The sequence below is a fragment of the Melanostigma gelatinosum genome (assembly GCF_949748355.1).
Source record: "Melanostigma gelatinosum genome assembly, chromosome: 10".
Classification (NCBI taxonomy): domain Eukaryota; kingdom Metazoa; phylum Chordata; class Actinopteri; order Perciformes; family Zoarcidae; genus Melanostigma; species Melanostigma gelatinosum.
Window position 1 is genome coordinate 19,624,918 of NC_136643.1, and position 144,179 is coordinate 19,769,096.

The following is a 144,179-nucleotide window of genomic DNA, read 5'->3' on the forward strand; positions in this document are numbered from 1 at the left end:
TTGATACATCCGCTGAAGTGATTTGTGTTTCTGAATGTGTGGAGTTTGTGTGTGTGTTTGTGAGGAACATACCCATTAAGTATTGAAGTTAATTTATCTTTAGTGGTTGCTTAAGAAAACATTGCTGCTTTATGAAGAGTGGCTAACTGCACCACCATGATGTGTTAATGTGTTTGTATGCTTGTGTGTGTGTGTGTGTGTGTGTGTGTTGTAAGGAGTTAAATGCCTCAATCAGCGCTTGTAGATTCTCTGCAGATATACGGTTAATGGTACAGTTACTGTGACTTTATTTTATCGCCAGTACTTTGTGATGCCAGTACCAGTAAGACATCTGTTGTCAACATGTTTGGAGCACAATAACAATGAAAAAGGCTTAATGAATAACCTTCAGATTGGAGAAAGTCATTCATAATGCTGAAATTTGCTGTTCCTGCTCAAATAAACGGTCTCACCAACCAACGCCCCCAGCTCTACAGGATGCAGCAGACCGCAGTGTAACTAGAAGAAAGAATACACCCATACAGCAATCCCACCAATGCTTAATCACTATATTGTGCTAACTACTTCCAAACTATTAATAGGTTCCCACCCTGTTTTACTTCTAACTTCCTAAACCTTTGAGCTTTAAGGCCAATACACAGAACTGATAAGTGCTGTTTGCTCTGTCCTTAAGTGATTGAAAACTCCTTTCAGATGTGGTGGAAAATGTCTCGGTTAATTGGGAGGAGAGAGTTTATGTTCTCAAATTAATAATGAAGTCATCAGAAGATTCAAAGTTGTCTTTTTCGGTTTATTCTCTTGCACAAGAGGGAAGAAAGCACAGCAACTACGTATTCAGTAGACTGCTTGAAACCTTCTTCGACGAAATGCAATATTCAACATCATTTATGCATGCAAAGGTTCACGCCTTTACAACTTCAGATGAGGCGTCACAAAGGAAGTAAAAGTATTTCAGACAAAGGATGTCTGTTAGTCAAGGCCTCTCTGTGTCTCCGTCTTACCAAGAAAGAAACAGTGTACAAGATAACAGATAACAAGACACCTGGATTGAAAACTAATTAAAATCTTCTACTGAAACTACTGTTTTGTCTCTGCACTTTTAGTACTTACATCCTTTAAAACTTCACATAATACGATGACATATTTTCCCATTCCACAGATCATCAGACAGGGGTCTGCACTGTCCACTTTATTTACTTTTTTAACTTTCTGAAACAGTCAGGCACAACTCATAATAAAAAGGCCAAAGCTCCTCCTGGACAGATGGAAAACATCAGTCATGCAAAGGGGAAAAATAGTCTCTCAAACAGTGAAAGCTGCTGCTTCTCTTTGCTGGGCATGTTTCGTCTTGTCTTGACCCATCGAATATGTTCAACTGTATTGTAATCAATCTACATGCAAGTAATCTGGAAAACTCACACGTAAAAGTGATGATTGCCAGCTAAATGTTTTGCTTTAGCTCAGTTATGCTAATTACAGTAATAAATCCCCTTTCCTAAAGTGTTTTGTCAACCGCTGTACAGTTATAACCCACAGCTCAATGCAGTCAATTCAGGCCGGTTTTATTTTGTGCTCTATCCTCGGCTAAAACCCAGTGACCGTTTCCAATGTCAGTAAAACGTTGTTTATCTGTTTCCCATGAAAGTCATTGTTCATCATCCACTGCTGAAGGTAAACACTGAACTGAGACTAACAGTGAAACAGATTGTATACAGTATGGCAGGCCGCTATTGTAATCAGAGGATGTAGCCGCATCCTTGTCAACCCGCGGACATATTCCTTATGTTTGCCCAGCTTCCGATGTATTGAGCTGCCATTCCTGATTAGTTTTGATTGGTTTCATTTGTTCCTCTGTCTGTATCCATCAATCATAGCTCTCTTGTACTGGATGTCTTCTGTCCGCCAGCTGCTTGTATTTCGTGTGTGTGTGGATGCGTGTCTGTGCTTGCTTTTTTGAGTCTCACAGGTGGTCCACTGTAAATCTATAGGTGATCAAACACAACATAAATGGCCATGAGGTGTGAAGGTGGGGGTCTGGATGCATCTTGCGGAAAGCTATATCACATTTGGCTTTCTGTTCTGGCAGTCGGCCTGCATGTGTTTGTGTAAACACATCAGTTTGCCAATACATCAAGCATCGCTACATTTGTGTATCTGTGAGTTTGTAACTGATAGATTTCACAGTGCTTTTATGACAAGCCTGACCTGAATATATTATGCAAGAAGAAATGCATATCAGAAGTTTTGCTATTTTTATTTTATTTTAGTTTGAACCACAAACTGTTCTTGCAACGATGTGTAACAATTTCATCATGTCTTGTTGCGTTTTTGTCTATATATGTGTCATACACTGTCTGTGTCTGTTTAACCTCCTCTGTTGATGCGTGGACTTAAGCTTTTTTTCGATAATGTTTTGTTTTTATTTCATTGAAATTGTCTTTGCTGCCTTCTTTGCCAGATCGCCATCGCAAAAGGGATATTATCTCGATTGTTTACTTTGACTGATTGACTCAGGGTTTGTGTGAGACCAGTTGAGGACAGCAGAGTGAATTAGTATCCTCAGAATCCTTAAAACAGGCGTCCCAGCTGTCAGACTGCCCTGATTGCTGTTACTTTACTACACAAGAAAAGACAGTACTGCCCTGTCCTGGATGGTCCAAAATATGATGTCTTGCTTTCGTAAGGAGTACAATAATCCAATCCTGAATAACTCTTCTACCTCGGTTTGGTATGAGAGGGATGGAGGAGTGTTCAGATGCAGCTTCTGGCACAACAAAAGATGGCAACTTTCCATGAAAGCCTATGGGAGGATGAGGTGTGTGGGGGGGGGGGGGGGGTTGGCAGAGAAAGAAGAAAGGAGGGAGGGTAGTCTGTCAGAGTGAGATGTCTGACATGCAGCTGAGTTCTCTGACCTGGCAGCCCCTGGAAAGGCATTGGCTCTGAAGTATAGACAACAGTTCGGGAGGGATGGAAAGAGAGACAGGAGCGTTCAAGTGTGGAAGAAGGAAAGCGGTGTTGCGCTTCTTCATTTAACCAGACAGTGCAATCAAGCTTCTTTTTTTTTCAGGCAAGACAATTACAATGCTGTTTTGACTGGAGATGTCAGGCATTGCCAACGGGAAGTGTGGTTCTGCCCCTGGCAAATGCTTTCCTGTTGATAGCTGGATGAAGAGGAGGAGAGGAGAGATGGGAGGACGGTGGAACTGGAAGCTGGGTGGGTTGGCAAAGTGTGCAGAATCTATGTGGTGCCGGAGTACCTTGGCAGACAGCATGGCACCTCTAATCACAATCAATCAATCCTTTGGAGAAGGCTCCAGCCAACCTCACTGCCAAACTCCACCAGTCCTCACCTTTCATTATCTATTTCGGTTTATTCAGTCGGGATCTGCCACACCACGGGTTGCCCCAGTTGTTCATAAGTTCAAACTTGGTTTCTAGTTATAAAGTAATGGTTTAAAGAAGAAAATGAATGATGGCAATCTTGTGCTAAGAAAGTGCTTTTAACAGTGGGGACTTTGTAACACAGCATCTTTTTCTGCTGTGACAGGTCTGCTGAAATCTGAGTGAAAGTGTATGTGTCTTTGTGTGTGAATGCCATCCCTGGATACACACTCCACTGACTTGACATAATCACTTGAGAAAGACAACAATAGTTTTGTGAATTGTTGTACAGATTGTGAAAAAGAATGAACATGCAAGGCCAGCCTCAATTGGTGAGCAGGTTATAAATCACGCGTGTTGTTTCTCTACTGCGCAGTATATTGCTATCTGCTGAAGCTCAAAAAAAAAGAAAAATTGGTAATTTGAAGGTAATAGCTGGGATGATGCTCAGCGTGTGAGTCAGTGACATCGTGCCACCGGCATGTGCGTGAATGTTGGTTGCATTGAACACGCAAGCTGGGCAACCCCAGGCCAAATTAGCATAGTGTGTGCTTACATAGAGTATTAATCGTACTGCGCCGTCTGTGGTTTTGCTTGCCCTTCTTTTCTGTTATACCCTCTTTGTCAACAATGATGTAATTTTGCACTTTGGGATTGCAGTATGAATCATAATGCATGTTGACTAACACAAACAATGTATACTATATACAGGCAAGGTTCATAGTCATCCTCCATTGTTGGTTTCCTATCCCTCCTCTTCTTTTAACACAACAAGAACATCAATGCTAGTAACTTCAAACAACCAGCACTATATCAATAAATCTCCTCACTGGTGCAGCATGGCAACCTTCAACTTTCAGCTAACTATTGAATTAATATAATCAACTCTCTAAGCCTATTTTATTGATATAACTCCTGCAAACGCCTTTGAATTTCACAGTAACATTTGGAGTCACATTTGAACTCTTTGAACTCCAGATGTACTCAATGGTAACTATTTACCTGAACAGGCAGCTAATCAACCATAGAACCACAGAAAGCGATGCAAAAATATCCCCTAATTGGGCACAGTTGCTGTAATTTTCGTGTTTGTTTGTGCCTTGCAATTTTCAGCTGCAGAGTTGGACTGTATAGGGAGTTTTTGAGGATGAGTGCAGGCTTCATAATTTGAATCAAAGTGTATTTGCAATCATCCATATATTAGAATGGATCAAACAACCTCTCCTCCCTAGTAGTTCAGATATGCAAGGGTAATTCATTCCTGCATTCATGCAGATGAATTGGAAAGTCAAAAATACCCCTCATAAGCAGCTAGCTAAATTTGTGTGATTAATCTTTTCATGGAAATCTTCGTACCGCCACAGGAGGTTGGTGCCAGAATTATGCTTGTTGATAAATTCCTAGGATGATATTCAGAAACAGCTGGCTGCGCAGTCGTTTTCTGGGCTGTTGTTTCTTCGGCGCTTTCCTCTAACATGCAGTGCCCACACAGAGATATAAGACAGAAAAGAGCAGCTTGAGGCATGAGTGTCAAGGTGAAGTTCATCGCTGAAATCCCTCCACTGACATGCGTGCACACAGCTCTACAGATTCCTTTAGTGGTTTAGTCTACAGCTATCTCAGCAATTACAGCTGCTTCCCACGGGCTCCAGCAAAGGGCCTGTTAGCCTCTATGCTAATGAAGACAAACGGAGGTAATCCCTGTTCTCAGGATGAGTATTGGTAGTCGGCGAGATGTCGAAAGAGAGATAGTGACAGTTAAAGACAGACAGAGGATAATGGAGTGGTCTCACCGACGTCACGATCTCCTTAGTTACGAGGTCGGTCGGCCATGTTGGAGTACATACAGATCCTACATGGCGGCGCGTAAACAAGGAAGTGCGGCGAAAATACAATACTTTGAATCACTGGATAGTGCATCAAAGGTTCGCTACCTGGCCAAATTGAAGGTTATTGGTAACTTGGATCCCTATACGATGAGTGCAGATGGTTTCAGTGCCGATCCTACTTATCTTCCATCGGTAAACTACGCCAACATCTACGCGTATCTCGTGAACACCCCGAGTCCTTACACAAAAGACGAGTTGGAGTGCTACAAAGGGCTCGACGCTTATAATCAGTTTGTCAGTGGATGGGTCCGAGACGTCAAAGCAACGGTCGTCGAGAATTCTCATCTCGTCATTGGGAGGGTAAATATATACAGATCTGGTCAGATATTTAGCAATATTCAATGTTTACTCAGCGCAAACAGACACGTGTGTTTGTTTACATTGTACGTGCATGTCATTGTGTGCGTGTGTGTAGGAATTCACTTTCAACTAACTCCTAACTTCATCCCCCCCCACACATATATATATATATATATATATACATATATATATATACGTATATATATATATATGATCTGACGTTAAACTCATATCAAGCAATGCTGAGGCTGCATCTCTGTGTTTCGCCTGTTGTACACGCTCGACACGTCTCTGGTACCGACTGCTGTCACGGGCCGATGAAGCTTCGGTAACCTTCTCATGTCCAAGTTTAATTTATATTTCCTTTATTAAATACTGTTCACAAACGAATTTGTAAATAAAATCACTGACCACTTATAAAGTGATCCGCACATACTCGAGTGTACGCCAAATTCCATTCCTTTATATCTCGAGAGATGCGTGACAGCCATTTCTCGCGACGTCGCTTGGATAGCTCCTTCGTGTCATTTCCTTGATGTGTGATGACCGCTGGCAAACGAAAGAATGCTTTCTTGTCTATCAGCTCTGCTGCCACAACCAAAGACAGCACAAAAGTTCACCATGATCGATAGGTTATGCGACTCAGCCGTGCATGCCAGTGGCTTTGTGTGTACTCCAACATGGCCGACAGCTAAACTGTGACGTCACACGAGACCACTCCATATAAGTTTACCCAAATGTCTCGACTTTAGGCAAGCCCCCACCTTACCCATGAACCCACAGAGATAAAAGCCTGACACAAAAGTGGAGGGAGGGTTCATACCGTGTGCCTGCATGTCGGGAAAAGCGTGTTAAGCCCTCTCCAGAATGCACTGAAAGCGTCTGAAACAAGACAGGAAGAGCATCAGACACTCTTCACGTGAAAGACAGCCGCTGTGAGGACTGATGTGGGTTTTTCCGTTTCTGTTTTGGATGTGATACAAACACACACTCATCGCTGTGCCGTATTGAGGACTGCGTGTGTGTGTGTCATAAAACGAAGCAACATAATGACACGGGCCCATTACACACGGTATTTAGAGATTAGACTAACACTGTGGTTTTGTGGTGAGAGTCGCGCTGATGGTAACCATGTGCGCCAGAGGATATACATCCTCCGACTGCACCGAAGAATAATGGGATAATGGATGCCAGCATACCTGATCCACGATGAAGTGCCGGTTGTTTGTCACGGGAACGGGGTTGGTTGTGATGAGCAATGATGGAGTCATTGGCTCGTCTTGACCTGAACTGTTGCTTTCAATCATTCGTAAACAGTGATTTAGAATAAAGTACATACACATACAGTAGCAACGAGGCATTTCAGGCAAGTAGGGCACAGCAGAAGAAAAATGTGGCTTTAGCTGTACTGAGTAACTTAGTAATGTATATATACCTCTGGATTGACATACGACATGAAACAACCTGATTGCTGCTGTTACTTGTCGTTATAATTCAATGTAAGGTCAGTGGCTGAAAGAAAGGTTTTTAAATGGTGTTTTAGTGCACTTGGTACAAGAGGCCACTATGTTGGGAAGGCCCCATACTTGCAATGTCAAGTGCCCAGTCGCTCTCACTCTGTGTGTTCTTATCCCAGCTTCTCTGTGCTTTGTTGACATAGCCGCGCCGGCCGCGCCGTGCTCTCAGTGCATGTTAGCGCATGTGAGCGTGCCCCACTGGTTAACTCACGGGCGCTGTTATAGCTGATTCGATCAACCGCGTCATTGTGGAAGCGTAGCACCAAAACTCTGCTTACCCCTCGTTAGGTCCGTCAAGACTTTCTCCGTGGTTTGCACTGTTAGCGATGTTAGCGAAGTTAGTTACGAGCTGCTAGCTCGCTGTCTACATGTTGAGAGGCATTGAGAGGCATTAGAAAACTCCCAATCTTAGAATCTTGCACCTTTTTAAAGAAGATAGTAACTGTGGTCATCATGAACAAAACAACGGTGCCCACCAGCCGCAAACAAACAGGTGAAATGTGTAGCGGTTATCCAAGACAAAGCATTATGATAGCACATTATGTCAAATTGTAAAATTACTGTATTTTCTGATTTTTTTTAATCTGTTGTTGCACTCCCAATATTTTCCACCTAAAAATACCACCGTCTACACATATGAGTTATTTTAAATGGCTTCGGGTGGATCATTCAGCCCGGGCTGGACATCTATCAGTTGTTTTTGTAACAGTTTCTTTTATGGCAAAGTGTCGCTGGAAAAGATGAAAGGCATCCAGCAGACACACTGTGGGTAATAACAAGTCGATTCTTATTTTTCATAGATGGTGGTTTTTGTCCTCGTGTGCAGTTTATTTGATGAGCAAGCAATTTGAGCATCTTCAGCAATGTATAATCACTCATGTGACAACCTCTTATCGTGAGTCGATGCGATTCTTTTCAACTGAGCAAATATAATCACACCCAGTCGAAGAAGCACACATAATTGTTCACGTCGGCAACTCAACCTCGCTATCCTACGTTTTACTTGAGTTCTTTGACGGAGTTTGGTTTACTTATCCATGAGTAGACTGCACTTTCTAACAGTTTCCATAATTCTCTTTAATGCTCCATAATTTCCTTTTAACGGCACATGTATTGCTGCATTCAAAACATCCCCCAACATGTAGAACGTTAAGGCTTAATACTTGTTTGGCTGCGGGTAGATAATGAATCTAAAGTAACTCTTGCGGTTGTTATGATTATGAAAAAGTTTATATCTGCTTCTAATAGACTTCTCATCTTTTAAACACATAAAAGTTCAAGGCAAGTACTCCTTGGCACTACTTTACAGTGGTTGAAATGCCTTGTGGTTGAAAGGTTTGTCTCGTGATGTTTCACTCATGAATACTTACAATGTAAGAAATGTTCAGCGATGGTTTCAGTAGGCTTGCAATCTGCATATCATGCACTGTAGCACAGTTAGTGAGTGTTGCATCAAACACATCACAGTGAGGCTTCCAGTAAGAACTTAGCCAGGACGCTCTGGATATTATTTTTTGCAACACAAGGTTTTACTAATGCAGTTGGAATTAAATGTAGATGTGCACCACACCCAAAGCCTTGGTTTGCACCATGCTTGCCAACTGTTCATAGCTCCACAGGCAAGAGTAGCAGCAGATGACAGAAACACAGAAATACTCACATGGGGGGGTTTACAACAGCAGACAAAGACATCACTATTAAGACATTTGCATTACATCCTGTTCTGTTTCAGCTTTTGCTTCGAGTGAAACTGGCCCCTCAAAGCAACAACTGTACTTTTGCGGAGCTCATTAATCCTCATGTTCTATGTACAGTACATGCTTCTGTGTCAAAGCGTGATACATTTTCCTTCACAAATAAATCAAACTGTACACTCTCATTGAACTTATTGCACTGTGTAGGCTGAGAGGGTCATTTAATGAGTAGGTGTTGAAATAATCACATGAATGTAATATAATTAGTGCGTATGCGAGGCTGTTCAGTGTCACTCAGTGCTCCAGATGCCATTTCTTTCCCCAAACAGCTTGACTGTGTGTCGCTCAGGTAACCTTAACAACTTTGGCAGGAAGCAGGCAACAAGTGTGTGTGTGTGTGTGTGTGTGTGTGTGTGTGTTTGTGCTTCCTGACTCCACTGTGTCTTCCATTTTGTCTCGTCTTCCTCTCCCGCAGCACCAGAAGTAAACACAGCAGTCTGTCACAATACACCTCACTTTGTTTGTGTGGACGTGCATAGCGAGTGAGTGTTGATGCACACTTGTCTATGTGTCTGTATATGTATGCTTTGCATATCTATGCTGTGCAAAAATGCATACATACATACATACATATATGTGTGTGTATATCTCAACATATAAATGTGCCTGTTCAGGAAAAAATCATTTGCTGCAGCAACAGTCTAGAGAACACAGATGCACCCAATGAGAGTGAGGGATCTGCGGAGCTATAGGCCAATTAGATGCTATTATGGAAGCTGTGTGATACTGACACACACACACACACACTTCAGGGCCTGTACTCCATCATCTGTATAATTAAGGTGCTTTTCTCCTGAATATTTTAGTTAAATGTCTCTGCAACAGCGCAGCAACAGACCTGACTGTCTAAGACCGGTGCTCCAAGAGTGGAGCATTAGAAAGAATACAGGGAAGCGCACGCACATTCAGTAAAGTGCCTGATGTCACCTTTGTTACTTTTGATTGATATGCGCTACTTACTGTGCTCACATTTGGATTTATTGTTGAAGACATTGTCTTCAATGACAAGTTCTGACACAAAATAATCCCAGCTGAAGAAACTCCAAACCAAATAATCAACTCTACGTTCTTTTGATGAATAAACTGAGGTTTTTAACTTTGATTATTTGATTATTTGATTATTCGCCTCATTGTTTGTCATGAAAGTTAAATTTACTAATTAAATTGCATATCTGCATTTCTGTCACTCATTAGTGGTTTTATAAGTCAAGTTCATTGCTTCCAAGGTCTTATTAGACAGACATTGTTCTAAAACCTGGGTTTCTGTGTGTGTGTGTGTGTGTGTGTGTGTGTGAATCTAATCCTACGGCAGATGGAGGAGGAATAATATCCAAGACAATACTGGCAGAGGGACAGCAGAGGGAGTGAAGACAGTGCCCTTCAAAGATTGATGAGAGCTCATTCTATGGCGACGTCCTCTTTTATTCGGACAGAACTACTTCCCAGACGACGCAATGCTTCCACTCACTTTAGCTAATTATCACAGGCAGTACTTGGCCGTGGCTGTCATGTTGCAACACAATGAAATGAGTTCATTATTATTATTAGTATTATTGTTATTGCAGTCAAATTACTGATTTAGTATTTTGCCTCGACACATTTCATGATGCAAAATGACTGCTTTGAATTGTAGTTGAGTCGGGGAACCATGGTTTTATATACTAACAATAAGGAATGCAAGGTTCATGGATTGATATTTAGAAAAAGAAAGAAGGTAAATAGATCATTAGGTTGGTTTTAATGATTTATAACCAACCAAAGACCCATCGTCAAAATCTTACTCCTCACGATAGTGAGAGAGAGAGAGAGAGAGAGAGAGAGCGAGAGAGAGAGAGAGAGAGAGAGAGAGAGAGAGTTTCTGTCTGCTTGTTCGTATTTTCGTGTCTCCTTGTAACAAAACCTCAATGGCATCAAGGAGACCAAATGTTGTTTCCTCCCTCTCTAATTACCAGCCCTTGTGGTTAAGCCTTGTTTAGCTGCCCTCCGGTAAATAAACGCTCACGTCAGACTGTTTTGTTTCAGGGCTTTTCACATTCACATCGAGTTAGACCTCTGTTATAATGCTCTCTCTCCAATGTAAACTGTAGATAGAAGTAAGTAGTGATGTAACCTATAGCTGCTTCGTGAAGGCTTTGATCCTCCAGTCAGTCTTTCTCAGGAAAAAAAATAAATCCTCAGGAATGTGGGAAGTTACAAGTCATACATTTTGCCGGTTAATCAGTTTGCTTTGCATGAGCAACAATATCCACCCTGAAGAGACAATGAAACGGCACCACCGACCGATAATCCAAGTAGTTTCACAGGAACTGACATACCTTATTCAGGAAAATCATTTTAAAAAAAAGGGTGACAGTCCTTTATAGCAATGGACAATAATCCTTTCTTCTGTTCTATATTTTATAAAAAAAATTAAAAACGTAAATAACAGCAAATCCATGAATCTGCATCCATCATGCTTCATACTCTCATCCCTGTCAGCCTCTGTATTGCAGTTTGATGGGACGTTATTGTGGCTGGATGTGGAAAGAAATAAAGAGCTCTGCGCTGTCTCACAGGGACCCTGTTATGGCAGGCCTGTCTGTATCAGAGCTGTCTCTCAGAGGGTGACTAAGAGAATTTGCCACATGAACCATGACCCAATTAATCATGGGTGCAAATACAGGAAATGGGAAGTGGGAGGGTGGGGGGGGGGGTGGGGGTGGCACTTGATTTCTTTGTGTAAACATCTCGACACACTCAACTAGGCACATTCATCATTCGATAAGAATGAACGTTCCTTGTGTGACGCTGACGTTAACGTGTCTCAAACACAATGACTGAATGCTGAATCACAAACTTTCACTCGAAATTTGTTGCAACCGTGCAAAACTGTCAGAGATCAAAATCAGAGGCACTGAGTTACTCTGATTTTGATCGAGCTATTCAGCCCGCTCTCACCAAATGGCATATGAATGACACAACAAAGTTGCAGGTCGTTTAGCGTGCAATAAGAACCCCTTTATTGCTTTTTATGTGTCATTTGTATGCCATGCACCGGTGTCCCAAAATGTTGTTTCTTTTTACGTTAGTGATGTTTTTTTCTGTTCTTATGTTATACTGCATACGTACGTATTTTACTTAGTTGACATGGTTATTTCAAGCCTGTTTATCCTTTACCTAACTACGTGATTTTGTTGCCCAAACCAAACTGTTTCAGTGTAATGACGCAGCGTTAAGTGACGCGGGAAAAGCTGTTTCACAGCGTTATCCTTGTGCCGTGAAAACGACACGCAAAAAGCCAAAATTCCATGCTAACGACACGCAGCCATGCTATACGCCTTCCCATGCAATCAGGTTATGCTTTTTGACAACAGCACTGATTCTTTTTTTTTTTGGAGGGAGAAAAGTAGTCCCGTCTCTACTAAATGGTAGCGAGTACATGTTGGTAGTTTGTACAGCCTTTCAATAAATTATTATTGTTTGGGGACATAAAACAATTGGGGCTTTTTGTCAACAAAAAAAAAGGTTAAAGGAATGGTGCTTTGTTCCACCTCACTAAATAATGTCAGTATTATAAGTACTTCTCTTCAATGGAAGGATATATGTTTTATTAGTATCGTTATGATACACGTGGGTGTAATGTACATAAGAAAACTTGAATTGTGCTTTATTTCAAACAATAATCAAGCCATAGCAATTCTCATCAGTTTTAGAATCCCCTGTAGGGCTGCAACTAAATGAAGGGGTGAAGAGTGGTGGTGCTGGCGATGGTAAGAAAGCGTTGCTGGTATGATGTTTGGTGTGTGAGTGTGTGTGTGTGTGTGTGTGGGGGGGGGGGGGGGTAGTGTTACATGCCAGCAGTCCGCTGGCTTCTCCTCCTTCTGTGCGCTGTGAATACGGAGGAATGTGCCGCCTGAGAACCACAGGGAGGAAGAAGGTACTGACAGCGAGCAGTAAACACAGTCATCCTCTCTGTTTGTTTGTTGGTATGTTGCTGTGTAAGGAGGCCAGGCTTTGGCAGCTTCAAAGCTGCTCCTAAACAACATCTGTTCTGTGAGTTTGCAGCCCGATACAGCCATGTCAAGACACATCGTGGCTTACAATTGCGGCTCTCAATCAATATTTTCCTCCATCTCATATACTGGATTGTTCCATTGGCAAGAGTTCAAGAATGGACAAGCGCTCATTGAGAAGAGGGGGGGGCGAAGGAAATGCTGGAGCGGATGGACGGGAGGAACCCATCGCATTTTACCAATCCACCACAATCACAAGACAGATTTTCAACAATGAGCCTGAACTAACATGCACGTTTATTGACTAAAAACACAGTGAAGGCGCCTTTCAGACAACCAAATGAAACCGATTACTACTGATTACATTTGCCTGTCAAGTTATTTCTTATGCCGCAATATGAACATATTAATACTTTATTGTGCTTATTTATACGAGAATGCTTATGATCACTTTTTATCCTCTGTCGACTCTTTTTTTTGACTATATTGGTGTAAATATTGTAATGTTCACCTGTTCTGTTTATTTTTTTGTATGTTGAACTTAGGAAAAGTGCATGTAAAGTGTAATATTATTCAAATTAAGAATATATTAAGTTCATAATTCCCTTTTATTTTCCAACTTCTGGTGTATTTCCAATTCTGACAATTTATCATCTTTACTGTATGAAGTATTGTAAAATAAAGGCAGTAGTTTCCTCCGAATGTTCTCCTTTGAAACGGCATCCTCATATCTGAAAACTACAAGCCCAGAACGAGCAGCCTTGGAATTGATTGTTCGCTGTGGGGCCTCTTGTATTAATCTCTTTCAGTGTGTAATAAGTGAATTAGTGGGATGTAGAAGATGATGTATGACGAAGGCTGGTCTGTCTAAAACCTGCTGTAAATCCACATGCCACAGCCTCTTAATAATGTGGCCAGAGACCTTGCGGCATCATTTTTCACTGTAGCCATCCACGACCTGAGACCAATAAATCTCTCAGAGTATGACGGTGCTCTGAGTTCGCCGTTAAGTCATTTGTTCTAAAATGCTTTGTAAAATGCGACCAGTTAATTTTAAAGGACTGTTGAACACATCGCCAGCTACATAGTATACTGAGAAAGACAAATAACATAAAATACAAAAATAAGGTTTTCCTCCTGAAAATGCAGCAGCATGTGAGAGTAATGCTCCACACGTGCAGCCATTTTCATACACATTTCCTCAAATGTAGCAATGTTTTGCAATTTTTCAATAATTGCTCTTCTAAAAGACAGTTAATTGAGTTCATAAAGTGGAACATAACATGAGCATCAGTTAAACTGTGACTGTTGGCATCCTCCTCTGTGTTTTTCGTCAAATATTGAAATAAGGCTCAATAAATTAGTTTTTCATAACCGATAACATCTTGCCTTATTCAATGCAAGAGGAATTTCTTTAGACACTTCTTGTATCTCTGAGTGAGACCTCCTGCTGAAGCCACACAGTACAATAAATTGCATTCAGCAAATGATAAAGTAATTAGAATTAATTTAGCAGTTTCTACAAATCCAAGTGTCTCTCAGCTTGCTTGTGTGTGTGCTGTGTCCTTTAACGCTTCCCGTACGTCAGATGCCTTCCAAACCTCCAGTCTCCAACCCCCCACCGCAACAGCTGGCGTCTCGGCGAGGGCCCTAACGTTACACTGCCACCCCAGTCTTTCAGTGCGGATCAAGTATTGTGGTGTCAGGGGCCCCTAATGGCCCTCACAGAAAAATGCACACAGTCGACCCAAATACAAGCATGTAATATGTCCCTCTAAACAATGATGAATAGAAGTGTGGACACTTGGGAACAGTATAGGTAAACATGATGCTTTTTTTTCACATGTAGGGTATTAGTTATAAGTTATACATGTCAATATTGGATGTTACAACTCAAATATTTAAACATAAAAAAGTGAATTATGACTATTTGTGCACAGCCACAATTACAACAAATAACTTGCATGCATTCATTTTGCCATTTAAAAAAGTCACTGTTCGTATAATCTACATCTCCGACCAAAACAACCGACTGGGTTCAATTCGTTCCACAATAAGGACAAAAAACATTATGCTCCTCGCCATTTCAAAATCTGGATTAAGAGTGACAGGTTACCGTCAGCTGGTGTAGCTATTGAGCAATATTGGTTACCTCTGCAGTCTAAATGAAAACCATGACGCTTATTGAGTAAGATTCAAAATCACAGGCCACTTTTGACTGTTTTATTGAAAACATCTGAATACAAAAAAAAGAAATAATAATAGGTCACATATATTCTGTTCATGGTCAAACCATTTAAAAAAAAACAACTTTCTATTTGATTAAAGCAGATTGAGTTATAGGTCACAGGGACATATGGTGTCACCCTTTTTGATAGATTCCTAATAATTCTCCTCCCTGCTCTCAATTTTAGGGAATCTACTTTCAGTGTTTGCATCCACTCAGCCTTTAAAATATGCTGAAGAGCTGGATTTGTCTTTCACGTCAAAAAGACGTGAAGGATCTAAAGCAGGGGTCTCAAACTCCCGGCCCGCGGGCCGAATCCGGCCCGCCACGTCATTGTATGTGGCCCGCGAATCCGCCAGCAAAAATAATAAAAAATAAAAAAAGTACAATTTCTTTTTTTTTCTTTTTTTTAAAGTTCGACTTGATAATAAAAATATCCCCATAGTCGAAATTATGAGATAGCAAGTCGAAGTTATGAGATAGAAAGTCATAACTATGATAGAAAGTCATAATTCTCAGATAGAAAGTCATAATTATGAGATACTTAAACACAGAAGCAGCTCTTTGGCTGGTTACTGTACATTTGACATGAAAATGTATTGTGAGTACATTGAAGACTACTTTAAACGTGGCTTTAAAACACATGCAATACGTAATGTGGGATTGTGCAAACGCACCCTTGAAAGGATTTTAAGCTTTGAACAAAGTTATTGTAATAACTTGTTTGATATTTGTCTTTGATATTTTCTTTAATAGTTTGATCTTTGATAGAGTAATGTGGGTTTCTTAACCCTAAATTAAAAGGATTTAAGTTATAATAACAGAAATGTGCTTAAATATATGTTTACATTTATATAACTGCATGTACAATATTTTTACACTTGAATAAACAATAATAAAATGCAGAGACAGTTATTTACCAATATGTTAGGAGTAGTTACATTTACAACCGGCCCTTTGAGGGCGACCGTGATGCTGATGTGGCCCGGAGTGAAAATGAGTTTGAGACCCCTGATCTAAAGTGACCTGTGGTGAACTTCAGCGCTGTGCTTTTGCTGTCTGTCGGACTCTGTAGGACCCAGCGGAAAAGTGCTCCAAACGGAGGGAGCCGGAGCAAGAGAGAGGGAGAGAAAGCCGAGTGGAGAGAAGACGCTCTCAGATCAGTCAGTGGCTTCATGGAGTTATGTACCTCTGATCCGCCGCCATGGATAGCAATCCGCGATCACTCCTTCTCATTTTACCTCTTTTGTTGTCCTGCGTTATTCCTGCGTTTCCGATCATCTACCCCCCCAATGAAGGTAAGTGAACTCTGTCTACGGACGCGAGTGTCAGTGTGTGTGTCTGTGTGTGTGTGCGCGCGCGCGCGCGTGTGCGAATAGTGCGCTACGGCACACATCGCGAGCAGTGCTGTGCGCTCACCGCGGACTTGCTACTGTCCAAATTATTATAGGGATAACAATAACAAGGTGATCTAAAGCGCTTAGAGATGACACCGGGGATCACGTCGAGCCAGAATATGAGCACTAATATACCATATTTAGACAATAAACTTAAAAGTCTATCCAAACAAGGCAGACAATGTAGCCTAATTTCGGATATTCTCGCGGACGGGGGGTTAACAGTTATTTAAATGTGGACGAGTGAACCGAGAGATGGCGAGGCGGCTCCCAAAGCGCCCATCGCGGAGTTATTATGGGGCGCAGAGATGTTAATAAACTCCGGTGTCTGTGTTTCCGTTAGAGGTTCATGTTGATCTGTTTTATCCAAAACACCATTTGGAGTGGACGCCCCGTGTTACGCGTGCAGTCTCGCCGATTTAAAGGCAATAAATAGAAGATGAGCACAATCGCATTGTGCGTAAAAACGCGGAGGTCTGTTTTTATGGCTCTGACCTGAATACATCCAAAACAGTTGACTTGAGGGCTGCTATGTCTATCTTATGTAGTCATGACTGCTTGTGAAATTATAGTTAAACCCATCGTTTAATTAAACCGGCGAAACCTTACGATTTAATTTCCCTTATTTCCAGTGGAAGTTTCTGCCACTTCTTTGGCGATGGCATGTGGTCATATTTTGAGAGCCGGCAGAATAAAACTGACCGGTCCGCTTCCAGCAGTCTCTTCTTTAAACATGACTGTGGTGGAATCAAATGAATCACTCTCCTTCTTCACTTGCACATTTTCGAAACCTCCTTTCTTTCTTTGTTCAAAACACATTACCAGTCCCACGTCCTGTAAACAGGCCTACGTGTCATTGTTAAAGTGTTTTGTAGCGGGGTCAAAGTCAAAAACGAAAGGCACGTGCGTGCTCTGAGTTCTGTTAAGGTTAAAATTGCCCACAGGGAGGGTGAAGTACATTTGGGTGAAGATTTGGGTCAAACTGTCTAAAGGGACTCAGCTCACAATTACAGTTATCCCCTGTAAGACATACAACGAATAAATACAAAAAAGCTACTCACTGTACATGTCAATGAATAGATAGTTCACTGATTCACGACTGCTGCTTCACGTGAAGATATCAACATGAGTGGTTTAAACCGTAATACCAATAAAGTAATTAATTGAATCGGAATGAGCCTTTAGTGGGAGTAATCTACTCCGCGGTAATTAAATGTTCAGAGACAGAAGTGAAGCGTGTTCCCGATCCTTTCCCTACAGTTCCACGAGGACTGTGAGAAAGTAACTCATCCTGTCTTGTTGTTCTCTAGGTCAGAACAGCAGTCCTCAATCTAACAGAAACACTGTAAAGGGAAAGTTGCCCGGAACATATAGAGAAGCCAAATACACCATCGATTGTGCTGTTTCCGATGAGTTTATAACATACTGAGGACCCCTGCAACTGCATTGGCCCAGAACCAGCCTACTGAAGCTTGTTTAATCTTCATATTAAAAGAAATATTGTTAAATGTGTAGATTTCTTTGTCGGACGCAGTGCTTTGACAAGTTTTAACCGAAAATCTAAATGTGTCTTCTGAACGAAAGTGTTAGTTGTTGGCTAATCATGCGATACCAAAAGGTACCCAATTGATTACAGTTGTGTCGTGTGTCTTGCCATCCTGCTGTCTGCTCAGGTGTTACTGCTTAGAGATGACAAGGTTTCATGTATCACATGGAATCATGAGTGGACGAATTGTAAAAAAATGTTTGCAAATCAGTAAAAGTGACTGTGTGAAGGTCAAGTGTAGGCCTGCAGCACATCTGTGAACCGCTTCTGCCCCGAGAAACTTTTGTTTTCAACAGATACTCGAGATTTAAGGAGCTTATGAGGTTTAAAGTTGATGGGCATTTAGCAGCACTGGGGGGGGGGGGGAATAAAACCATACAAAAGAGAGAGAGAGAGAGAGAGAGAGAGAGAACCTCAAAGTGCTAAATTTCAATATGTGAAACTAATCTGGCAATTAAATTCACCTTTCCAGGACGTACATCTACCAGAGAGGGTCAGTATCGAGCTGCTCAGTCTCCACATTGTAGTCTGTAGCAATTCATACAGACTGCTGAATGTGAACGTACAACACACATCAAATGAGTACAGAGCTGCTCCCCTCGTCCGATTGAAATGTTTAAGTGTGTGTTGGTGCAAACGGATCGTCTTGCCTTCTAAATCTGATCATGCTCCTCTTTCCAGCCTCTGTCACAGCAGGTCCTATCTTAAATACAGGGGAGAGGTGGAGCAGATAGTGACACCATCGTAACTCACGGACCTGCACCGCATTGTACCTCCTGGAATTCATTTAAGGAGAGGACACTAGCCTTCACCGTCGGGGAGGATAGGCTCAGCCCGATTTGAGACCGATTCACTCGTTTTAAAAGTCACTAAACGTGCCAGAAAGCACGTGTCTTCCTTTTAAATGATATTCATGTTTAGAATTAGAAGCGATGACAAACCTGACGAATCACGAAGCCCTGTGTTTACATGTGTGAAGAATAAAGTTACACTGGCCTGTATTTGCATGCCGGCGTGGCTTCTGCTGATCAGATCTGAAAACGCGCAGCAGATTATGAAAGAGCCCCCAGAGTTAACAAAGGATGCCTGTTCGTAAACTTCGATGAAATCGATCGTCATAAAAGAATCAGTCGTAAATTCGTCGACATATGTTTGTAGCTTATCGATATCAGCACACAAGGAAATGAATTCAATATTATTTTGCCAATTTAAAGACCCTATGGGACTTTTCATAGACTTAATGGAAATGAATTAATTAATTACAGAATAAGTAAAGACAAATATATTGTCATGCAAAACAAACCTGAACTTTGAACTGGATCATGGGAAACGTATTATTTCCTTCCCCATGTATACGGAAGCCAGAGGTCTAGTTATGTTTCGTGCGTCCACCATACAGCTTTCAGGAACAGCATTCACTCTGTGGCTGTCATCAGGTCGTCGTGGTCGTGTATGAAACTTCGGGGAAAAGTTGAGGGAAATTCAGAGGAAGTCCCGGAGAATATCATTTGTGGCGCGGATTCACTAGAACTTTGCCTGGAAATAAGACATCAGATATTGTTTGAAAAAAATATACATATATTCTTCCATATTTAATCGAAAAAATAATAAAACGTTGTTGGTTGCCCTGCTGTGGTGCAGCGTGGCTGCGTGGTGTGATGTTCGCCCGCTGCAGGGCGTCGGGAGGCCTCGGGTATTTTTAGCCGGCGGTAGGGAGGCTCGGCCCGCAGAGCCCGGCGCTGCAGTCCCGCTGGGACAGATGGACGTTTGTGAGCGATGGTACCTTTCAGAGGTGCTGGAAATATGCTTACACATGACCCTCCTTTAAAAAGATACCCCTTTCTCGAAACATATTGAAGGACTATATGCATATGTGTGCGTTGGCCAAACATTGAGCTGTAGATGGAGAGTGTCATCTTCAGTTCAACAGCATGTGTTTCAGACTTCAGATTGAGATACAAAAAAAATAAAAAATAGGTTTGTGTGTCTTTCGTGGTGTTTATGTGTTCTGGCTTATATTTAAAGATATATCAGATCATACAGTATGTGTGCAGGGGTGCCATGCCTTTATGTGAGCATTTGAGGCTACATGTTTCTGTGTACAACAGACATAGGCTATAAGGCAGATGGTATATGGATAGAAGAAAGAAAGACAGAAAGAAAGAAAGAAAGAACGAAAGAGAGGAATGGGGGCAGAAGGGTTGGGCAAGCAGCAGCAACATCAGACAGAGCGACTCTGCACTTGAATAATTCATAATGGGAGGTGAACACTTCACCCTTTAGCACAGGCACAAGTCACCTTGCTTTGCCTGCACTGCGGCCTGCCAACCTTTACATGCACAGAGCCAGGCTGCAAAGACAAAGCCCTCTCCGCTGTGTTTACAACTGTGGGCGATATTACTCACGCGTGTTCAACTTTTCTCTTCTTTTCCGTTCTGAGTGGAGGGACTTAGTCCAGATGGAAGGGTCTTGCTTTACTGATCAAGCCATGTGTTGATTCTACACCAGCGTCTCTGACTGACAATTTCTTCTTCCGCCTATCCAACATTTTAATTGTGTCTGTGGCTGAGGATTGCATTTCACATCTGCTGTGAATCGCTTTTCCCATCATCATATTTGGCTGAAAGTGAGGGGCTATTGGAATCCGAGTGTGTGCTCGACGGTGATGGTTAGCTTTAGCTGTTAAATTATGAGAACGCAGACATCAAAATGGGCCCCCTGTAGATCTTTGCTCCAATGTTTCATGTTAATATCTCAACATATAGCTATGCCGAGCGATAGTAGGTCGCTGGCAAGTGAAAAAAGAAGAGAATTGCATTGCTGCGTGACACGTTTCGAATTGTGTTTGCTTGTTAGGTTTACTGGCTTGATACAGCAAACGCCCATCCACCCCCCCCCCCCCCCCCCCCATTCCTGCATTCCCATCAGTCTAACTTCTGTTTCGTCAGGGTCCGTTTTTGTGTGTGGGTGTTAGATGGTGGCCGATAGGTTTATATATTGATTCACCTGTTTCTACCTCTGTGATGTTTTGCTCCCTCCCAGACAGGCTGGCTCAGTTTGCTATTAATACTCCTAGTTCCCGTTCAGAGGCACTCCCTGATGGGGCAGGGGCTAGATGCTTGGCTGGCGCTAGCTTGCTAACCGACCAAGTGTCTGTGTGTGTGTTGTGTGTGTGTGTGTGTGTGTGTGTGTGTTTGTGTGAGAGAGGGGAGTGAGAGTGAGAAAGACTGTTTGTGTACGCTGTTATTTCGTGCATCTTTCGATTACGCATGTGCAAGAAAATGTGTTTTGGTGAGCATCTGAAAGAGTGCATACATACAGTAGGCGTTCTATTACGTTTTAGTACAAATACATGTGTTTCATGGTGTGTGTTTACTCATAGTTTCTTGGGTGAGGTGCATTTCTTGGTGCGACTTTGTCTTTTTCGTATAGCTGTGCACAGTGCGAGTGTTTATGCATGCATTTGTGAGAATGTGTGTGTGTGTGTGTGTGTGTGTGTGGGTGCTGATTTCCCCAGCCAAGTGCAGCTGGAGGGGGCTTTTTCCTCCTGCGATATGAGAGCCGTCTAATTTTCTGCTCTCAAATTCCCCCGCTCGGCCCAATTTGAGTGGTGGGCTCGGCTCGTTGAGAAATGTAAATTGGAAGCAATGGCCCTGGATGCTGAGCTGCTATTATCTGACATGAACAGATAGCTTCATTAGACTCTAATAGGAATGTGTCTACTGCCACTCAAATGGCTGAGTGGCTTAGCATGGCTTCAGCTCAGGTGAGCCTCAATTCAGTCGATTTTCGAACCGAGTATTTGATAATAATGTGTGTGTGTGTGTGTGTGTCTTCCTTTCTCATCTGCTTTCCCTTTCAAGCTCTTTATTATGCCACACTGGCTGATAGTTATCAGACTCGCCTGAAGAAAACGATGATTTCCATCTCAACCTTTATTCTAGTGTGAAACAACAATTAGTTCATGGAGCGGCAAAATCCCTTTTCTCTGCATATTTAGCTCATGCTGCTTGTGAACTGAAGTAGTTTTCACAGCACCACGGCAGTCCTTCCCGACCCACAAATACTCTCCCTGGCTGTCTTCGGAGATGTGTACACTCTTGCCTACTGAGGCTTTGAATGGGAGAGTACAGGGAGATTGTATTCCTCATATTTTCACAGTGAATAGAGCTACAGCTGCAGGGCCTGACTGCTGCTTCACTTAGTTGTGTATGCGTGCGCTCGCTTGGGTAAGTGTGTGTCTGTGTGTGTGTGTGTGTGTAAGTAGACACTTGTTTGTGTGTGTTGAGCTGTGGAATGATTTCCTCTCTGGATGAGTAAGAGGCTGAGTCAGTTCCAGGTTCAAACTTAAAAGAAGAGACGGTGGAACGGTGGAACTTTATTGTTCCACCATCTGTTTAAAGCTGATTATTCATCGCTCACTTCCTCATGCAGGTCGCTGAGTATGCATGTTATTAATCACAGCAACATGTGAAGTATTTTTTTTGGACGACGACATATAAACAAACATAATTACTTGACTATTCTTTTAAATGTGTGTGTAGGTGTGTGTGTGTGTGTGTGTGTGTGTGTGTGTGCTGTGCTGAATTCTTTTAGTCTGAGGAGGTGTGGAACAGAAGGACCATCGGCGACCATCATGTCATGACACCAAGCACCATGAGTACTAACACTGCTGCTTTGGGACCATAACGGTCACCATCTGAAACCCAAACCCTTAACTTGCACCTTCACACTAATGGAGCTCCTTGTCTGATATGTCATATGCCACCTATTAGACACAGATTTGCTTCTCTGCATCTTAGTTTCTGTTTGATACGAATTCATTATTGGCAGTACACACAGACAAAAATGTGATGCAGTTTTTACTTCCAATCACTGTGTGTGTGTGTGTGTGGCTAAGTAGAACGGGGGTTATGGGTCAAAAGTGTGAGACTTGTTGTGTTTTGTTATGTTGGATCTATTACAGTTCAATATCTCCTCAGGATATCTGTGTTGTTGCCAGTTTTGCCCAGCCAACTTCTGCTTTACACAGCGATACAAGACAGCCGACTCTCTCTGTTAGTCAGCGTAGGATGTGTGTGTGTGTGGCAGCTGAGTACATAAAGTCATGATCAGTGCTGGAGGTTGGTGATCCCCCCTGTGGGATTATCTGAAGGCTAATTGGGGCTAACAAGGACTAGACACTCATATTTTCTCTTTGTTTTCCCTCTCTCTTTCTCTTCCTCACCACAGTCAACCTGTTAGACTCTAAAGCAAGCCAAGGGGAGTTAGGATGGATTTCCTACCCAACGCATGGGGTGAGTATCCTCTATCTCTACATTTACCTACATCATGTCTCCATATGCTTACATTTGGGGGGCAGATCCATCAACATGAACTGTGTGTTGGATTCAACCCCACACCACATGAAATCAGGATTTTCAAACTCCTGTGGTTCTCACTATATGCCATGTTGACCCAATGAGCCAAGTGCAGATTAACCCACTTCTCTTTAGATGTTTTTTTGCCCATTCTTCGTCTCTCGGGTTAAAGGTTAAGCATTCGGAGCTTGCCATATGGTCAAGATGCTTATGGGAAAATGTACTGTGTGGGTGTTTGTGTGTATTTGTGTGTGCATGTGTTTAAAGAAAGATTAAAGGAGTTTAGGTTGTAGACACTAAGGCATCCACACAAGACAGCCGATAAGCCCCTTTTTTCGTAAATATTACATCAACAACATTTTACTGCTGTTGCATGTTAACGTCGTAATTCCATTGTGAAGATTTCACTTGTTAATCCATTTGTTCTCAATTGAAAACACGTACCAACCCATTCTGTCTGTCACACATGCTTTAATGCTGTTCCTAGTCCCTTAACACACATTTTAATAATCTGTGAGTGTTATCCCTTCATAAATACAAAAAAAGGAAACTCTGAAATTCCCAATCAAAGTTCTCACTTCTGGATTTGGGCTTTGTTGTGTTACTTTCAACCACAATACAGCAAACATTTTAAATTATTTAGTTATTTTTTCCGAAGTTCTATGGCTTTTTTCTCCCACAACGAAACAATATGATTACACGTGGGAACCGTACAGCTTTCAGCTCCATACTTTTGGGAAAAAAACAAATAAAAAATCTCAGCAGCCTCATCTATCAGCCTCTCTCTGCTACCAAAGTCCCTCCACTGGGCTCCCGCTTAGTGTTTATTTGTGTAGCTAGTTAGACTACTGTGCCTCGGGGCTGGCCCAATGACACACACACACACATACGCACGCACACACACTTCCTGGTTTTTCCTTTATTAAGTGTTAGAATTACTCCTTGGCAGTGGCTTAAGGTAATCCAGTCATTTGTTCCGTGGAGCTGCTAAACCTTGTTTCCCTCGGCCATATACACTGCTGGCACCTTAAAAAAACGCTGAGTGATGTTGAACCACAGGCTTCAGAACAATTGCGTGACCATGTCAAGGGACAGAGTGATGTTGTGCTGATAGAAGGTATTAGAGTGTAGGAAAATGCGTATAGCGATATCGGAGACCTGATCCAGCACGGGACGTTGGAATGTGTGACAGAGGATATGCAGTGTGCGCAGCGAGCTCTGCTTTATTTCACGTGATTTGCTTCGAACGAGTTCAGATGAAAAGCGTGTGGTTTTACAGTTCATAAAAATGCTACAGGACTGGAAGCCAATGTCATTCTTAAATGAGCATGACTCCAGAGAGAGAAAACGAGGGTATAGGAGAGGATCAAAAAGAGGGCGAGAGACAAAGAGAAGGCAGGAAGAAAGAGAGAGAAGAGGAGAGAGGGGAGGACAGGAAAGGGTGAGAGCGAGACAGGGAGGGAGAGAGAGAGAGATATTGCTGATGATCAAGTCCTCAAGGTGAATCATCTGTAATTACTCACGTCATCCACTGACTGCGCTCTGATAAGCAGCCTGCCCTGGGAGACTGCTGTTCACAAATGATTTCTCATAATGTGGCAGTGGCACTGAGCCCTCACACACACACACACACACACACACACACACACACACACACACACACACACACACAAACACTCACATTGATGGAGAGGCCATGGCTATTGGCCAACCGAGACACACCGCGCTCCGGTCAGAACAAATTAAGAGCTTAGCCTCCCCAGGATGTTCACTCCAGAGCCACCGGCTGACTGACGTGTGTGTGTGTGTGTGTTTTTGGAGTGCGTGTGATCCAGATATACTGTTATCTGTCTGGCAGGCAGGCTGATTGCGGAGCAGTGTCCAGGGGGCTTAGCCCTTCATAAGACTAAAGAGTGTTAAAGATTACATTCTTGTGCGATTTGAAAGCATTCTTCAGCAACACAGCAACACCCCAGACACTGGCTGTGCGTACAAAATAGAAATAATGGGCACATTCAAAGTGAAGTCCATTTTTCATAGGAACCAGCAGGGGATACAACGGCATTGATGTTTTTGCTGAGCTGCTTTTAGTTACAACGTGCAGTTTGATTTGTTAAAGTGAAATGTTGAAATGTTAAAATATGTTTTGCTTGAATAAGAACACGTTCATGTCAGATATTACACAGCACTTGGTTCCTCATGGGAACATCAGCATCCAATAAATAAAGATGAACAACAACAAAAAAAATAGAAAGTGTGTTGCATGTACAGTCAAAGGTTTTTACATGTTTAGGCTCATACTCTGCAGGACTGTGTAAGTGGTTAAAAACCTACTAACAATGGCATTGACTGAGCTTTTGTCTTGCCATAAAAATGCTTGACATACGTAGAAAAAAAAGCCAGCAGTCACAGTGTGTGAGCTCTGCATATGCTGTTAGGAATAATGAGAAATATTGAACTCACACAGACTCATTCACAGCTCACATTCTCAATTCTCAGGTCTGGAAGAGGACGGGGGGCATGCACAGTATAATGGCATGGCTTTTTATATTTCGGACTAGGTTCACCCCTTCAGTCGGCCAGCTCACATACTGTCATACTGCTGTTTCAACTTCTTTAGTCACCCAAGAGCTCTTAAAGCCCCCCAAACACTGCTGCTGCCACCCCATCTGCAAAATCAGCCTGACCAGCATAAAACGCTCCCCCTGCCCCCCAGAAAGAGAGAGAGAGAGAGAGAGTACAGAGGAAAGCCCATCCATAAACGGAGATTAGCACTGAGGGCAGGGGACCAGAGAGGAGGAGGAGGAAGAGGATGAAGTATAGAATTGTGTCAGTAGTTACTTTCTTCCTGGTTGGACCAGCTGATGCAAATCCTCTGACTGACAACAAGTAAACAGCACGACAACGTATTCAGAATTATATCAAATCCACCCGTTGGTACACGAAATGCGTTAATATTCCCCACAACAACAAAATACATTCTGGACCTCAGAATAAATAAAAAGCACAAAAAAAACATCAAACTAACAAAATATTATGAATCGTCCAGCTTCCTTCAGCAGTTGTTGCTGGTGTGTCCTCGAGCAAAGCATGAACAAGGATTCGTAAGGCGAGGCTCGGAGCTGTTCACAAACACGAAGAGGAGAATGTCTGACGTGTGTGTTCAGGTTTCCCTCCAGACTGGCTGATGAAATGTCCTCTGACTGATATGCTGCAGTTGTTGTGTCTGTGACCCCACTGGCCTCTATGGATCCCAAGAGCTCTGCACTTGTTGTGGAGCTTCAGTTTTAAGATGTACCCTCTGCAGCTGTAGCAGTATAATAGACAGCCGTAGATACACTATACCTGAACTCTGCTTCTTCCAATGGTTTTCTTTTTTTGAATTATAAATGCCCATCACAGTGTTCCTTCTAGTCTTGGTATTAATGCATTGTTACCCTATATACTGGTCCATTAACTCCCATTGACCTGCATTTCTGTGAAGTGGGTGAACTGGCGTGCTGACTGGGTGACTTTGAGACGTGCCTGTTGCCGTAGTTGTAATGTCAAGAGCAGGTCAAGTTACCACACTCCATTTTACTGTTCCTTTAGCTGCTTCACCTACCTACAGCACAGATCACACCAACCAGGGGTAGGGGTCAAAGGTCACCAGGACTGGTGTAGGGTGCTAGTGTTGTTATATATCAATTAGAGGGCAGGGAGGGGGGGGGGGGGTTATGCCCCCCTGGAGAGAAACAAGGAGGTGGCTGCTCACTTTACTGGACCTTTATTTATCCTGGTTGACACAAACAGTTCCACACATTCACAGTGGGAGTTGCCTCTGGGGGCGAGACGTAGACCCAACGTTCTTTAACTCTGGTGTCTGTTGCTGGTTGTTTCTTCACGCTGGGTGCTTCGTGTACAAGTGAGTACTCTCCGAACTAATGCTTTTCTGGATCTGGATAATGATGGAGAGAACTATGGAGAGACACTATATTTATTTCCTCACTCCCTCTTCCTCCTTGTCAGGTGAAGGATAGAAAACAACCCTTTGCTAACAAACCAAGCGATGCGATCCAAGGTTTTTTATGACGTAAAGCTTGGGGATGGGGAAGAGGATACCTCCATGTCAGAGGCGCCATTCTTCAGAGTGGAAGCCTCACATCATAGCGGAGGTCTCATTTACTTTGGCAGAGACTTGCTCACGTCAAGTCATCTATTCTGGAATAGGATATAGCGCCACTAAGAAAAGCATGCACACATACGTACAGCGCATAGACACACCTGGGTTTGATTTTGGGAAAACTTCAGACCCCTCCCAAAGACAGCTTTAAAGCAGAGAGCAATCACTCGCAGTCACTTTCGATTTAGCCCAGTTTGCATCATATTGGTGGACATGAAAGTACGTAAAGGGGATAAGACGTAAATCCTGCAGCTCTCACAGACATCTGCTTACAAAGACTGAGAATTATGCACACACACACACACACACACACACACACACACATGCAGAAACACAAATGCAGCGAGAGAGAGAAGCGAGTGGAACAAAGTTCATGTTCAGAAACACACCCACTTGCCAGCTCAATACAATACTCGATACAGGCATATGTACAGTACTGCACAAACACTGTCACCTCCACCCTCAGGCCACTTGTTCCGTGAGAAAAAACAATTTTGCGAGAGTAGCTTACTTTTCAGGGTGATGGAAAATCAAATGTGACACAATCAAATGCAGCAATAATATTCACAATAAGTGGAGAAGCTCTTGAATCGGATGAGATGGTGAGATAGCGGCAATCCAGAGCATGTACTTAATTCTGCTCAATTTACACTTGCCCCATCCTCTTCGCTTTTTCATTTGATGGCAGATCACATCGAGGTCGAGAGAAAGGCACAGAGCCAGTCCTCCAATACTGCACATGCTGTGTGCTCATATGTTGGAAAATAAACTGCATTTCTTTTCCGCTGTAACATTGAATGTTTTACATTTTTTGACATGGCCATGTTGTGGTCTGCCACTGTGTTGAAACTATAAGCAACAACTTGTAATCTTATAGAATAGAATAGAATGGCCAGAGAGGCAAAGATGTACAAACAATCCTGTCTTCCAGAAATTACATTTCATTCGTATCAATGCAATTTCGAGGAGACAGAGTTGTGATTATGAACACCTTCATTAGACACATGGATTTTTTTCCTGTATTTGTGGATGACTTTAATCTGTCTTATTTCTATATTCAGTATTTCTAGCAGGTAATATTTTTAACCAACAGAAGTGACGCATCACATCTGCACAAACACGTTTGGTTCTCAGTTCGGCTGCTTTGAATCCTGGCAGAAAGACATTGTTGAAAGTATGTATATATATATAAAGCCGAAGCAGATTAGGATGCTTTGTTTGCATTACTTTCATGTAAGTACATTCTCTTATCAAACACAATGTCAACATAGTCACAAATCATAGCGGCAGCTCTTGTCTTCCCTCTGCCTCCTGTTTTGTCTCTCATCAAATCTTTGTTGCATGTCATCACATCATTATTTCTAGATATATTTGAAGTCGATCTGTTAAACTCGAGAGCAAAGTGAGGCGAACTGTTAAGTTTAGCTTCCCCTCTTAATATTTAGCCCCACTCAGTAATGTCTACTTCGCCTGTTATTGTTAGATATATAGAGAGCTTGGACTGCACTAAGATGGATGAGGTGACACCAAGGAAAGCATGACGGGGGAGACTAAACACCAATGCAATCCATCCCCTCAAGTTTCCTCTCACTTTATCTCTCCCTCCCTCTTCCTATTGCTTATTTTCAGCTCTATCTTTTTACTTTCTCGACCTTTCCCTTCATTATTCTCTCTCTCTCTCTCTCTCTCTCTCTCTCTCTCTCTCTCTCTCTCTCTCTCTCTCTCTCTCTCTCAGGGGTGTTTCATTAACTTTACTCTGAGATGAAAAGCAAGTGGCCACCCTTCAGCCTAAGAGCTCCTTGACCACCACACACTCATAGATATGCCTTACACCCGCACGGCGCACACCAAACCGTGTAATAGAGAACCTCGGCTTTCTTAGCTCGTCATTAATTCCTGTGTTCAGGCTGAAAGCACCTGCTGTGTCCGCCTGCTATGGGACTTTAAACACTTCACATGAGCCTTATGTGAATGTATATGTGTGTGTGTGGGTTTATGTTTCCAGCAATGCTTGTGTGAAAGGAGCGATAATTCAGTTTCCACTTACCCAGAAAGCGTCTCTCTCTCTCTCTCTCCCCCTCTCTCTCTCCCCCTCTCTCCCTCTCTGAAGAAAGCACTGCTCATTCAGCCATACATCCATTGAAATAAGTTGAAAAAGCATCAATTTACACATTTAGGCCCATTCGTTCTAATGACTGTCATTTTAACCACAATGAGCCCAGTGTTTCAGGTGTTTGCCCATTCATCATCGCTCCGATTCAGTGTTGATTGGCCTGGACAGCGAAGCCAAAGCGCATGATCAATGAGTCTTCCCGCTGTGTTGAATTCAAAAGGAATGACCCCGCTTTCTTTTTCTCCTCTCCTCTCATTGCTTTCTCCCAGTGGAGGGAAAATGTAAGACAGACACGAACGTCCGTGGTATACACTCACATCTGTCTGTACTTCGTAGCTTCTGTTTGTTTCATAGTGGATTCAGCACGTTTCCTTCAGTAACCGTAGCTCTGTGATGCAAATAACCAGCAGCTTGAAAGTCCTCATTTGTAGAGAAAAGAAAAACATGTTAGTAAAAGGGTGGAAAGAAACACTATAGGATTTTGCTAATATTTAACAACAATTAAAGCAGCACAAATGTATTTATTTCGAGATGGGAAATCATACTTCATGGTTTTTCTCAGAGGTATTTTCACAGTGCTCTGGAAATTTGGCTCAGGCAGAACGTTTGCTTTTAATTAATTTTAGTAATTTACAAGAGATCTGGTAGTGTGATTTTTCACCCTTAAGTGTTTATTAGATGCTTAGTATTCAGCAAGAGTGAATCTGAATCTAAATAATTCATCTGCAAATGCTTACAGGGTGGAGATAACCTTTTTTTTCTCTCTGCTACCTACCCCTCCTTCCCTCTATCCTCTTACTTCTCTGCTCCAAATTTCCTCTTTCCTACCCCTTCCTCTTCAACTTTCCTCCAATGTTTTGGAAACCCTATTTTTCCTCTACTTCCTCTCTGTCTCCTTATATTCTTCCTCTTATATTCACATCTTTTTTACTTCATCTTTTTCATAACTTTCTTAATTTTACCTTTCCTTATCTGCCTCCTCCATCACCCCTCCTCTTCTTTTAACCTTAAATATTCCCCCTTTCTTCTCTTGCATGTGATTCTCTCTCTCTTGTTTGTTGCTCCTTCTTGTCTTCCCATATTTCTCTCTCTTCCACCTCTTCTCCTCTCCATCTTTTTCAGTGGGAGGAGATCAGTGGGGTGGATGAGCACTACACTCCCATCAGGACCTTCCAGGTCTGCAACGTGATGGAGTACAGCCAGAACAACTGGCTGCGCACCAACTGGATCCCTCGCCAGTCGGCCCAGAAGATCTACGTGGAGCTGAAGTTCACCCTGAGGGACTGCAACTCCATCCCGCTGGTCTTGGGCACCTGCAAGGAGACCTTCAACCTCCTGTACCAGGAGGCAGACGACGACCAGGGAAGCCACTTCAGAGAACACCTGTATACTAAGATTGACACTATCGCCGCTGATGAAAGTTTCACCCAAATGGACCTCGGAGATCGCATTCTCAAGCTTAACACTGAGGTTCGCGAGGTGGGTCCCATGACCAAGAAGGGCTTCTACCTGGCGTTCCAGGACGTGGGCGCCTGTGTAGCTTTAGTTTCAGTGAGGGTTTACTTCAAGAAGTGCCCTCACACTGTGAGGAATCTGGCCTTTTTCCCTGATACGGTGCCCATGGACTCCCAGTCACTGGTGGAGGTCAAAGGCTCATGTGTCAATCACTCCAAAGAGGAGGAGCCTCCGCGAATGTACTGCAGCACAGAGGGGGAGTGGCTCGTACCTATTGGGAAGTGTCTATGTAACCCAGGGTACGAGGAGAGAAGCAAGACCTGCCAAAGTAAGACAGCTTCTTTTTCCATTTTTCTTCATGTGTTTTACTCCTCAGTTCTCGCATACTTCCTTTATTTGTCCTTTTTTCTGTCCTTGTTTAAATTACTGTGTGATACAATGCAAAGTTTCCCAAGGCTGCAACGTGTCCGATGAGAAGACCGTCACACTTAATATCTGTCAGCCCAGAACCTTTAATGTCTGATACCCAACCTTTGTGTGTGTGTGTGTGTGTGTGTGGGTGTATGTGTGCACATTGTATGTGGGATACCTTCAAAAGAACAGTGTCGCTGGACAGTTCGTGTGCTTTTCCATGCGTGTGTGATGCGTTATCCAGGTCTTTGAGCCACATGGTGCAGCGTGCGTGAGTTCAATAGTAATCTTCTGTGTGACACATCATTAGCTATGGGAAGATCTTAACCAGAGTACCAGGGATGGGACTGATAACCCAGAAGAAAGGAGTGGGCTGGAGTGGATGGTGAATCATAGAATAGCTGCGGCGATGGTTGTGGGTGTTGGTGGAGTCATGAATGGGTAGACATTGGAGCCTGGAGATACTCGATCTCACCCTAAAGTCTGTTGTCACCTTGGAGGTGGTTGCAAAAGCCAAAAAGTATATTACGTCTGGCTGCCTGGCTTTGCCTTTCATTTTCAAACCGTCTGTGACATCATCATCACACATGCTTTTCAGGGGTATTTATTTTGAGTTGTAGCCAGTTGGGTATTGGAAAGAATCAAATTGTTAGAAGTTACTGAATATTTTTTTTTGTCTCTTGGTGCTAGAGAGCAGACTGCTCTGTGAAACACTCATTACCTGAGGGTTCTACCAACAGATAGGGCTGTTTCCCAGAGAAGCTTTTTATTGCTGGTATACTTGTTCTTTGACTGTCCTTGTTCCTCTTCATTTCACTTAATGCACCTCAACTACTTAGACGTTACATAAATGATGCCCCTTGGCAACTTCTACATCCCCTTTGGGATAAAGCAACCAGAGGGTTCAAAGGTTAAGTGTCACAATGGGCCTTTCATCATACCACATAGCATCCTAGTGTGATTAAAACTCACTGTGGAATGGGTTATAATAAGCCTCCCAAAAGTACGTTTATTTTGGCTTTATCTTCATAAAGGGGTTCATGAACACAGACATAACATAACTAGATAACTTAGCAAAATTAAATTTCCTGAAAGTGGCTTCTGCGGCCAGTGCAACAGCTTTCTTCAATTACAGTTGCAGTACTTCATCCGTGTTTCTCTGCAGCACGATGTTTTGCGTTTGATTCAAATACATGTTATATGTGAAAGCACATGATCTATTTAAATACCTCGGTACCTAATGTAAAATGACAACAGCAGTGGGAAATACTTACTTACGTCATCCTCCACTGATATCCTTCTGTACATTTTCTTCATGCTGAAGAGAGGACTGCATGTGCCATGAATCCCCACCTTCTCTTTGTGTGCTTCACTTTTCTCAGCTTGTGCGAGCTCCTCACTCTGGAAGCCAGATGCAGCATCTATTTGGAAGCAGCCACATTCTTCATGCGCTGCACTGCAGCTGTTCCACAATGGGTTTAAAGTTCAAAAAGAGTATGAAGTAGGAGGAAAAAAAGCAGTTTGTCTTTCGTTCTCTTAGTTCTGTAGCTGGCCCTATAATGCTCCTATATGTTCATCAACTCCGTCCTCTCCAGGGCCATGCCCGGTGTTAATTAAAGATCAAAGGCAGTCTCCCAGGTCAAGCCCCTGCTGTCAGGGCCAAGGGAGGCGCTTTTTCTGGGGTTGTTGACTGCAGACGAGCCGGTCTCACTGTCCAGATGCGAGGAGGAACTTTGTTGCAGCTGTTGGATAAAAACCTTATATGTGCAAAATGTAAACATCGAATCTGTGCCATTTACTTTCCAGCCTTATTTTCTCCTGAATAAAGAGGTGTTGAACACCGTAAAAGTCATTAGAATAGCTCTTAATTGGAAGTTTCCCATGTCTACATGCCATTTGAAAATCTTTATCCAATTGATATTGATAACTTAAAGGGAAAATCTTGCTATAGCATTTCATACAAAATGTTTGCACCTTTAATCCACCAGTTTAGCCTTCGCGCCCACATTTGAAAAGGACAAAAAATGTAGATATGAGAATAGGATAATATGTAGACAAATGGCAGACCCCTGTCCCCCTTCGTATCACCCGCCTTTTACTTCCTGTCTCTCTGTGAATTGTGTGAATGTTTGGATGTATTTGACAATCTCTTATTAGTTTCAGAGAGGTCTAATGGACTCTAATAAGGTCTTATGTTACCCTGGAGTGGGACAGCTGCACCAACAGGCCCCCACAGCCCCCGTGTGCAGCCGTCAGGGGCCCCAGCGCGCTGCTCGCTCTCCAGGCCCTCTGTGTTAACAGATAGATGAGTGCATGCGGGTTAGGTCACCGTACAGAGAGATAGCAAGAACGATGAAAACATATTTACAGTGGGAAAGGAAAAGCTAAGACCACAACATGAATAATCTAGTAATTACTGTAAACACGCAGGCTGTCAGGCGACAGCAGCAGAGTCGATTTAAGACCCGGAGTTTGGATTGGGTGTTGTTGGCTCTGACTGTTCCAAATCAGATATGGATAGAGCACCTTCACTGAATATTTCATGCTTTGTTTTCTTTGACCGAACGCCTCCTAGCAGCATCTTCTGTTTACCTATGTCTCTGCTCTATGAGTGTGTATGTGTGTGTGTGTGTGTGTGTGTGTGTGTGTGTGTGTGTGTGTGTGTGAGAGAGGAGGAGAGCAGTTGCCTTTGTTTACGCAGACTCCGAAGAGTGTTTAAGGGCTTTAATAGAATACACTCTAGTATTAGACTGTCATTATCTTGCTGGCTGTGTGTGTGCGTGTGTGTGTGTGTGTGTGTGTGTGTGTGTGTGTGTGTGTGAATAGCCAGAAATGGTTGTGAAAGCAAGGGTGGTTTTTCAGTGGCGCCTTCAAAAGAACACACACATTCTGTCTGGCTTTGGCAATGGGACACTGTGTGCGAGCTGCCGTTATGAGAGTGTGTGTGCATGTAGGCGTGTGTGTGGCTGATGGCTGCGTATACATATTTCACAGGATTCAGTGTGTATTGCTGTGAGCATATTTTGATATGTCATCATCCTTATCAGAGCAGATGTCATCAGATCTTTTGTCAGGGTGAAACTCCGTGAGTGGATATGGCGTTTTTTTCCGACTGTACGAGGTGAATGGACACGTCAGTCATCGTCTGGATTACTGTGTGTTTTGTGAGCGGGCTTCGGCCTTTCCACAGAGAATGTGAGGCCAGATTTAATCTCGCTAAGTCAGTCTTTCATCTGTCATTAGAACAGACCGGAGCAGGTGAACTAACTCCTATCTACCATCAGTGTGAAATTCCTGCAACCCTAATTTGATCCTAAAACAGCAAACGGATGTCTGTCTGTCGAGTTTGAGTGTGTGTGAGTGTGTGTTGCAAATGCACGCAGCTGTTCTGCTGTATGCTGCGTAGAGACCCAGGTTTACATTCTTACTGGATTTATCAAGACACACAATCCCCAAACTTGCCAGCACCATAATGCTTATTATAATTTCACATATACAGAAAATCCATACACACAGACACAGGGACATGAGCCTGAGTTGCTGGTTTTAGAGGGATTACTTACCATCTCTTATTAAAAGTGGAAGAAGAGAGAAACACACTCAAATACATGTTATTTTGCCAAGTTTCAAGGAACTATAGAGTAAAGATTTATTTGCTTCCTTGTAGATCATTTACACTGATGATACATGTTCTGAAATGATTTATTTTTGATGACAAATAGCAAGGCCTTTCTCTCCTTGTTTACTTCCTTTCCTTCTTTCCTTCTTTCCTTTCTCTCTCTCTCTCTGCTCACCCCTGTGGCTGATGGTCTTGGCCGTCGGTTCAAAGCCCACCGTCCATCGCATGTCGAATGTTTTATATCACTCCTCACTCTCTAGCTTATGTGATTTAGCTGCTGTCCTCATGCACAGACATGCTTGCCTTTCAAGCAGACACATTATACATCTTCCATTGGCTTTGCCACGCAAACCTGCCTGGACCAGACCTGACTGGACCAGAACTGTTCAGCGTCAAAGCTGCATTCAGCTTCAACGATGAGTGGCGTGACTTGCTGAGATGTTATCGGTGTAGCTGGGACTGAGTTTCTATCTCGATTGCAGCTGATTGTTTTGGGTCGAGGCAAAATGGTGGAAACCAAGTGCAGCTTGTGAGGAAACTTCATTCCTGGCTTCGATTTCTGCTTGACATATTGATCAAATACCCATTCAGGGCCAATTAATGAAAGCAGAAGAGATCCAGCAGCGCTGTAGAATCCCGATGGTTATTATTAAATGTTCCTTCTTATTCTTCTTGTTCCCCACATTGTTTTTTGTTCCGTGTTTTTTGTATATTTGTTCTGCCAGACTGTTGAGGCTGAGTGCTGTGAATTCATGGAACTATTGGCTCTCCACTGGTCGCTTGGAAGAACTCTGTTTGTTTGTGTTGGCCATTATACAACCGCCCGACTCTCCACAAGAACATGTCAGTTCTACACACACACTCTCACACACACACACACCGTCACACACAATACCAGATCTCCTAAATTACAATGACAGTATTTCTAATCCAGCAACAGGGTAATATGCATCACGTATTCTTTTCTCGTCTTCTTTTGTTTCCAAATATGTTTTTGCAGAATTATATTTCTGTGTGTGTGCATTGTAGCCTTTATTTATTCAGTTCACAGAGTTTCTCTGAGCCATTGTTCCTGTTGGGTGTTGAGCTCCTTATCGAGGGGCGCCTCCATCTTTATTGTTGAGAGCCGGTGTTACTCATATACACATGTTCAAAGCCAATCCAGGCAATCATATCAGTTCATGCCGTCCTCTATGTGTGTGTGTGTGTGTGTGTGTGTTTGTATGAATGACGTATTATACTGTAGATGCTGCTCTAACGCTACTGTTCCATTGCATCAGTCTCCTCCTCTCTTGTCAGTTTAGCTTAGTGTGGAGGCCTTCTCCGCTGCAGCCTTTTGGCTGTGCACTGCCTGGCGTGTTGCCTTTTTGGAGCTGAAAGTGAGAGGAGAGACTAGAAGAAAGGGCAAGGCCTGGATTGAGTGCTCCAGTGAGAAAGATCTTGAATTATGATGTTAACGCCACATCATACAACATTTGCTGAATGTAAAAGAACAGCAGAGAGCGAGCGAGAGAGAGAGAGAGAGAGAGAGAGAGAGAGAGAGAGAGAGAGAGAGAGAATTGATGGCTGGAATTTATCAAGCATATCTTTGGGATTCTTTTTGGGAGTCCATATTCACCTCATCACATGTCAAGTTGCATTGCAGTGCGTCCTCAGTTCAAGCTGTATCTATTTGTGTTCATTTTTAATCCATACCGTTTCCATCGCGGCCCAAAATTCCCTCTAGTGCTGTTTGACTTTTTGAGGATCTCCCATAACCTTGATGTGCAAAAAAAAGAGGGAAAAAAAAACCTGTGCTAATTAAAGCATACCGAGAAGCCTGCAGCAATCATACCGACTCCCTCTCCACAACACAGCAGCCGGGGGGGGGGGGGGGGAGCGTGAAGGAAGGGAGAGTGAAAAAGAGAGAGGGAGAGATAATGAGCATAGTGTTAATTAGAGACACCATTCAGCTGGAGTCCAAAGGTGGGAGTTACTCACTAAGCAAGGAAACTCAGCGATAATGTTGTATTTGCTCATATGGTATATGCACATCTGTGTGAAGAGAGAGGAGGAAGAGAGACAGAGCACATTCATATGACCACCATGCACTCATGAAAGACTGCATGAGTGCATGTCTGTTTGCATCCCTTTTAAATCAATTCTGTATCTCTGTGCACACTGATAGCGTTCTGGTGCAGTGTTGGCGTGGATGTCAGTGTGTGTGTATGCCTGTGTGAGTTTGTTTGCTGGCATACAGGGCTGAGGAGGAGGCTGCAGCCAAAGATGCAGGAAAGGTTTGTTCATTCGGGGTATTATTGCCTGTTTGCTTTTCTCTTTATGGGCCTTCCAGTGCAGGCCGGGGGTGGCGGGTGAGCCCGTCACCCCGGGGCCCTGGTGCTTTTAGGACTTCAAAGCTGTTGGTAACCACAGGCTCAGGAATTCAACTTAACACACAGACAAATACACCCACACGCACGCACACACCCACGCCCAACCAGGCATGTGCCACGAATGGAGGGACAGATAGATGGGGTGTTTATTTGTTGGAGAGGCCCCTGCCAGTTGACAAGCCCACTTCACAGTGATCCGTCTTTGTGTGTGGGTGTGTGTGTGTGTGTGAGTGTGTGTGTGTGTGGATACTTGTGTGGGTTTTGTGTTTGTACTGTACACAGAGACATGGTTTGCAATGTGCAGGCAGTATGGATATGTGCATGTGTGTGTGCTTCTGTGCATTTCCTTATTCTTAAGACTGACTCACGATCACCGTGGGACTCCCAACATTACTACTGTGTGCGTATGTGTGTGAGCTCGTGTTTGTCTGTGGACAGGCAGGGACAGAGGGATGGACGCCGCGGGAAACATGCTGTCTGACAGACACAGTGGATGTTTGGATGCGCATGTAATGTAACAGGGGAGTGAAGGAAGGGAAGGGGAGAAGGACAGAGGAGTCCCTCCATCATCATTCCTGATAGATGAGACGGAGCAAGCCGGGGAGGGAGGTGGAAGAGGGAGAGGAGAGGGGGGAGGTGGAGGCAAGAGAGAAAGAAAGCGAGCTGTCACTGGGATATAGACCCCCGCTGAAAACTCTGTTTCTTGATTTGTAACATTACCGCTTTAAATCAGCATCCACAGAGGCTAACATGTACGTTTCTTTTATTTTTCCGGGGGTTTTTTTCAGCATTGCTCCACTGATCCTTCACCTGAGTGCATTGCTCTCAAATGTTCCAGTGAGTTGGCTGAGAAAACAAATTTCCACCACAACTTGAGCACTAACCGGTCACAAGGTATGATAAATCACCATCAGACGTTTACTAAAGTCAATACATATTTAGCTGTTCCTAATCAAAGTCTAATGCGACAGTGATTTGAAGTCATCAGTCAACCCCGGTCTCACTCCCAACTCGTCAAAGACAGGTGGTTGGTCCAGTGCCTTTCAGCGTCTCATGCCGAAGCAACGCGCTTTCAAATATGTGGACGGGTCAAACAAACACAAGACTTCTGTCCTGTCGTTAGTCAGTGAAGTTAACGGCAACCATGCTTTTTTTCCCTAAATCTAACTAATTGGTTTTGTTGCCCTTAACTTACTTCTTTTCTTTTGAAAAGATGCTTTGCATGTGAAGAGTGGAAACTGACACGCAATTCCTGTCATTTACAAAACTGATGATCGATAGATCGTCATAGTTTGAAGCTCGGGCCACTAACCAAGCGTCGCACGTGATGAGTCGAGATTGAGAATGTGTTGCATCAACGGGGCTTGTTCCTCCCAGTTTTACATTTAATTTGCATAAAACAGATGAAAACATGAAACATTAAAAAACTGCTTTTGAATAGATTCATTTAATAACAATAAAAAAAAACATTATTTTTAGGGCGACCAGCCCCGTCATTTATTTTTTGCAATTAACTCTAGTGACTCCTGCTGGTCTACAGCATAATCAGCAGGTCATCTGCATTTCACCCTTTTTCTCCTCACTTTATATTACCACGTTCTACTTCTATCAGTGTTTCACTTCACACCTGTCTGTCCTTTAATTTGTGCTTTGCTTTGATGTCCACCTTCAGCAGGGGACGGAGTTTAAATAACCATTGAATACAGCCTTAACCTGTCAAGAGAGCCTAATTATCATACTGCTGCGACTCAAACTAAAACTACTACTGTAGGCAATATATATATTCAATGTAAGAATATATGGCATGCTGTATGTAACTCATGAATAAAACAGGCCTACTGTCTATCGATCGCGTCTGCTGCCCTCAGCTGCAACCACATCCAGAGGCTGCGGCTGTCATGTGTCTCACTTATCTAAACCCGGTCCTGTATGCATGCATAGTGACATTGCGAGTATAGTTGTCAGAAGGGTCGTCTCGTTGTAGTGCTGCGATGCGTTCAGTGAACAGAGGACTCTCGGTGTCATTTCAGTTTGAAAAACCCCAAGCGTCACCACATAAATGTCTGTCTTCAAGCAGCTGTCTGATCGCGCTGTGCTGCTACATCACAGATGTCAGCATAACAACCTTTCCCGTTTCAACAAACAGTGCACTCTTTAATGACAGCCAAAGGAAAGCAGGGTCTTTTTTCAACACTTTTGAGAGCGAGGGCACAGCATGGAAGTCTGGTGATGCTGCAGTGAGGCCTTAGCCAGTTACCACACAGGCAGTAACCATTGATGTCGTGACACGTTAGAACTGCTGCACTCAGACATCTCACTCACGGTGACCTTTTTTGGAGATTTCTGATCACTTTGACAGCACCGGCACTTTGTTCTTTCGCTAAATTATGTGACACGAATCAATTCAATCATGTCAACCCACTAAACATGCTGGAGTGTATCGGGGGATTTTTTCCATGCACATTTTATCCAGTATTTTAAATATTTTATTCCTTTATGTTTTAAAAGATCAACATGGTGTTGGTAATACTCATGCACAATATATCGTTTTGACCAGCCAGCAGCATACTAATGCAGCGCAGAGCGTAGAAAAAAAGGGAACAATACACGAGATATTTATATTTTTTGTCAAAAGTTAACTATTTATTTCTATACAACACTGACTAAATATAAATAAAAAAGAAAATCTTAGTCAACTGGTCTATGGTTTAACCTTGGCTGCTTTTTTTATTTATTTCTTTATTTCTTTTGGTTTGTTTGTTCCCTCGTACCTGTGTCTGCTGGTGTTTTGTTGACCTTCCTATCCTAACCATGGTGTGTTTATTGCTTGCATCTTCCGTCTTATTCAGAGAGAGAGAGAGAGAGAGAAAGAGAGAATAAGTGCACAGCATAAGTGTGAGAGACATGTCTGTTAATATCTAAGCAGAGTGTGCAGAGGTGAGGAAAGGAAGGCAAAGTGCTTACCACAGCAGGAACCACTAACACACACAAAACCACACACATACACATTGTGGTGCGGAAATGTGCTTTAACTTGTTCTCTGCATTCATTTACATTTGCCAAATCAATCCTCCATAGACCACTCATGCATTCAAGTGTCCTGCTGTCTACACTTATCCATTAAGACATCATTTCCCAGAGTTTCCACCTGTATGTACATTTCGCTCTGGCACAGCCTTGGGGTGAACTTGCTGCCTGTCAGTAGCGTTCCCCTCTTTGGCCGAGAGCGGGCTGGGATGGATCAAAGGAACCTGGTCACAGGCAAGTTATAATTGGAATGAAAAGCTGTGAAAAGGCTGCACTGCACTTTTCAGTTCCAGTTCCAGGTCCCAAGGTTGTCAAATCTCTATTGCACTCTTTTCCTGCACTCTTTGACAGGATGTATCCTGTCGGAGACTATCTGACAGTGTGGGGTACCAGGGCCGTTCCAATCTATTTGGACTTCATACAGTAAAAGAAGTCTATTGGCATCAAGTCAGGTTTGTTTATGGTGGAAGTCGGACTGTGGCCAAGATGCACCTCGTTCCCTTCTGTTTGTAATATTAATTTTACAGATCTGGACTTTTCAGTTCAATTAAAGATGTCATGAAGTTAATCACCTGCACGGCTAAGGGTTCTTTACTATGGACTGCTCCACCTGCTACCTGGAGTTTGAGGGTAAAAGCTGCAGTGTGAGCACCATTTGTAGTGGCCGTGGTGACGTGAGAGTTTACCCACGAGAGCTGTTTGAGTTGCAGGTCAACTTTTGTTGCGACCATCAAATAGGACCTCAGCTTGAGCTTGTGTCGCTGTGGAGACAAGTAGCTGGAGTGACCTTTCTTTTTATGGTTTCACTCTCAGCGACGGAGCTTGATTAAAAGAACACTGGAGTAAAGATGTGCCATGTAGGCACAAGGCACAAATGAGATCCAAAAGTTATTGGGACACCTACAGTACATCAGCTGTAGAGACTTTATTCGTCTCTGCTGGCTCGGAGGCACTGGACAAAAACATACATTTCCCATGAATTATGCAGGGCTGCACCTCCTTTAACTGCAAATAAATGAAGCCATCCAAAGTCAGTGAACTCCATTCACTCATTGCTAAAACACACACCATTACACAAACAGAAACACGATAAAGTAACCAGTCTCAAGAGAACTTATATCTCAGCCTGGGCCCCTGGTGAAGATTCACTGATGTCCCAGAAAGTCCTGTCTCTCTGAAATGATCCATAGACTCAGACTTCATGCATCCTTGACTCTCCCTACTCCCATATTTGACAGAGATAAAGGATAAAGGTCCCTGCACTCATTTATTACATACTCTAGCCATCCCTATCCCCCCTGCAAGAAGCAGAGTGGTGACATTTTACCTCCGGAAACGGCGGTTGACTTGGAACTGGTGTCAGATGGAATAACATGCCCTCTGGTGTGTGCAAGTGTACTTGTGTGAATGTATGCACCCGCGGGATAGAGAAAGAGGTCATTTGCGTGCCAGATATGTACTTCTGTTGTGCATGCACGTGAGTGTGTGTCAGTTTGTGTGCTGATTAAAAGCAGTCAGGCCTCAGTGATCAGGCCTTTAGCTGTCCCTGCACTCTGAATGCCAAACACAGCAGAGAATGCCCAGAGCAGCCAAGCATGCAGACTGCAACGCTAGACCACACCAGACAACCTTAACGGTCTGCAGCTGTGTGTGTGTGTGTGTCTTTGCCCACTTCTGTGTTTGTCTTCATTTCCATCTTTGACCATTTCATGCAATCTGGATGAGAAACATCGTTTGCATCCAATGCCAGTTTCCAGCATCAATACAAAACACGGTATTGAGTGTGTTTGTATGGAATTGTATGTGCGTCGAAGGCTTTCGCCATTGTTGTCAATAGTGAATAATGCAATTCCTTTGCATTTGGAAAAAAAAGTTACAAAGAATACAAAGAAAGAAAATTTACTTTGTTGACCACATTTTTTGAATGTATATCATGTACAAAAAATCTTATTTTTTAAAATAATTTTGATGGAAAATACATAAACATTATCTTTGGTGGCATTGTCCTTCTCTCCATACACACATCTAATGAGTTGTTTATTTTCTGGTTTACCATGAGTCATATCTGTACCTTCCTTGGTGCTCTACATGTTGAATTAACATGCATGTCACATGGTAAATGTACATGTTATAAAAAAATGAGTAATTTCCTCATCATTGTGCCTGTATTTTAAATCTGCTGCTCTTTACTTCCCTATTTTTGAAATCTGATTCAAGTCCCACAGCTGAATGCCTAAGTAGATGTGGTTTGTTTTATTTGGAGACTGCTGGATCTCAATGGTGATGTTAAAGCTAATGGCTATGAAAATAAAGTTATATTGTTATTAGATGGGTTCATGATATCAATGAGTTGTTGCTGGTACCGTGGCAAGCTATTGCAGCTCATTATTCTCAGTTAGCCCCACATCCTCCCTGTAGGCTTGACCAATACCACCATTGTCTGTCAACAAGTGTTTACGCTGCCAAAAATGTTTAATGCTACTCCCCTTAAACTAGAGGCCTCTCTTTCTGTCTTTGTCCAAGTCTCTCCTCTTGAAGGGGGCTGGAATAAAGTATCACTTATACCAGGATAAAGGATCCAACCTTTAAAGGTTGAGGGATACTGTGGAGATGAGCACTGACCTTTCTTACAAATTACACACTCGCTCACACATTCTCTCTGTCTCACACACACGCACACAAATATGCATGGGCGGTTAGAAGTGGCCTGAAGACGAGCAGAGAAAAAATGGCAGACAGCGGTGTCCAACAAGATTACTGTACTCATCATCCACAGATTTCCCACCTCCTCCAATTCATTTCCCTTCATCTCTCCCCTGTTCAAATGGATTGCACGAGGCATTTGTCAGGGTGAAGGGAGCGCGGCCCACGCCTAACGATACAACCGACCAATTTTTCCATTCCTTCCGCTCCGCTAGTCTTTTGCTATCATGTGTTCAATTTCAGCACCTGGAGGCAATGCCAAAGTGCAAAACCTTGAGGAATGTTAGATAAATCTCACTGATTAATGCAAAGACCCCGAACAGATTCCCTGCTTCTCTCACTGGTTTTGTATTGCTGTTGGTGCAAACAGCTTTATTGATGTGGACCTGGATATCAGTTTCTCCTCCTCTTATATGTTTTTTTTTTGTATTCAATCACTACACAATAAATAGCCACGTTTCATCTGGTTCAATCTGAATTACTTAAATAAACATCGGTATGAGACAAAAATAATAATAATAAACTTCTTGGGCGATCACAAATTCCGATAAGAGGCCGAATGTTCACCACTGATTATTTTGTGTGTGTGTGTGTGTGGGGGGGTTGGGGATGACAGCTGATTGCCAGGGGTAATTGAGGTGTGTGGTATTGATGAGACCCCCACTCTAATGAGCTTTAGCCAATTAATCCATTGATTTACATGTAAATGGCTCCTGGAAGGTTACTGGCTGTGGCTGCCGTCTGCATGTACTTACCATGCTAATATCTTGCTGAGTGACACTCTTACACACATGCAGGAATGTAGGGGACTAAAAGTGTGGGAGAAAGAGACATGACTGCTCCATCGTTGATACATTGCTCTGCATCTCATTAACAGCAAAATCAGGTGTTAATTGCAGTGCCATACATTAAGCACTGGAGTGCACACCTTTTAATTACGGAGCAAACATCTTTCATCTTGTGTGTCAATCTCCCCCCACAACTCTGCCTAGCAGTGTATCAGGAGTGTTTTGTTTTTTCTCAGTTTAGTCTATTTTTTAACGTCTTTACCAAATTATTTATTTTAAAAGAGAAATTGCAGTGTCGTTTATTTCTGGTATTAAGATAAATAATGCGTTCTCTATTGCTTTTGCATCTCCTCCTTGACAACAGTACATTTGTGTGGAAAACAGCAATTTCTAGGAGGCCAAATAGGTAAATTATGTATTTTCTACGTGTATTTGTCTGCCAACTGTTTTTACACAGGCCCTGAGTTAAGGACCAATTAAATATCGTGGATTTTTGTCCGTTTTCACATATAAAACCAACTTTAAGCTACTTGTTGGGATCTAACAGAGTGCTGGAGAGTTGTTCAGTGTAGCACTCTTCTAGCTTCTCAGTGATTCGTTTTTTACTCCATATGAATTTTGAAGTCCTCCTTCACGTGTGAGGATGCCGCAGCACAGAATGGCTCATTCTGGTTTGCAAAATAATGGTGTCTTTAAAGTCTTTCACCTAAAACAATGCGTAAATGCAGAGTTCTGCTATCAGCCAGCTAACTGACTAGGGTTCAATGTTAATTACCAGTGTGATCAGCTTAACTAAGATACTCAGTAAATTGTCCCCAGGTGGGGAAAGAATAGGCTATCTTCATTTCACATAGCTGCAGTTGAGCTAATTATGGTGGTGTGTGTGTGTGTGTGTGTGTGTGTGTGAGCGAGAGCGAGAGAGAGAGTTGATTTGGGCTTGGGAAAGGTCTTTTTGTGTATACAGTATGTGGTGCTTAGCATGAGCTCATTGGTCCAGCGTGCATATATTAAGTTTGTATGTATGTCTGTGTCTATGTTCATGCTGATTTCTCGGTGGGTGTGTGTGTGTGTGTGTGTGTGAATATGGTGCATCGGAGAGTTTTGGTTGCTTTTTCACTGTGTCTACTTTGTATGTGTGTGTGTTTGTACATTCAAGCAAAGCGAGACAAGATTTGGCCCATGCTAAAACATGCAACTTCCAAAGCCAACATTTCTGTTAAGTGAGATGTGCTGTTTCATAATGATGCCATCTATCACTCCCTTCATCTCTCCATTCCTTTATTCCCAAACTCCGGTGACCATCACCGTCTCTGTGGCCTCATTAATTCAGCCTGCTATTTAAGGCCCAATAAAAACAATAAGGAAAGAGAAGAAGGGTTCCACTGGCACGAAAGACGCTTCCATTGCATGGGAGAGATGAGGAAAAGCCTGTTGAGTCAGATGGGGCACACCGCATCACTTTCAGTTAATTTCACTAGATTCTTAACATCTGGTGAGATGTTTTCATAAATGCAGTATGTTCTTTGACACATCACAGCTAGCCGGACCTATATTTCAGAACACAAGTGGAAATCAAGCCCACCTCTGTGGACTGACTTAGGAATTGGAGAGATCAAACTGTGTCAGTAAACCCACATGCTAACATTGTCGGACTGTTGGACTGTCCTTCCTACACTGTGCGTCCTACGCGGTATTTAGCCTCAAGAACCCAAGACTGCAGGACTCTTCTCAGCCAGTGAACGATGGTAACCTGTGGCTGCTGTCAATGAAGAGTATGTAACAGACACTACGGACTAGTCTATAAGGGCTTGTAACATGCTGCTGTTGGCTCCCTTCAGGCTTATAACATGGGGCCACATGAGGCTGCATGGAGCTCAAAGGAAGGCCACTCACACATACTGTTATCAAGCGTAAAGGAAGGCTGTCTGCTCCGTGTTTGAGCAGTAGAGGATGGGGGGAAATGAGATGTAGAGTATGAGTATGATTGCGAACACGGTGCGGCTTTCATATGTTTGCCTACACATAACCACGGCATATTCTGCATCTGCCTCCAATGAGGACCCTTCACCAGGTTTCTTTTTAATGATGGACTGCTCTGGGTGACTGTTATTGGGGAGAATGGGGGTTATCACTGTGCTGCAGAGTGGAATACCATGTGTGCGCCCAGCAGGAGAACATTCCTTCTGGCCCCATGATTTCCTCAGGTCATTCATGCAGTCCTCATCCCCACTGTAATGGCATTGTCCTGTGGCTCAGCCGCCCCGCCAGGCCCCCCACGCTTCAGCCTTTGGCCTCCCTGACAGCACTGCCCTTCAGCTGCCTGTCATCCACACCGAACCTGGGGTGGTTGATGGGAGAGTGGGAGGGGTCAAGAGGCTGCAGCTGTGGTTACTAAAATGCTTTATTTATACAGTATTACCTTCATTGTCTGCAGTGTCTGATGAGAGCTGAATTCATACTTGTAGTGTACATGAAGTGTGCAGCGCAATTCATTAAGTGCTGTTTCCAATAGCATGCTAAGGATGAAACATTTAACATGACAGCAGAGAAAAGGTGTAATCAGTTGCATTGAACCATGAAATGGTTGAAAATGATGAACGATTGCATTCAACAGGAACTTCACTTCTGAGGGCCAGCATGCTTTTCACACCTGGAGAGCCGAGAGCACGTTATATAGCCTGGCGCTTCGAGTCGCACCCTATTTGTGTCTCAGCTTTTCGTGGAGTTTCTATTAACGTGGCAGTCACCGAACAAAACATCACCGCCTTCTAGCTTTCGCTTGTCTAAATGTGGACGCCGTCTGTTGGTTGATTTTTGTGTACATAAATAAACATGGAGGAGTTTGTGAGAGCCGAGCAGCGGCACACAGTAGCCAGCGCCTCATAGGAAGTGAGTCTGCTGCATTGACTGAGTGGATGTATGGAATGAAAGCAGAGGAGGAGGGACGGCATCTGCCACTACTCTTGAATTCAACAAAGAGTGTGCATCTTTTCTCCAAGCGTCTCTCTCTCTCTCTCTCTCTCTCGCTCTCTCTCTCTCTCTCTCTCTCTCTCTCTCTCTCTGTCTCTCTCTCTCTTTCTCTCTGCATTCTGTGTGTGTAAAAGGGGCTTTTCATCATTATTCAAGGACGGGCTGATTAAAGGTGATTAAGCCCTGCCCATCCATCACTCTCGCCTTTCAGCCTGTCACTGGCCCCCGTATTAAGGGGGGACACCATTGCATGTATGTATATGTGTGTGTGTGTGAGAGAGAGAAAGAGAGATCTTTTTTTCATCGTTTTGTGTTATTCCAAATCCTCGCCATTTCACTAATTGCAAATAATGTAGAAACAAATAGAAAGAAACAATATACTCGGCTCCTTAATAATGGCCTTTAATACTGAAATAATACGCAAAAGCATTCAAATTATGGTTCAAACTTAAATGGGCCGTGGCAGTCCATTCTTTACAAGACTCCTTGGCAACCCTATGATGAATGTCCACTTTCTCCCTTGATGAATTGCAGCAGTGAGAGCCTGTCTTGCTCTTGCCATTCCTCATAACATTAACCTACAGTGAGGCGAACCAATGGCGCTAAAACGAAGGGATAATCTTCCTGAACAAGAGTTTATTGATTGCTTTTGCTGGTGTCCTATTCCTGTGGACAGTTGGGACAGTTTGCCACACAGACTGTTCGCCTGTCAACATATTTTTTTACATAATGCAATCGTAATATGATTTTGATAAGGATTGGCAATTGTGACTCTTCCTGTGGCGGGTAAAGCTTCGGAAGCAGCATGTGGACCATCACAGGACACTATAACTCTCTAGACGGGGCGAGGCAGGTTTCACTGCAGGTTTTACAGAGTGTTGAGTTAAGTTTCACTGGCTGTGGTCAGGGAGGAAGCCGGGGAAGACAAAGACTGGCCAGTATTTATATTAAAAGGCCAATATCACTTTGACAATGTGAGCCAGCTTTGGTTTTAAATACGTTCTTCTTTGATCAGATGGGTGTGTTTGGGTGTGTTTGTGTGTACACACAAAGTAGATTGTTCAGTACATATGACCACACATCCTGTTTTACAACAGCCATGAATGATAACAATAGAATAAGGCAATGTGCGAGGCGAACAGTTCTCATTGCTTCAGCGTATCATTTTGGCACAGGAGGTATGTGTGTGTGTGTGTGTGTTTGTGTGAGCAAGAAAGACTGTGTGTATACTGTACATCAACTCTTGTAGGATCTGTAAGCATTGCTTTGGGAGGATGACTACTAGAATCTGGTGATTTAACTTTTGTTTCCCGCTGCGATGAGCTGGGGCTCCACAGACTCCCGCCAACACCAGCTCTACAGGGCGCCACACAGGAAATACACTTCTGCTGAACCTGCACTTCTCCAAGAGCCTCAACCTCACTTTCACCAAACACCCACAATCCGCAATCCACCACACCCCGAGGGCACACACTCGCAGAAATGAAAGTTTAGAAAGTCGTGACTGAGTCATTCCTGAGCAAAGGCAATACGTGAATCTGATGCTAAACCAAATTATTTGGATCTATTTTGATCATACTTTTGTATTATTATCTCAGTTTGTTCCATTTGCACACCCTCATACTCTGTTCCATACGTTTTGGGTGATATTATCCTGGTTAATATAGGTTAATAAAGGTTTAAGGAAATTAAATGCATATAATTGTTGTGTTCTTAATCCAAGTTAATCCATTTTAAGGACAACTGTGAAGATGAAATGCAACACATGGCCACTCTATGACACTAGATGCACATGCTGCTTAGATCCTGCCAATGGCTGCAATTATATTTCAGCTATATTTACATTGTCGATTTTCTTCTACTCCACTCCATGTTCTCAGGAGTGTCTCTCATCTGAAAAAAAGTCTTCATGTATTTAATTGTTGTAGTTATTTTTGTTATTTCTAATTGGCCTCTAGTGCGTTGTTTCACAAAGCTATATTGGATCTCTACAGCGTCCTTTGTGGTGTGTGTGTGTTCTAAGATTAGAACAGAAAGTTAGTTTTGAAAGGACCCATTACTATCCAGGCCCATGTCATCATCAGTGGTGACTCATCGCCGCACACACTATTCACACACAAATGTTGCTTACACACTCAGCGGGCTTCTGAGCCTGTGGTTGTGCTCAGTATTCTCTGTGTTTTATTCGATCGTGGCAGGGTTGCATTGCTGTGAACATATGGATGATATGTAACAATGGATGATACTCATTAGCCCTTAATATTAATTTGTTGATTGTACCATTGCATGTGTGTGTGTGTGTGTGTGATTGGATGTGCGTTGCATACGGTGCTCAAGCTGAGGATGATGGGAGAGGCAGAGGAGGATCCACAAGAGAGTTGGGGAGGGGGGTAAGGCGAGAGTCTTGATGTGTACTTGGATTGTGCCAGGATGTCTGACTCTGTCTGTGGTTCACCTGCGCTGGTCTGTCACACACACACACACACACACACACACACAGACACACACTGGGTGCACACATGCATGCATTAACACACTTCCAAGGGCATAGCATGTATATATTCCTTCCCTCTTTCTCTTTCTCTTTCCCTCTGTCTCTCTCACACCCGCACCCTTGCATAACTTAAACTTAAACCTAAATCTGAATATGCTGATTTGTACAAAGGTTGATATTTTTCGCTATGACCCAGTAACCGCTACCGGCGGTTCTCTCCCCCCCCCCACCCTCTCAGCAGTAACACATGGTTGGGCACCCTGTGGTGATGTGTGTCAGATGAGGAGTGATTTAGCACTGCTCTGCCCCAACCACTGCTGAGACACCTGCCCCTGGAATCCCGCTGCGCACACACACACACACACACACACACACACACACACACACACACACGCACATATTTCTATGGATTTGTACATGTGCACATGACAGACTCACCTAATACACTGATATTGCCTGAGGAGACCCCATTTTGCTATTTCTGCAAAGCATTGCATTTAACCAGCTCTCAGTGGTTCATGAACTAGGAAGTTCAGTTATGAATTCCTGAATTTTCTCTGCCCACTTAATCTTTTCCAGAGGGACCCAATGCATGCTGGGACTGGAGGGAAACACCCTGAGCGTTCACCACCAACACCAACACCACATGATCACATTCTTACTCGAATCTAACCAGAACATAAAACCCACACTATTAGCTATTATAGACCCAATAAGCATTGCACTGTAGCCAAACATAATGCCATATACCATCAATTACTGTAAAATAAGATTATTTCAGCCATGTGCAAAGACTTGTGTCTTGTGTGCTTTCATTCATATTGTAAGATTGAGCCATTATAATAAGTTATAATAGACAGTTAAAGTAAAAAATCTCTTATTACTGTACGACAACAGCTCAATCCGTCTCACTTTAAGGCGCATGACTTTCCAGTCTAAAATTCTCCTCTTTCGTTTGCTCTCACGGACGAATGTCACGTTACTGGTGAGCATAACAAGGCATCAAATGAGATCGGGCGAATTTGAATGCTCATCGCTGCACGTGCATGGGGCTGCGACATTGGCATGAAGCTGTGAATGTGATTATTATTTTGTTGTATGAAACCCTGATCAAATCGCCTCTCATTTTATCCCCCTGCGGCATGCAGGAGAATCCCATTAGCCACTTTGGGCTGCAATTCTTAGACCTTAACAAATAGATTCTGACCTTCCCACCTCTGTCAGAGATTCATAGGGTGATGTTCACTTTCAAGGTGAGAACTAATGAGATGCATGTCAAATATGTGGTTGTGTGTGATGTAATGAGCTATGGTAAGGTGTTGGAATACTATCTGTGAAAAATGAAGTGGCATTAGATGAGAATTTTAGCTGCAGAAATCAAATCCTGATGCTTCAACACACATGCATCCCTTACAGGCTTTGTTTTAATGAAATGAAATGCATGAAAAAAACAACAACTTTACTAAGAGTCTTCAAAACGTGAAGAAACAGCTTTAGCTTCAGTGGAACAATGCAAACCTAAAGAGGATACAACTGTTATGGATTCTAGCCCTGTTTGTAGCATAGTTTATGTTGTCTCCTGTAGCAATAGACACAAACCAGATGTTGGAATTTCAGACTGCAGGGAAGCAGTGTTGCTGTTTTTTTTTATTTCAGAATGAAATCATCTCCAGTCCAAACAATAATCTAATAAGACATTCAACAGTAAAATGTGCTTATCAGATTTGAGTTAAGGAGAGAGGGCAACACTGACATCTGTTTATCAGTGGAGATAAGCCCAACGATGATGTGAGGAAAAGGAGCAGAAAACAAAAGCCGGGAGTTGTTTGAACCAAATGTTTGTATTTTCCTTCAGTTTTCACTTCGTCCCAGCATCCGTTCTCCAGTGGAGGTAGTCCAGACCCCAGTGACAGTAACACGGTGGGCGATCCGAAAGCCAGAATGTCATGTTGTCTGTCGTGAGAGGAGCCTGGGGGCTCTTTAGCATATGGCAGCAGCCACGTACTGAGGCGTGTGTGTCGGTGTCAGTCAGTGTATGCATATGTGTGTGTGTGTGTGTGTGTGTGTCCTTCAGCCGTCCTCAGGTGTTCCAGCAGTGAAAGTGGTCTTCCCTAGTGGGCTTTACTGCAACTCTCCACCCAGACCTCAGCAGGCAGAGTAGCTTCTCTCTGACTCAGTGTCAGCAACCATATGGACGCTTATTCATCTGAATTACATTAGACACTCAAAAGGACCTCAAACTGGAGTTAGAAAACAGAAGTTATATCTATAAGAGATCAAATGTATGAGTTTCTACACATAAAAAAAGCACTGTATAGAACAAAAGTGAAATGTTTGTTATACGTACAAGCAATATATTTACAATGGAATGAGAAGAAATGCAGAAATATATGAATAGACTTGTGGAAAATCTTCTGAAATAGCAATTACATCATCACTAAAGCTCAATAAAACCCCAAATGATGAATTGAAAATACTTTTATTTCATTAAAATGTTGCGTTATACTCGCTTACAGTTAAGAGTCTTTGGTTAATAGACTGTGTTTATGATTTGATAAATCGTATTCAGTGTGTTAAAACAATAAATAGTTATTGATTGGGTTTATGGGCTGTCTTGCATCAGTGTGAAAAGTGCCCAACATCAAGATCTTTGTTTAAGTCTTTCCGATTGAACACATTGAGGGAAGTGGGTCACCGTCATTGTGTGTGTGTGTGTGTGTGTGTGTGTGTGTGTGTGTGTGTGTGTGTGTGTGTGTGTGTGTGTGTGTGTGTGTGTGTGCAGCGCTGTAGATGGCCTACTTTCTCTTAAAGTAGAGAGCATGTCCTCTCTGGCACTGGTCAATAAAACTGTCCCTGGGCACAAAAAGAGGACCTGGCACACACACACACTCACACAAACACACACATAGACACATATTTACTTGTTGTTGAAAGATGCTTATGAAATTGGAATTACTATCTAACATATAAATCTGCTGGTTGCAGATGGAAAACCAAGCAAGAGTTCCACATCAACGTTCCCATACTGGCATGGAAATGGTGGCATGGTTGCCACCGGCTACTTTTGTCACACATGGGATTATGGTACAATGGTGTGTCCGGCTCTACATCACCAGGATGACGACAGCTAGTGTGTTTGTGTGCTTGGTGTACATGGCTGTTTATCAGTTGCATTCAAAGCAGCACAATAGTCCTGTAAAGGATGAGTGGAGGCAAATGGGTCTCAGGCCGGTGTGGTTGTGCAGCGTGCGTTTCCAAGGCATGTAACAGTGGAATGTGCATGTGTGTGTGTGTGTGTGTGTGTGTGTGTGTTTGGGCAAGCGAGAGGGCTTTAAGAGGTCAGTGTCATCTTCAAACACAACACAATGCATATACACACAGATACACACACATCGGCCTACTAGTGTGTTGGCTGCGTGGAAATGTTTACAGTGTATTGGTACTGAGTGTGATGGATCAAGACAAACGGGTTTATTGTTGGTGTGTGTGCACGGTTAGTGTGGGAATGTGCGAGTGTCTTCTTATCTTTGTGTTTGGGGTATCCTACTCTCTCCCTCGCTCTATCTCTGCTGTCAACCTCCTTCATCCTCTCTTTTGTCTCCATCTCCCAATCTATTACACCCACACACAGTTTGGGGTGACAAAGTTATCAATATGTAACTTGAACAGATGTGTAATGAGGACAGATACATTTGTGTTTAGCCGATGTGCGTGGTGAAGTTCTATCTCCTTCATCTGAATTATCATCACCTCAGTGTGTGTGTGTGTGTGTGTGTGTGTGTGTGTGTTTGAGGTGGTTTGTCCTGGATTTTCTTACTGACCTGGCTGATCTCTGGAGTGTGGATGGTGTAGGAAACAGTTATTACATTATTGATGGATACAGCAGGGAGTTGATCCATGCCTCTCTGTATGTGTGTGTGTGGGGGGGGGGGGGGGGGGGGGTTTGCAGTACTTGCCCTGTCTTGCCCCAGTTTATTGTCCTTCACATAACAGCAGCATCTCTCTCTCTCTCTCTCTCTCTCTCTCTCTCTCACACACACACACACACATACACACGTACACTCTCACACACAATCAATTCATTCAACCCGATTCAACACTGTTTTTGAAATCTCCCTAAACCTGCAATTTAAATATCTTGACATGTGAGTCTTGCCCCTCAGTGTTTGTATTAGATTCAAAGGTGTCCCAGGCTGATTCCAAAGTGCAGCAGCTCAGCAAACAAATATATTCGAATAGACGTTATCTGATGTGTTGATCCTGCTAATTTCCCCCTGCACTGAGCAGAGCTTTTGTGAAAAGAGAGGGGGAGGAAACAAAGAGTTTAGTGATTTTCATCATCAAGGTTAGACTGAAATAGGATGGCAAATGTTTGCTACTATCAAAATAAAATGTAGTGCATGCAGACAGCAAGCTTTGGACAAACTGCTTATAGATGATTGCACAACATTAATCACTAAAATGCTCCTCATCTAGTCGAAATCATTTTGCTTTTTTATGTTTTTGGACAATATAGTGAGAAAGATGTATCATTTCACACACAAACATATCGCAGGTTGCTTAAATCATACAACCTTAAGGCACACAAACCACACACACACACACACACACACACACACACACACACGGTATCTGGTCTGTTCATATGATAATGTAATTGTGTGGCCTGTAGTGTTTTTACTTATAAACATGTATTTCCTTTCTGCTTTCCTGTCTGCTGCAATCAAAGTAGACCTTCCAGATCTTTCACTTCTTCGTCTTCCTCCTCCTCCTCCTCTACTCACATCCACCTCCTCTAAATCCCTTCATAGTCTTCTATTTCCTTTCGTCCTCCTCTTATCCTCCTCATCAGGCTGCTTTATTATGCAAATCCGTGTTGGATCAGATCACTTAATTAAGCTCTTCTGTGCCCGTTTGCGCTTGCACTCACATGCACGAAACACACTAACACACAAACACATACACATGGTAACTTTCTTTCACACAGACAGAAACTGCTGGTGGTTGTGTGGTATAATGATTAGTATTCAGGCCTCTGAGTCAAACGCACACACACAAACACACACGCACACACACACGCACACACACACACACACACACACACACACACACACACACACACGCACGCACTGCATCAGGCAGGAGAAGAGCCTCTTTGAGTGGGTATAGATAAACAGACTTGAATAGTGGGGTCTCTCCAGGCCATTAGCCTGCAGTTAGCATCACAATCTGGCCCTCCACATCACTGCAGCTGATGAGGCCAACTGTTACATTTCTATGGCTGCTGAAGATGCAGCTTATGAGGTCATGGCAATGATATAACTGAACATCAGGGTCAGAAATTGATCTGGTGGCCTAATTTTAGATGCTGTGGGAAACTTAGATGAGCACTGTTGCTGGTTCAGAAAGCTGGTTTATTGCTAATAATATAATTTATAATAATAATAAAACGTATTAATTAATGTGTCAGATTTATTAGATATCTTACGAAAAGTTACATTTGTAAGAATACAGTCTTTTCAAAATAAAATTCCATCTTCACAGGAAACAACTCAGTAGGCAACAAAATTACTTGAGGAAAAGATCGTAATTTGAGTTCAAACAACTACGGAAGTGCCGTAAAAAAAAAAACAGTTTACTTCTCGTTTCACATTGGGAACGAACAAGAGTCTTCTGGCTGAAACATCGCTGTTTGTTGGATTTGTTAGATCCTGGGTACTTCTGGCCCGATACGGGGCTAATTACTGACTCAGCTCTCTATTAAAAGATTCTCGAGCTGGTGTTCTGGCGAGGGAACTCGCCTGGCTCCGCTAACTGCCGTTACTCCCGACGTCTACCCTGCTTCCTCCGGTCAGAGCGCGCTCGGCCGAGAGACCAGTCCTGGCCCCGGGCGCTCACACCAGTCGCGTCGGTTATGGCAGCTTCCCTCTTATGGATCCGCGCTCTTGGTAAATGCCAGGTTAGGTTTTAACGGCTAGGATTAATTCTTGCTAAAACCGTAAGGGGTTGTTAAGTGGATTCGGTCTCTAGGATAACCTTTCAGAACTCAGTTGTTAGACATACAATAGCTTTAACTTTTTACTGTCACGAGGAACTCATTACTACTTCGGCAAATTAATGCACTTGAGGATTTCACTTTAAATGCAGATTAGATATTTATTGCAGGTTATATTAGTTAGTTTTGCAAGGGTTACAGCTACAGCTCACATAAAATGTCACTACACATGATTAGTCAATTTAATTATCTTCTTCGATTATACTCATTAGTTTTAGTCGCCGAGACGGCTCGGTTGGAGCTGGATGTCCAATGGTGCGATGAAAAGAGTTCTTTTGGAGTTGTTAGGAGCGAAGGTCTGGCCAGACCCTCGGTCCTCCCGCTCCGCAACGGAGCCCGTTCAGCTGTTCTCAAAACTCAGTACAAAGTCTTTCTCAGGCAGCTGCGGCTTTCTCAGTTGTCCAGATGTTAAGAGGCGAGCGGTGGGGAGAGTTAGAACCTTCGTCTTTTAATCTCAAAGTCCACGAACAGAGGTCTCTTTTCCGTGAACAGAGACGAAGCCCTCAATACATCAGCTGCAGGCTTTAGTATCTTCTTCCGATGCGCTTGGACGGCATCCGCGATGAAATCCCAGCTTTGCTCTTTGCAAGCATGTCCTTATATTCCTCATATGGGCTGTGATCAGCCCCCACCTGTTTGGTCCATTACTCATCCCCCCTCCCTCTGGAAAGGGCGTTAAGCCGAACATTGCCGGTATGACTCAACTATTGCATCAGTTTCTAGATCTTTCTCTTGACTACACCCAACATCTGGTCTTGATTACAGCAATGTCATTCTTGCCCAATACTTGCCCAATACATCTATCTCAGCTCCACAGAACACACAGAAACATTCATTACATTTGTTTAAATCACTTCTATGCAGTTAAACATTTGTTACACAATTGATTAGAACATTTCGTTATATTTATTCATACATTTTATCCGTTTGATTACACGTCAACGTTGAATATATGCTTTGCGCTCTTACAGCCTGACTTCTCTCTCTTGAATGTGTCGACATGTTACCGAGGCAGCGATGAGAGGTCAACTCTTCTTGACACCCCCTTCTTGAGGTCTCAAGCTGCCGTACCGTGCCCCAGGTAATCCTCTAGGAACTCGTCGTCGTCCTCGGCGGTGATGATGAGAACGTCATCCTCCGGCTCGGACTCGTGTTGCCAGCTGTCGAGCACCACCAGGCCTTCCAGACCTGTTGGCTGGAAATCCAGGAGGGCGTTGTCATCTTCCTCGTCATCTATGGCATCCTTCATCTGCTCGTCCAGGCTCAGGACCAGGGCCAACACATTCTGGTTCAGAATGCTGTCTGGGGAGAGGGAGGTCGGAGTAGGGACGGGGCTGGTTGCTGCTTTGTCCTCCTCCTCGCTTGGAACTATCAATCCTTCAGGGATTACCTCCACCAGCTCGCCGCAGTCCTCGTCGTATCCCCACATCCCCATTAGATTTGGTACTACTCCTGCGAGCATCGTCTGGCTACCCACGTCTCGGTGTTCCACACCCGTGATGCTTGCTGTGTCGTCGTCTTCTTCTGGAGTTGGTACTGGATACTGCAGGGCGGGCAGGCGTGGTCCAATGACGACGAAGCGGCCGTCGGTGAGGTGGGTGCTGGACACCCGGATGCCATCAGGATACGCCCATATTTTTGTGTATACTGGGCAGTATACACCATCAGCATAGAGCAGGACCTCCGGTGGAGTTCTTCCAGCGGAAGTCCACACTGGTTTTGCTTTAGCCTCTAATTCCATACAGTCGACTACATTCATCGCAGGCATATAAGGGGTACTTCCTTTGCAGAAGAGGCCGCTGGCTGCTCCTACCGGGAATTGCCCCAAGTAGCATTGGGTGCACCATAGGGCTTGGTTTACCTCCCACAGGTGCAACATTAGCTCCGGAGGAATCCCACAGCGGACACAGCAGACCTCCTCCTAAATGTTGTTGAACACAAAGACTTCATTAATCATTACATTTTTCAGCGCATTTTTACAAGCCAAGCTTTAGCAAGCAGGGGGTGGTCTTATTTTCATTCTTTTTTAAGGCCCCCTCTCATTATTGGAGCGCTTTGCAGAGCGCCGCAGAGCCAGAGAATGCAGCCATGGAGATGCCAACACCATTGGAGGAGGTGTCAGGCCTGGGCTTGTAGACCTAACCCTTCTTGGAAACAAAGGCTCATACAACATGAGCCAGGCTGCTATCCCGATTGATGATTCAGAACCCAACCAGTAGATGGCGACAGTTATGCCCCAACCTATGCCCCAAAGAGCAATGGCGCCGATCTTGTGGAGCCAACGCCCTCTTCCTCTTTCTTTCATAGCCATGGTCATGACCACGAGATACGTCAGGGCTGTAACCGCCAGAAAGGCCTCGACGATTGCCGAGACCAGCTTCAGGGGGTTGTAGAAAACTGCAGCGACGTCGATTACCAGCCAGATGATCACCATTCCACCTTTTACTAGACCGCAGCGAGTAGAGTCGATGTGAATTCTCCCCAGGAGGTATGTAGCGAACCATGTCAGGGTAAGCCACAGTGATCCTCGATAGATGTTTTCAATCGCTGTTTTCAGACACCCTACAACCAGGGCCAGTATTCTTAGCGGCTGATTCATGGACCATTCGCCCATGCAACAGTAGAAGAACCATATGATCTCAAGGACCCAAAAGTCCAGGTCGGTTAAGCGAATAAACGGCCTGCATCTGCGTGCTGTGTCGGAGGAGTTCTGTAATGCTTCAGTTATACTCATTCCGAAGGTGGTCATGCCTGGAGTCACAATAGTTGTGGTGTTGGTCATACTCACTCCGAAGGTGGTCATGCCTGGGTGAGAAGTGGTGTTCATGCCTGGAGGTGCAATGGTTGTGGTGTTGGTCATGTTGGTCATCTTGGCTTTCTTAGGTTTATTCGTTCTTATTTCAGTATGAGGCTCTTGGTTCAGGTTCCGGGTCTGCAATGGCTATGGCGCTCCAGTTGTTCACCCTTTATAGGTGGGTGGACTCCTCCTTCCTTCGTGGGAGGAGTCCCTTCTTCACTTCTCCTTTTTCCTTCAACTTCCCCTTAAAGCACGAGGCAACAGTGGCTGCTACCCCGCCCTTAATGGCGGCACAGATTATCAGGCCCAAGATGACAATTCCAATTATCATCAACAAATAAGGCCAAAGCCAGGAGAACAAACTCCCCATCCATCCCTTTATGACCGAGAATCCTTCTCCAATCTTCCCTGCCACTTCTTCCACTACGATGGTTGCGGTCCCGACTATGGAGGCGCCCGTTAGTTCGATCCAACTGCACTCGTGTTCTCGTCGGCCGCTCCCGCAACTCAGCCAGTGTTCTTCTGGCTCGTAGCAGGTTCCGTTCCCGTAGAGGCGGTTAGCTCCTACCCATTCAAATCCTTTGTCTTCTTTACCCTCGCAGAGGCTTTTCCTGAAGGCGTGGCCCTCAGCTAGAAAGACTGTAGGGTCGGTTACTGGGGGAATGATTTGGCCGTTCACGTTCACTCTGTCTTTCATGCGATGGCCCAGGATTAAGTTGGTACAGCTGCTGGTCAGAGGCCCTGACCGTCTCCATTTCTTGTCTTTATCCTTCACCCAGGTTACTTCTTGCACGTGGGTTTCATATTCTGCTCCATAGTGGGTCTGGCAATGGTCTTCCCATCCTGGCACAGTCTCACAATGTCCCCCGGCCAGGCTGATGTTGCAGGTCGTGTTTCCTCGATTGCATTCCATCTTCCAGGGCCGCGGGCCCACATATGGTTCTGGTCGGCTCCAAACCCCAGGCCAGATGTCTCTTTCTTTCGAGTACACTGTGGCCAGGTACTGATACTTCACCCAGTAGTTGTTGGTTTGAGTTAGACATGGCACTACCCATTCTAACACTTCATCCTTCTGTAGGCCCCACCAGGTTGAACTGTCGTCCCGGGTGTGGGCCTCTTTCCATGCCTGCAGGGTTCCTTTGATCGTCTTGTTCGTCTTCAGGCCTGTGCAGTCATATAGCCACGTTCCCCAAGCCCGATACCACTCTTGCCAGAGTGTGCATCTCGGGGAGGCGCCGTCGGCTAGATACTCTGTTCCGTTCAGAGCGATGAACATTTTGTTGGTCACACAAGTGTCAATTTTTTGGAAATCCCCTCTTGGGGCTGTCATTAACTCCTCGGGTTTCGGCAGCTTTTGTACATACATGTCGGTCGTCCTTGGTCCCAAAAGGCCGAAGCTGGCTCTGGAGTATCCCGCCGTGAAGGCTCCTTTGAAATGCTTCAGCTCGGTTATCCATATCCACGGCAGGGTGTTGTTGAGCCAGGCCTCGTGCCGGGCATTAGGTTCGGGTAGATAGATGAACTTATGAGCCTGATACTGTGGTTTGTTTACCGGAGTTATTACGAAGTAATTCTGACCTTCGCAATAAAAGAACACATTCCAGAAGCACTTATCTAGGAGAGGGAGCTTGTTCTTTTTACAATGCTGCGTCCATTTCCTGCTCCGATTTCTCCGAAGACTGTCACTTGACTTGAATACCGGCGGCGGCTGCGGCTGCTCTTCTTTTTCCTCTGGAACTGTCTCTGAAGCCGTAGGTTGTACTACCTCTTCTTCTTCTTCCCCCTGCTGCGTGACATTCACGGTTCGGCTGGTGAGGTTGTTCCGCTGGCAGTCGGTGGAGTTTCCTAGTGTGGTGTTACCTGTGGCACTTAGTGGTCTCACTTTAGCTTTAAACCGTCGTGGTTTTCGCCGCGGTTGTGTGGCCTCACAGGTGAGATTGTAGTGTCCCCAGAACATTCCGTCTGCCGGTAAAATCATCAAACACGTATCATTGCGGTGGCTCGCTGCATAGGTTACCTCGGGTTTCCAGTATCCCTCGTTCCCTTGCTCTGCCCATGAGACACATGCCCATGAACAGTACCAGCCTGGGACACCGTTTTCGGGGTAGATCCAATTACACTGTGCCCGTTTTTCTTCTTGAGCTTTCTTCATCATTACCGTAATCTTCATCTCCGCTCCCAGCGTAGATACTTCATCTATTCTCCATGTCGAATTCTCTATTACCTTCTGGAATTCGCCTGCCCAGTCTGTTTCTTCACCCGTGTCGTTGATTTTCGAATCGTTGATTTTCTGTTCCCAGATAGTCATCCACGCGATGATAGTAGCTGTCAGGTTCGGAGCCGTCCCACCCCCTTCTTGGACTTGACGGGTTGCATTAGAGCCAACCTCAAGGTCCAACCAGGGCGAGGCGCGCTTCTGTCCAGCGAGTTGAGAGAGAACGATCGTTCCAGAGTCGACCGTCCAGCATGTCTGGTCGAACTTCTTTGTGGTAGTGTAGGACACCCTCACATGAGTGAGGGCCCATGGGATACTACCATAGTAGTACAGTATAGCCAGGACAAGGCATAGTCCTGTTAATACTGCTACTACTTTAGCCATTAAGCAAAGCCATAGTCGTTTTCCATTCCGAGGTCGTTCACTTGATTGGTCCAGTCGCTTGCCGGGGCGTCTTAATGAGACGGGGGTAAAGGTTGAGGATCGCCTAAATTCATGAACTCTCCCATGAAGTAGTGGGAGATCCATGGTTTCGGATTCTGCAGTGCTCTGGTCGGTAGCACCTCTGGAAGAGGAGCTAGGCATCCGGAGCTGAGGCGCGGGGGAGAGTCAGGATCGCACTGACTAATCCTGCCCTTCAGGAGCTGGTGATATAGCACCGATGGGTATCTGCCAATGGCTAAGTCCAGCCCCCGCCACACCCACTGGTAGTAGGTGACGATTAAGGAGGGGGAGCAGGGGGGGGGTTCAAAGCAACCCTCGTTCACAGCATTATTTTGCCGCAGCCATGCGTAGATCTGTCTGTCCACTGGGTCGATAAGGATCCGGACTTTGGCAAGAGATGCATATAACGGCTGACCGTCGTCCGTCTGGAGCTCCGTTACTTTAGCCCATGCTGCAGAGGGTTCGTGAAGGTTAAGCCGGCCAAGCCCCTTAGTCCGTAATCTGGAAGGAGGCAATTCCCTCAAGGTCAGGCATGGGTCCGGGTTCGGTGGGCCAAGGCCTGGCAGGCGGTAATGAACCATACGCAACTCTATGTCTTGGTTCTCAATTACACAGCGCGCGCTGTTTTTCACGTGGAGCGCTATGAGACGCCGCATGACCGGGCTGGTGGTCCAGATCACATTTTCACCCAGCGAAAGATCAACATAGTCGTTTTGCAAATAATCAGCATAGTTAGGACCCCAGCGCAACTTCAACCGCAGACCCATAACTGAGATGAAAACGGTATTCAGGATCCAGGGGGATTGGTCAGGACAAGGGAGGACTGGCTGCAGCAGCCACGGATGGGTCCGATTGACTCTGTCATATTGGAGTTGCCATCCTGTGCGAAAAGCAGTCAGCAATTCCGCCTTCCCGGGTATTGACAGGTCAATCGAGCGCCTATATTCGCCATTGCTGCAGAAATAGGCGCCGGATCCACAGAGGCCTTTTCGGTAGGCAAAATCGCGTTGGGGTCTGTCCAAAAAGACAGTTTCGTTCGGCAATTGCAGATATGGCCTTCTTTGTGCGAGGAGAGACTGAGAGACAATTGATAGGTCCCTGCAATCTTTGTTTGGTGGGTTTGGCAGCGACATGTTGACAATCAAGTTCCGTTTTTTCCAGCAGCTATACTTTTCTAAGTGCTGCTACTGCGAGGCTTTCCACCCCGCTGCAGTTTGCGAAATGACTTCCGTGCCCAAGCGGTCAAACCTTTTGCGTCTGCGCGTGGGTTTGGAGGAGGCTCCGCCTCATCCGCTCTGGTCAGCTCCACCCCGACGGAGTACACACCGTCGAATGGAACCATCACGGTTTTCAGCGTCACCATGACGCGCATCGTGCTGGCCTCCCATGTAGGCGTTGGCGCTCTGGTCGCCCAAGAGCCCGGTAGTTGCATAACACCGTCTCTCCGCCACCCCTCTGGGGTGACCGTGAAAATCTTACTCTTTTCTTTGGTCCTGGCACCGGTGTGGTGGAAGGCGTCCAGATCCGTGGTGTTATACTGGAGATTCGTGCCGCGAGCACCAGCCTCTGTTGGCACTGGGGCAAGCTCACGTATTGGCACATCCGGATCACAAAACACATCTTCGATTAACACGCGCCAGGTTGTTAATTCCCAGGGCCCCATCCACCCTTCTCGTTTTACCATTTCCAAGCGGCAATCGGGTAAGGATGCAGCAGTGGCTGCGTAGCCTGGGTCATCAGGGCTGCGATAGACCCTGAAGGCCCCCGGGATCTGTACGGAAGACAGGGGCGGGTTGGCAACCTCGGCCTGGCCTGGGCTGTATGGCCAGTTCCTTTCCACCGACTCCCACCAGGATCTCATGGGGACAGCACTGTTTCCACTTGCTTCGTGTGGATCGCCGTCGAGTGGGCTCATAGCTGGTGCCGAGGGTCCTCCAGTCTCCTTGTGTGATAGATCAACAGGAGCGGCAGCACCCTCACCTTCCCACAAGGCGGGTGCCAGGGTTTGTATTGGCTGAAGAAACTTTCTCACCTGCCATCCGTCGGCTGCTCCAGCTTGCACCAGCAGGCCGTTCAGCTGGAGTACGGAGCAAGACGCACAGAGGAGCAGCCTGTGTCCATCCCATTGGCAGACACAGTCCTTAAAGTTCAGCTTTGTCCCCCGCAGATCCCACTGGATGACGAAGTGCAACCTTGGTAAAAGCGCGATACGACAAAAACCGCACACATATGCATCCAAAACCTTCACTGGTTTGTGGGTCATACGGTCAAATTCCTTTCTTCGTCCAGAGACCCGGTGTGGTTTCTTGTTTCCGGGTCCCTGCCATGTGAGGTTAAGGGTGGTCGGCAGCAGGCAGACCACACAATCATTCTTGATTTCCTTCCATGTTAAGACTTCATTCTCTTCTGAGAGAAAGCCCTTTTTTGCATACTCCAACTTCTTCATGGCTCTTCCTGCCCAGAGCCCCGTAGTGCTCCTTCTCATGTTAACCACCCCTTTGACATTGGCCACTCTGACAAAGGGTGGTAAAGCTTGTATGTGGGTGGCCATTTTTGAGTTCCTGGTTTTCTCCTAGTACGGAACTGGCTTCAGCTGCCCTACTCCTTGGATTCCTTTCTTCTTGAGTTGAACAGTATTACTGTCCAATATCTTGACAACTATGTCTGATTTATCGTACTTGGCTTTGACTGCAGAGTTAGAAGCACCGACCTGAGCCTTGATCCAGACGCGCTGTCCTACTCGAAGTGGCACTTTTTGCTCAAGCTTGGGCTCTTTATCTTCGGAGCCCCGCCCCACTTCCTGTGATGTGAAGGGGCGGCGCATCAGCTCCTCCGCAGGGGAGGGCCTGTCACTTCGGTAGCGGTCGTTCAGGGTTTTGGCGATTTCCAGGGTCTTAGTGCTCCATTCTCTCGAGTTGGCATTTTTCCCAATCCAACTTTTCACCAAGCCAATGGTCCTTTCCACCACCCCGTTAGCCTGGGGGGTGTATGGGGGAGAGTAGATCCTCATTACCCCATGCTGTTGGCACCACTGGTCCACTTTAGCGTTGCGAAAATGCGTTCCGTTGTCAGTCCTGAGCTCTTTAGGCAACCCTAAGTAGCCACAGACTTGGTCCAGCATGCTAACAACACTGTTGCCATTAGCTTTTCTTACGGCTTTTGTGGTTACATACCCTGACATGGAGTCCACAAGCACCAACAGGTACTTTTCTCCACATTTACCCGGTACCCCTAAGGGTCCTGCCACATCCATGCAGATAGAACCCCAGGGTACGGTACTTTTAATGGTGAGTCCTCCCACTCTTTGTCCTCTCCTTCCTGCGTTGTATCGACCACACAACTCACAGTCTTGAAGGATTCTGCGGACCTCTTTTTCAGGAATCCAGAGTCGCTGCTTTTCCAGTTCCCTTCGCGTTGGAACGGTGCCTGCATGTCCAAGTGCTCCATGCACTGCTTGCACCACCTCCTTCACGTTCTCTTCTGGGACTACCCGTCCTTTGGGCAAATCTTCCCACTTCTCGATCCCAACAAAGACAATTTGTCTCATCTGGACGAAACGATCCACTTCTTCGTTTCCTTGCCAATGAGTTCCTGCTCGCGTGTGGGCCCTCTGGTGCACCACTTCGAGCTCCATTGTTAGCCGCAATTCGGCTATTTTTCTCCATAGGTTTTCGTGAGCTACTTTCTTGTTTTTAGCACTCTCAAAACCATTTTCTTCCCATATGGACAGGTCTTCGTTAAGGGCCTGAGCACAGTAATAACTATCAGTTATGACTCTAGCTCTTTTCACCTTTCTTCGCTCCAACTCGAGCAAACCTTCCAATATTGCTGTCACTTCCCCGGTCTGAGCACTGCCGGGGATTTGGCCTCGTTGTCTGAAGCGCTCCTTCTCATTGTGCTTGAGAATGAAGCCCCAGTAGGCCTTGTCGTCTTGTCCTTTTCGCGAGCCGTCGGTGTATAGAGTCCACTCTATCGGTTCGGCTGGCTTCTCGTCCTGAGTCGTCTTTTTCTTACTCACGGGTTGTGCAGGGCCGATTTCGAGGTCTGGGTCCAGCAGGATGTCTTCCCAACGTCCCCACCTCGCGTTCGTCGCCTTCGTGCTCTCTACCGTGGCTTTTCTTAGGAATCGATGGACCTGGCTTTGCGTGAGGACCCTGATGCCCTGCCCTTGAGCAAGGTCTTTCAGGGTGCTCCAATACCTTGCCAGAACTGCCAACTCCTTCTCTTCTGCTGGATATTTCTTTTCCACGGAGGACAGGGTGTAGCTCCACAAAGTGACTATTCCCCCGCCCTCGTTGCACACTTTTACCACTGCGTCGTCGTCGTTGCAACTGACCTCTGCCACCAGCTTTGTTGTAAGGCTTCGTGGCTCCAGCCGCAAAGCTTCTTTAATGGCTGTCCGCAGGTTTTCCAAACTGTTTTGATCCGTTGCGGTCCATTCCCACTTCTTGTGGGCATCTTCTGGCTTTTCTTTTCGTAGTTTTACATACAGTGGTCTTGCATACTTCTGGTAGCTAGGGACATGGTCCCTAACGTAGTTGCAGAGCCCCAGCACCTGCTGTAGTTCGTTCAGCGAGGTTGGCGGGTCGATCTGCTCCACTTTTTCCCGGAATCCGTCTGAGAGTCCCAGGTCGTTGGAGACCTGGAACCCCAGGTAGTTCACTTGGAATCGTCCAAATTGGCATTTTTTCAGATTCAATTTCAAGCCTGCTGCTGTTAGTCGTTCTACGACTTTTCTCAATTTTTGCAGATGTTCTTCTTCGGTGTCATCTGCAATGAATACATCATCGATGTAGATTGTTGTCTCTAGGCCGTCGAGTATGTCCATCACGGCTGACTGGAAAACATTCGGAGAGTTTTTGTAGCCTTGCGGTAGCCTTTCCCAGACGTACGCTTTACCTTTGTGGGTGAACGCTGTCTTGCCCTGGGAGGCTTTGGCTAGCCTCAACGAGAAAAATCCGTTTGCCAGATCTATACAGGATTTGTACCTTTTTAGTCTTAGTGTCTTCAGCGTCCCTTGTGGGTTGATCAGGCTGGCGCGGTTGGCGACAGTCCTGCGGTTGAGGGCCTTAAAGTTGATAACAGGTCTCCATCCTCCTCCCGATGACTCAGGCTTCTTGACTGCCTGTATTGGGCTGTTTGTGATGGGATTTGGCTCCTCTCGCACCACTCCTAGTTCGCTGAGCTCCGTGACTATCAGGTCCATTTCTGCAACGGCCCCTGGATTCAGGGGGTATTGGCGGACGGGCGGGTGTACACCCCCTTCTATGGTGTGGGTGTACTTCGCACCCATGTCTCCACAGTCATTTTTGAACCTAGCCACTCCGGCTTTGGAAAGTATGTCTTCTAGCGTTTCTTTTCCCTCCGGAGAAAGGTCGCTGTCTTCGATTTGTTGCTTGGTCACTTCTGGAATGTTCACTGGTTTGTACCACTCCGGTGATAATGATCCCATCTGGATTAGTTTTGCCCCGAGGACTCTGAGTCGCTGTTGTATTGGGGTTCGATTGCCTGGGCTGCTATGCAGCTCTTTTAAGTCTGTTATTGTCATTAAATTGTAGGGTCCTAGAGCCCATACAACTCCTTTCCAGACGCCAAACGGAATCTTTTTGATGGTTCCGTCGGCTAGTTGAACAGTCAGGTGTCCTTTTGTTTCAAGGCATTTGCGGGTCATCGACACTTCTGCACCAGTATCTACCTGATAGGGGATTCCATCCACGTCGGTGTATATGTCGTCCCCCACCCAGTAGGCATGATCCACTGTGACCCGCGCCCGCTTAGCCATTACTTTCTCTGCCCTTCGCTCCCAGCTTCTAGGCGGGAGGCACGAAGGGCCTGTTTCTGTTCTGTCGTCAGCTTGTTGTAATCCTCGGAAGAGAGAAAACCGCTCTTGTTGGCTGGCGGGGGCCGTGGCCCCTCCTGTTGTTGATCCGGCTGGGCCCTGTGGTAAACGCCCTGCCTCTGGAAGCCTTCTTGCCTTGGAGCTTGCTGCTCCCTCTGGCTTCCTTGTGGACCCCGCTGAGGTCCTTGCTCTCGCGGGTAGCCTTGGTAGCCTTGAGAACCCCTCCGGAATCCTGGCTCACGCTCGTAGTTTTGTGGACTCCTCTGGAATCCTCCCGACTGCCTTCTCTGTGTCTGTGAAGGACCGGGTCCCTCGGCGGGCCTTGCGTTGTCATACGAGGGCCTGGGAGCCGGCGGCTTCGGCTGGTTTCCTTTTTCTCTTTTGTCTTCCAAGTGTTTTTTCTTCAAATCCCACTTTCTTACTGTTTCTTGGATTTGCTCTGTGGTACTTTTGTTGATGTTTAGGGTCACAAAATCGATGTCATTCATTAGGCCCTTTGTCAGCTTCCTAAGGACTTGCACACTTCTGTCCGGCGGAATCGCCTGTCGCAAGGCGTACCATGCCTGGGTGAGAGTTTGCCCTTTGTCTAAGCTTTTTCTTGCCTTGTCGATGTGTGACTCCTCGTCTTCGCAGTCTTCCAACACTAATCTTCGGTAGTGCTGTTCCGCGGTTTCTTCGGGACCCATCGGTTGGTCCGTCACATGAGCCAGCCACAATCTTTTCGCCTCATCGTTTGTGGAACTGGATTTTACCATAAGCCATTTCTGTGTCAGATATTCTTGCACCGATTCTTTTGGGTCTCGGTTTGTCACCATCGCCTTGATCTTTTTGAACTCACCAAAGCTCTGGGTGGAAGCCCGCATCTTTGTTATGCAGTCATTTTCTTCAGCGGTGGTGGGACAGCTGCTTCGTGCGAGGCTCTGCCCTTGAGGTGGCTGTTCGTCCTCGGTGTCCGAGATGTCTTGCCTCCGCTCTTTGTCTTCCTCTGCTGCCAGCTTGTAGGCTGCTTTCTTCAGGCGTCGCAACATGACGTCGTACACGATTGTCACAAAGCCTGTGCGAAAGTTACCCGTCAGCTCCGTGGCTGTTGCGAGGGAGCCGTAGGTCGGGGTCATTAGAAAATTCGCCCATTCTCTTTTTGTCGCGTAGACCATTGTTCCTTTCATTCCTTCGAGGTCGTGCAGCCATATTTCTGGAACATCATAACTTGTTTGACCGACCTCTGGAGCATAGGCTTTTCTTCCGTCTTTGGTGGTCATGGGCCCGTAACGATCGTCTCGGGGGAATTTCAGCGAAGCCGTGCACACTGAAACAAGGGGCAGCGCGTTCTTCTTGCCTTTTCTGCTTCCTATCCTCAGGTCGGTCATTCCTCCCGGAGCCTCGTATTCGATGGAGGTCAGGCTTGGCGCTGTTTCTTCTTCATCTGAACTTACATCTGCGGCTTCTTCCTGCGCCTCTCGTTCTGGTTCTGCTGACGGCGAGGCCGGCTGAACTGGTTCTGGCATTCTTTGTGGAGTCCTGGGACTTTCCCTGCTCCCGCTGGGACTTTCGAACCTTATCATGGCCGCTTCTCCGCCTCCTGAGTAGCGCATTGTCTGCAGGCCGACGGACTCTGCTGGGCTGGGGAACCCCCGTGGAGGTTTGGTTGGCACGGGGGTTTCCTCTTCTGTCTGCACCGCTACTGTCCGGGGAGAGGGGATTGGAGTTCTTCTTTCCTTTGGTGGTTTTTCCTGGCTTGAGCTGACCTGTGGACGTCGCTCCTCTCGTGTAGAGGGACCGGGTGTTGATTCCTGGTAGCTCCTCTGCTCCGTCCTGGTTTCTTTCTTCAATCTTGCTGATTGCGGGAGCCGTGGCAGAACTGCTTTCGCAACTGGGGCGTTCTCGTCCTCGTATTCCGGCGGTCCTGCCCTCCAGTTGTTTGGCCCCTCCGTTTTGAAGAGGGGTCTCAGTATTCTCTCTTTTCTTTCTTGGTATTGGGCCACCGAGGTGACTAACACCAACTCGCGGATGTTGTTCCACCCGTGGGGAGCGTTCATCAGGAGGTGCAGAATCCTCATTGCCGCTTCTTCTGCCACCTCCCATGGTAGGTTGCCGGACCTGGCGCCGTCGTTACATATAACGACTCTTTTGAAGGACAATTCGCTTGCTCGGGTGACACCTTTTTCTAATGCCTCCTCTATGCTGTCCCGATAGGCGTCTTGGTCTTCGCCATCTTCATATCTTTCGATCGGTACGTGTAGCACCGCATAATGTCTTGATTCTCCGCCGCTCGTAACCACCACCTCCTCCTGTCTTTGTCTGCATCCCGGGAGGCGCCCCTCAAGCTCTTCTTTGTAGAGGCTGCCTGCCTCTCTTACCAGACTCTTTCTGAACCGGGAGATATGAGGCTTTAGATGTGAGTTGGTTAAGACAACCAGTCCATGGCTGTCTATGTCCCAAGGCTCTCCGAAGTGGTTATATGCGGTTAACCCTGTCTGGTTCGCATATTTTTTGGTCCCCTCGGGCATCTTTTTCAACTTTTGAAGATGCTCTTCTGGGTTCGGGGAGCGAACGTGTTTTGTCTTACCCTGAGCTTTTTTGTGCCTTCCCGGTACTGGGCCGTTGTAGTTCTGCAGGACCTTTTTTACTGCAGCGGCAGCGGGAGTCCCGGATTGCATGAAGGGCGGGAGCAGTTGGTACTCGGCGCTCCTATCCAGCGTTGAGTCGTCCCTCGGTTCGTCCTCCTCTGAGATCTCCCCGTTGCTGCCGCTATCCTGTTTGTCCCCTATGTCGGATTCCGAGGACACCCCCGTGGAGGAGTCCGTGTGCACCGAGGTCCCTTGGATGCTAAGCTGATCTTCGTGGGGAGCCGTGTGGTAACTTGGTTGTCCGGCTATCCATGCCGCTATGGCTTCTCGCTCTTTTTCACTTTCTCTGTAGCGGGGGGTGGCTTTTACATTCTTCTGTATAGTCACTGCCCCCGCTACAATTTCTGCGGCCAGCATCTTTACGACTGAGTCGTAGTCTTTTGACGGGCTGATTACGGTGACTATTTTTCCTTTTATGACTTTCATCACTTCCAGCCACCAACGTAGCCATTCTGTTATCTTCGGTTTGCTTTTCGGCGGTCCTTCACACTCTACTACTGCCACCACCAGTCCTGACTCAAGGGCAAGGGGAGCAAGATAACCCCCCTTATCTTTGCAAATTGCTTTTACTTTTTCCCCCACCTTCGCCTTATCTGCTTCTTCATGCAGGACGAATAGGTGTTGTTGAACAGATTTGTCCCAGGTGTCCCATCCTCTGCCATTCAGGATGATCTGATGTTGGACCTCGCTTCTGCGTTGTGCCCCTGGATACGGCATCGGTGTCGGTTCTCCCGATGTCGCTCCTCGTGGTCCAGCGGCGTCCGTCTGCTGGTCCGGGCTGTCGTCTACTGCCTGGTCCGGGGTCGATGGCGCTGGCACGTCCTGCTGAGTCGTCTCCGTCTGCGGGCTGCCTCCGTCGCCGTTGGGTCCTCTCTGCTGTCCGGTGGCGATTCCTCCATCAGGGCCGTTGGCTCGTACCGCTGGGTCGCCTCCGCCGCTATCGGATCCTCCGGGCGATTCGTCCATCTTGGACTTTGTCTTTGTCTTTGTTGTCTCGAGTCGCCTTCCTCCCAAAGCCTCTCGTCGCGCGTTGAGGAAGGGATGGGATCAGGCTCTGGTCCCTCTACAGGTCGGGCGAGTCTGGTCGATGCTCCCCGTCGCCTGCGGATTCTCCTGTGTTGGCCTGTAAATACCACACACAGCTTCGATTCGTGGATGTCTTCGCAATCGGACTTCTTCGAGGCTTGGGCAGCTTTGCTTTCTACCCCAACGCCTCACCTCAGGTCTTTTCGTACACGAACGACAGCCTCTCTTAGCTGCCGGGGTTCTTCTTTTAGACTCAACGTACTCCTTTTCCGTCGAGCCCCACGTTATGGGCGCCACGTGTTAGATCCTGGGTACTTCTGGCCCGATACGGGGCTAATTACTGACTCAGCTCTCTATTAAAAGATTCTCGAGCTGGTGTTCTGGCGAGGGAACTCGCCTGGCTCCGCTAACTGCCGTTACTCCCGACGTCTACCCTGCTTCCTCCGGTCAGAGCGCGCTCGGCCGAGAGACCAGTCCTGGCCCCGGGCGCTCACACCAGTCGCGTCGGTTATGGCAGCTTCCCTCTTATGGATCCGCGCTCTTGGTAAATGCCAGGTTAGGTTTTAACGGCTAGGATTAATTCTTGCTAAAACCGTAAGGGGTTGTTAAGTGGATTCGGTCTCTAGGATAACCTTTCAGAACTCAGTTGTTAGACATACAATAGCTTTAACTTTTTACTGTCACGAGGAACTCATTACTACTTCGGCAAATTAATGCACTTGAGGATTTCACTTTAAATGCAGATTAGATATTTATTGCAGGTTATATTAGTTAGTTTTGCAAGGGTTACAGCTACAGCTCACATAAAATGTCACTACACATGATTAGTCAATTTAATTATCTTCTTCGATTATACTCATTAGTTTTAGTCGCCGAGACGGCTCGGTTGGAGCTGGATGTCCAATGGTGCGATGAAAAGAGTTCTTTTGGAGTTGTTAGGAGCGAAGGTCTGGCCAGACCCTCGGTCCTCCCGCTCCGCAACGGAGCCCGTTCAGCTGTTCTCAAAACTCAGTACAAAGTCTTTCTCAGGCAGCTGCGGCTTTCTCAGTTGTCCAGATGTTAAGAGGCGAGCGGTGGGGAGAGTTAGAACCTTCGTCTTTTAATCTCAAAGTCCACGAACAGAGGTCTCTTTTCCGTGAACAGAGACGAAGCCCTCAATACATCAGCTGCAGGCTTTAGTATCTTCTTCCGATGCGCTTGGACGGCATCCGCGATGAAATCCCAGCTTTGCTCTTTGCAAGCATGTCCTTATATTCCTCATATGGGCTGTGATCAGCCCCCACCTGTTTGGTCCATTACTCATCCCCCCTCCCTCTGGAAAGGGCGTTAAGCCGAACATTGCCGGTATGACTCAACTATTGCATCAGTTTCTAGATCTTTCTCTTGACTACACCCAACATCTGGTCTTGATTACAGCAATGTCATTCTTGCCCAATACTTGCCCAATACATCTATCTCAGCTCCACAGAACACACAGAAACATTCATTACATTTGTTTAAATCACTTCTATGCAGTTAAACATTTGTTACACAATTGATTAGAACATTTCGTTATATTTATTCATACATTTTATCCGTTTGATTACACGTCAACGTTGAATATATGCTTTGCGCTCTTACAGCCTGACTTCTCTCTCTTGAATGTGTCGACATGTTACCGAGGCAGCGATGAGAGGTCAACTCTTCTTGACAGATTATATAGATTTGGCTTTGTTGGCTGGAAACGAAAATGTATCATCATATGCCATCACTGCTGTATTTCCTAAAAGCATGAAAATAAATTGAGTAGGCCATTCCATTTTCGATTGTGCCCATTTCATAATATTCCATCTAGGAGTGATTCATTTGAGCAGTTACTCGGAATTTTACAGACAGATCTCTGTCAAATCAACAGAGAAATCACTACTACTGCTGATGTTGCAGCTATATCCCACCCTGTCATTCCTCGAACTGAAACGACCACAATATAGAAATCATCAGCAATTATAACCTAAAGAGCTGAACGCTCATCACGGGCCTTTGTTATATTCTGATTAGCTTTGGCAGCTCTCGTCGGAAATGACTTTAAATGTTTAGTTTGGACAGTTAATGTGCCCTTCAGTTGATGGATACTGGCTGTGGAAACTTGCAGATGTACAGAATCATTATCGGCTCAGACTGGCGAGCAACAGCACATTGGCTCACCAAACTGACATAAGAAAAAACTCCAATATGTTCCCAATGTGATTATCATTGCAAATGACAAAATAATTTAACATAAGATAGATGGAATGCGTAGCAACTTGCCCCAAGACACAACCTATCAATTTGGATGATTGCTTTCATTTATATCTCTGACAAAAGTTCATTTTATCGGGTTACCGACATTTTAGCTTCAACAAATTGATTGTGATTCAGCTTTATGGATGTCTGTGCCACTTTGTCTGTTGGAGAGAACTGGAGCCCTCAGTATAGCAATGTGTCTTTACTTTTCTGTGACATGTGTGCTTGTTATTACAGCTATCTCAGGGTTAGGTCATCCAGGATTTAAAAGGTTGTACAGATGACAATATTCATGGCTGCTGATATTTACTATTTTGTGCCAAAATTCGGTGTCTTTAAATTTGAAAAAAATATGCCACAAATCCTTCATACAGCTTTCAATACTTAAACTCTCGGCTCATATTCAGATGGTTGAAAAAAGATCATCATTGATGAACAGATGAAAATGTAGCTGTGCGCGCACTTCTATGTTATTACTCATTCATGTGCCTGTGTCATGCCAAAATGCACTATTCTCAAACAATAACACAATTATCAGCCTGGGAAAATCTTCCCACCAAAATGTGCCGTGGTTTCATAACAGACTTTGACCTTTTCCAGATTTCTGTAGCTTGTTGCTGGTTGGACCGAAGGCGGATTTAATGGCAGGGGGGCACGATGTTTACTGTTGCCATGTTTCCAGTAACATTACAAGTGGCCCCGGATAAGACCGCCGGCCAAATGCCTAAGCTGTCAAAGTAAATAACTTTTCCATTTCAAAGAGAGCTATTCCAATTAAGGGGGAAGGATGGAGCGAAAGAAAGAGAAGGGGAAGCCACAGAAAAGAACTGGAGGAGGGTGGGCAGGAAGAAAGGGGAGGTGGAGACGGAGGAAGATGGAAGGGGAGGTGGAGACGGAGGAAGATGGAAGGGGAGGAGAGAGGGAGCGAAAGCCGTTGGGATATTGTCGGATTGAAAAAGAAAAGAGGTGGAGGTGGGATGGAAACAGGAAATCAATTGTTGGGACGGCGCTTTGCTCCGGCTGCAGCTAGACTGAACCTTGAAGTGTGCGAGCGAGAGAAAGAGAGAGCGATGGAGACCAAATCTGAAGCCTCGGGTTAGGCTGACACAAAGATAGGGGTCAAGGGAAGAGGTACTTTCCCATTTCCCCTACCTGACACCAGTCAATGTACACGTATCCTTTGAGGTCAAGGTGAAGAGGACACAAGTAATGTGAGAAGTAGCATGTTAAGTGTCATCTTCGCCCACGGTGTTCTGATGATCATGGTAAATTCTACCAAAGGCTTATTATAATACTTCTGATGAGATTGTAATCATGTAATGGATTTGTGGTTCTAAAGTTCATGTCATTCCTTCACACAGTGACAGCGGATGTAAAACGTTTAGCTCTAAGCCAATCCCAAACAGATCCTATTCTAAAACCACTCTCAACATTGTGAATTATCTTTGCTTTAAAAAGCATAAATTTAGACAATGAATTATCTTTGTTGTCTCAAGAGTCTTTGAAATCCGTCCCTTTTAAAAGATGCACGGGAACAAAATTCGGTCTCACCAAGGTCAGGTCAGGTTGTCAACGAACATGTCGTAAAGTAGAGGGACTGCACGTGACCACTGGACCGTCCAGCAGTCGCGTTCATTATTGATGAGGGTGTCCCATGACCTCGACTATTGATTGAGCAAATTGCAGCCCCAGTTATTTTACAACCACCATATCATGTGGCTGCTGCAGCTCTACGTGTGCACATGTGCCCGTGTGCACATGTGCCCGTGTGCACGTGTGTGCGTGTGTGTGTGTGTGTGTGTAAATGTAAGTGTGTACTACTCTTTAAAAGTGAACGAAGAGATTGTGTTCCAGCTGTCATTATGTCGAAAGTAGCAAGACGCTGTGTTATACCCTTGAGGCTGTGTGAGTGTTTGCACGAATTTGAATGCATGTTTGTCTGTGTGTGAGAGAGATGTGTGTTCCTGTGAGTGTGTATCACAAAGGACTACTTACAGCGATACAGTGATACAGACCTTACATGCTGTTCCTGCTGCTGTTATTGATTTGGAAATAAATAAAAGATGATTCAGGGGGATAACCTTCATATTTTTTCTGCTCTGCAAATATTTTATTTTCTCTCTATTTGTCAAGGCACTGATGCTCTTGTGAAATGTCCGTTTGTGGTATTTTCACACACACAGACACACACACACACACAAACACACACACACACACACACACACACACACACACACACACACACACACATCTTTTAATTAATCACACATACTCTGTCATCTGAAGAGGTGCTGTGTTTCATCTCCTGGGACACAAAAACACACACATACTACCACACACGGTATCATGCTACCCGCTCATGCCCCTGCACACAGTGCTGGTGAATGTCAGTGTATCACAACTTGGTTCTCCTGTACATGAGTAGTTAACCTCCTGCGAGCCGAATCTGATTTTCCCATCAGCCTCTGTCAGAGCTGCTTTTTATCCTGGCAGACACACAGGGAAGAAACAGCTTTTATTATCATTTTCCGACTGTTATAAAAATACTTTCAGGGTTTGCGGTGAAGAAAATACAACATATCACGATACTGTCCTATGAAAACCTCATAACGTAAGTGCAGCTTTGGTTATTGATTTTTACATCAAAGTTTATGGGGTCCTGTCTGTGCCTAATAAGTTTCACGGCTGTGTTACACACTGAAAAATCCCTGTATATTTGTAACTTTCAACAGGAAATGAGGCTGTTTTATGACCTTTGTGAAGTGTTGACTTATCAGAGTTATTCGTCCATGTCTCATGAGATGCTAAGTTCCTCCAGTGGTTGCAGAAGGCCTTGCTTAAAGGATAAGTCTGGTGTTTTATTATGTTGTTGTAACAAAGTGATTATTCTAGAAAGTATTTTTGGAAGCTAAAGAATTATACTGCACAGTCCTCTGTAATATTACCTCCATTTTTGTCCATAAACAATTAAAACCAAAGCAATGAGCTACACCATTGCCCAGGGTGACATGTTCCTGCCTTATACTAAGCATAACTCCCAGTACCACAAATATGTTCTCATCCTAAAAATATGTATTAATCCACAGTTGAAAGTGGTCCTCAACAAATGTACTGTTACAACTTTCTGAGTACTTTTTGCTGAAAACTACTATGCCCAGCTGTTATTTAGCCTTTTTCAAAATGAATCTACATATTTGTGACATGTGACTTGTGAAAGAATTCGTCTTCAGTAGTAGCCAATGGGCTTGGGGCTGAGAGCCACAGACAGATTTGGAAAGTGCAAACTTATAGTCCACAGCTGTACTCTTTGAGATGAATGAATTGTCTTGATCCATCTCATTTTGTCTTAATCGGTTATTCTAGTGGTGCAATAAAAATTGCACAAATATTTCCGTGTGAATATGAATACATCCCTAATTGATTCGTTTCTTATCCCCAGTGAGCTCAATGCCAGGAGTTAGTACATATGTTAAGTAACTAAATGGAAACAGATCCACTTGGACTCCAGCCCTGTGGTTCGACTGTCCAACACATATAGTGAAGAGATCTTTGCTTGGTGTTATCCAGGTGTAAACCATTAGGGGCATGAGTACTCTGTCAACAGCTGTTTGTGAATACAGGGATCAGATGGTCACTGTTATGAAATGAATTCATTCTAACGTGTGTCTGTTTATCTACACTTCTGTTTTGTGCGTCTTGTGCATTTCTGCTGACCCAGCAGTTATTTCATTACTCTTACCTGATTGGCTGGGGGTGCTGGCTGTCAGCTCTAATTTCCTGATATGTCTACCAATCAGGGTGGTCTGTTTTGTGTTATCCACCAAGTGTTGTGGTTGTCATTCCATCAGTAGGATTATATTAGGCTGTTTAAAGCCGCTTCACTTTGTATTACTCTCCCACTCACACATACACGCACACACACACACACACAGACACACACACATGCATGCATGCAGACTCACAACCACACTGTAAAGTGGAGGAAGAGGAGTGTTTAATGCAGCATGGGACCTTGATGTGCCAGTGTCAGTGATGAATATGTCAGTAGTATCAGCAGGGTTGGCTTTTGCAGAAGAATGTTGTCCACCACTGGGATCTATCAGACCTGTTCTGCTGAGCCCACACATTCTGCTGGCTCGCTGCTATTGTTGCTAGACATTTTGTGATGTAGTATGTGTGTGTGTGTGTGTGGGAGTGAGAGAGCGAGAGAGAGAGAGAGAGTAAGCTTGCCTGCAATATATCAGATTATTTTAAAAGTCCCAAGTTTGCATTTAAACAACAATTATGTGATTCATTAATTATCGGTCACCCATGCATTGATACAGGCGTTATACTGGTGGAAATGCATGCGAGTTCATACAGTAACGGATCAGTAACCATCTCAAGAGGCCATAAACACAATCCATTGTCCCACGATTGCAAGAAAATATGTGATTTGACATTTTCGGTCACACTTAAAAATACTGAATTCCTGCCATATTTATGTGAAATACCTGTGCTATTTCAATTTGCAGTTATTGTGTGGTGGCAGTAAAAGTACTCTTGCTTTGAAGTACAGGGCTGTTGGTGTTAAACCCTGCTGGCTATGAGCAGTAAATACTTTGTATCTCATCATCAAGTCTAGACAAGATGACAAACATGTGAAAGAGGAGAAGACGAGAGGAAATAAAAGTGCAATGAAACTGAATTGATAGAGAAAGGTGAGATGAACACAGAAGGGAACGTTGCGTTTGATCTCCCTTCCTACACAGAGACACATACACACACATGCAATACACTTTGCAGAGGTGGCGTGTCACACTACTTGCACATATTGCAACAGATTTGTGGCGAGTAGGAGTTTAAAGAGCTGCTGAGTGCAGATGTAACACCACAGATATTTAAAGGGAACAGTCCTTTTATCTGAGGGGCCAATTTGCATTATTCATGTTGTGCCTCCTGAGAGATGAAGAGAGCGAGGAACAGAGACAAAGACAATCCAGAGAATTCTTGTTTTCTTTTTTTAATTTGAACCAGCAGTCAATGGTTTCAGCAGATTTACATTGAGTCCTCTTGCAGTTTGTTGACGTGTGTGTGTGTGTGGGTGTGTGTGTGTGTGAGTGCATTAAATAATCCCCATCTTTCATTTCTTACTTGTAGGTGCACCGGCAAAGACTGCAGCCATTAGAAAGCTGTCTATGTGCATGACACTCATGCATCTGTCCTGTGTTCTTCTGTCTCCAGCGTGCAGGGCGGGCTTCTACAAATCTGCTGTTGGAAATATGGAGTGTTCAAAGTGCCCGCCTCATAGCTTCGCTCACCATGAGGGGTCGCTGCACTGTGGCTGTGAAAAAAACTACTTCCGTGCTGAGGGAGACCCTGCAGCCATGGCATGTACCCGTAAGTGTGCTTTCATATTACAGATTTGGGGCTATTTGATATATCCAACGAGGAGTCAGCGACATCCTGATTTGATGCAGGTTCCGCCCTTTCCACTGATATCCGACCAGAGCATTCCTCCAATGTGGTGTCGGGGGATTTTTCTCATTAGCCCGTAAAACATGCAATGAAACCTGTCTTACCCTTGCCTTGAAGAGATACTGAAACCCATTACTTTGGCTCTTGTTGAGTTTTAGTGTCCGATGATGGTGGAAATAGTTTCACACTGAATCATTTTAGCGGAACACTTTGTTTGTCTTTGCTCCATATTGTTATGCTTATACTACCATGAAGATGATATTGTGTATGCACACTGTTTGTTGAATTCAGAGGCTTGTGCTTCTTCTCATCTGTCGTTTTTTTAGTTAGCAGAATATCATTTCGCGTTGGATTCGTACACATAGTGAAGTTAAAGATGTCTTACCAATTCACCAGTAAAAATGGTTTACTACAGAGAGCGTTAACATTCCTTATTTATTTAAAGGTCACCATCATGGTCGCCCAAGATGGTTCCCTACGTGACTCTCTTTTTTTATCCCTCTCATGCAAATGGTTTGCAGATGCAGATACCTCCTACGAGCTTTCCAAAATGCATTCCCCAGAAAACTATAAATCACTGCATTCCCTGATGTCAGGTTTCGAATACATCTGTTACTAAATGGGATGGGAGAAAAGAAAAAAAATGTCTTACACCATGTTGAGAACAGCAGAAAAGACAAATTGATGGCCCCAGCCATAGACAGAATCCTAATTAGAACGGTAGGTCCCTGTTGAGATTATCTCAACGCCATCTTGCCAACTTGGCAAATTTCACCTCATTGGGACAGATTGAGCGACACAAGAGCGGCAAATGAAGAGATAAGTTGTTGGAAGATAATGATCGTGATTATGCCGTTCGCGGTTGGATAGAGGTTGTTTAGAATTGACTCTGGAAATTTGAAAATGTTGGCAGAAAAATGAGAAGAATAAACTCGAACAAATGACAAAAAAAACATACTTTCATCCGTTTTGTATTTCCTGCTGTATTCAACACAGACGTTTATGTAACAGCTGTCTTAACAGTGTATAGATAAGTATAGTATGTCTACCCCCAATAATTCAGTTTCACCAATTAAAAAGGCATCAATGAATACCCCTACGTCCCACAGCACCTCCTCCAAAATCAAAAGTGCTGGTCGGCCTTGCTGATCATCACCATTGCTGAAACTTGCTGAAAGAACCCTTGAAATCCCTTTTCTTTTCAACATTGCGTGATCTCCAGTGACGAGTAGGAGGCTGGAAAGAGCCTAAACATAATTGCCAATACATGAGTCTCTTTGTGAGGGATCGGATATTACGCACACATCCTTTGTTCTGACACACCATAATTCATCTCACATGTTTATCTCAATGTATTATTTTGACATTTGGAATTAGTGTATGATTGCCTGCATGTGTACATGTGCATGCCTGCACAGGTAATATCTTGTATGACTTACAGGTGCACGAGTTTGATGTGGTGTGGGTAGTTAGCGTTGAGGCAGAGGCTTGTCAGGGTCAGATTACTATCAAAGAACATACAGTCTCACTTTTAGGAATACACAGAGTATGTTGATATATGCATTCTTAATAATAGACACTGTTCATGATAGTACCTATTCATAAGCTGCTTTCTCTAAGGAGGGTTTCACTGTGTTCACGAAAGGAGCAATAGTTTTGTCAGTAGATCTTGATGAATTATTTGGTGTTGTTTGCTTGACTGCTATTGGCTGAGAGGTCCTTAGAATGTTATCACTGATGTCAATGGTTGGGAAAGATATGGGAGACGTTGATCATGAAACGATAGATTATGTTCTTTTGCCATAAGTTTGAATAGTAGTAGCCTGTTACAAAGTGTACCCATTCAGCGTGTCCTTATTTTGTTTCGAATGCATTTTATTATATGCTTCCAGTAGAGCTCAACCGTGAATTTCCAGAAGTAAAAATCCTGTTTATATTCTGAAACGGGATTTTGACCATAATATCGTAACCAAAGTAGACGTACCAGGAGCTATGGGATTGTGAAACAATGGTATACTCCTGTAGAAGCCACAAGTCTTGGCATGAACGTGTGTTATTCAGAATGTCATGGAAAGCACTTCACACAGCTCTCTGGTGGAAATGTTTCCCTTGACCGTGAGCGGCTAGTGAGGGTCTTCAGTGTCTGCTCCATGTGCTGCTCCCGGATTTCCAACTTTGTCTCATATTACAAAAATGCTTCACCGAAAAGTGTTTCTGAAAACATTTTAAGCAAGGAATAAGCCATGCAGTTGCCTAAACTGTTTTGAGACAGACAAGAGCCAGTTTTGAAAGTTTTGGGGAGTTTCCAGAGGCGGCGAGCCGCCATCAGGAACGGTTTATGGGTAGTTCCTTCACAAAAAATAATTATATATACAGTCTTATACCTTTTCCCTTTTTTTTGCACATAGTCAAATGTTTTATGGTCACAATTAATCTTATAGTTAGTTAGCTTAGTTTCAGTCTTCAAACTCTTTATGAAAGGATTTTCTGAAACGTCAATTGAGTGAATGAATGGAAAACTAACTTCCAGAACTGGAGCCATTCACAATGTGCCCAGTCACTGTTGAGCTCGAGAACCTTCTCGTGACAAATTGTTCAGTTTAGGAGCTGCACAACTGCCCGAAACTAAAGAAGTAATATTGGAATTTTCTATTTTCAAGAATTTGGTGTATCTACCTTCTGATTTCTCTCTTCCGCAAACACAGTCAAAGACTGTAATGCAGATTACCAAGACAGGAGCTGTGCATAGTTTGGGAGTGGAGTAAATTGTCAAACAAACCAAACCAAACATTCTGTCTCAAGACACAATCCACTAATCCCATTTCCTTTCTTCTCCTGCAACTTCTCAACAGAGTTATTTGGCAGTTTTGTTTTGTTCCCCGATGTAATTAGTCATCGCTTTGATGTACAAATCTGGAAATAGTCAGAGGGATCTGTTTGTAATTTTTACTTTCATATGTCAGCCTGAGTTTTACAGACGCTTTCATGCCCTTTCTTTCCTCATACTGATCCAAAAAGAGAGGAAAGCTGATTTATTTTGGACGACACACACAGACTGATATTAACTAAAACCTGATACAACCACAATTAAACTGCAATTACAGAGGTGTTTTATACATTTTGCAACATTTACTACATTGATTGAAAAATCTCCAAGTAGCTATGCTCCAGTTGCACTTTAAAGAGCTGTTAAATGGCTGGTTTCTTCCTGGATAACTCACTTCCTAGGAAAAAAGTGAGCCTTTAATACAGACAAACTCCAACCAATAAAGCCATCACTATGTTTTAGAGAAAACCTACCAACCCCCCTTTTTAGATGTTGTATGTATGCTACTTGGCAGATGACTGCTGCTAAATCTAATCCTATCTAATGTCACTATGCGACTTGAAGTCTACTATTTTCAATCTATCCTTTATTTGCTCTCTTCCCTTTTCTTCTATCACCTTTCTACTAATTTACCTTCTTCCTTCCTTTTTTCTCCATCCCGCTTCATCTCCTTCTCTACCAGGACCCCCTTCAGCTCCTCGAAATGTGATCTCTTCCATTAACGAGACCTCCGTTATCCTGGACTGGAGCTGGCCGGAAGACGCCGGCGGGCGCAGGGACGTCACCTTCACTGTCCTCTGCAAACGCTGCCGTGGGGGCGCCGCTAACGGCAGTAACGCTGGCAACCTGCGTTGCGAGCCTTGCCGGAGCAATGTTCACTTCCTGCCAAGAGCCACGGGCCTCCACAACACCACGGTGACGGTGGGAGATCTGCTAGCCCACACGAACTACACCTTTGAGATCGAAGCACTGAACGGTGTGTCATCGCTGGCACCCAAGATGAGACAGTACGCCGCTGTCACCATCACCACCAACCAAGCTGGTGAGATATCACAACAGATGGACAGATGAATAAAGGCATGCACTCACATATTTAGACAGACATACTCTTGCAAGATGTAGTCATGCTTAGGTTTAGGTTTTAAGACGATGCGGTTTAGTAACACCAACACAAGAGTTCAGACACCATGCATATACTCTACATGGATGTGTGGTTCTAAAGCATGAATGCAAGTGTATTTTAAATTGAACTGTGGGTAGAACCGCAAGTGTATCAACAAAAAAAGAATAGTAGCTGCCTAACACATGGATAATATTTAATACATCTCTCTTTACTGCACTCCGTTTCTCCCTCTCCCTCTAAATATCCTTATCGTATAATAAACTAGCATGTAGTTGATGTGCTCCAAACATATGGACTCCAACCATCAGAACTGGACATTTACGAGGCGATCCCAGGCCGCTCGTCTCTTGTTTAACTACCGGGATCGAATGTCTTTTGCAAAATGCAAAAAAAAAAGAAATCGCATCCTTCAGACAGACACTTTTAAGGTGAGGATGGTTACCTAAAGCTCTCATCAATCTTTTAAACAAACATCTCTCCACGCATCAAGTCTTTCGATGAATATGAAAGCAAAGGGAAGTGGTGTTGTGAAATTCCAAGAGTGAAATAAATCTAGCTGCAGTAGAAGGCGCCAAACCTCAGACATCCCTGACTCTAGCAAGGAATGTGCAATGTTCTGGCTGTAGTACATCCATTTATTCTTTTCCTTTTCCCCACTGACTTCAATGTTCTCTTCCACAGTTTGCCTTTGTTTTTGTGTCTGCCGGTCAGTGTTTTTGTTTTTTTAATCATAATCTCTCTCTTCATCTGGAAACAGGATCCTTCCAAACCCGACACACACCATGCTATTCTCTTCCTCTTTATATGGCTCCCTATGCTTCTGCACACCTTTTTTTCTCTCCAAACTTTTGGGAGGTGATTTAGCACTTGGAAGGTGTTGTTTGAGCAGCGTGAGCAGATGGGTGTTTCTCTTAAAAGTTGTCACACAGCGAGGTCAGACGCTCCATCACATCCTCGACGATAGGCAGATGGCACGAGCTGTGAATTTAAACAGAGTGGTCGCAGTATATGTCGTGAAGCGTTGCGAGTCCTTTCTTTGTTTTGATTTGAACGCACACATGGCACCTCGTTGCAGCTGCTTTATCCCAGGGACATGAGAGTTGATTTGATTTACAGGTTACTGTGGGTGCTTTGATTATACGCAGGTAATCAGTGAGGCACGACATGTCTGTCAGTCAGGACATGACACATTTCCTTAAATCAAGACATAATTGTGATTGGAATTATGATGATGAGCATGCGGCATTTAATTAACACAAACACACTGTAAGGGTAGATGCAGTCAATCATACATATGTGAACTCCCTGAGAAGTTGGTGTGATAAATATGCGAATGTGAAAGGTTGTATGTACACACAATATACAGACAGATTGTGTTGACACACTGACTGTATACAAAGTGACAAGGTGTGGACATTACCTCGAGTGACAGGGCAGGGATGAGAGGTAAATATAGATGTTGCGTGTGTGTGTTTGTTCACATACAGTCCGTGCTCATGTGTCTAGCCTGGGGATAAGACAGGACTCAAATCATATGTCGTATGAGGAGAAAGGGCAATAGAGATTAAAAGCCAGACATTTGAAGTAAAGACCATACAAAATGAAAAAGAAAAGCTTTGAGTCTTTTATTTGTAAAAACGTCTGTGTGGTTAGTCAGAGGGATCAGCTTATATTAGATTGGATTTACACTAATGCTAATAGGGCTGTGAGTGATCTGACTATTAAAAAACACCTTTCGTGTTTGAGCGAACATCAGAAGAGATGAATCTTCGTCTTTCCATATCAAGCACATGCACACACGAAGACACGCACCTTCATTATACCAACACAGCCACACAGTCCTCTCCCTCTCTAAGAAACATCTCCGCCTGCAGCTGCACACCCTCCATCAGCCCTGAGAGTTCACAAGGATTAGGCATGTCAGTGCTCTAGCCCCACTCGTCTATAGTACACTTTCTCTCACATAAACACACGCACACACACACACACACATGTACAGATGCCAAAGCTGTTAAAAGCTGGATTAAGTGTTTCCCTGGGAAGGAGATGTGCTGTCAAGGTGCTGTCAGATAGCTCTCCTTATCCCACCTCCCTTCCCGTCCACTCATTGTCATAACTACGCGAACAACAGAGTAGCTGTGATCCACATTAGAGTAGTCTAATATCAACAGTCTGAACTGCAGCTGAACTTGACGGAGTGTGTCTAACAAGAAGAAAACACAGGCACATACAGTTAATATACACGCCTGGGCAAATCACCTCTCCACCTGGTTGTTGATTTTCCGACCGTCTGAACATCTATCTTGCACAGACAAGATCCTGTGTTTGTAGTCTCCATCATCGCAGGAGAAACTTAATGCCCTTGCAGCAACAAAGACCAATCCTCGCCGCACAGCTTTGAGTTCAACGAACAACACTTCAAACTTACATGGCTGCTCTTCAACATTTTCTTACCGTCTCCGTATATATATATATATCTAGCGCAAGGAGATCACGTATTGTTCATAATCTCAATGAGTGAAAGGAAAATGTAAATATAAAAAAAAGTGTTTATTTATCTTTATTACAAAATGTTGAAATCAAAATAAATAGTTGTTCTTAAATTTTTCACAAAACACAAATGTGATTGGGGACCCCCTCAAACGACCGCCTGCGTGTCCCGGCGACTCCCTGAATTGAAAACCCATCAGTATGACTGCAAAAAAACAAGACCAGAAGAATAGGTGTGATTCAGTGTGCCAATATCAGATTTCAGCAATGCTTTCACGTCATTGTTCAGCATTCCTTTCATTGAATTATATGGTGTTACTGCCAATAAACGACTTTGAACAGTCCACCAGTGCTGTACAGGATAAATAGATGTTGGGACAGCTGTGTCATGTCCCTCACATCACAGGTGAATGGTGCTGAAGGCCACTTTTTAAGGCCATTATGGTCCTGGTATGCTGTATTAGTTTTACAGTTATACCACAGACAGAATCAGAGAGTGACAGCAAATTAAGTGCTTGGCAATATACATGCAGGGAGTCAGCGAGAGAGAGAGAGAGAGAAGCAAGGAGAAGGAAAAGGAGGAGAGGAACTTGAAGCTGCCTCCAAGCGGCCCAGACACAGTAAATCATTACCAGCATAAACCACAGAGCCAATAAAATGCATCACCCCGCTATCAGAACCAGTGGGAGAGGAGGAGAGAAGGAGCAGGGGGTATAGAAACAGATTCTCCCCATCTGGATTCATTACAGGAGAAAAAATAACATCCCGCCGAAATACACACGAGTGCTTGGATAGACACACACACACACCCACAAACACACAAACACACACACAAACACTGCTATATAATCACAATCAAGAGAGGCTCAAACATTTCAAAAACATGTTTTTTCCTGTGGTCTAATAAAATTAAAAGTCGATGCCTCAGATGCCGGGCTGGCCCTCGAGCTGCCTGGCAATTAGAGAGCAGTAAAAAAGGGAAATGAGGAAGGGAGTGAAGAGCAAGAGAGCAAGAAAGAACGAGGGAGGGGTGCAGGGCTTGATAGAGAGAGGGATGTGCTAAATTACTTGGGACCATGTGAACTCCCTGAGGAAAGACGGTGCATGGGCGAAGGATTGGAAAGATTGTTGAGGGAGAAAGCGCCACACCAAAAGGGACAGGGACAGCAGTGGGACAAAGGGGAAGGGATGGTTTGTATGTATAGTATATTCAGATTAAAACACATTTCAAAGAAGATGCAGAGCAGCCAGTTGCTACAATAAATGCTAACGGACGAGCCGTTTCACTGCATCGTGTAAGCAGGAACTAATGTGAATGATTGAATGGGAGTTTGATATACTTGCCCGCTCCAGAGACACTTAACGCGGTAACCAAGTCTTTCTTCATTTTACGCTTCGTAACACAAGTAACTGTAGAAAAATTGATATTTGTTAATGTGAAAAGAAAATGTCAATACTTTCAGGTTAATATTTAATCTGTAAAAGTTTATCAGTATGCATTGAAAGAGAAAAGAGTTGAGGTGACAATAAGACTAAGACTGACACAGATTTATGCCGCCACTACCAATATTAAAAACAGCATCAAACTCAACTGATGCGTTGCAATTCCATTGAAATAGTAAAATTGAGTTTTATTTTAGTGAGTTAAGGTTGAGTTTTAAAGCACTAACCTAAGCACGATCTACTTCGCTTTCACAGACGTGAAATGCACGTCACTGATGTCGGTATTATATTTCTAGTCTTTGTATGTATGTGTGTGTGTGTGTGTGTGTGTGCATATATGCACAAGCCAGTGTTTGAATTAGTGTACATTGTCTCGTTCCACCCACAACCCTGGGCCAAAGCCTTTAATGGAGCCCCACCGGGCAGCAAACTGAATTAGGCTAACAGGAACCATAGACAATTGCCAGGATGCAACACCGGAGACTGAACTTCCACTGAACCTCACTATGAAGGAACTCACTCTCTCTCTCTCTTTCACTCTTCTGTCTGTCTATGTCTTCCAACCAGCTCCCTCCCCGGTAACAGTGATCAGAAAGGAAAAGACGTCTCGGAACAGTGTCTCCCTGTCCTGGCAGCAACCAGAAAGACCCAATGGCATTATCCTCGACTATGAGATCAAATACTACGAAAAGGTTGGTGCAGAACACAATCACTGTTAACGCATTGCTTTGTGTGCCTTTTTCAGCAAGGCAGCGTCATACATTGATACCACTGTGATATCTGTCCTGTCAATACAAGGCTACGGCCAACACATGATGGAATATAAGGTATAAATTCGTGAGCTTTGTAGCTGTGTAACCCATGGATGTATTACGGAGTAGAGGATACCAACATCAAAGATGGCATTTTATTACTATGTTATTTGCTTACTGGGCGCATATGTTGAAGAAATCTCTGCACGCTCAGGCTTCCACATTTTTGGGCCCATAGAACATGCTCACTCGAGTCCTACTCCAGGCATGCCATCCATCCCATGTCATGGTATCAATCTGTTCATCCAACTCTTGGCAAGACAATTGTTTTTGCTGGATTGTCTACTTTTTTCCATGTCATATTATCAGCCTTGGGGGAGTAACCATATTCATGAAACAGCTTTACACAATTAGGATGTTAAAAAAAAGGTAACAGAAATCCGTTAAGAAAATGTTCTTTTTGCCAAGAGCCATCCCAGCGTGAAAAGATGAATTGTCATTGTAGGAAAGGAGAGGACCGCTTCAAAGTTCTGGTCCAGCAGACATAATACAGAACAGACTGTGACATTTGCTTGTAGGTTAATTTAATTCAATCTTTAAATTTTATTTTTCTCTTGCCTTTTTTCTTATTTGCATATATGGTATTTAGGTAATCCAAAATTGAGATAATAATCACGTTACATATTACTTTAACATTGCGTTACTTGCCTTAGGTTCAATGACGACATTTTGAACAGTTAATTTGTAATTCTATCAGTAAAGATTTTTAAAAGTGACCCGCCCAATCATGTGCTTGTTGGAGCGAAAAGTCGCATTCGAAAAGATCTCATTGATGGATACTTGAAATCAGTTTTGGAATTTGAAATCATGCTTCCCTGATACATCGGGGAGTTTGAGAATGGGTTCAAATCTTTGGCATGAGAATGATGTTGCCCAGTATCGCTGCTATAACAAGCCAAACATTTTCTCTTTTTTAATTCGCCCTGTATCCTCTCCCTTCTCTCATTTCCTCTCTATTTCCCAACACCCCATCCTTCTCCTCCACTACTTTACCTCTGTTGTCTTTTCTACTTCTTTTCTACGTCTCTCTATCTTGACTATTTTGCTTCACACTCCTCTCCTCCCCCGCTTATGTTGACCTCTCATCCCCATTTTTTTTTTTATCTCTCCCTCTATTTCTCATCCTGTCCTCTCCTTAATGGAGACACGTTTTATGGCAGACAGTAAATGCGTCTCTGGGGTCACTCATTCCTCTGTGAGGGAAATTAGTGCAGAACGAATCACACTGGCTTTCAGCACCAATGCTGTGCAATGGCTGACATTTAATGGTGAAATTAGCCGTGGATGCAAGTTTAATCACTCTGGCAGATTCAACGCGCATGTGCGTGTATGTGTGTTCCCCAGATCCCAGTTTGCTTGAATGCCAACAGTGGCCCCTAATCTCTTGATTAGTAGGCAGACAGAAGCTGGTTCCTCTCTAAACTCTGTTCCCTGCTCAGCCATCCTTACCTAAGAAGTTCAAACAGAAAACAGCGCGAGGAAAAGTTAATGACTGATACTGGGTCAGAGCTCAACGCAGCTCTACTTCAGCAGCTGCTTCTTCGATCGCACACACATGATTACAGATGCATATTAATTAAAAGAAGATATGGAAAAGAATGAAATGCTGGAGTCTAGGGAAGAGCCTGTGTGACAGAGTTTTGTAATGGAACATCTCTTGGCCTTTGCGCTCATCCCTGCTAATCACATCGTCTCTCGGGAATTACTGGAGACACTCAGGGACAGGCACAAACGCACAAGTTCCCAGAGGATTCTCTACAACAGCCATACATACCCAGGGGTTTCAAACCCCAGACAAAAGGCTCTTCCATGCAGACGAGCGAACTGGGACAACCAGGGGAGACCCCCCCCCCATAACAATCCAGGATAGAGGCCTCATCGTGTGGCAGCCAGAGGGACGCTGAGGGCCTCTAGCATGCCATGGATCAAGGCCGAAAGAGGACAAGAGTCGGAGCACAAATAACCCACACCAAGACCACACCATGACTCACTTATGAGACAGAAAGAGGCTTTTAGGGACACATATATTGCATGAACACATAAACAGGATGGTAAAAGAGAACACAAAAGCAGCTTGAGTTGAGATTAAAAAAGAGCTTTTAGCAAGAAGATGTTCAGATTTGCAGCATCAGCCAGACGCTCTGCTTTTCAATGTTTGTGGTATCGTCTGTCTTTATTTACTTTAAGTTTAAAACAGACATACACAGTGTACATTATCATGTAATCCAATAGCCATTCAGCGATGACTCTAGCTTCTCTTAATGTAGAAAAGTGAACGTTTCGCCAACAACCACACATCGTTCAAACTTAGACTACTTCTTTGTAGTCGATGAATTACTTGGAGCAATATATTTCTGTGGTCAAACCAATGGCCGTCAACGAAAGTCATTACAGTCATGTTTTATTTATGGGTTTTAAAATCACACGAGGCTGTTTTGACCTTTAAGCGGGACAAAGAAAAGCTTTGGAAGGGCATTTTAAAAGTTGGAATATTTCATTTGTGTGGGCTTCTCGAGTGTGAACTCTACAGTGTGAGGCAGAACACAAATATTAATCGTCACAAGTAACTTAGACTGTAACTCCTCAGTGCTGATTGGACTTCTCCTGTTCAAAGTAATGCACCAGTTTTGTAAGATTTCCTGCCAACTGAGAAAACTATGGACTTAATATTCACCCATGTGCATCCGATAGATCATTTGCTAAAGCACATCGATTCAGTTTAGTTGTTGGAGGTTTGAAGAGCACAAATAACCGTCAATGTACACGGCATCTGTTGTTTGTGAAGTTACATGAAATGTATACTTGTTTGAGAACAACTGGAATGATGACATTTACACTGATGGATTTGTGGCAATTCAATTTAAAAGGAAGAGACAACGAACTGATGCAGTGCCAGTTGCTGCATTACACTGATACCAAATGAGAATAATATAAATGTACAACAAAATGTATGAAACGATATGGTATGATACATTTGAACGAAATCAAACTTGAATAAAGCCAAGATACGATTACTGTGGGAATCATATTTAGTAATACAATGTTCATGCAATCCTGCGAAGTAATGCATTTCTCCTGCTTTTGAATAGTAATAAATAACACATTTAGTGAAAGGCTAGTTGGTATATAAACCATTTAAGGAAGGTGAAGAGTTTCATAATATTAGAAGCTGAAGTGGTTCATATCTCGTGACAAATTATTTAGAATTAACTCGACCGAACCTCTCTTTTGCCGCTGTCTTGGCCCGCACTGCTCTTCTGGCCGACGCATACCATTTTGTCACTCGGTCGTGAAACCAGAGGCCCAAGTTTCCAAAGTGCAAGCTGCTGTTCCCGATTTATGAATCCTATATATGGGAATTCTTTCAGGGAATGTTTGGTGATATCCAACCCGAAAACTTTCCAGAAGGAGAGAGGTGTTTCATCTTTGGAAATCCCAGGCTGGCTGTGCGATCTTCCTGACGCTTTAACCAGCTAAAGGGGGCTCTACTGCCGATAAGGCACTTCCAAGTGCACTTTGTGAAAATAGAATTTGTGGAAATAGAATTTGCTGATTGTTTTTGCATGTTTTATCACTGCGATCTAAAAAGCAGAGAGGGAGAGAGAGCTTCAGATCCACTTTAATTTGGCCTGTTTATTTAGTAGTAGCAGTTCTGGTGTATCAGTTACCTCCTCACACATATAGCAGTTTAAAACGCTTTGTGCACCATAAAACTCTGATCCACTCCATTAATGGACCGGTTTCTTTTGGACACTGTGTGTGTGTGTCTGTGTGTGTGTGTGTGTGAATGTCAACTTGTGTTTATGCTATTTCCCGTACCAATGCATGCCTCTTCATAACTGGGTCTATAAAATAAGGGTTTGACTATGCCTCAACACGATTCGGCCTTGGATGATTTTTATGAGCTTGGCTACGTTGCAGAACATGTAGCTCATTTTTAGGATGGTTAGAGTCATCTCTAATAGGTTGTCATTAAGATTTAAGATCAGCCTAGTCCTTTTTTCCCCCTATTTAGCAGTTTGTTTCACAGCATCGAGTTGGTTTCGTAATCATGTAATTGTAAGCCTTTCTTCAGCATGGACTGGCTCAGCAATTTGTTACAGCGGGTTATGAGGCACAGACAGAGACGCAAAGCATTTTGTGTAAAATTTTGTGTAAAGTGTTTTAATTCTGGTGCTGAATTATATCACGCTGTCCTGTCCTGATAGTGACGGGTTACCTTGTGTAATGTAAATTAGCTTTTGCATTCTAATTTCACATTCATTGATTTTTAATGATGACATCTTTGTTTGAAGCAATAAAGTTGAAAAATGCCTTTTAATCACACTTCATATATTTCTTCTTTAATAATCTCACACGCACGAATAAAGCAAAATAAACCAAAAATGTAATAACAGGTAAATTGCTTAACTGACTGTTAAGTAATACATACTGTTTCAGATCCACTCACTTTTTTCATATTTATATCTTTCTAGATGACTGGATATCTATATAAGTAACACATGACCATGAGCATACTACCGCACAATATATGTATATATATATGAACAATAAATCACATTATTGGATTGGGTCCTCCTATTATCCTCAGTGTGGAAATATCACTGCACTCTCTTCTCCCTCTACGTCCTCTCATCTTCTCTCCACCGTTTCTCTTCCTTCCACATCTGGAAACAATGTGCCGAATGCAGCCCTGGTGTGTAAATCCTCCTGTTGTTTTATCAGTGGCGATCAGTGGGAGAGAAGTCATAAAATAAGGACATAATTCATCAGATTGGAAGGAAAGCTGCCAAACTGAGATGTTTGTGTGGGTTTGTATATGTGTACATAATGTACACTGTGTTTTACTATATTGTATATAATGTATATGTATTCATTAATAGTTCCAACCTGGTGTACATTTTAGTATTTAAAAAAAAAAAAAAAGACTCACGAATATTGAATTCCTTTCTCTGTCCCTCTCTTCTTTTGTCCACCTTGTCTCACAGGAGGAGCAGGAGACCAGCTACACCATCCTCCGTGCTCGGGGTTGTAATGTGACTCTGAACGGTCTGAAGCCCAACACCGCCTACCTGCTGCAGATCAGAGCTCGCACAGCTGCCGGATATGGAGCCAGCAGCCCCAGCTTCCAGTTTGAGACCAGTCCCGACTGTGAGTTCAGCTCAGAATAGACGTTTTATCGTCATCACTTTCCTGCTGTTGTTGAAATTTAGACACAGGGCCGATACTGTCCTTTAATGAGAAATAACTGATAATGAACAGTGAGATTATGAAGCTATTTTTATTGGAAACCACTGGGTGATTTATGCTCATGTTTGTTCTGGGTTGCAGAAACTGTTGTGTGAAGTAGTCACTGAAAGATCGCTGATGTGTGTACATGAGTTTGTTATGTAATGAAATTCAACACCGCTCATTACCTGTTGCTTTCTGTCCTTCAGCAGCCTTCTCCATCTCCAGTGAGAGCAGCCAGGTTGTTCTGATCGCCATTTCCTCTGCCGTGGCCATCATCCTCCTCACTGTGCTGCTCTACGTCCTGGTTGGCAGGTCTGTCCGCCAGTTGCTTGACTTGATTCTCATTGAGGGTTTCCTTCTCCAATCACAGCAATCCTCGTGCTGTCCCCCTTCAATGCTGCCTGAAAGTTGATTCTATGCGTATTTTTCAAAATGGCTGCATACTATATATTTTGATGTTTCACTAAATAAGTCACATTTCCTCTATTTCTCTTCTGCAATGCCTGTAACATATACTGGAACAGCTGTATGTAGGTGTGCGTGTGTATGTATAAGAGAAAACTAAGAACTGTATGTGTGTGTGTGTGTGTGTGTGTGTGTGTGTGTGTGTGTGTGTGGCTGGAATTGGCAGTCAGTTCTGTTCAGAGAGAGTATAAATTCATGGCTCATTATAAGACTTACTGATCCTCTCTTGGTTTGTAAGAGCTGGGATTACACACACACACACACACACACACACCTACACACGCACACACACACACACACACACACACACACACACACAACTTTCACTAGCCTTCTGGCTGGGCCAATGGGTGAAGTCTTGTTGGGAGATGTGCCACTACTTATGACCTTTCTCTGTTTGGATTGGCAGGTTCTGTTGCCACAGCAAATCCAAACATCCTGATGAGAAAAGACTGCACTTTGGCAACGGCCACTGTAAGTACTACACCCTGTTTTTGTGAGGCGCGTCTCAATATCTCCTCTCTGCACTGTACCATTCACAGAGCAGTACAACTACAGCTTAAAGATAGCTTGCTAGTTACATCGGAGAGATAGATTTCTCAACACATCTTTAGCGATGGCGGTTGTTTTAGAGCAGCTGTTTTTAAGCTTGAAGTGGTTTCCCCTTTACTTTGGTTCATGTGGTCGTATGAGAAGACAGTAATTGGACCGAGACCATGTTGAGAAGACGGTTTCTCGGTCCATTTGCGAACCAATCCCGGAGGCTTCATTTAAATAGGGAACAAGTGTCCCTCAGTGTTACAGCAAGAACTGAGATTCAATATTCATGATTATAAGTTTACTCCCAAAAAAAAGTTATTTTCATTGATACATATTTGACCAGTGACATAAAGGTCTCACTCACGTGACTTTTTATAGATAGATAGATAGATAGATAGATAGATAGATAGATAGATAGATAGATAGATAGATAGATAGATAGATAGATAGATAGATAGATAGATAGATAGATAGATAGATAGATAGATAGATAGATAGATAGATAGATAGATAGATAGATAGATAGATAGATAGATAGATAGATAGATAGATAGATAGATAGATAGATAGATAGATAGATAGATATGTACTTTATTCATCCCCAGGGGGCAATTTGTATGTTACAACAGCAAGACACACCAAGAAGTAAAGTAACAGAGTAACCAAAAATATGAAGTATTAATAAATGCACAATATATACAATAGAATAACAATTGTTAGCTTAAATAGCTTAAAACAGCTTAACGTCTGATGTGGACCCACACAAAGGGACAACATGTTTAAGATTAAACTCCCCATTTTCTTGCCCTCTCTTCAATTGCTTGTTCTCCTTTATTCATATACAATGTGTTATTTATATGGAACCTTTGACCTTGACCCAGGTGTCGGCCCCCACACTCCCCAGGCACTGAACTGTGGCCGTCCACTGCTTCCTGAATCGTTTGGATGGGTCAGATGTACAGCATAAATTCCCCCCACAGAGACTAATAAACACAACTTTATTACTTAAAGGATAGCTTCACTTTTTTTCAAAGTCTGTCTTAAACTATACATCTCACAACAAATGGTGAGTCCTTCATTGGAAGTGAATTTGTGTGTGTGTCACGATTCAGCTGCACTTTGATGACTGCGTGTGCATCATGGCTTGGAGATATGCCATATTGTTCAGCTGAGAAGCATCTGCAGCCACCGTTATTCTAACACGCAATCCGATGTTCACTGGCTCCTGATTGCAGGGACATTCTTTACCAAAACTCAATTACATGAAGACTACATCATTCTCAAAGTTGAAGCGTTGTTGCCCAATGCCCAAAACATATCTTCAATTATCCTCAATCTGTTTTGAGTGCTGTTTTTAAAAAGTAACACACTTAAGGAGGCATTATTTTTAAATGGTCATGAACTGATGCAACCTGCTCTCCCCTGCTGCAGTGCGTCTGCCGGGTATCAGGACCTATGTGGACCCGCACACATATGAGGACCCGAGCCAGGCTGTGCACGAGTTTGCAAAGGAGCTGGATGCCTCCTGCATCGCCATCGACAAAGTGGTGGGAGCAGGTGAGAACGGACAAAAGAACACGCTTGACCACACTTTGCTGTATACACAAACGCCACACAGGTCACTTCAGGCATGAAAAGTTAAACGAAGATTAAACAGGAAATTCAGTTTATTTCAGTTTATTTCATTTCTACCATTGAACCTCTGAAAACCTGTTGGAATGGAATGTATCAGTGACTTTTATGAAAATCTGCAGACTGTAGTAGACCTTCGCTAGTATTTAGTAAAACAAATTATATTTCTAACTGCTATCTCAGATATATAAGCAATTAGCTATTGCCTCGCTGCATAAAGTAGGGCTGTAAATGAGAGTGCATGGGCTCAGATCAAGCTCAGATCAACGGTTTGCTGAGGTCATCAAAGGAAATGTTCATCAGTGCAGAAAACAAAGTCACTCCACATCAAAAAGTGAAAAAATAGAAGAGAAATAAATGGTTTCTTCCGCTCACCGGCCTCTCCTTTCACTCTCACCTTGCCATCGACTTCACTTTCATGCTCTATTTAAATGACAAAGACACAAGTGCTCAACCGAATATAGAAAAAAATGAGGTTCACGTAGAGCTCCTATACATCTACATTTCCATAGCAGCGGGCTAGTTTAACTGTGTGCCATATACTGCACAGCTGGGAATGAGAAAGCATTTAATGTCCCAGCTTGAGGTCCTTTCTTTCCAGCTCTCCTCTATGATGAGAGGGCGAAATGGCGATATTAGAAGTTGTTCTGCTCACCGTCAGTTGGTTCATTTTTACCTCTCCTCTTTCCTTCCTTCGCCTTTGTTTCTCTTCATTCTCTTCTTTCTTTCCATTTCCCACAAGCGATCGCTCAATACTCTAATTCTGAACTGAGTCTAATGACTGCAACAGTAAAAGACGCTTCCTCTCCTCCCTTCGTGTGCTGCCTGATAACGTGAGCAGGAGTGCCGACGGGAGGGTAATGCATCGTGATTCACGTTGAGTGCCGGCAGAATAGATGGCGACTAAAGCACACAGCACATAACAGCAGGCCGGTCTCCAGAGTCTCACCAGCCCTCCACGCCGTAAAGCTGTCAGGACGGCCTGAGAGTCTAATGCCTGAATCCACACTGGACTACGCTGCAGTCCACAATGCATTTTTCATACCAGCAGACACAAAGCACATGAATATCTATAGGGCTACAATACACAGATGTTGGCTCATTTATTTGAATCAAATATGGACAAGTCAGTGTCTATTTCTGATATGAAGTGTTTGTATTTCCATTAATTCTGGAATCTATTAACACTACACTGATTCTCTATGGGAATCCCTGTATCACGATTTACATAACATGAAGTGACATGTTCATTTTACACAAATACGCATTAATTACAGGACAATGTTTGCAGGTATATAGAAGAGAGAAACAAATAGAATCCATGGACAATATGAGGGGGAATTCATAATATATGTAATTAGTACCACTATGTGTATCATCCCTCCTAAACAAATATCGCTTGTACCATAATACCCTCACACACAAAGAAGCCACGCTACAGTAAACTATACATTTTTAATGTGCATAACTGTTAATGTGCATAACAGTGCATAGCCAAGACAAAGTGTATTTATCTTAGTGCCTCTCCATACTTACATAAAGTTCAACATCACATTGTGTTTAGTCTATTTGCATCTGTGCTGGAAAGCAACAGGGAAATCAAATAATTAAACTTTAGGTGCTAGAAGATTAGAACCACTTGGGGCAAACTCTGTTTGGATAGTCAGATACACTTAATACGCTTAAGAATCACACCTTTGTTCATTTATACCTTCAAGACAAAATGATGATTATTTTGTTCGCACTAAGCAGCTCCCTTCAGGCTCTTATTGTTTCTGGGACATACTGTGTTGTTGCTACATCTGAGTGCTGCTAAAAAAAAACTAGTTTTACCGTCAGCGCATTGAGTTACAGTACAGTATATGTTAGCTGAACTCAGCTAGTTACGGGAGTGGGACTTCAGCTCTCTGCTCTTAATCTATTATAAAATAAGTACATTTGAAGTGAACACCGGAGGTGGACATTAAAACTTCAGCCGTGATGTAAACATTTTAGTCCGTCAGCTTAAATACAACTACCCACCTGTGTGATTTTTATGAGAGCACATGAGCACTCCAAACAATACACGGCGTACCTCTTCCTTCTCTATCCCCACCTCCATCCCCATCTGTCGACATGAAACAAGGCTTTGATCCTCTTGCCAATCGCTGATTGTGTGTTAAAAGACAGAGCACACGCTCCGCTCTGCTTCCATGGGTCGGACTTTAACATCAAAGTGGGATACCTAGCTCTACTAATCAAGCCTTATTAGACCGAGATCTTCTTTCTTAGAGTGACCACATGAAAAATAGGTGCCTTGGCCTGGCTCGTCTGTCCACTGCTGAGGGGCCAGAAGAACAGGCATGCGTTTGGTATTTAGCCATGTTGTAATTAGTCTGGCTTAAGTTTTTCCAGACCCCACTACTTTAAGTCCAAGGTTTGACCCATGCGCTGTGATCCAGAGCTGCTGTGGAAGATGATTGTACTGGACTGCGAGAGATCGGCGCATGTCTTAGCTCTGACATCACCTTGCATGAGCACACTCCATATGCATGTACAATATGGGGTAAAACACGCTCACACGGGAGTACATACACGCAGATATACTCATTCCACTCATCCTTACAGTCCAGCCAAGTCCCTTGAGTGGCTGCCTTTGAAGTGGCCAGCCTGCTTACAGAGCTTACAGTACCTGGGGAAACTCACAAAACACACACTTACACAGTACACACTCACACAGACATGGGCTGAGGAAAACACACACGCCCTGTCACCAGCAAGGAATGCTAATTGATCTCTCCCAGGGTGGCTGCTGAGTCACGCCCCGTTTTAATACGACAAAGTTGAAAGATCACTTTGCTGTCTGCGTTATTTGGACTGTGGATTTTGGGTGGATCAGTTTCAAAGTGTATTGCTACACATGGTGTAATTACTATAATTGGTGGTCTATCACATAAAGTATGCAAGTATGCAAGGATCTCTCTCCAGAATCAACAAATAGTCTCCCTGATTAATTGGAGCTAAGTAATGACAGGGTAATCATCAACATCCTCTTTGATCGGATTCTTCATCTTTGACTCTTAAGTGTTCACTGCATCTGTTAAAACTTTACATTGTGACCCCTTAAACAACAGTTCAACCACAATTCTAAAACAGAACTGCAAATACAGTACTTCTGCTTAATGCTAAGCTTGTTAGCAATGCTATTAGTGGTTAAACAGACCGAGCCACGGGTTGAGTGACTTCAAACAATTTGAACACGGCTTCTCTTTTTGGCTGTTGCAGCGGCTCAATGGAGGTGGAGAGTGTACAGTTAGCATGACCCACAGTCTGAATGGACACGAGAGCCAGGTTGAATCATGGTATAATTGTCCTTACGGTTTTAAAGTATTTGCATTGATTCAGGGTCAGTATGTTGTTGAACCATAGATCAATTATTAAACTTCTATGGGGGATTAAAATCTGAACGTTCATATCTTAGCGTCATGTAATAGCTATCATTTAAGCATATACATCTTAATTTCAGATGGATTTTCAAATTTGAATGATTTTGTTAGCGAAATATGTACCGTATATCTACCTATACCTGTACCTGCATTTACATCATCCTAAGACCATTCAAACTCAAAGTATTAAACACAAATCCCTGTGTTGCATCAGCAGGGTTTGATATTAGTCAAGCAAATTCTGAGATGTAAATGTTAGAGATAAGAAAACAAAAAAAACAATTAAGAACACGTCTCTTCATTTTGTGTTGTTGCATCTTCCCTGATAATGTCCTTTAGGAGAGTTTGGCGAGGTGTGCAGTGGTCGCCTGAAGATGCCAGGCAAGAAGGAGATATGTGTGGCCATCAAGACTCTTAAAGGAGGATACACAGACAAGCAGAGGCGGGACTTCCTCGCCGAGGCGTCAATCATGGGACAGTTTGACCACCCCAACATCATCAGGCTGGAGGGGGTGGTAACACGCAGTAAGTGCATTCAGACATGAAGGCATATTGAAGGGAATTAACTGTCATATTATTGTTATCGTGTTATTGTTAGTATGTTAAATTAATTGGAATTGCCCCAACAAATTAAATTAAATACATTTCGGGAGACAATTGGTAATAATGCTTGACAAATTAGTTTTAAGCACAAGAACCAAACGTAATAAAATAGAACACTATAGAGTAAAATTAAATAGGATATTAAGAGAGAACAGAGGTGGTTTTCATTACACATTACAGATGCGGTTCTTCCGGGGAGTCTTTTTACCGATTCCGGATTTGCATTTGTTTTTGACAAATGGCTCTAAAGTGTCCGACGCGTTTGCGAACGAGAGCAGGAGTTTTATTGAGTTGCCGTGGTGTAAATCTCTGCAGATCAATGTGCTTTGATCAAAGCCTGTGTCCAAAGCGGGCATAAATCCATATCTCTGAGTCTCTCCCCTCCGGGCCTCTTTATAAGACGATCATTAGCACACAGAAGGCCTCTTTAAAAAGGAATGACTGCAGAAAAAGGAAATAATGACTCTGAACTTTGTCGTTGAGAAACGGGCCTGGCCTCCATCTCTCCCTGCGGCACCAGGCTTGTTAAGTAGTTCTGTGTGGTTATTCTACAGAGTAGAGTGAAATACATGGAGAACATTCCTTACTTTCATCTCCTTTTCTTCATCGCTCCTTTTCTGTGTAATCTCAATGCCTTAATTGCTCCCTGACTCATTTGACTTCAGTGACTTAATAGCATGACTTCTTCTAACCAAAAACAGCATCGCAAAGGAATTATAATGTAAAGTACAAACGGCAACAGACAGGACACTCAAACCATATTGTGTTGATGATTTAATCATCCGTCTTTTTTCTGTTGCTCTTAATTTCCTTTTTCAGTTGCAGTTTTTGTAAACAACAAAAACACTTAATGACACAAAAACCACAAAAAAATTAATAAATAATAATATATGCTATTGAATTTCTTTAAGTTACCACAAACCTTTTTCTGTGAGAGTTTTGGTCATCAGTTCAAATGAAAGGGACGTGAATATATTGAAATATTCCGTAAAAAAAAAGAAAAAAGAAAGAGGACCCAGTTTTGGACCCAGTATAGAATTTTTTACATTTGAAATTTGTTATTATTTTTGTTCAACAAAATGTTTTACTTGTACTTCTGGAAGGAAAGCACATTCACTGACAAATTGAGCTTCGTTCCGACCTCCTTGTTATTCAGCCTTGAATACCTGAAAATGAAAGAGTTTTTATGTTCGCAATCCTTCATCATTAAATCTAATCTTCATCATTTGTCTAATACATCTTACAGTGCAACACTTTTCCTATTAATGCCGAGTAGGTGAAAAATGCTGCAATAACACATGACTGTGGTTTAATTTGCTGATTTTAGACGAATAGGGGAAGCCCAATATTCATTACTATGACTGTGTGTGTGTGTGTGTGTGTGTGTGTGTGTGTGTATCCATGACATTTAAAGGGATACCCTGAACAGATGTGCGTGAGCTCTAGCAGCATGAGTTCATGGCATAGTTTTAGGAGGCTCATTTGATGTGCTCTCACACACAGACACACACTGCTGTAGGGTGATTTATTAAGCTGCTCCTGTTAATTCTTAATAATCCTGAGACTTTCACACCCCATTTACCTTGCTGCTGCTTTTGGCTGATCCACAGCCTGCATATTTGCAGGCGCACACACACACACACACACACACACACACACACACGCTCACAACACTCACACTTGTGTTCACAAAATGAAGGGGCTTGGGGGCCTTTATCTGTGCTGCCAATGTTGAGAACAGAGAGAAAGAGGGAAGGGAAGAGGGCGGAAGACAGGAGGGAGGACCGGGTGTGTGTGTTCCCGTCTGAGACTATAAAAGCCGTCCGCTGGTAGACGGAGCGATCCATCACAGCCTTTTAGGGATGGTGGGCGTGGGTGGAGGGTTTTTCAATGATGGGAGATTTTTTACTTTAATAGTAAGATATTGTTTTATCTATAAATCTCTTTTACAGCAGCAAAAAGCATCAGTCATTGTGAAAAAATAAAAAAAATTTAAAATGTACAACCCTTATTTAAGTCGAGCACACCCTCTGTCTTGGCTCATTCACTTTAAGCAGTTTCGTATTCTTTTTTATCAGAGTCTGATTGACTTGTTGAATTGAATTGTTAGTCAGAACAAATCTGCTTTGATTTAAATAAAGATATTAAGTCGGCCAACTTCTATCATTACTGATGTTTTTCCAATGAGAGTATTAGATTTGTTTCTTTAAATATCCTATTCCATCCCCCTCTCCGCTCAGCCCTGTGTCATTCCCTTAAACAAAAGAAAAAAACAAGTCTGTGTCTTGCCAGATGTGGGGAGGTTTCACATGAATACATACAAGAGGGAAAAAAAGGAAAGGATTGGGTGATGGTGAATGAGAGGTAGGGATGAGGAAAGGTAGGTCGGGAATAAAAGAGAGCAGGGGGAGGAGGGAGGTGGGCACATTAATCTGAATAAAATGGAGACGAGGCATATGGCTGGTGGTAAGTCAAGAGTGAAGCAGGGAGAACAAAGCCATCTGGGACACAAACAGGTCCTGACACTGATGCTGCTCATTTAACAATGGCTGATTTAAAGGTTTCTTAAAGATTTGTCTTCCTTTTCCCCCCTGTAATAAACCTGGTGATGGCCGTAGTCTGATCAGGTACAGATGAGAGCAGGCGACGTGGATTTACAGCCAGATCAGAAATAAAGATGTCACACTTTGACAGCTGACCTGCTGGGACCCTAAAACAAGGACCATTTTATTCTGTTGAGTGTGTGTGTTTGTGCGTGTAGGTGTGTGTGTGTGTGTGTGTGTGTGTGTGAAAAGAGCTCAAGCTGGTCCTTATTAGGGCCCATGTACGTCTGCTTTAAGTCAAGTTACAGCCCTCCCTGTTGACTCACGACAGTTTCAGAGAAAAGAAACTGAAGTTAATATGATGTTTGGCTGTGAGTGTCTTTTGTTTGGTGAAGTGCTTGACAGGTAGTTCTGTTGTTGTTGTTTAAGATCAATACAACTGATATGATGCCCCCCCCCCCCCCCCCTCTGTTACAGGTAAACCCGTCATGATTGTCACAGAATACATGGAGAACGGATCCCTGGACAGTTTCTTGAGAGTAAGTATTAACACTGACAATCTGCCCACCCCCCCTCCACACACACACACACACACACACACACACACACACACACGTAAAATGAATCATGATACCTCTCAGTGCTACAGACCCTGAGGAAGTTTGGGGAACACCAACTCCATGGCTATCTGAGGATTAAGGAACACCAGGGAACAACTTAATGTGCTGAAACGAAATGTCTTGCACCTGTACAACACACAGTCTATGTCACACATCAGGTCAAGCACGACAGTAAATCTGTTTGCAAAGGTTGCATTTGTCAAATGCTGAAGTCTAAAAAGTCCAACTGTTTACCTTGAAAGTGCAGGACTCTATGACCACATGAGAAAGAGTGTGCTATCAGAAAGGGGATGAGCTGATCTAGATTTAACAAGTTTAAATGATGTCTTCTGTTTTCAGGATGTTTTTTTTAACATAGATTATATCAAACGTTACCAGATATTGCATCAACTATACTTATTTCATGTCAGTTTCACAAAGCAAAAACATCTTATTCTGTCTTGGTTTTATTAAAAAAGCCGGTCCTTCCACAGATGACAGAAATCAGTTACACAGCACCACCAAGCCGGCCAAATATCATTGTTAGTATTATAATTGTAGTGTTATTGTTACTATTGTGGAACCAAATTGGTCCACCAGCAAGTTTCCTTAAGTTTCGAGAAAAAAAAAAATCAGTAAATACTGCACCTGATATTGGTTGATTTGAGCAGTTCTGACTCTGTTTCAGCCAAAATTTCCACACAGAGCTTATCAAATGACAACGTTTCATAAACTGTATCCCCACTGCTGTTCAGGCCAGGATAGGATTTTTATTCGTGCCATGGCTCTGTCTCCTAAAGAGGAATTGACCTGCCTCACTGAAATTAGCCAAAGCACAACAGCCAAAGCACAACACTGGCATGAAAGCATGTGGACTGTTGCCTTTTTTATTTATTTTTTTTGGCCTTTTTCCACATGTGTCTGCTCAGTATCCAGACACATGAAGGTGGAGTAGCTGTTGTTTCCTGACATTTTCCCAAAGGCCTGCACTCCATCGTTGAAACTGTGTCATATGTGCAAACACACACATACAAATGCATAGCTTACGCATTGTAGCTTATGTCAGTGTTCTGAATCTGCAAAGCTTTGAAGTGACTAAGCTAGGTGGTCTGGCCACTAATTGCTCCGGATGTAATGTGAGGTAGGGTGGGCCCAGTTGATTCTCAAAGGAAAACACACTCATCTTGCACTCATCTTGCACGTGACGTGGTATATGACCATCACGGAGCAAAACTGTGCATGTGAAGAGCGAGGGAAGGAAATACAAGTGGACATAGACAAAGTACTCACATGCTAAATGGAGCCCAGTACAAAGCCTGAGTAAAAACTAATATGGATGGACGGATGGATGGATTTCTTGTAACATATTGGTATGATCCTAATTTGCATACATCCTTGTGTCTCTGGCTTCTGGTATTTCACAGTAATGCTGAAGATGAGGTCCAGAATGTCAAAGGTGTTTTTTAAAGGTTCATTGAAATGCTCTGGATACTAATGTAGAAAGGTTTCATTTCACGCAAATACTCAGAAAGGTCAGATTCCCTTTGTGTTCGATATCATATACATTTAAAGCGGGGCTTTAATAGTGTGTGCCTGTTCTTTTCTTTCGTCCTTTCTTCTTTCTTTTAGAAACATGATGCCCAGTTCACAGGCATCCAGCTGGTGGGCATGCTGCGTGGCATCGCCTCGGGCATGAAGTATCTGTCGGACATGGGCTACGTTCATCGAGACCTGGCAGCTCGAAACATCCTGGTCAACAGCAACCTGGTGTGTAAAGTGTCCGACTTCGGCCTGTCCCGAGTCCTGGAGGACGACCCGGAGGCTGCTTACACCACCAGGGTGAGCTGGAGCACAAACACCATCTAAACTGTCTACAGCATCCTCTGTTGCTTTTATCAATCACAATATTTCTTCTCCAGCAAGAATGATCAGAACAACTGCATTGATAATGTAGATGATTATGAAATTGGCTCCACATTAGCACCTCTATCCTCTCATCTCGGTCTTTGTCACACACACCCAGACATGCTGTATACTCAGGTTATCACGACAAACAGACACAATACCTTCCAATCTCTTACCATGGCAGAGGAGAAGAACACATGAATAAAAGCGGAGTTGTGATAAGACAAGCCCAGTCTCATCAAAAGGCGAATGAATAGCGCGACAATGTGTAGGTCATTTGAAGTGCAATAACAAAGTCATTTTTGCTGTTTGGGTGTCAATTTTCCATTTTGAGGCTCTACAGAATTTTTTGTTCATCATATGTGGCACAAATTGTCCAACGCATAATCCAATAAGGGAACCCATGCACTTATTTTCAATGACAACATAGCTCACTTTTAAAGGTTTGTTGTAATCCTATGTCCAAATTCCCTTGCCCAGGTCTCCTGCCATATTTACTGCTTCAACCTACTTTACTTCAATTCGCAACTTGGCCTCAACTCTCTCAGCTTTTAAGATGATGCCACTAAAATCAACAACAGCTTGTGCAGCAATTGATTCGATTTATAAATGGAGTTTCCATACAACTTTACTAAACTGTCCTTTCTCACAACACAATGCTGAAGCAAGGAACAATTTACATCTTCACATACAAAACCTCAAAGCTAATTGCCCAATCAGTGAGCCATTGCAGTTTTCAAGAAAGAAGTTTCAACATGTGGGAAGACCAGATGACGGCGGAGATTTGACTTTTTTTTTTACGTCATGAATCACATGTCACAACATGAAACATTATCAGTTGGCACACCACAGTTCAGACATTCATCTGTACATTTTGCAGCGTGTGTGTGTGGTCATTTTCATCATGGGATCCTGTGGTCTAGGCCATGCGTGCCACCCTTTTAAACACTGTATGATTTGCTGGCTGAGAATTGCTTGTCAAATAAACATTCAGTTTGCCGTCTGCCTTTCTCCCAGAAATACATAATCTAAAATAATAAGACAGAATAATAAACTCTCCCATGTTACCGTGACTGACAATGGTCCACACATGCACGCAAATTTCCATCCAGCCCACTCCAGAAGTTTTTTCTTTTTTTTTTTTTTTGGGTCTGGCCCCAAATTTGAAGGCAAAATATATAGTTTTACTTTGTTTGTGTGTTTGTTTGTGTGAGTGTGTAGTGTTTACACATCTTGCAATCTTGGGGGAGCAGGTGGTTACAGTGTGTGTGTGTGTGTGTGTGTGTGTGTGTGTGTGTCGTTCTGTTTGCGTTTGCACTGTATGTTTCTGTGCGCACCTGTGTTCATTTGCGCAACCGTGAGTGTGCTCGTGTGTGTTTTTTGATGTTTCATACCTTCCCACGGTGTCTCCTTACGGATAATGCAGTACAGGAGTGTGTTTTTGAGAGATCCAGTGTGCGTGTGTGTAACCGCACAGCACCAGGCAAGCGCTGGGTGGCTTGGCCAATGTCTCTGTTAGCTTTGGCTGCCATCGGCCTCCTTTCCTCAGCTCCACTTTCTTCATTTGTCTTGCTTTGCTGCTCGAATGACAAATGCAGCAGACACTGAAGAGAGAGGACATGCAGGACACTTTAGATTATGGTTTGATTCATGATTTGTCTTTCTTTAAGGTTGATGCTGCTCCTTATTGGTTAAAAGTGAATATTACCATTTACGTTAATACGTTTAATGCCACTTTATATGGTTACTTTCAAATCAAAAATGTTTGAGAAATATTCCTGTATTGTATATTTTTGTCTTAATGCTGATTCTTCCAAGTGTGAAAGAGCATGTTTGTATAACTTTAAAACTGTGATGGTTTCAGAGAGCCACATTGGGGTTGAAGGGGATTCAGAACAGCTTATTCAATTGTTGACATGTGACAAAAACCTGTATGTAGGCATGTAAGACAGCCAATATTATATTTATGCATAATGCACTATAGACCTGCAGTCATTTTTGCTGTCACCCACTGACAATCTGACAATCCAGCACTATTTTTAACGATGCTATTTTGTGGCGTCTGTTCTTTTATGAATTTTACACACAAACGTGAATTCGAAGAGCAAGCTGAGCAGCCAAAGTGCATGATGATTGCAGGCAGTGAGATTGTGACTGACTGAAAGACTGTCAGACTGATTAATACTCCTCTTATGCTCTGTCTCTCAGGGAGGTAAGATCCCTATCCGGTGGACAGCTCCAGAGGCCATTGCCTACAGGAAGTTCACATCAGCCAGTGACGCTTGGAGTTATGGCATTGTGCTCTGGGAAGTGATGTCATATGGGGAACGGCCATACTGGGAGATGTCCAATCAGGATGTGAGTACTGCACCCACCACTGCATTTTTGCACATTTGAAAAGTTGTACTGATGGGAAGTAAACAAAGGTACCAGCAACTACCACTGATTTATATGAGCTGGGTTTTGTGAAGAGGTTTATGGCACATACGAGCGAAACGAGATGCAGTAGGGCACTGAAAATATCTCTTCTGTCGTTTCTCAAATCTTGTCTTTTCCTTCCTACATCTAGGTAATAAAGGCTGTAGATGAAGGATACCGCCTCCCCCCACCCATGGACTGCCCGGCTACCCTTTACCAGCTGATGTTGGACTGCTGGCAGAAAGAGAGGAATAACCGGCCTAAATTTGAACAGATTGTCAGCATCCTGGATAAACTCATTCGCAACCCCGGTAGCCTCAAAATCACGGCCAACACCACATCCAGGTATGTTTGTAGTTGTTGGTTTGACTGTTGTTTCCTTTCTTCTTATTCCTCCTGCTTTGGTTCCCATACAGCTGACTAACAAACACTTGGCTTTAGTCAATCCAACACTGGAAGTAGTTCCCATTATATCTTCCTTGCAAAGCAGTATTGGTTATTGCTGGTCCACACACTATCTGCTCTGGGATCACAGGACTTTGGGACGGCAGCGTCAGTTTTATTTTCGATGGATGAAGCACAAATCACAATTATTATTGTACTGGACAACCAAAAGACGTGCTTGGTAAAAAGGGAAGTCATTTTACATTTCTTTCTCCCTTAATGCACACCTGTTTGTTTTGGAAACGAGGCATTACATGAGCCGGACAACACTGCCTTTCTGCTTCCTGTGTTTGCAGTGTTACATGAAAATGAGCTCGACTTATCACACATTATTCTTCTTTCCTTTTGCAATACAGTCTAAAGTCCTATTCTTCTTTACATCTCCCCTTGTTCTTATGCCACATTGCCCCTCTCCCCCCCCCTTATACTTTGCTCCTTTGTTGGGACCTCCATTCTCTCCCACGGGGGCCATGGGGAACCAGGGCACCCCGTGTACAGTTGTCAAGCAGTGAGGGGGACAGGCGCTGGGTCTGCGGCAGACGGCTGCAGTATAATACCGACGTCAAAGCTCATAACATTGACTAATGATTTCTTAAGAAAGTGAAAATAGGTCCCTTGGAGTTTGCATGTAAATTTCCTGATTGGCTTTTAACACCGGGCAAGCACAGGCTGGCCGACAGAGGCGGCTGTGGTGATTTATGAGAACTGTGTGTGTGTGTGTGTGTGTGTGTATCTCTGTATGTGTGTGTGTGTGTGTGGTGGCAGTTGCACAGCGGGAGCAGCTGCACTCAGCTCCACACTCGTTTGTCTCTGGGCTGTCCTGGCTGGTTAATGGAGCAACCCCCCCCCCCCCCCCCTCCCCCCCTCCTCGTCAAAGCCCAGACTGAAGCCTGGGACCAGAGCAAAGCATCTGGAGGCTTCAGGGGTGGGTCCTGGTCAGAGTTTACTGTCCCTGCATGTGGATGGAGCGGGACTGGGGTCAGTGGGCCAAGGTTGGCTGTCAGAGACTAATTATGGGCCAACAGGAGCCCAGTCAGGGTTGGAGGCCGCTGTCTATCCGATTGGCCTTACAGGGTCTCTAAAACAGATGAGATCACAGGTTATCCTGCTCAAAGATGTGTTTCTTTGTGTTCAACAAAACTTGACAATGGCTGTAAAGTGCTAGAATATAACTACTACTCCTTCTAAATACATGTCAATCAACATGAAAATGCAGTGTTCAGTAATGCACTGCTACATATATAGTCGGTTTGGGCTTTTTTTACACAATAAACTTAAGGCAAAATTAATAATGACAAGCTTCTGTGAACCTGTAACAGCAAATCTTGGTAGAAAGGGGCCATGGCTGCAGAGGAAACTGATCTGAGATCTATGTTGGTGTGGATCTTGACCTGTAAGGTAAGGTTGGAAACAGGAATGGAAATGGAAAAATAGGTTTCTATTGGTGAATGGAAACCAGTTCAAGGTACTAAGGAATACAGATGTGTATACAAATATATGCGGTATAAAAAAGGCAGATAATAGGGCAACACTATCCATCAGTTGAGTAAATCAAAAATGTCAACTGTTTAAGCTGAATAGGTGGGGTATAGAAAACTGGATGGGGGATGCAAGATTGGAGATACAGTGAAAACTAAGACAGAACCTTGAAATGAGATTTACATTTAATATGCTCAAATGTAAGCTTATTTAAAAAAAAAAACTGAACAGAAAGTAATACACATTAAGATTTCAGAGTAAGAGCCATACATGCTTGACTGGAATCAAATCAAAATGTCACACTCGAATCAATTTAGGTTATTGGCTTCCCTCAGACCACCTGAGTAGTATTGATTCAAACTTCATCACATCCATCACATCCAACCGAGGCAGAGGATACCAAATGTGGCCTGTACTACATTGGTCTAACTCTGTCCTGCTCACATGTACAGTATCGGTTCAAGCTCTTCTTCTCATCCACCTCGTTCTTCCCTCGGGAGCTCTAAAAACAAGAGACTACACAGCCCTGGTTATTTAGAGGTCAGAAGAATGAAAGATAGAGCAGAAAAGGGGAAGGGAAACGAGAACAGGGGCAGACTTCATTTTCTCTCCAGTGTATTTATACTTCCTTCTGTTCGAGCGGGTGTTTTCTGCGTTCTTATATGGCGTTAAGTCCAGGAGGGGTTTTAAATCCCCCTCTGCCGTTAGACAGATGCTTGCTTTTCTCTTTATTTTCTCCTTCGTAGCGTCCCTCCGATTCTCGGTTTTCCTCTCCAATCATCTTGGCTCTTGAGCTGCCGTGAGATGTTGCTGAAAATGTAACAACAAAGGAAACAAAGAAAATGATAAGGGATAAGGGTGGGGAAAAAAGGTAATTTGCAGTTTATCTCGCAGGGTGTACAGGAGAGGGGGAAGGAAAGCCGAGGATGAAGGCGAGGATGAGATCAGAGGAGAAAAAGAAGAAAAGTGGTACAGGAAAGGACAGGAGAGGATCAATAATCCTGCAACATTCTTACACTGACAGCCCAAAAGTTCTAACCTAAGACATTTTTCCAGCAAATGCATAGTGGGAAATAGTCATTCATAACCATCACAATCATTCTTTATACGCTACATACAAAATAACATTTTTGAATTTGTTTTTCTCATCAAAAAATGTCTACTGTCTACTGAGATTTACACACTTCCTTATTTCCCCCTCATCCTACCCACCCCCTCTTGCGCCCCACAGTCCCCCGATTCTCTCCTTTTCCAACAAACCACTATCTCCAGGGGGTCCTGGGGGGCCCTCGGCATTTTGACAGGCCTCTGATCTGGCAGGAAAAGACTCAATCATTGTAACAACGCCCACTCCACTGCACATTTTTTCTCCGCTTTTTCCTGTCTGTTTGAGTTGTCATCTCACTTTTCTTCTCTCTAAAATGCACTTTTTGATGGCGGCTTAATTATTTTCTATTGTGTATATATATATATATATATATATATATATATATATATATATATATATACACAATACACAGTTAAGAAAGTGTGTATTTGTGATATATTTGAATTTATATACTGTATGTACATACATCCCTTTGAATTCCAATGCCCCTTTCTCAAGAAAGACTACTTTGTAATCCCAAATATTTAAAAAGATTTTACTAAAAGACAATGTATCATTTAAGATGTTTCTAATTGCCTGATGTAATTATACTTTCTGTACCCCCTGAAAGTTGCCTAACATTGTGTATTACTTCCCTGATTCTTGCACACAAACATCCATGCCAATCCAAATCAGTCAGGCGGCGGTTGACATCCTGGTATTCTAATGAGTTTATTTACAAGGCTATGAATAGTGTTCCCGATAGGAGAACTTTTTTCTCACCTGCCCTGTCCTGCCTTTTTCACAAGGCTCTATTCCAGTTTGTGCATGTGTGTGTGTGTGTGTGTGTATGTGTGTGTGTTTGTGCCTGTCTTGACGCCGGTGCCTTTGTCTACTCTGCAAGACAGGTGCAGTGTGTTCTTATAAAAAAAAGGGTACCTTTGCAACCAGTTTTAAATGCCACTCACACATTCAGAAATAGACCTACACAATGTTCTAATCCCTCATTCAGCTGTTGATTATTGTGTTTCGAGTCCCAGTTCGACCTAATGTGGTTTGACCTGGTTTCCCATATCCTGCCATGATGTGATCAGGTTTCCAAGCAACAAAGTATACCTCATTTGTGTAAGACACAGCTAGAGACTTCAAAGATTAGACAGCTTCCCCTCCACTCTCTGCTCTTTCTCTCTGGATGTCTTTCCACCTGTCTCGTCCCTCTTCTTCCTCCGTAATCAGCAGCCATCAATCAGAGCGAGTCAAAACAGCGCCTGCAGCCATTCCTTCACTCTCTACTGTTGACTGAGCCCTCTAAAGCCCAAAGCGGTGCATTTAATTTGATTTGATCCAATTGAAACCATCAACCCTAATCAAATCCAATGTTGCATTTTGCCGCATGGTACATGTACTGCCGGAAACAGTAATGAAATTGGACAGAAACTGATGCCGTTTTTGTTAGTAATCTTGTTCTTGAATATGTTTAATACATTACGGAAATAATTTGTGTGACAGCTTGATTTCCCCCCTGTATTCAAAGCCCAAAGGCAATGGTAAGTCTACTGCACTGTATGCAACAGACATATAGGACTGGTCTGTGTGTGTGTGTGTGTGTGTGTGTGTGTGTGTGCGCTTGTGTGTGTGGCTCCCTGATGATTGCCGCTCAATCAGATCAAGAGGCCTGGTTTACATTTGCCTCTGTATAGGTATGCAAGCACAGAATGTGTAGAATAATATATATGCTCAAATGTATACATGACATTCAATTTTAAAAAACATAAATTAAATCTAAAACATTTTGTACACATATGTAAAACTATATAATAAAATAATATAAATTGCTTATATTAATTTACTTCCATTCCAATCACAATTGTTTCTCTAATTTTACAGTTACATTAATAAACTACCAAATTAGAATTTATTCAATTTGGTTTCAATTTACCAGTCCCTAAAACAACTAGATGATGAAAGTTATGTTCACACAGCTTGGAATGAAGAACTGGTTGCTGGCTCGTGACAGTAGTAGCAATAGTAGATAGTGGCAGAAATAAGCATTTAACAACATCAATGTTTTAAACCGTTTAACTTGGGCGAGGTCCACTGGCCAAAGAACAGAGCAAAGCTTGCTGGCCATTTTGCACTCACACATGACACAGTCACTGTCTGCAACATGCAGTAAGGCGTCTATTTGCTGACCATGCTGCTTATACTCTTTTATTCTGCCAATGAATTTCCTTCACTGCTCTTTCCAACATTGCAACGTATGCTGCTGCTCACCTAGCGTTTCATGAGCCATGGCCTACATAGTGTCCATCTATAAGCTTTGATTTCCCAAGGGGGGGGGGGGGGGGTATTTCTTATCGTCACTCCCCATTCCAGACTCTGCTGCCTTGTTGTTTGCTTGTGGATAGTGTCGAGACCAGAACCTATATGCTAAAGACCCCCTCTGTAAATATTCACATCATAAGAAATGCCTTCCACTAGGGCTGATGCTCTGGGTGACGCTAATACCTTTGTGTTTCTGAAATGACGCGATACACTCACATATTTTATTTGTCTGAATATGTTACAGGTCATTTACCCAAGGAATTTCAATTTAAATACAATGTTTTCATTCATTGTCCATTCATGTTACTCCTTCTCCTGTGTCTCCTCAGGCCGGCCAACTTGTTGTTGGACAGGAGCAGTTCAGAGGTTCCCGCGATGGGGACGCTGGGTGACTGGATGGATGGAATGAGGACCTTGCCCTGCAAAGAGGCCTTCTCTGGGGTCAGCTACAGCTCCTGTGACACCCTGGCCAAGACCTCCACCGAGTAAGACAACCGCACACACTATGCAACTCCGCCCATTCATGTCAGCAGTGTTTACATGGCCCCAGTGCACACAGCAAGGCCCAGGATGTGAAGAGACTCTTGGTGAAGAAAACACGCACACACACACACACACACTTGTTGTCATTAAGTAAAGAAAGCTATACAGCCCTTTCACTAAAGAATGAGAGTCATGGTAATTCATAATGACAGGCCTTTATCCATGCTCTTAGTGTTGCAAGTATGTCCACAGAGGGAGAAGGTGAGAGCATTAAAAGAAAGAGAGATGAGTAGAGAAATTGAAAAAGAGAAGGAAAGAGAGAGGATAAGAGTTGTAAGTTCTTTAAGGGAGAGAGGTTAAGATAGAAGCTATTGAGGGAGGGGATGAGATGGAAGATTTGACAAGATAAAAGGGTAGAGAGAGGCGCCTTTGAAAGAGCAAACAAAGGAACACCTGTCTAATAGGGATGCATAGCACTCTATACTGTGAAGAATTAAAATGCGGAAAAAAGATTGTCAAACGGAAAAATACTTGGAAGCCGAGATAGTTTCATGGTTACGTTGAGGCCACTTTGGTTCTCCAAACATTACCATGTTAATGTTGTGTTGGTTAAATATCGAAGACGACACATGTACATATGTAAATTATTGAAATCCAGAACTAGTTTGAGGAACTTTGGTTGGGAAATGATGTTAGAGGGTATTTGTCACAGCACAGGGTTTAGCACATCAACCTCCCTGGATGAAGGAGACTCAGTACCGGACACAGAGATTATAGGTGTGACTTTACTGACAGGATCTTCAGGTTGATAAAAGGTTCCGAGCTCGTGGATCAGGTTCTGCCAAGAGCCCTGTGCTGGCAGACTGAAAGCAATTATGAATCCCAAGCTAAGTGATAACAGACTGGGAGATGTTACCGATCAACAAGCAACCTTTAAACGTACAGTTCAGACTGCAGCTACTTGGGAACATTAAGGACGGCTGGCTGGTTTTATATAAGTCAGAGTGCAGAAATGATTTGTCCCTTTTTCTCTGTGTTTCTCTCTTTCTCCCTTGCTCTGTTGGCCTGCTGCTGGGTTAATTGATGTGGAATGTGACAGGGTAAATAATTGGACATTTCTAATCATCATGATCAAAGCAGCCATTCGCTGTGGTGATTGCGGCAGCGGGGGGCAGGTTGGGGAGCGGCGGTCAGCGAGCTGTAACTCCTGTCAATAACTTACCAAACCAGATAGTCATTAACCGTGTTGGGCTTGAAAGAAGCAGTGCTTAATATGTGGCCTTTTAAATAATGATGAGCTGTGGAGTTGATGTCAAGTTGGCCATGAAGGACTATGAAGAGAAGAAGAGCTTAAAACGTCCCACGTTGGCAAATTGAATTGCAAGGACTTGTAAATGAAGTGTGTTAGGAATTCATTTCCTACTAATATTATATGGCAACTATTGGGAAAGTATCCTATTTTCTCTGTTGTAGCACCATTCTGTTTCTCTGTCTCTTTTCTCAAGGGTACCACACAAAAGATATGTTTTCTCCCGGCATTGCTCATGCCATGTATTCAATGAACGTGTTTAATCAATGAAAGGTTCTCTTCAGTCAACACATTACAAAACAATAACAGCTTACACTGCAAATGGGTGGAAATCCACATTGGGTCAAGACAATATAACCGCACTGTAGCAACCTCCCACTAAAGGAATCATATTGGTCTATGATGCTTTCTCTGTATCTAGATGCTAAATTGGATCAGTGCAGTATTAATCCAGTGAAGGCTTGAACCTAAGGCACCCAAAGCTATAGCTCAGCTACAAGCCTTGGCTGGGACGATGCATTGCTCAATATAGATTCCTCTATTGATTTGTACAGTCTTAATCTAGTCCTTGATATTCAGCACAAGGCTTGGCAATTCTCTGACCTCAGAGGAGCGGCAATCATACTTGGCTGCAGTGTGCTGACTCATCTGCTGGAGGAATTTAAGTCCTTTTTCAAGACAGGATGGAATGGATCGACGAGGAAAGACCGCCTCATGTGGACTATTTTCTTCATCAGAGAGAGTGCATGCAAAGTTCATTTCAAGTATTTGATTGAGAAAATGATGAAGTTGACCTTAAACTGCCAGACAAAGGAAAGTAATCTGAAGTGACAAGGCACTGACAACTACACATGGTCTATGCACATGATTTGTGCTCATCTACCCAAACCTTAGCTAGCATCCACATTCTTTCAGCAACTCAAAACGTGACACAACAAATGAGACAATGACCTGTCCCAATGTGTATTTATGAAGTGATATAGTGGTTAAAGATGGCTGGCTTCTCTGCAAGAATAACACTAGAATATACGTTTAACTGCACTGAAGAACAAAAAACCTGCAGACGTTTTACTCTGGGATGTGAAAAATCGCTACCATGTTGACGAAAGAAACTTTCAACGATTAATCTTTCTCATTTGATGGTGTGTGACTTTTCTTTAAGTTTCTAAATGTATGATTTATAATCGTAAATTGTGTTTTATGTTGCAGTAGTTCATCACTACCTGTTCTTGAGGTGATGCATGTGGCTTTCATAGAAGAAAGTCTCATCTGATCAAGATGAGGAACCGTTTAATTTACTCTCATTGCTACTCTTATTATGAGGAAAGCATGTTGAATCAAAAAAATTCTAAATATAGCTTTTGTAATGCAAAGATAAAATGACACCACGGCTACTTTGACTCTCAAAAGAGCTAATGGAGACTGTCCATTAGTGACCAATAAATATAGGATTATCTGTCAATTTTATCCATAAAATGTTGCGACCATGTTCATAACCAGTAACTGTCCATATTACTTCAGAATGTTTTCCTTTCTTTACTGTAACATATGTGTTTGATTTATATTGTATAGGTAGAGCCTCATGAGTTAGCCTGATGTATTGCAACTAAAATGTGCTCTTGACTAGAATGCACATATGGATGACATCCAGTTCAATGTGTTAATGCTGCTGGGCCTGGCTGTGTCTCAGTAGAGTGGTTCTGACGGAGGTCCACGTCACACCAGCCACTTGCCCAGAATGGGAGCCGTCCATGGGAATCACCACTCTCTAACGCCCAGCTCCTCTCAGCCTCCTCTGGCTCTGGATGGTGGGTGGAGGACAGAGACCTTGGCCCCTGTCTGGGAGCAGTGGCCTACCTCCAGAATCACTGATGGGCTTTCACTTGTCTGAATTTTAAAGGGATAGTTAGTTGATATTCAGCGATAACTCAATAGTCATGTTTCTATCCAGCTGTAACTCCAAACTATTTTCTATTTATGGCATACTGGTGCTGTTTGTTACTGCAACATAAAGCAGCAATTAATTTGGTTTTGTGCATTGCAAACTTATTTAAAATACACAATAAATTGTACAGTTTACGTCTAAAGCATTACTTGATTTGAACTATCCCTTTACTTTGTAGAACAGAGTGAAACAACATTGTGATTTCTGTCAATTTCAGTTTCTGGCTGGTCAAGATGTTTCTTAATGTCTGCTATTGTGGCTGCTCTGAACAACTAAATGCTCTGCTTGCATCTGAATAAAACAAACATAATAATTGTGCACATTTTTGAATGAAACTAAAACGTCATAATAGCCGAAAGTGTCTGTTGTAGTAATGCCACCACTCCGACTCCAACTCCTCTGCTTCTACTAATACAACACCATTTTTATTACTCCTAGATGGGTGAAAGAGATGAGCCTTAACATGCGTTGTGACTCCTTCTTTGCTGTAATATCAACAATACTTTGTGTGTAATGCTTTGTATTTTAAGGTTGGTGTTGTTGTTGCTGTACATTTCAAAAATGGCTTGATGCTTTAATTGAGCTGACTAACTATTGTGTGTATTTGATGTGTATGATGCATAACGTGAAACTGACACTAGCTCTAATTTATTGTACAAATGGTCTTTTATTACACTTGAATGCATGTCACTAATCTTTTAAGAGTTTAACAAGTTAACAGATTTATCTGAATCAGTCTAATATCCTCCACATGTACCAGTGTTGCTCCTCTCCACATACTTATACCTACCCTGTCAAAGATATCTGGTTCAATGTGATGCAGGAAACGAGGTCTTTTCTGCCACCGTGGCACTCCCATGCCATTTCCTCCACTGACAGGGTCACAACAGCAGCTGTCAGTGCAGCCTCATAGGTCCACCTCTCTGTTTGTTAGTAATGGAGAGTGGAGACAACGCCCCCCTCCACCCCTAGACCCCCTTCAGGGATGTGTCAGTCCAGTGTTCTTCTGGGAAATGTAGTCCTTTGTGAATGACAGATGCACAGGGAAAGTGAGACGAGCAGCACTGGGAGAATGTCATTAAATATCACATGGACGTCACATCCACTATCACTAATGCACACTTTTCTATCTTTTTTCTTTCCATGTCTCCCTCCCTGCTTGTGTCTGGGTTTTTGACCTCTCCTCCCCCTTCTCTTTCCCTCCCCCTCCCTCTCCTTCCAAACCAGGGATCTGAAAAAGGTTGGAGTGACTATCGTCGGACCGCAGAAAAAAATCGTGAGCAGCCTCAAAGCCCTAGATTCCCACACCAAGAACGGCCCAGTACCTGTTTAAGAAATGAACCTAACGAGTAAAAACACCAGAGACCTGTCTGTCGCTGTGGCTGCCAATCACAGTCTAACAGAGTGGCTTCATATGTGAACTGGAAACGGATGGAAATGAAGGATGAATATGACATGATTCAAATGAGGGCTTCCGTTGTTTCGATGAAAGACAATGTCAAGTCTTTACAGTGAAATGGGAAAGAGTTCAGTGCAGATCTGCCAGCTATAGCTAACTGGCTCGCTCTTCAGCCATCCGTCCCTCCATGCCCAAGTTGAAATGCCTTACAGACAATTAGGAGGGTAGAAAGAGCTAATGAAAGCCAAGGAGGTCAGGGAGACCTGCCTAGGGATACAAACTGGGACTGGACTGGGATAAAGCCGGAGCTGTCCAGTATTTGCTAGGCTGGACAGCGTAGCCTTCCCTTTACAGCTGGAAAGGGGACGGGCATGCTCACAGTCTCCTCCCACCACGCCGACTAAGCAGCTTGCGGAACGAGGCGGTGAAACGACTGAGATGCCTCATGTAGCATGGCAGACAGCAGCAGCTCATCCGGATTTGGACCCTTCCTGGACTAACGAGGGCTGAGGTGTGAGATTTTGTTGTAACTACCTACATTTACGGTCTCTATCCATGAGAGAACTGAGCTGGAATGGACACACCTAGACGTTAACCCAGCCATTTTACTCTGTAGCTCTAACCTATAGCATTTGCATTCGGTAGACATGTCACATAAAAGCAATAATTATGATAATCGGTTAAGTTGTCTCATTGTTAGGAAGCAATGAGTCTGTCACATGTATTGAACGCTGTGCTTGGAAGGTACAGGGGCCATAACACACTTCACACACAGTATTTCCTTGATGGTGACATCTATGTTCTATGTGCTTATGAACAGATATTGTACAGTTATAATGCCGTTCCCTCAACCCAATGCCCTTTGTGTGAAATCTCAGGATGTGTACGTTATTCGTTCTATTTTCCCGAACAAGGCGAAACAGACGGAGGGAGTAGAGCAGAGACAGGAGTGAAAAGTGCAGGTTAAGAAAGACAGAAGAGGGGAAAACAGTAAGAGAGAAATTCATAAGAGGAAAAAGAGATGAAGCGGTGTCATTCAGGCCTCTGCCGCAGACATTCTTGTTGTGATGCCGAAGTGTTTGAAACTAGAAGTGAGTTTGTACCTGAGTTTCTTCTTCAGGCGAGACAGGTTAGCATCATCAACCCCACACAACATCAGGTATTATGTTCCTTTTTGGGGATTGGAGTGGGATTCTTTATCTGCATACGATCACTTCAGAAGGTTTAGATCAACACAGCTGATCTGAGAGTGTTGTAGTCTTGCTTTAGTCTGAGTTCACAACTTATTAACAAAAGCCATGTGGGATCTGACGTTCTCCGTAAAAAGAACGTTGTTCTATGGTGGAATTAATCCATGAAGGCCTGATGTGTTTCATGCAAAAAGTAGAGTGCCTCCTCTAGTTGGGTTGGATTGTGGAAGGATTTCCAAGCAAAAAGCTCCAGTTTCGATTTATTTTCAACAAAGTCTTGGTCTCTTATCGTGTTCTCAGAGGGGGTTTTCTCATCACTGCCCTAAACTAACAATGTGTGAAAATGCACTGAAAGAAAAGGAACACTTTCAATAAGTGACTGCTTTCTGAGATAGTTGCTCATACAATATATGTCCAGGATGGGATTTCCTAAAGGCACCATAGAATTTTGATGATCTTGGTACTATGAAGTCCAACCTATAAAAGTTCCGTCTCCTGCCAGTCAATCCCCCCAGTGCTACAAATAACCAGTATTTCTAAACTGGCACTTGGGTACTTTGGGAAGTTGGATGGGTATTATTTAACCACAAGGGTGCTATCGTTAATGCTTCTTCCAAGCACATAATAGACAATATTTCAGCACTTAGAATAGAAATGTTTAAGGGTGCTCCAATCAGTCGATATTCATTTGTAAAAGTTTGATCGGTGTTGTCTATAAAGGCAGATCAGAAGACAGGAGAGAACTGTTCTATGCGCCGCTAAAATGGCTTCCCCCGAGTTGTGTCTCTAAAGCCCCTTTTACACACCATCTTCAAGGAGGGACTGTTGCTTTCATGGTTTCCCCCTAAAAATCCAGATTGGAGCACCCTTAGAAATGCCTTGGTATATCTAATGGAGAGGGATGATTTTGGTGCTTTTGGGAAACCCCTCCCTGTTGAGTATGTCAGTCGGTCCTCTGTTACCTGGTCTACCTGTGGATGCTGCTGTTGCTGCTATGTGTTCTAATTAGCATGTACATAACGTAAACCATCGTAATGATAGCAGCTAGCGCTACAGATCCCACTATATGTACATGGCCGTCCCTCTTTGTACAAATGTTTGTATGTATAAAAGAATAAATAAAAATTGTGCAACATTTTTAATTAAAAAAAGAGACAAAAATCATCTGTATTATATTTTATCTTATTTTGGATTCTATTTGTCTGCTTTGTTTTTTCTACAATAAAAAAGCAATTATGGTTACATTATTATTTATTTGTTAACATTATACAGCGCAATGTTCATTCTTTTTTTTGCAGCATACAGTAAAAATGTGTCAGTGCTATCTGTGTTTTGGTTTTTGACTTACTTTATAGACCTGGGACATCTGAGAGAGCAATACTGTTATGCACCCGATATCCAGATCCCTCGTCCTCTGTCTGAAGACTGACCCGTGTGTCTGTGTGAGAGTTTCCGTGTGCAAATGTAGATGGCCTTGTCTACTAATGTAAAATGATTTGTAGTGGATATATTTATATTTTTACAATAAATATTCGCAAAATATTTTCCAAAAAAAATGGATGATGATAGACCTGCTCCTGTGTTTTTATTCTAACACGTGATTATATCACAGAACAACAAATAATGACTTTTCTTTTAACTGTAAGGGTATTTTCATCTGTTTAAAAGATCAAAAGTGGAAGTTAAACAATCATCTTTTTTTATTTTACACTCCATAGATCAGTCTTTTGGCACATATTGCCTTCTTCAGGATAAAAGCCATGCAATCATCTGACTGACATATATATAGTGTACAGAACATGTGTTTCAAATCACTGAGTTCACAGGGCAATCGACATGAACAGAGACGGAGTCCATAAGGTCATTCAGAGCCAGAAAGGTCTTCACCATCAATGCCTACAATCTAAGAACCAGCAAATACAACATAGGTAACTCTGAAGAAAAGATTATTACGATATACAAGTGGACAATTATCTAAAATCTTCTATTTAAATTTGCAATAAGTCATAAAAGAATATAAATATACATCTAAGTAACACATACAGCATTGGTGTCAGGTAAAGCAAAATTATAAAAAAAAAACAATCTGATAAAATCATTAGAAACAAGTTCATAATATGATATATTGTGGCAAAAGTTACACAATTAATGACAAGAAAACATTTGAACACATACTTTGTGAACAAATATTTGCTGTATCTAATTAATTCAACTTCATCGAGAATAATGTACCTTCATTTTTAAAAAGTCTCACTGATTTTTGCATTTCATCCAGATAAGAGTTATAACCTTGATTTCATTAAAATATGCCTGAGAGAATCCTGCCTTTATACGACCACATAAACAGACAATTGTGGTTTTTTGTATTTTACAAATTGGGTCAAAATCTGGACACAACTACAATTCAAATGTTAAAGTCAAACAGTAATTTTGCATTTGCAAACACAACCATGATAATTACCGTAGATTTAAAAATTTTGATTTAAACTTGTATGCTCTCAAAAATGGAAAATTAAACGATGATGTACTGTATATTATACTGTATATTATTCCACTCTAGTATTGCTGGCCAGGACTTCCACATGTCTTTAATTCCCTTTCTAGTTACCTAACCTTTCCACACTTTTACCATGTTAATTTGTTATCATATGGTTGCTATGCATGCCCACAAATAAATAACTTCTAGAATTACCATTGAATATCTGGGGTTTTGCAGAATTGCCTGTTGTCTGTCTGGTTAAAGGATTGTCACAAGCAGGTTGTCACAATACATATCCTCCACAATCTTTCACTCCACCTGTCTACTGAACCTTTGTCCGCAAACCTTCCCACATCTGTTAACCAGCTTCCACCTCGTTATAATCCCTTCCTCCCTGCCGCCGCCTCCTTGGTCTCCTGGCCACATCCAATAAAGCATTTTGTTTCCGATCCTCCGTGGTTAAAGTCCTTTTGTTGTGTAATTTGAATGTGGAAGATCTGCGTTGTCTCTTTTTCTTTTTTTCTTCTGCTGACTGGGAGGAGAGGAGACGTGTCGGACAGGGAAAAGAGTGATGGTTGCTCTGCTCAGTGATGACAGACCGACACCATCCAGATGTTCTCAGGCAAATGTGCACAGAGAGAAAACAGGACACTGCCCTCTCCAATTCAAGAAACAATGAACACAGTATGCTTGACAACGCCACCAATTCCGTCTTGTTTTTGTCTAAAAAAAACCTCTGTGGTGCTGAAACCGCTGGGGTGATGGGAAAGACAGAGGGAGGGCGGAAGTGGGGGCGGTAGAGAGGATGGAAAGTTCAGGGGAGAGGAGCAGGCAGGTGTGCTGGAATGTGATGCCTGTGGCAGTTCTGTCCATATAGATTAGAACTTTTCGTAACAATAGCATATGATAATGCAATAATTCAGGAGAACATTAACCAGCACCATTCATCATCTTGCTTGAAATGCGTTCCCCATAGCTGCAACACATACAGAAGGCAAGGTTCCACATGGAGAGTAATGATAACGAGAAAACAAAGTCTTGATGTGTAAAATTCATTTCCCATTTTGAACGAGGGTAATATGCAATCATGAAAAAATACAGCTCTCCCTTTTACAGAGTCTTGACATCCACCACTGTTTGCTCTGCAGGCTCGGATGTCTCAGAACCTTCACAAGCAGTGATTGTGGGTCCGTAGTTTGAATTCGATTTTTGATCTGTGCATTTATATGTTCTCATTTTTAGACAGTAGGAAATATAGTCATCATCACCATCCAGCTGTAAAAAATTCTCAAGTCATTTTTATTTTCCCCTGTCTGTATTTTCTAAAGCATGTTAGTGAGTAAGTCAGTGGCCCATATCCCACCCTTCCTGTGTAGAGCTGTCTCCTCCCTATAAAGGCCTCATCCCTCTATCTCCTCTACTCTCCCTCTTCCCACTCGGTTCCTGGTAAACTGGCCTCCAGCTGTGTGCAGCTGCTTTGGCAGGGCCTGACGCCATGTTGCAAATTCATACTGCTCCGCTCAACTACCCCTGCATCCTACTGTGAAAATGTCATCCTTCCAAGCTCACTTCCTGAGTTCATAGTTGACTGATAAAGAACCAGGATGTCATGAGTTAATTACCTTTGTTTACGAACCATGTTTATCTGGCTTGGCCCTCCAGCGTCGTACAGACTGTGCAAGAACACACACGATGCGAGGCAGTGCTGACACAAAGAGGGTCTTATATGTACACATGTACACTGCAGGGAACACTAAGCTGTCACAATACTGTCTCCTCCACACACATGTACACGTGCACACATACAACGATAGATGGATGTTGGTTGCTGGCTTTCTAATGCCTGTGCTCTCTGTGGAACCTAAGCACACACTGACTCTTCAATCATTTTATCACCAAAGTTGCATGCAGTGTTATCATCACAGCACACACACACACACACACAGGTCCCACGACTGCAGTACTCAGGCCGCTTCTGTCACTTTAACAAATGGTGCCGTCACAAAGGGAAGCTATCATCACAGCATCCTCACCAGTGGTGGTACGGCAGAGAGACAACTACATCACATTTGTTTGTTTTTTAAATGGAAAGAACAGGTATTTGTGTGTTTTGATCAAGGTAGACCAAAGGTAAAGCCACTATCACCAAGGAGTTACAAGTGCGAGAAAGGAAACAGTGTTTGTGTTTGTTACAAGTTCATAAGAAGTCTAAAATAACCCTCAGGATTTTTGCATTTCAACACAATGTTCTTGCTGTTTTCCGTTTTTGAGAACAAGCTATTTCAAGTGTTGGATTGGCTTTTCCCACATCTCTCTCCATGTGGAAAACACAGTGTAGACCTTGTCACCTCTTCAACCCACACTACTAAGACATATAGGTCTCTGAAATGGCAGGTTAAAATCTTCTTGCTGTAGACCTTGTCCAAACACTCAGCCCAAATCTATTTGTTGCTTATCCAGATTGTATCCAAATTGATTTTGGAAAGTCTGAAACACATGCGATTTTTGCAAATTGGATCCAGACCACATTTGGAAATGGTTTAGAATGTGATTCCAATCAGATTCTTACGAAGGCAGTTGTCGTATGCTCGGGCCACTCAAATCCGATTTCAAAGTGTATTTTTCACTTGCATCACGGCACACAAGGATGAGGTCAAACCCAGAGTGACAGAAGCGCAGAGCAGAATGCATGCAGCTATACTTGCAGAGCGCTATGGAGGATAACATGGAGGAGAACGACAGTCCACGGACCGGCGCCCACGGAGGAGTTCTGCATCGCCACTTGAGAGTGCGATTGTTTGGAGGGCAAAATAATGGACTTCCATTTTTCAGACACGTATCCTAATGACTGTGGTGATCCCCTGACTTTTCCTTCACTGACATTTTTCTTTTCTGCAAGAAGAAGCAAGCATTTGGCCCGTTCAGAACAAGCTTGTTTTGAACAATTAGTGCACTCGTTAGTATAAAGAGGGGAAGGAGATTGGATTTTTATAGGGGTTCCTTTGATCGGGTAGATGGCGACACAGAAGCAACCAAGTACGGTTACGGTTGGAAACATAATAATTTATTACTCATAGAAATAAACAAAAAAAACAAAAAAAGAATCCCACAACAATTAAATGGTACCGTTATAATGTCTATAAAGATTCTAAAAATGTCCTTAGATGATACATAACTCAAAGGTTTTAGTTTTTAGTGAAACATGTATTCAAATAAGCATAATTATACGCTGGCTGACTTCGATGTCCTACAGTGATGCTGTCCTCTTTTGGCCTCTCTGATCGTACTCCGGCCAACGTAGCTGCTCACTTGTCAGTGGAGGGATGATGGGAGGAACAATGTTGTCATAGGAGCACGGGGAGTGCCGCCGTGGTGCAGTGGAACTGATGGTCCCTTCCTCTCCCTCTTGCCGTGACTCCTTCACAGTGTGCACACCATCAATGCACCTGGTCCTCACCTCAGCAGTGAGGAGTAATGCTGCTCCTCTGCAGCTCCAGCTCTACATGTATTGCTTTTTGTGTTCCCCCCCACAAATTTACACAAAATGACCTTAAAACGTGTCGTCACATTTTACATTACCACAAAATGAACCTACTCTGCTGCACAGCCCAGAACCCTATGTGAGGATCAGAGTGACTGTAATGATACCTGAAGACTGCTATTACCACTCTTTACCACTCTGCCTTTTACTGTTAATGGTTGAAGCGAGGCTATAGAGCTGCTGGTCCTGCCTGCTGTTGACAACGCCGTCCATACCGGGGAGAATTGATTTTCCATGAAAGCTGAGTGATGTGAGGGGACTGCTGGCCCTCTGATGTCAGCACTCTGTCATCTCTCTCTTTCTCTCTCTCTCTCTCTCTCTCGACATCATCTTTGTTGCTCTCTTTTCTCTCTAGTCTTTTTTCCCTCCCCGTTCCTTTTCATCATCAGTTTATTTCCAGTTCAGTATATTTTCCTCGCGCTTCACCTCTGTGTCCTCTGTCCTCACTTTTCAACTCCACCTCTTCTCTCTCATCTCCTTCTTGTCTCTCTCCTCTGCTCTTCAAGTCAATTCTGCTTTATTGGCATCACGCAGTAGTGTATGTAGTATTCATTAAGATCAATTTCTAGACATTAACAGCCAATTAGGATCAATTAAACAGAAGTAAATAGGCAACTCTCCTACCCCCTCCCTCTCTCTCTCCTTCTAAAGAAGCAGACAGGATGATTACATGTTGATCACGATGCTAAATAGGAGCCTGATTTCCACTGTTGTCACACATTTTGCATCATTCCCATGAATGAATTTCACACAGTTGAGTGTGATGGAGTCTTTCCATTGGAACAAAATTGCTGTTTGTTTACTTCACATCCAGCTCTTACACATTTTTGCAAAAAAAAAAAAAAGGGGGGGGGGGGTTGTAGAAATTAGAGCAAGTTTACAGGCCTTCCTGTTACAAACACATGTATACAGGAAAAGGGACTTTTCTGTGTGTACTCAAACTGATGATGATGGAAAAAACGTATTGCATCTGTTGGTCTAAAATGTTTTTGAAACCATTTGATGTTTCTTGACATACAGATGATCATGATTGATATTTGTTTGATATTATTTAATACAAAAGAAAGCAGGTTACAAATATATCAGCAAGTTTGAACAGAATAAAAAGTGTTAATACAATGTTCCCCATTTTTAAATAGTTTACTGTTTATATCACAATTAGGGAAATGCTTCTAAAATTACATATTAATTCCTGAAATTCAATTCATAGAATTTAATTAGCATGGCTAAAGTTTCAGCTTATTTTGCCGACATCGTAAAGAACATTTCCTCCCAGTCTTGCTGGTGAAACAAAGTTTTTTTTATGGTATTTTGTGAATGCTGTTTAGAGCGCTTTCACACAATTTGAGCGCTCGCTCTCGCTCTCTCATTCCCTTCATTGCAGCATCTTTCCATCCACATATTAAAGCCATATATCAACAGGATCAAACCCAGTGTGGGAGAGCCAGCGACAGGCTGATTTACTGGTGGGCTTCCTCTGTGTCTGTGAGTTTTATGATTGGGGTCGAGGGCCAGGGACACAGGGATACATTTCTGACAAGGTCTGTCTTTGACTACTGGTGTTTCTAGCACTTTTCATGCGTTCGCGCTCAGCTTGACCGCCGTGAATTGCAAGGCCACATGTTAATGACACTTTTGACTGAAACAGCTGAGTTCCAGAAGATGTCGTAGCCAGCGCTCGCCAGCTGCTGCGGCGGTTAGGAAATGGCCGCATGTATCCTCGGGTGGGATTTGGTTAGAGGGCCTGGATTTCACTGAAATTATGTTTATTTGACAAAGTATTGGTTAATGGGAGATATATCGAACAACTAAAATGAATTATTACAAAAAGAAAGAAAGGGCAGTCACATGTAGTTTTTTACTTTAACTTTTCCTTTCCAGCTACGACAAAATTATGTTTAGCACATAATACAGTATGTAAAGTACTAGTTCTCTGGATGTTCCCGATGGAGTTGCTCTTAGTAGCTCTTCCCAGAACAATCATGAGCTAATCCATACCCAGTCTAGAAGGACTCAGGCCAGGAGCCATGACCTAACCAGTGAACAAAACACTGTGCTCGCACACATAAACACAGAGCACTGGGACTTAACACAGCGAAACAACAAATGGCACAAGCAGACGTACTGCTGAGACCATAAGGAATACATGCATGAATACTTCCAAATAGTGCATAGAGCAAGATTTCTATCTCCCTCACATTCCCCGTCTATTTCTTTTTCTCTCCCCCCACTGTGTGTCTCTGTGTCAGCAGAGGAGACATGACAAGTTCTTTCCGGCCTTTCCCCAAAGTAAACCAGTTCAGATTTCTTACCACAGTCCGTCTGTGAGCCAGCCAGCCAGCCAGTCAGTCAGTCAGTCAGTCAGTCAGTCATACCACAACAGTCCTGCAGGAATGTAGAAGAAGAGTCCAGTTCTGGGTTAGTCCTTTCATCATCGTCATTTCATTTGCAATTTGATCACACTGAGGATAAGAATGTGGAAAAATACATGCACGTGTAATGGTATATTAGATGTATTCCGTTGCAAAGCCATACATGTTACATGTTCCACATATGTGGAATCTGTTATACTGTCAAAATGTATAATTTGCTGCTTTTGAGCACAGATCATATTCCCTTTAAGATTGGAATGACACAGAAGATATGCTATGAAGCGAAAGACGGACTTGTGTAAGGCTGTCTTAGGGCTTTGCTAAAATGTTTCTCTCTTCCTTCCTCTCATATGTACACATAAGAAACGTAAAGCTATTTATTCTTGTGTTAATTCTGGCTGACATTTACAATTACCGCCGTGTTTGGTTGCAGTGGGGCCTGCTTTAATCGGGCTGTTGACTGTCAAACTTGGTTAAGTCTCCTTAGATCTCAGCCCTCCTTTCATGGGGACGTTATTGTTTATGTGTGTGTGTGTGTGTGTGTGTGTGTGTGTGTGTGTGTGTGTGTGTTCGGGGGAGGGAGGAATGTGTGTCAAAATGTGTGCTCACACATGCGCTTTTATTGTACATTTCCAAATGAATGTGAGCACTCAAAATGATGAGAGCTCCATAGCTCGGTTGGCATTCATGGACTTTTTTTGTTATTTTTTTGTGCACCTGTTTACATGTAGAAAGACTTTGGCAGGGCCCTCAGGAACCGGATAGAGCTTGTTGCAACATTGTGAAATGATAAAACTATTCCACTTCCGATGATTGTCATGTGAGGGAAAATGACATTAACGAGCTGGGCCGCATCGGCTGGGTTGTCATGCTCCGGTTCTGACTTCCTCTCCAGTTACAGCCGTCCAAACAGTTCAGGGAAGTGCCTGCCGTAATGCACTAATGACATGAACAGTTAGCAGGGGACAGATAGACAGACAGACAGACTCGTGGGGACTGTCAGACATGTCTGTATTGATTTGGTAAGACGACACTTTGTACTAATGGAAGCATTATGTTGTTAATACAGCATTACAGCAAGCCACTGGAGGAACAAACCTAACATTTAGGGGCAATAAAAGGCTTTTGGCTTTATTGATTACATGTCGGACTACATGTATACCTATACATATATGTATGGAGAATACTGTGCATTAAAGTCATGATATATATTGGGATTTAAAAAAACCAAAGTGGACAAGACTGTGTTTTGAAATACATGAAACTATGATAAAACATCTCATTGTATTCCTGCAAAATGTTTACAATGCCTTCATAATGAGACACAAATGCGAACCCGGCTATGCGTGACATTTATACATAATCTCACTTCAACTATTGGTTGCTGAGTAGCCCCACTGGGTTTGTTTGAGAGTACAACAGCGCTTGAAGATTACAAAATGAAAATCATTCACTCGTAACCCTCTATAAAACCCACATTACCTCAAGACTATTGCTACTCCTGCTTTAAGGACACCATACTGTACGATGGCACTAAAAAGATATTAGATGATCACGTTAAAACAGATTGATCCCTGAGGAGCAAAGAATAGTGTGATAACTAACAACTTTAATCACAGACATTTTAAGCATACTGGGATAATAAATAAAGAAAGAATTGTTCAAACACAACCCTATACTCTTAAAGAGCTCAGTGGTAGAGCAGGGTCGTCCTTCAATCAGAGGGTCGGCGGTACGATCCCTGGCTCCGCTAGTCCATGTCGATGTGTCCTTGGGCAAGACGCTTAACCCCAAAATTGCTCCCGCATGTTCCTGCGGCGTACGAAAGGGTATGACTGATTAGTGAGAGTCCTGATGGGCAGGTGGCACCTTGCCTGGTAGCCCCTGCCATGAATGGGTGAATGACGACATGTAGTGTTTAAGCGCTTTGAGTGGTCGGAAGACTAGAAAAGTGCTCTGCAAGTACAGTCCATTTACCATATGAATTATATTCATATTCATTCTTTTTGAACAATAAAAAAAAGGTCAGGATTATGTAATGCACATTTTATGGAATCTAGTTTCTGTCTCGGCCCATTGGACACATTTAAACTTCCACAAACCGTATTATGGAGCAATACAAAATTAGAGTATAAACAAACCAATTTGTGAATTTACAGAATTACAACATTTACAGAACACACAGGACACAAATATGATGACGTTTTCAAATTTTCGCATTTGGAGTGCACCGTGGCAAACTGAAATGGACCAAACTGGTAGATGAGGCACAGGCAGACAGACACACACACACACACACACACGGCATCTTGCCTACTTTCCCTTATAACAGAGGTATGGCTATCACAGCCCTTGTAATGATGTGATGGTCTGCTAGCGCCTCAGTCTCTTTGGACGGAAAATGTGAGAAGAGATCCTAGTAAAGGTCTACACTGATCAAATCCACACAAAGCCTCCAAATCCCCCCTCCTCCCTCCTCCCCCCTGTCTCCCTTCTGAAAAGCGAGGTGGGGAGATCGAGAGGAATATTTTCATTGTATTAAGCAGCTTCGTTTGGATGCTCTGCTCCTCATAAAGCTTGTAAGCTCTATGAGCAGAATACCTAAAGGGATGATCACTTCACCCCACTTGGAAAGTCCTTCTTCCTCCCCCAGTTTTTGCACGGTTCTTATAAGATGACATCATAGGATGGAAGAATACCGTCAGTGTATGAAGAATGTGAAGGAAGGTGGACAGTGTGAGTAAAGGTCAAGGACATTTGGTTCTCATTAAGACTGGGCTCTGCACTCTGTAACTGCATCGGCTGCAGCAGTTGCAAGGATGATTAATGGTTCATGAAAGGGAGGTTGTGTAATTGGGATTTTTATTTCAAACATTCAGAATACTGAACTTGATTTAAGAATCTTTCGATTGCAGAAACAAAGCTGGCTTATCAGCTGCTTGCTTTGAATGATTTAAATATTGGTATTGGGGTGAAATGGTCCAATAGGCTACCTCATTTAAACAGACGGGAAATGTTGTAATCTCTCACTATAGGTCTGATAGTCGTAGAAAAAGAGTAACATTCCTCTGTTTATCTAAGAAACAGGGGAAGAAATGGCATTAAAATGGTTAAAACTAAACCACATTTTAATAAGTTAAGTTGTATTAACCTCTGATGATTAGCTGTGCACATGGCTATCATTTTATTCATTGTATGTTTTTTTAGCTGAACACTTCTAATTTTGCTAAGTTTGAGTAATGTTTCACATGCAATGTTTGTCAAATGATGGATAACCAACGAAGCATCCAGTTTTATTATCTTGGCTAACGTTAGCTTACATTGAAAAAACGGCATTCTTGAAATTAAGTACGCTATATTTCACACAAAAAAATAACATTACCATACTTACCATATGCTGCCTGTTGACCCACCGAGATTATTTAAATTCCCTGGATGTAGCAGGGAGTTTAAAATGTTCAGTTGACGATTAAAATGAGTTCAAAGTAAAACTACATGTCTTGCTAACGGTTAGCCTGACATCTAACTGACACATCACAACACAGTTTGATCCCTATGTATCTCTTGTTGAAATGTTTGTGCTCAGAAAAACAAGACAATTTAAGTATAACATTAAATGCAAGAGAAATGTCGAATAAAAAAAGAGTGCAACCAACTTGGCAAGTCTGAAACAGTGTTACTGCACACATTTTAAGCATACGGGGATAATAAATGAAGAAAGAATTGTTCAAACACAACCCTATACTCTTAAAGGGCTCAGTGGTAGAGCAGGGTCGTCCTTCAATCAGAGGGTCGGCGGTACGATCCCTGGCTCCGCTGGCTAATGTCAACACAGATATAGATATTGTAGCACGATACACTACACATTCAAAAACAATGGGCTCCTACATTAGAGCGTGTCACTCTTCACAGTTTGATTGTGATTGTCTAAATAGAAGTTCTTCCAGGAAATCGGACCAGGGCCTTTATTTACACTCTGCATATTTCAAGCTGTTTCAGTCATCTCACCTCTGCAGAGCTGGGAAAGCTCATCTGACAGCCTGATTCGCTATCTGGGTGAGATCAGAAGTTAGTCATCAGAGCCGAGACCATCTGTTTACACCAAGACAAGCCACAGAGCTCTGACTGTGGGTTACCCAACACCACCAGACGAGGCAGCTGACTCCCAGTGAAAAAAGCAGACCTTGTGGGGTAGTAGCTACGGCTTGTATGAGCATTCGGGTCAGAGCGTGTCCAAACAATAGTAATGAAGTGGAGCACTGTGGATTGGATAGTGATATATATTGAACTGTGAGAATTTTATCTCACGCAGTCAGCATTTCCAATGTGTTATATGGTGGATACAATGCAATTAGTCTGAAAATCCACTCATGGTTTGATCAATTTTACACCAGCAATCCATCTTCTTTTTCTTCTTCTCATTATTATTGTTATTATTTATTTATAACAAATATTGTTTGTCTGTGTGACAGAAGTACACAGGCTGAAAGATGAGGAAAATAGTTTGGTCTTGGATTACAGGGAACTAGGTGCAGTTGTGTTCATGTGGTAGAAAGAGTTATTGTTCCCTTTGTTGTTGGATCCCAATCAGAGGTGCCTGGGGAAATTCTGGAAATCAAGTTAAATAACAAAGAAAGATGTTCTTTTTTTAACAATGCTTTTGGTGGTCCAGGCACCACCCGATAAATTGCTTGTTGAATCTACTTTGTTAAAATTGTAATTTAAAGAAGGTAAACAAAACATACAGTCCTAAAGGGATTGGTCTTCATTTGTACTCATCTTTGCTCAGATTTTGATGAGATGATTTGTTTTCTCCCTTTTGATTTGTTCTTTCTTTCTAAATCTACTTCAAAACAAAAACAATGCTGAAAGTGATGAGTCTGACACTATGTTTGTGTTTTCGTTCAGTGAAATCAACAGCAGACGCTCAGTAGTATCACACTTCAGTAACTGCTGCATCCTCCAGGAAGTGTGGTGGCTAATTCCAATAAACAACAGGCTTTCACACAACCCTTAACAACAATTCCACCATCTCTTTGCGAGTTCTTACCTAAGTTTGATCATCTCTTCTCATTGGAGAGGTAAACAACGTGTGCAAATTGTACAAACTTACTTTTGTCTTTTGTTTCAGTCAGTGCAGCACATGTCCATCGCCTCATCTGTCGTCTTGCTTCAAACATTCAAAGTCAGTAATTGAATATCCACATGAACATCCATCACATGATTTACTGCAGACGCAGCCTGTCTGAATATAAAACCATATAATAAACAAATTTCCAGTGGGTCAGCCAACAACAAGAGACATTAGCAAGTAATTGTCTCATTCCCCAGCTACATTATTCCCATACATGGGTAATTCCCCCTTTGGCGTAATTGCATGTAAAAGCCATTATCATCCGGGTCCATGCTAATCATATTTTGAGGCTGGGCTCTGGGGTGATTGTTGAACTTTCCGCCAATATGTGGAGATAGAAATGCAATCCTGGCAGTGGCATCGCTGCAGCTGCTTCCCTTCTTTGGTCTGAACCACGATACCACTACAGATTGGTTTTCACCCTGTCCTATCGGACTATGGAGCAGAGTTGAGTTGTTTTAGATGACTTGGAGTTTTATTCTTGTTACTCAGAGTTAGAACCTTGAGAGTTGGCACTTCAGTCCTCTGAATGAAAGATTGACTCCAGCGTGGCTTGGCCAGAGTCGAAAGACACAGAGGAAGAGGGAGAGAGTGAGAGAGGAGGGGAGAGGGCGAGAGAGCGAGAGAGAGAGAAGTGCCAGCAAAAGCGGGATGAGAGTAAAGGGAAAGTACAAAGGGAAGGGAGAGTTTCATGTTCACAGTGTATGTAGAGACAGCTGTCATAGAGCGGCTCGCTCTTTAGAAACACTTACAGGCTCATCAGTCAAAAGAGCTGCACCTGCAACAGACTGAGAGACAGAGACGTACATATGCAAGCATATGTCACTGTGAAAGTGCGTGACTTGCGTGAGATTTGTGTGTGAGATGAATTACATTTTCGGAAACTCTGAGTCGTCTGTGTTTACATTTCTTCATGTTCAGTTTACATCTGATGCATGAAGCTTAATGTACATTACATTTCCTTCCACTCGGCCTAAAGTCGCTGTTTCCACAATACTTTTACTGATCCAGAGACTGATATCGACTGATATACTTACGTCATGTACAACACTGGAACATTTTGACCCTGCCAATAGCTGACAATGTGTGCCAATATTATAAGAACTAGAAAATGATTGTTTTCCACAGAACTTTCACTGAAAGATCCAGATACAACAATAATAATAACAACAAGAGTAATGATTAATTATATAACAGAAACATACAACAATATTATATGATCTATGCCATAATTTATCTATTTATTAATGTGCTTGTTTGCGTGTTTGTTTTTGGCAGCATCCAACCAACAGCTGTTACCAATGACTGGACGGCAACTCAAATCTAAATGTTCTCAAACAACCTCTGAGTGGAACTTTCCACAATTTTAATATGTACATAGAAAATGTGGACAAATATATTCATGACCACTAAGTCTCATGAAACATTCATCACAGCGATAGGCGGTAATGATCTTGGCGTCGCATTGCTGGGGGAAATATATGGCTCCTAATTACTATCCCATCAAGCATATTTTGCCCCCTGATATATCATACACAGTGTGGGCTTGAATCACAATAACAGGCAGTTTTTTTGCAGTCACTCGCTCTCCTGCTACCACAGGATGGTTAACCCAGACACTTTAAAGGGGCGATGCCACACTTTGATATTCTTCCATATCCACTGCAGTTACTTTTAGTGTCTACTGGCGGTTTGGGTGTTACAGTTCACAGTCAAGTTTTATTGGGAGGTAATTTAATTGACAAATTATCAACATTTAATTACATTATTTGAGGTTTACAAATTATGAGATGAGTTTTTGTTATTTATTTATCGGTTTCAGATAGTTTATGATTTATATAGCCCTTCTTAGCATATGTCTCAACCTCATTTACAGTTATAAACAAAAACATCTTTTAATCTTTATCTGAAATATATCATCACAGGAGTCAATATGTTGCATCATCATAAATAATAGTCAATAAATAATTGTTAAATCCAGAAAAAACATTTCTCTTAAAGTCCATCTAAATCGTAATACACTCATGATACTGTATATGTGTATCAACATTGCTGAACAGAGACACCCAACACCTTTTCTAACACCAAACCAAGAAAATATAGATACATATTTTTCATGACATTGATTTCTCTTACAGTTGCACCAGAATGTTTAGGTTAATGACGGCCTTCATCTATCTTTATGTCTATGAGTGACTCTCTGCAACAACAGCGTTTTCACTGCGACTGAAACTCCTAAATGTACTTTATTAACAAACGTTTCTTATTCTAACAAACTTAATATCTCTGTTGTGGAATGTCATATTCTTAATCATAATTTACACTTTATTAGCAGAAAAAGTGCAATTGTATTTGAATTTAAAGTTAAAGGAGTTAATTAACTATTTGAATAGCTTTTCATTTAGAATTGGCATGTTGCTATATTTTCATAAGACACTGAATTTCTTATGTTCTGAAGTGCTACACATTGGTTTTATTCTTTTTAACCTCACCAACTCTTATTAGTTTACAATCCATTCTTTGTTGACAGTCATTCTTGATTGTTTTTTTTCTAATTCCACATGTAGTTTCTGTAAACTGATTATTTTCTGCACCAAATGATTGTACAGGCATTCTGCAGACCTGGCTTTTATATCTCTAACTTGAACCCAAATAACTGCTTACCAGCTGCGGCAGCATGTCTGGTTCCCCTCAGAGTGGTTGTCTGTAGTCCGACACTGGCCTGAGGGAGTAACAGTGCAATTACTCGCAGTAGCGTTAAATCAAAAGCATAATGTGGTATTTTCATAGAATCCAGATAACAAAAAAAGACAAACCACTGCCACGATTGAAAGTAACCAAAATTGACTGTTGGGACGAGATGTGAACCTCCAGTGTCAAAGACTTGACCCAATCATCCAGACCTTCAACATCCAAGACAATGTGACAGTAAAACAACTTCACGCTGCTTGTAATGATGAGAACTACAAAGCCAACACCCTCAATTTAAAGTCAAAAGAGAAACTTTACTGTCACGGCTGTGGTAGCAGTCTCAAATATCGTAACAACATCCTGTACTTCTTTTTACAGAGTCAGAAGCCAATTTGGATGCATATAAAAGAAAGGTTACATCTCATGAACTCTACCATCTGCTCCTGATAAAGCAGATTATTCAGCTTTCAATTAATACCAGAGTTGAACTGCAAACCACAAAGCAGTGTAGCCTAATTCCTGGCTTTAAACAGGACCAGGCTTTGGATGTGCGTGCGTATGTTGCATTCAGTTTGCGTTTCTGGGGAAAGGTTCACTGAAAGTCGTCCTTTATGTTTTGCTGTGCCAATTTGAGATTCTGTCACCAGTGCAGAAGTGTAGTATAAAAGCCATATCCTCAACCACACACCCACTCACACACACACACACACACACACACACACACACAGGCACACAAACAATCACAAAGCATAGGCTGGTCATCACCCATCACGAAGAGGCTTCCGCAGCAGAGGTTACATGGCAATCATTGTCTGTTGAAAAGAGAGGGGAAGTGTGGTTAACGAAGGAATCCCATGATCTCAGTAGCATTCAGCGCCATGAGTCGTGTCACTGGTTCTGGCCAACCAATCATCTTCAAGTAAATCACTGAAAAACACTGGATAGAAATGGAAATTATATGATTCATGACTTTAAAATGTCATCTAATACACCTCCCCTAAAAATGTAACCACGTGAAATGAATTAAACTGAAGTGACCACTTGAATGGGAACTGGAAAACATGATTTATTCTCACAGAGAAAGCTTGGTGAAAGTACTTGAGGTACAGTGTTTTGTTTCTGTATGACATCTACTGTAATTTTGGTCTTACCACTTTATTTTTAACTTCAGTCCAAAAAACCATTATTCCATATAACAGTGGAAAAAAAGTAAAAAGCATCCACAATCCACAAACTTCCATATGTCATCCATATGCTCAGTATCTTGCAAACACTTGCCAAAATATGACTTTACACGCTACTTCAGAGCAAGAGCCAATTAGCATGCTCACGGTAAAAGGTTCACCTTGTTCCACCGCACGAAGGACAGACATTTGTTGGCCCTTATGTAATACACACATTATTGGAAACCAGCATACATTCGACAGTAACCGCATTGTGCAAGTAGGAGACCAAATGTTCAAAGTGACCAGATGCACTTGTGCCTGTCATTGAAGCGGCACACTCTGTGGCTGATGTACTCTGTTCTGAAGAAAGCAAGATGTGTGTTGCTTAAATCTCTGTTTGGGCTTAAAGAACTGGCCTCATGGCTCACATGAAGGAATAGAGTGCTGGATTACAAGGCTGTATAGACCCAGTGTTAATGTTTAATGCGTGCCATAGGGCTGAGTATGCTTATTACAGATTGGTCCAAGCAACTGTTGCCTTTCAGAAAGTCTGGTGCATGGACGAAGCTGTTTATACTGTACTTCTTAATGTAAGCTGTATAACTATTGCAGACCGTGGTGGCTGATGCGGCTGGCATGATGTCGGTTGCTTTAATGTGTGAAGATCTGGCCTGCTGGAATTTCTTGGGGGCTTTGCTGATTCGTTATTGATGTTTAAGGGTTCAGTGGTGTACGTGCAGTTGATGTGTATGTGGGGAAACTTAGTGGAAAGTGCGTGAAGAGATTGTAAAGGCTGAGTTTGAACTGTGCATTTTGGGAGCAACCTTTTACTAACCGCCAGACGATGATGACTTAAAAAACAACATCAGAATGAGTAAAATAAAAAGAAAAAAACATCGTCTCACTTTCTGCGTTGTTTCCGTATGTATCTTAACGCGTTTATTTTAAGCCCAACCATGATATTTTTTTAAAACCTAACCTCGGCCACTTCATGGTAACTACGTGACATATAATGACACACGAAAAGCCTAAAATGTTTATCAATGTCACGCGGATATGTCTTGCTAACTTCCCATGAGATCGGGTTGTTAAACTATTATAAAAATGCAGCATTTATCAACATGATCAATGCGTGGACTTTCACACTTTGAGTGTGATACAAAAGGATCCACTTGCCAGTCACATGAGCTCAAATGAAAACAACATTCAGAATCTGCTTCAGGCTGCCAACAGTTCCACTGGCATGCAAAGGGTGTAATTCCCACTGGGGACAGTGTGCGTGTCGTTTTACTGGGCACCCTCCATAAAATGTGTGTGAATAAAGATCTGAGTTGATAAAAATGTTCATATGCTCGTCTGAGTTGCTCAACAAAGCTGGCATACTGCGCAGGCATCAACACTTAAGCCTTCCACTACCATACCGTACATGATATGACTTCTCTAGAGATATTTCAGATCATGCTCGCCAACTCAGCAGATGTCTTCATGTATGATTATTACCGTGTTTGACACGTTTGTGACCTATATAAATAGTATCGACTATATATGTATATATTTTAAGATACACATGTTGCACCTTGCATTTTTTTCTACCTATAAGTCTCCATGTATTATTCATTATATATTATTAGTTAATAGCCTGTATGAGCCTATGATTTAAAAACAACCCAAACTTGTTTATTTTGCTCTTTACAACTCTTAACATCTTAGTTTATTCTGCAGTGTTAATATTGTAATTAATTAGTGCTCAGCCAGGCTTCTGAGGGTTAATACCAACAGCTAATTGAAAGGAATACGCAAAAGAAAACCATGGCCTGGGAACCCAATTATCACTATAGGCTTTAAAAGTGTCTCTGAAACGTTTGTAGTTTGCTCCTTAGTGAAGGATAGCCACTGTTAGCGTGTTTCATGATGAAGAAAAGCTGCCTTGTGCAAAACATCAGTGGAATGAAATTGATGATGTTTGTTTGAGTAAAGCCCTAAACATGAACAAAACTGAAGACATGCCATGCACTCAACTGGCTGTTTCGTGTGAGCTGTCATTAGGTGATTTGACATTGTTTCCAAACATGTCAGAAGTGGCTCTTGTTTGTTGCGGGACAAATCCGTGTGATTTTTACCCGGGCTGAACTAATGACTGCCATATGATTAATAGAGGCAATCAATGAAGGACCACCATGATGGAGAGGCTGACGGCAGTGCTATAAGCTCTGTTAAGCATCTCTATCCTTTTAATGTCATTGTTGTTGACAGTAAAACTATACAGTAAATGTAAGTATTACGTCAGAAGCGTTCTTTTTTAATGATTTACTGTAAATTCTGTGTTTCAAGACTTTACGGGATAACAGAGATGGACCTTGTTCTTTGTAAATCAGTGATGACTACTAATCGTTTAAATATGCTGACAATTATAAAACTTTCAGAATATTATGCTGGTAAAATACAGTATGTTTTAGCATGTTTTTTTTTGTACATGTAGATATATAGTAATGAGGTTTATACAGCATTGTATACATATACTAATATCCACATTGTTGCATAAGAGTGTAGATTTGGAGTAGTGGGGTTTTATACCAATCAATCAATCAGGTAATCAATCACAGCTTTTACTGTGTAATTTGCAACTCCCACTTTGTGAAATTGTTTTGTTGAATTATATTTGTTGAAATCTTTTGAAAATGTTCTGGTACAGGATATAAATCGAACACGACCACAGATTAGTCTAAGTATAGGAGTGAGCGCATTCCCAGGTTCATGAGGTACTGTGTTTTTATTTCAACAAATAGAATGGCAGATGGATGACGCTAATGGGACAATGAGGACCCATGGTTCTGTCACACAATGTTTTTTAATCCCCTGTGCCAGATTAACAGTCGGTTAAAACTGGTCATGTACAGGAGGAATGCCCAATGGGAAGGTAATCCATGTAGACTGGGTTTTATCTAAATCCACGACTCCCTCTATCTGTTCTCTTGTGAATAAATGTCCACAGGGTTTCATGATCCAAATGTAAAAGCAATTTGAAACACAGATGAGTTTGATTTTGTTGTTGTCTTTCTTCATGATAGAACACTGGATCTAATAGATATCTTATTCAAATGTTAAGCATTTCTCAATAACAACAACCATTTTGTTTCTCTCGACAATCTGCTGTCAAAGGTAAATAAATGGGTGACCACCACTGAGATGGACCTGAACATGTTCCACCTCCAGTGGAGCTGCTTTGTAGTTCACCTTGACCACTGACCTATCTGTAAAAAGGGGGCAAGAGGGAAATAATTCCCCTGCAGGGACCAACAAAGTGTCATGTTAACATTATGGCTTCCTTCCCTATTTTCAACCTTTAGAACATTTTAAAAATAACTTTTGCAGATGTGGGTTCAGAAACATCACAATGGACGGCTGTTAGAGATACTGTACAATCCCAATTGACATCTTGTATGGGATTTCAAACACAGAGAAAATAAGTTTTAGTTTAGTAAAAATGTCCTGATGCTGAATCTCTCAACTCCACCACGACTAGAAGCCATTAGTACTGTGGGAAGGTGGGAACTTACTTCACTAATCACTTTGCATTTGTGTTGCATCTGCCAAAAAAAACCCTTTTCTAATAAACAAGAACCCTCTAAAACCACCTACCTGAATATCTACAATATTAAATACTTATAACTAGAGAAAATCGTTCAATATCCTGAGAGTGGGGAGTGTGAACCTTATTGCACAGAAACCGTCTACTAACTGAACCAGAAGGCTGTTCCCTTCCCATTCCCTGCTTGCCCGAGATGATGGAGCTGCAAAAGGAGAAATAGCTCAGTTGCAACACATTTCTCAGATTTCTACATATCTCCCACATGTCCTCTGACATTGCCTCGTAGATCCAGAACACCATATCATTAAATCACCACTAACTCAGCGTACAGGCCTAGTTCATGGGAGAGAGTAAAGCACTGCGAGCCCCTGCTGACCTCCCCCGGAGTTCTACCATCCCGTGTATCGGTAAATCAGTCTGCCGGCACTTTCCCAAGGCTGCTGTGACTCGGGGGGGTCAAGGACAGGGAGGATGTGACCTGAGAGGTTATAGGCCAGAGGGAAAGGGTCCTGCATCCCACTGAGAGAGAGACAGACAGGGAGAAGGAGAGATGGGGTCTGATAGGTCTGAGGGTCTAGTGCTTGATGGATAGAGGAATAAACTTGTGAAAACGACATCCAACTGTGGTTTGGTATGTAGGAAGGGAAACACAGTCTCACACAAACAGTAGAGACACACACACACACACACACACACACCTACACACACACACACACACACACACACACACACACACACACACACAGCCCCCAAGGCTACTGTTGGAAGTTAAACAAAAGTGAGTCAGACTTATTTGGTTTTGTAATCTACGGAGCTCAAAAATAATTAAAAAGAAGAAAAGAAAACATGCATTGCTTTTAAAGTGAGCCAGTTGCGCACATGCCCATAATATTTGTCAGACGTCACCCAAACATTAATATGATCCTATACTGAGTACTCCCAAATGTACCGATGACCTGGATTTTGCACACACTTGGTGTTATTCAAGTAACTGGATCATTCGCACCTTGTGATTGAATTTTTCCCGCTGCCATGAATAACCCGTCCATTTATCAGAATAATCCCTCCACTGATAGAGCAGCTGACCAGGAACAATTAAAAGTATGAAAAGGTTGTGCCATAAACAAGCTGGTTTATATTTTATTGAGATTCCTTGCAATACAGGGAAAAGAAAATGCCAAAAGTAAAAATCATTTTGAAGATTGTTCAAAATGTACCTTTATCACAAGTGTAAGGTTTCTACACTTCCTTTATCTGTTTAATGTGGGATTTTATCTTTAATCTAAGCCAGAGGTTAACTATTTTGCTTTAACTGTTCAAAAGAATGATGTAACTCCTCATGTTTCATTTCAATGATCTTTAGACCAGGCATCTCATTTCTTTTTTAAAAAGGCGTAGAGTGGGGAGAAATCTGATTAATTTAATTTTTTCTTTTGTTGGCAAAATATGCTTTTTTGTCAGTTGGTTGGTCAAGCAGTTTGTCGGTCCACCACTTTGGTCCAGACTGCATATCAAACGGTGAAAGTCAGCCATTGATGGTCCTCAGAGGATAGATCCTATTGACTTTGGTTAACCCCTGACTTTTCCTCAGGGCCACCATGAGGTTGACCTTTGTTGCTTTGGGTGAAAGGTCTCAAAAAGGATTCTTTGGAGTTCAATCTAATTTGGTACGTGATGTCCCCCTCAGGATGAACATCAATCTTTTTTGGTATCCCATGCTAAACGGTCAACATAACATAAACAGTCTGCCTGTGTAGCATCAGCATGTTGACATTGTCATTGTCACATACGCTGACCTTTGCATTTAGCTCAAAGCACCACTGTGCTATGCATCCTAACATAGCTGCTATGGCTGAAGACTCTCAGTCCGTTGTTTCTGGTTTCCTATTGAGATAAGCACGAATAGAACCATTGGTCGAACTACCTGTCTCTAAAATTCAGTTCAATTCATGTCTGAAATATAAAACAATAATCCATCAAAATATACTGTATTCGACTGTAAGATAAGACATGCAGTCGATGACAGGTGTAGCTAATGAACTGGTCACTCTGTAATTAAATGGTCTCGGTTGTAAGAAAGCAATCTCTGACTGAAAGTAGAGCGACACACACACACACAGCTCATAGTGAAGCCACTTCTGGACCAGAAGTGAGGTGAAAATAGCATTTTCTTCTCATCTGAGGCATCATTCAAGGTCAGCCAAGTGAGAAAGAGCTTACCACACGACGTGTTATTACCCAGTCTCACAGTTATCTCTCTCAGAAAGGTGTCACATTGACTCCTCTACCTCCTTTTGTTTTGTTGGGGAGTTTTGATAGTGTACAGTGGGGGGGATCCTGAATAAGATACTGAACTGCAGACGACAAACCAATGGGTGACGTCACAGTGACTATGTCCACATCTTATAAACAGTCTATGGTAATGCTATACTGAACTGTCCCAGACTTGTGGGAGTCTGACTGAATGATACAAACTAAAAAGACCAAATAAAAAACAATAACCGACAAAATGAATACAAGCAAATTTCATAAAACAGATATTGTAAAAGATGTATGAATCAAAGCGATCAAAATCCAAGCATGCTGTAAATATCAACATGTATATGTTGCATCAGAAAATATTTACTGTCAATATTAAGACTTTCATTGTTCTGCAGGGGGCTTTTTAAATCCGTTAATATATTGCCGAAGTTGCAGGAAGGTGGATGAAAGCGTCATAGAAAGGTCATGGACCTCTGCCATTGATTGAAACATACAAACCTGTGAGAATTACTTGATTCTGAGATCCTGGGAAAATTGATGCCTGCCTGTGTTAAGAACATTATAGCTGAAGAGATTAGAGTTTTGAAACAGGCACATTTTTTCGCACTAGTCAACGAGCAAATTCGCTCCTCTCCTGTTTTCTACAGCGCTGATATCTCTCCGTCTGTCCGTCTGCTGTCCGTGTGTGTGCGCATTGTGAACCCGTCGTTTAACATTGGATAGCTTTTCACATTACATTGCAACCAGCAATTTTAATTAAAATCACAGTAAAGTCCAAATAAATGCGAATTGTTTCGAGGCTTCTTTCCCCTGTCCCTTCCCCTTGTTCTTTGTCCTCTTCATTCCCTCTTCATCACTGTGTCTGTTCTGCAGTGAGTGGAGCAATATTTCCAAACAGACAGCTCAAATGAGTGATCCCATCAATATCTGTGTTCCCTCATCAGCAGTTTTATAGTGGCTTTCTATGGCTGTGTGTACGTAAGTGTGTGTGTGTGTGTGTGTGTGTGTGTGTGTGTGTGTGTGTGTGTGTGTGTGTGTGTCTGTACAACAGATGGGCCTCTGCAGGGAGGAAGGTGTGTATGTGCCCATCTCCTGTCATCCCCCCCAGGACCCATAAAGCATGTAGAACAAACAGGCTAATTAGTCCACACACACACATACACGACATCCTTACTGGGTCAGATTCATATTAATCAGTGTAGTCATGAAAAAAAATCGTACGCCACTGATTTTACATTCATTAAACCTTTCAGTAGACTCTGAGACAAAAAGACAATTATCTGATTGGAATAGCAGAGGTGAAGTCAAAACACACACAAACTACACTTACACGTCATGGATTAACGTCTACTATAAATCTAAGTTACCTTAGCTATTGTGTCTGTTTATTCCTTTTGTCGTGACAAATGCTCGGGCCAACATATATGATCAATCAGATCCATGGGAGGCTGATAAGAGCTGTGTTTACTCAAGCACAAGCCGGATTATTCAAACATGTCAGGCTGAGACACCAAGGCCAGGCTGCTGATAAACAAGAGGAGGTGGCCAATGTTAGTTGTTTGTGCACTACTATATGTCAGATAACCGGCATTTTGTGTCTCTGAATCAACGCGCCAAAACATGTACAGCATGTCTGCATATTTCAATATTTGTGTGGACGCATTAAATATAATCCCATCCACAGCAACAGAAATAACAAGCAGCTTTCTCGATTTTACACTGGCACAGAAAAACAAACATGAGGATTTACGTTGTTTTTAATGTAAACTGTTTAAGAGACATTTAAGCTTGTGTCAGCGCTGTACTAGAAATAACGTCTTGGATCTACACACAAGGTCAACGACAGAGATGGTGTGTGTGTGTGTGTCTGTGTTTAGCTCTCCCTGAGGGGTCCTTTTGTTAGCCACTGTCATGCACCTCCAGTCATCACACAGACACTAATCTGTGTAGAGCTGATGGCTACTTCTGCTTCTCTTACTTTTTTGTTTGTTTTTATCATGTATGTAGTGTGTGTGTGTGTGTGTGTGAGCACAAGCATGGATGTGTGTGCCCGTGTGTGTGTGTAGGTGTGTGTGTGTGTGTGTGTGTGTGTGTGTGTGTGTGTGTTTTCCACAGGGTAAGGCCTGAGATGAATGTGTGTTTGTCAGTGATGAATCTCCTAAATATGTGAAACACTGGTGTCCTTGAACCCCAAGGTCTGCCATATGCTGCACCGGCCAGAGCCAGGGGAAACGTGTGTGTGTGTGTGTGTGTGTGTGTGTGTGTGTGTGTGTGTGTGTGTGTGTGTGTGTGGTGGATAAGGTAATACCCTAAGGCAGTATACTCTCAGTCCAGCACGATGTCCGCTAGACGTCGTCTGTTTCTCAGAAGTATGTAATGTTGCAACTTGATTGGTGTTGTTGATTTTCCACCATATTTGGCACATTTGTCATGATGTGTAGGGTATGGTAGAGTGAAAAGACAATTGAAGAGCGTAACAAAATATGACTCCTACGACTTAAATTGTTCTTTGGACTTTTATGAACTAGAGTACAGTAAAAAAGTATACCTCTGGGGAAAAGATTGAGTTTGGATCTAATGTTTTTAAATAATATTGAATCACATTTCAATTTTTCTTCTTGGCTTGACCAAAGTAAAAATAACGACAAGATGTTCTCAGTGGCTCTTATTTTCTCTAAGCCTGCTCTTTGTGAGGTGTTTATTCTTCCTGCTTTCACAATTTGACAGTGGAAAGTGAAGTGTAAAAGGAGGCTTCCTCTCTGCATAGCCTTTGTTCCAAATAAGTCCTTTAGTTGTGGAAAGGAGAAACAACCTTTGGAGAGGTATCCATATCCAATGTCATCTGTTTCCTTAGAAGATGGATGATAATGTAAGCCATCTAGATGGCTTTTAGAGGGCCACGGAGACATTATTTAGGTAGGAATTGGGAGAGATATATACAACTGAATCTTACGAGAACAAAAAAAGGAGTTCTGTTTAAAAGTCACAAAATGTCATAGAAAAGTCATAGTATAGCATGAAAGAAAAA

At 43.0% G+C, this 144,179-nt stretch overlaps 1 protein-coding gene across 2 annotated transcripts; it reads left to right on the plus strand.

Moving 5' to 3' along the window:
• The first annotated feature begins 16,233 nt into the window (after positions 1–16,233).
• epha3 (eph receptor A3) lies at positions 16,234–119,432 on the plus strand. 2 transcript variants are annotated; one of them, XM_079276732.1, is made up of 18 exons: positions 16,234–16,358; positions 23,236–23,300; positions 29,908–29,919; positions 30,761–31,421; positions 77,966–78,121; positions 81,709–82,068; positions 86,650–86,774; positions 91,883–92,045; positions 92,333–92,438; positions 93,001–93,065; positions 94,563–94,688; positions 98,528–98,713; positions 101,812–101,873; positions 103,563–103,772; positions 106,047–106,196; positions 106,408–106,601; positions 111,921–112,076; positions 116,556–119,432. In XM_079276732.1, exons 1-18 carry the CDS (start codon positions 16,265–16,267, stop codon positions 116,659–116,661), a joined length of 2,997 nt encoding a protein of 998 aa, XP_079132858.1. In that variant the 5' UTR covers positions 16,234–16,264; the 3' UTR covers positions 116,662–119,432. The 2 variants fall into 2 exon arrangements, with proteins under 2 accessions (XP_079132858.1, XP_079132857.1); XM_079276731.1 differs by lacking the exons at positions 16,234–16,358; positions 23,236–23,300; positions 29,908–29,919 and adding an exon at positions 115,074–115,191 and having other exon boundaries at positions 30,814–31,421; positions 116,556–116,691.
• The last annotated feature ends 24,747 nt before the right edge of the window (positions 119,433–144,179 follow it).

What these genes read in the sequence shown, in the direction of transcription:
- epha3 (XM_079276732.1), top strand. Translation starts at nt 16,265, where the DNA reads ATGGATAGCAATCCGCGATCACTCCTTCTCATTTTACCTCTTTTGTTG. An exon ending in CATCTACCCCCCCAATGAAG is followed by an intron (nt 16,359 to 23,235) that starts GTAAGTGAACTC and finishes TCCTCACCACAG; the next exon opens with TCAACCTGTTAGACTCTAAA. An exon ending in AGGCTGCTTACACCACCAGG is followed by an intron (nt 103,773 to 106,046) that starts GTGAGCTGGAGC and finishes TCTGTCTCTCAG; the next exon opens with GGAGGTAAGATCCCTATCCG.